Genomic DNA, 137,758 nt, shown 5'->3' on the forward strand with positions numbered 1-137,758 from the left:
CAGGTCATGTGGCCAGCATGACTAAGCCGCTTCTGGAGAACCAGAGCAGCGCACGGAAACGCCGTTTACCTTCTTGCCGGAGTGGTACCTATTTATCTACTTGCACTTTGAGGTGCTTTCGAACTGCTAGGTTGGCAGGAGCAGGGACTGAAAAACGGGAGCTCACACCATTGCGGGGATTCAAACCACCAACCTTCTGATCGGCAAGCCCTAGGCTCTGTGGTTTCACCCACAGCGCCACCTGCGCCCTCCCCTTAAGGAGTCTCGAAGTGGCTAACAATCTCCTTTCCCTTCCTCCAGAGTTCAGACCCAACACTGGACCCTTCGGAAGACTCCTGGACGCCCGTATGAGGAAGGCCACCCATCCTTCTTTGGGGGGCAGGGTGCCATGAGTCTCCCTGTGCAAGGAGGGGCCAGGCACAGAGCTCCCCCCCCCCGGAGACCTTCTCACCCATCTCCTTACCATTGCTGGTGGGTGCCGCTGCTTCTCCCTCTGTGCCCCCCCGGCCGCCATCTGAAAGCCGAGAGAGAGTGTGTCAGGCGGCCGCAGCCAAGACCCCCCAAGGTGGGCCTGAGCCCGGGGGGAGACCTCCAGGACACAGCAGCTCTTCAGCAAAGGCAAAGATCATCTTTTCAATCTCCTGGGGTTGGCAAGGGGGAGACGTCGAGTCTGCTCTCCTCCCAATGTGTGAAAAGCAGGAGAGGCTGAAGGACACCGGGGTCCGGCTCCGAGGGCCGTCTGCCAGCTCCCTCCCTTCAAGAAGTGAGGCTGCAGGGAACCAGGCAGAGGGCCTTCTCGGTGGTGGCGCCCACCCTGTGGAACGTCCTCCCTTCAGATGTCAAGGAGATAGGCAACTATCTGACTTTTAGAAGACATCTGCAGGCAGCCCTGTTTTCAATGTGTGATGTTTTATTGTATTTTTAATATTCTGTTGGGAGCCACCCACCCAGAGTGGCTGGGTAAACCTAGCCAGAAGGGTGGGGTAGAAATAATAAATTATTATTTATTATTATAAAGCCAGAAAGTCCACCTCACCAGAGGCGCTTGGCAGACTTTGGAAGAAAGGTCCTCCGTTTCATTTGGGTCTTGCCTGAATGGGAATCTCTAATGGGACCTCCAGTCCAGCTGGGGGCTTGCAAATCATTGTGGTTGTTGTGGTTGTATTTATTTACTGTACTTTTCCGTGTATAAGACTAGGATTTTTTCTGATAAAATAATGTTGAAAATTGGGGGCCATCTTATACATGGATAGTGTAGAGTGGAAATTTTCTTAATTTTGAGTCCCCCAAAATAGGGGCGTCTTATACATGGGGGCGTCTTATACATGGGAAAATACGGTATATCCCGCCTTTATCCCTATCCTGCCTTTGTCTCCAGCAGGGACTCATCACGGCTTACAGATAAAGTGTGTCTCTCTGCCTGTCTATCTGGCATGGGTCAATTCAATGTCAGCTGTCTCCTAGCTCCACACAGGATGAGACCCTCCCTGCCCGCGGACTGTCTGGCCAGAGTGGTGCATGCTCTGGTTATCTCTCGCTTGGACTACTGCCATGCGGAAATTACAACTAATCCAGAATGTGGCAGCCAGACTGGTGACTGGGAGCAGCCGCTGAGACCATATAACCCCGGTCTTGAAAGACCTACATTGGCTCCCAGGACGTTTCCGAGCTCAATTCAAAGTATTGGTGCTGAGCTGAACAGCGTCCGCCGACTCCCCATTTCAGATTTTATTTGATTTTATATTTGTATTCCACTTTCCCAACAACAAATGTTGAGTTTAAGCAGCTCATATTAGCGTTAAAAAAAATCTGTAATAACAAACAGCAGCTTATAAAGCAAACAACCATTGCACCGATTTTTTAAGCCAGGCTTCCTCAACCTCGGCCCTCCAGATGTTTAGGGACTACAATTCCCATCATCCCTGACCGCTGGTCCTGCTAGCTAGGCATCATGGGAGTTGTAGGCCAGAAACATCTGGAGGGCCGAGGTTGAGAACGCCTGGTTTAAACTGTTCTTATTGGTGGAATTGTTTTTAAATGTTTGTACATTTTTACATATGGATTGTAGCAAATTGATTTTTAATATCCTTGTTTCATGATTTGCTGCTGTTTTCATTTGTATATTGTTGCCACCTGCCCTGGGATCTTTTGGTGGACAGTGGGTAAGAAATCTAATTATATATACACATATAACAATTAATACAATTACCGTATTTTTTGCACCATAACACTCACTTTTTTCCTCCTAAAAAGTAAGGGGAAATGTCTGTGCGTGTTATGGAGGGAATGCCTACGGGTGGCATGCCTACGGATTTTCCTCCTCTAAAAACTACGTGCGTGTTATGGTCAGGTGCGTGTTATAGAGCGAAAAATACGGTAATTTTAGTTGTAAACAACTAAAAACTTTGGCAGGGTTAGAGTAATGCTTGTAATATACAAAAAAATAAAATGGAAAAATGGATAATATTCCTAGATCAAATAAGAGAAGCAGATGGAAAATTGGGTTGATAATGGTAACCATGGAAGGGCAGAGGGAAGCCAAGAGAGAGGAGGTGATGGGTGTGTTTGAATTTAAATGTCATGTAAAACTTAATAAATAATATTATTTTAAAAAACCAATGCAATTCCGTAAAGTCAGCCGATTCCCCTGCACCAGAACCCCCCCAGCCCCCACTCACCTGCAGCGCAGATCTGGCGACACTTGTCGGCCGAGACAAAATTGTTGGCGTTTCCCCGGCAGCCGCCGTAGATGAACTCCTGGCAGGCCTGGCTGGAGGCGTTGAACCACCAGCGGGGGAAGGCAGCCCGGCAGCGGCCCACCACCTTGGGCAGGTAGCAGTCGTCTGGAAGGAAGGAAGCAGAGGGGCCAGCAGGCTCAGTGGACACATCCAGAGGCTCACAGGGAGGGGAGGGGGGAGGCTGAGGGTGATGGAGCAGGACCGGAGAGACCAGGGTTCGGATCCCCGCTTCAGCCAGGAAGCTCACTGGGTTTAGCTTTATTTTCCCCAAAAATGAGGAAGGGCCTGAAAGTTTTGGGAGCGGCTGCTATCCTATTTCTCGTAGTGATTCACTGCAGCGTCTTATTTGTTGGTGCAATTTTTAATTTTTGTGTTCTTCGCTGCAAGTTGCCTGCAACCTGCTTTGTCCGACCTGCCCTTGAAACAGCCAAAGCGAAGGAGAAAAAACTTCCTCCTTCTCCAGCCCAGGAACTTGGCTTGACTCCAACCCCGCGGCAGCAAAACGAGGCACCAGGGAGAGGAGGCAGGACGCGCACCCCACAGGCAGGGGGCGCTCCAAAGCAGCTGCACCCTCTTCGCTAGGGAAGGGGTCAGCTCCAGACCCAGAGGTGCAGACTCTGCTAGCAGCTGCTCCTGAGCAGGGGAGAGGATGTCTCCATCGCACTGAGCGAGATGCCAGAGCCTGACATTCCCAGGCGGTCGGGGATTTCAATTAACTCCGCTCCGCCGCCCAAAGGGCCACCGGAGAATTTGTGGTGTTTGCCACCAAGGGCCGAAAACGCTCTCCCCCCAGACGGCGATGTCACAAAGTCAAAGCTGCAGGATGATGGCACAGCTGGAGGCGCAGCCGTGCGAGAGAAGCTGCTTTTCCTGGGTCTCTTTCGTGGGGAAGGGGGACCCCCACCCACACCAGAAGCTGCCTCCCACAGAGTCAGACCATCGGTGCGCCTTGCTCCCTGCACTGACTGGCAGCAGTGGCTCTCTGGATTTCAGGCAGAGGGGGGCTCCCTGCCCCACCTAGAGGGGCGAAGGGAAAAGGAGCATGGGACCTGGCGCCCCAAAGGGGGGGGGTCACAGCATGATAAATTCATCGGTCTCAAAGGCGACACAAGACTCTGTTCTTTTCCTGACGGAATCTACTTAATGAATATAAGGCTTTTTGCTAATCCAGATAGATAGATAGATAGATAGATAGATAGATAGATAGATAGATAGATAGATAGATATTGCTCTCTCCCTCTTTCCCTGACTGCTCCAACTGCCCATCTCCAACTGACACCCGACAGCCAACACCATTGGCCAACTTGCACCCATTTCTGGAGCCCTCCGTGAACCAAAGTCACGGCCTCCACAGGAAAGGTGCTGTTTTTAAACAAGAGTCAACCACATTTTGGGGCGGACGATTCGCATTTGCTTCTCCCACAGATAAGCCAAGTTTGCACAGCTACCCAGAGAGTATCTGCTTCCTGTTTGTGCTGCTGGAGTTTTCTGCTTTCTCTCTAACTTGGGAGTTAAATGCAGATCTAAATGTGGACCTGGGCGGCCCTTTGGAGTTAATCTCTTCTCAGGCTCACAGTCTGTTTGTTTTTATGACATTCCTAGCTATTAAAAGATCAAAGCTCAATAATAAAAGAAGGGCGAGCCGGAGTTCAAGGCTTTGCCCAGGATGCTGCGGCACAAGGAGAGGGAAAGTGTGCCTCTGAGCATACGCAGGCTGCCTTCCCTTAGCCCGGCCCCCAGGATGACGCTCCAGGCAAAACTCTCCTCCTCCCTTTGTGGCAAAGCAGCAGCAGCAACCTCAAGAGCACTTTCCCCAACCACTGGCAGAACTCTTCACATGGGCAGAGGCACAGCCGTCCTCCTGCTGGGAAAGGAGGACCGGAGGAGGGTCGCCCTCAACTACGGTGGGACCCCAGTCTGCCCCCCGGGGGGGGGCAAGGGGAGTCTATTCCTCCATACGAAGCAGTCGGAGGGGGGTGTCCTTTTGCACAGAGGCCACATCTGGGAGATTCTCCCTTCTACACGCCGGGCAGCTGTCCCAGGGCTTCAGCTCAGTTGGGTTACCCTCTGAGAGAAGACATGTTCAACCCCTCGAGAGGTAGATCCTGACTGATCTCGGGAGTAAATCAAGTGGACAAAGAATGTCCCCACCATATACGTATATAATGACCAGATTAGAATGATGATATGGTTTTATGTATTTCTAGATGTGTGTTTTTGTTTTTTGTTGTTGCTTTTGTTGTTCTTTTTTCTTTTGTGTTCTGTTTTTTTTCTTGTTTGTACTGTTTTCTTTCGGATTCAATATTTGTAATTTTTGTTGTAATTTTGCATTGAAAATAAAAAATTTAAAAGAATTTTAAAAAGAATGTCCGCCCCCATCGCAGAATGGGGGGGGGCGGCGGCGCACTGTTGTGAGCAATTTTTTGCATTCCCCCTACCCCATTAAAAGCTCAACAACACTTTGCAAGGACAATGGGTAGATCACTGCCAGTTTTTTTTATACTGGGAGCAGATTGCAGTCTCTTGGGAGCTGGATGTGCCTGTCATAAAGGAGGGGGATGTAGGAGGAGAGAAAGAATCTGAATAAAAGCAATTACTGGGCAAAATGTCTCTCGACGTCCAAGGAGACAATATTAATTTAACAGCTTAAAACTTTAATCAGTCCTCTTCTTAGGAGATGCTGGAAGAATTTAGGGGGCGTCTCTTAGGATTATTATTGACATATTTATTTGTACTCCGCCATTTCCCCCGACAGGAACTCAAGGCGGCTTATGGATGAAAACAAGAAGAGCTCAAGTTCTCTGGCAAACTGGCCCAACAAAGCCTGGCCATAAAAAAGCACTTGGGGAAAAACCAGATCATAAAATGAAATTGGCCCGAGGGCTGAAGCACAAAGACTCTTCTGTGACTGAATCTCACAGCTTCATGATGCAAGTGGCAAGGCCAAGAAGTGGAAATCAGAGGACACCCTTCACGGCAGAAAACCTTTTCAGCTAACTTAAAATTGTTTATCGCCTTCTGTACAAACAGTAGTTCGGGGAGAGGAATTTGCATCGTTCGGTTGCGAATTCGCATGTATTGCCTTAGAATCACCTTCTGGGTCAGGATGGGATGTTCCAGGATTTATTCGTGGAGTGTGATGGTGTTCTATCTTGAAAGAATTGGATTCTTTAAAAACCAAACTATGCTGAAATGGCAAAACTGACTGGGAGACTCAGGAATCAAGAAGATAAGGACTTAAAAAAACAACAACCTGGGGCAAATTATAGTTTACTTAGGAGACCATTGTAATCAAATAAAAACGCTGGCTAGACGGTAAAAAAACCCCTGATATGGACAATTTAGAGAATGAAAAATGTGGAGAATGTAATGAGACGCAGGGGGGTAAGTCACGAGATTCAGAGAATCTCATATATGGATATGGTAAAAGTTTTTCCTTTTTATTGTGGATTTGTTTTTGTAAAAAATACAATTGCAAGAAAATGTGATTTTTATTTTTTTTAATTAAGAAAAGGGGGTAGTCCTGTGCTGCTCTTTTGCAGGTTTAAGGAAGGTGAGCGGGACATGAGAGGAATAACCAATACCCCACTAGCAGGGCTGCTGCAAGAAAAAACTTGCAACGTTAAGGATTTGTACCTTTTATTATTTAATTTTAAAATTTGTGATTAACGGAAGGAGTGAAGCGTAAATGGGAAAATGTATAAATGATATGAAGTAAGAATGAATTCTGGCAACCATATGGGGGGGGGGAGTCGAACCTCCATTGAGCAAATATGTAATGAGCACAATAAGGATTTCTTGAAATGTAATAAAATGCAAACTTAATCAATATAATAATAATAATAAAAGGGAAGGCTGCCCCCTCCCCACCAGGAAGTCATGGGGCAGAGAGCGAAGCCCCCCCCCCCCGGCCTGGTGATTCAGGGAGAGCGGCTGCGGTGACCTCACCCCCAACAGGCTGAACCAGTTTGAGACTGGCTGCCCAGCCCTGCGGATCAGGTTCCCTTTGCACCCGGCCAGGCCAGTTCAGGAGGCGGAGGCAGCCCGGGAGCCTGACCCAGAAAGGCTGTTTCCTTTGTCCCAGGAAGCAGGGCAGGGAGGTTTCGGGGCTCGCAGGCGCAGCCTTGTGCTGCGGGGGGTGGGACTGGATGACCTCTGGCGTCCCCTGCAACTCTCCAGCTCTGTGATCTGGGGTCCAGGGAGCACAGCCTCAAAATCCCATCCCGGGGTGGCACCAAGGAAAGGGCTTTCCGGAAATAAAACCAAAGCAGCCAGGAGTCCTGTCCCAGGCGATGCCCAAAGTGGCGCAAGAGGGCCAGGGGGCACAACCCTAGGCCCATGGGGCCATCCCGGCCTCTGCCAATCCGGCTCTTGCTCCCACACGCGGGACCCAACTCCTCCCTCCACGAGGGGCAAACCCAGCCAGATATGGAGAGATCGTAAATGATGAGGATTGTAAACAGGCAACTTCCTCGACTTTAAGAGCAGACGCGATCTGGGGGGCAGCCCAGGGCGAGGGGGCAGCTCAGTCCCCTGGCACAGCCCTCTATGGGGCGGCCCCTGCCCAGGGCTAGAAGCCTCAGGCAGAATTCGCACCTGGCACCGAGGGACTGAACCAGGAACAAGGGGCACGCGCGGGGGGGGGGGGCTTGGCAAAGACACCTGGGCAGAGAGAGCGCTGCTTCCTCCTCCTCCTCCTCCTCCTCCTCCCGGGGGGGGAGGGGAACCTGCTCACCTGCGCCGCCGCCTTTCCCCTCCCTCCCCCCGGGGGGGCTTCCCCCCACCCCAATGGGGCCACCCCCTCCCAGGCACGGGCCCCATAGAGGACCAGGGCGGAGGGGGGCCGGCCAGGGATGGGACCCCCCACCCCCAAAAAGACAAGGGATCGGGCAGCCATTGTCCCTCGCGGGGGAGGAGGGGACCGAAGAGAAGCCCCGCCCCCTTCCGGGGGGGAGGGAAGCCGGCAGTTGACGGCCCCCCCCAAAAAAAGAAACACATCGGGAGGGGGGGGAGAGAGAGAGAGAGAGAGAGAGAGAGAGAGAGAGAAAGAAAGAAAGAAAGAAAGAGGACCCCCCCCATTTATTTCTGTGATTCCCGCCCCCTCCCTCCCCCCCCTCACCTGGCAGCGCCTCGGCGGCGGCGCCCAGCACCATCGCGGCCATCAGGATCAGTCCCGCGCTGCGCCCCATCCTGCCCGCCCGCCTGCGAAGCCCCAACTGCGCACGTCGCGCCCGCCGCCCCCGGACCCCGCAGGTGAGCCCCGCCCCCGCGCCCGGGCCGCCAATCGCCGCCCCCCACGTCACAAGGGGAGGGAGCCGGCCACGCCCCTCGGCGCACCTGCACCTGGCCAGGCCGCGCCCCCCCGGCTGCTGCCGGCCCGTGTCCGGCGCCCTCGGGTCCTGCGGGGGGGCTGCCCCACGGGAAGAAGGCGCCCCCCGAAGCAGCACTCCGGGGTCCCGGCGGTGGGGCCGGCGCGGGGCGGAGGGGAAACAACGGCAAGGGGACGCGGGGGGGGGCAGCGGAGAACTACTCCTTCTTCTTCCTCCTCCTCTTCCTCTTCGCGATCCCTCGCAGATTGTCTTCCCTGAACAGGGTCTTAACAGTCAGTCCGCAAGAGACGATGGCAGCCACGTCCAAAGTTCCTTTCCGGGGCCTCATCCGGCCCGCCGGTCGGTTTAATCCGGCCCCTGTGGCACTTTATTTCCTGGGGCAAAATCCTCAACAACTTCAGTCCGACAAAAAGCTCAACAACTTGGCTTGGCCCTTTGGACAGTCCTCACGGCCCTTCGCTTCATCCAACCTGGCCCTCTTTGGGAAAAGACTATGGCGTCTCCGTGGAGCCACTGCCCGGGAAATTCCGGAAATATGGCAGTCCTCATTGATATGCTGGTTGTCGGTTTCTTTTTTCAGCCTGGGTCATGTTCCACTTTGGAGGTGGGCTTCCCGTCTGGCTATGGTGAGTCCGATTTTTCTTCTCCTTCTCTGGCAATCCCTCATAGCTGGGTAAGATTGTCTTCCATAAACACGGTTTTAACAGTGAGTCTGTAAGTGACTCTGGGGGCCAATTCTGGATCCCCACGTCCTTCCACAGTGGGGACATTGGTTTCCAGATGGGAGTTGTTCACGGTGTGGATTTGCCAAGCGAGGCTTCCTCTTAGCACGTTTCTCCCTTGCGTCCTGAGTTCGAGTGTCTTCAAAGCCCAGGACACCTTTGACGAAGGCTGTTCTCCAACTGGAGCACTTGCAGGCCAGTGTTTCCCAGTTGTCGGTGTTTATACCACATTTTTAGAGATTTACCTTGAGAGAGTCTTTAAACCTCTTTTGTTGACCACCAGCATTATGCTTTCCATTCTTAAATTCGGAATAGAGGAGTTACTTTGGAAGACGATCGTCAGGCATCCGCCCAACATGACCAGTCCAACGAAGTTGATGTTGAAGAATCATTGCTTTGACACTGGTGATCTTTGCCTCTTCCAGTACACTGGTACAATGGTACCTCAGGTTAAGAACTTAATTCGTTCTGGAGGTCCGTTCTTAACCTGAAACTGTTCTTAAACTGAAGCACCACTTTAGCTAATGGGGCCTCCCGCTGCCACCGGAGCACAATTTCTGTTCTCATCCTGAAGCAAAGTTCTGAACCCAAGGTACTATTTCTGGGTTAGTAGAGTCTGTAACCTGAAGTGTCTGTAACCCAAGGTACCACTGTATTAGTTCGCCTGTCTTCCCAAGTGATGTGTAGAATTTTTCAGAGACCCCGTCGATGGAATCTTTTGAGGCGTTGGAGATGGGCTTTATAAGTGGTCCATGTTTCACAAGCATACAATGCTGCTGCGTGGCCTGGAGAAAGTGGAGAAGACCGTTGCTGTCCCTCCCTCAGAACCGCAGGAGGCAGCGGAGTCGGACGTTGGAGCTGGATGCCAGCAGGGCTGAGGAAAAGGAAGTTAAACTGCCACAGGATGCAGGGATGGCAGCCCACTGGGGTGGGGTGGGGTGGGACAAATTCAGGGAGGAAGAGAAGGCTATCAATGACTGCTAGCTTTGGCTCCAGGGTCCTTGGAGGCAGCAATTCTCCTGAAGGCCAGCTGCCATGATCCACGGGGCGGGGTGGGGGGACATGACTGACTGGCTGTAATGGGAAAGTCTTGCTTCCAGACTTCCCATTAGGGCACCTGGCTTATATGTTTCGATTGTTTACATTTCACATTTCGGGATCAGGGCCGGATTGAGGTTTGATGTGGCCCTCGACTCCTGAAGGTCATGGGGCCCTTGATATGTCCAGCTGTCCCTTGTCAACAACAAATTGCCACTGTTTTTTGTGCTGAATATACAGTATATGGTCATTGATGGACCTCATAGGTATCTCCAGCTATTTGCACATAACAAATAGGAGCCTATGCAGCACCAAACACTGTTGCTGCATGTTTTATTTTATTTGTTTTTTATCTTATATTTTGGAAATGTACATCAGTTTTTTCCTCCTTTAATTTTTTTAGGGGCCCCCCCAAGAGAGTGGGGCACTAAGCTATACAGTGGTACCTCTGGTTATGAACGCTTCAGATTACGAGCTCCGCTAACCCGGAAGTAGCTGCTCTTGGTTGCGAACTTTGCCCCAGGAAGTGAACGGAAATCACTGTTTTAGCTTAAGAACTGTTTTAGCTTCAGAACGGACCTCCAGAACGAATTAAGTTTGTAACCAGAGGTACCACTGTAGCTTGTTTAGCTTATACGTAAATCCAGCACTTTTCGGGATACAGATCTTTCCCAGGTGGCTTCGATCAGCAAAGAGGTCTCCATGAAATCCTAATAACTGTATCTAGAGCAAGGGGTCAGCATCCTTCCCTGGTGCAGTTGGCGCTAGAAGGTCCTGTTTTGGGGCAGGGGCAAATCCTGGTGTCCTCCTCCTCTTGGTCACCTCCCTCTCCACCTTCCTCTGATGATGTTTTGCTTCTATGGAAAGCACTTTGGACAAAGTTCTTTTGCAAATGAAAGGAATAACTGAACAGAAGAGGGGGGGGGAATTCAGCTGGGAGGGGCCCCTGCCCCCAATAGGATAAGAAGGACCATGGGAGGGAGGGAGGGAGCTGGCTGGGCCTAAAGATTTTGGTCTGTGGTTCAGAGGAATTATGCCAGAATTACGCCACAATGTCAGGGAAATGCCAAAAGCCCCTTCGGAGTTTCTGCCTGTTGTGTTGATTCCCAGGGCTGGACGTTAGAAGAATGAAAGACAATACAAAAAATGTAATTAATTTAATAGAGCATTTGGAAGTAAGAAATGAAAAATAGGCTGCATTGATCTTTTTTAGATGCAGAGAAAGCTTTTGACAATATTTTGTGGTCATTTGTGAACAAGGTTTTAGAGAAAGTGGAAACAGGTAATTCTTTCCTAGCAAGAATTAAAGCAATCTGTACGCCGGCTCCCTTGGCCAATAAAGCGAGATGAGCGCCGCAACCCCAGAGTCGGTCACGACTGGACCTAATGGTCAGGGGTCCCTTTACCTTTTATACAGATCAATCTACAAATATATTAATAAATAATATTTTTTCAGACAAATTCCAAATACAAAAAGGAACGAGACAAGGCTGTCCCCTGTCTCCACTGTTGTTTATTATGACATTAGAAATATAAGGAGAAATAGGAAAATTAAAGGTATTGAGGTGGGACGTAGAGTTTATAAATTAAGGACATTTGCTGACGATGTGGTGCTGACACTAGAACAACCTTTGGAGAGTGTTCCCAAATACATTAGAAGAAATTAAAAGGTTTGGAGAAGTGGCAGGTTTTAAAGTAAATTCAGATAAAACCAAAATGTTTCAAAACATGGATGAGCAGTTGACATTTTTTAAAGAAAGGATGTCTGGTCTAAAAATAGGCAAAAAAGTTAGGTATTTGGGAATTTGACTGACAGTAAGAAATCTCATCCTATTTGAAAATAATTATATTAAATTGTGGAAAGAGATTAAGAAAGAGTTGGAGATATGAGGAAGAATGAAATTCTCCCTGTTAGGTAGAATTTCAGCTATTAAAATGAATTTATTGCCTAGGATGCTGTTTTTAGTCCAATCAATCCCAATCGTGAAAAATTTAAACTGCTTCAAAGAATGGAAAAAAGATATCTCAAAATTTATATGAGGGGGGAAAGCCAAGAATTAAACATAAAATTATGATAGAGACAAAAGAAAGAGGAGGCTTTGCTCTGCCAAATTTGCAAATATATTTTGAGATATATAAATTTTGAGAAATGTAAAAATCTGCTGGAAAGAAAAACACCTTTATGGCTATCTCCCATTGAAGCAATCACAATTAAGAGAGTTAATATGGACAGACAATGTACAAGCAGTCAAGTACAACATTCCTTGTTTTCCTAGAGTGGACATGCGGGGGAATGTTTGGACCAGCCAGTCGAAAACTTCCTGTTTCCTCCTGGCCTGGAGCATCCTTCCTCTTGCATGTGACTAGAGGTGGGCGTGACCTTACCTGTCCAGGTAACAAAAGGACAAGGCACGCAGCACTCTCTCTCTCTTTGACTTCCTCCATCCTTGGAGCAGCTTTTTAGCTAGAGATACTCTGTTGGCTTCCAGCCACCAGAGGACACTGGGATTAACCCCATATGGGATAGATCCACATGTATATCCTTTGCAACTAAGTCTGCCTTCAGGGATCCAACTGTGAATTGAATGTGAGTAAACTTTTTTTATATATTTTACATACGATTGTGGTGTTTTTATTCTTTTAAGAGGGACATAAGGGAACTTACCAGGGGCGTAATAGTGAGAGGCTTACACAAGCCTGCAACCAGCTACCCGCTGTGTGTTTAAAAGGGGAATGTAAACTCTGCTAAGTAAAGGAACTTGCTAGCACAAGTTAAAGGTAAAGGGACCCCTGACCATTAGGTCCAGTCGTGGCCGACTCTGGGGTTACGGCGCTCATCTCGCTTTACTGGCCGAGGGAGCCGGCGTACAGCTTCTGGGTCATGTGGCCAGCAGGACTAAGCCGCTTCTGGTGAACCAGAGCAGCGCATGGAAATGTCATTTACCTTCCTGCTGGAGTGGTACCTATTTATCTACTTGCACTTTGATGTGCTTTCGAACTGCTAGGTTGGCAGGAGCAGGGACCGAGCAACGGGAGCTCAATCCATCACAGGGATTTGAACCGCTGACCTTAAAGTGACAGAATATGCACAACTTGCAGATTTAACATATAGAATAAGAGAGCAAGAAGAACATAGGTTTAAAGAAGATTGGAAAACGTTTATTGAATATATGGAAAATACCTATGCAGCTCAAAACGCTGGCAGTATCAACAGAGTAAATAATTTCTGATGGATGTAAAAGTGAAGAAATGATTTGAATAGTTATAGTAAAATAATCAGGGATGTATGATATGTAAAATGAACCATGGAAAGAGAAGAAAGGACGCCACTCGATATTTCAGTTTGTAAAATGTTTATTTGGAAATGTAAAATTGAAAATTCAATAAAAAATATTATACATAATAATAAGATTAGTCGCAGTAGTCGCAGTGCAAGGTGCCATCCCACCCTCTCAGGGACTCCACTCCAGATTCGTGCAGCTTTTATTCTTTAGCTTTTTCTTCTTCTGTAAAATCCCACAAGGCAGCCGAGGTTTAGGATGCGAGTTTTATTTCCTTCTCCTAAATGGGCTCTAAGGAAATATTTGGAGTCACGAAGAGAGCCAAGATGGCTTGTTTGGGATTGTTCTGTGTGCTAAAAGGGTAGTTTTCTTAGGGAATATTTCCCAAAATCTGAAGGGTTGGTTTTCTGTGGGCCGTGTGTCTGCTATTTGTGCACCCCGAAATTTTGTAACAGCTCTCCCGTCCCCGGCTGAGGAGCCCCATCTGCCCCCCCCCCCCCGCTTCCCTCTGCAGCCCGTGGGCGTCACGTTGGCAAGAAGGACGAGAACAGGCAGAGGAGCTGCGCGTCTCCCTCCCTTCCTTCCTTCCTTCCTTCCTTCCTTCCTTCCTTCCTTCCTTCCTTCCTTCCTTCCTTCCTTCCTTCCTTCCTTCCTTCCTTCCTTCCTTCCTTCCTTCCTTCCTCCCTCCCTTCCTTCCTGCCCAGCTGCCTGGTTCAGAAGTGGGTCGGGGAGACCCACGCCTCTCCCGGACGAGGCCCCCACCTCCCAGGCTGCTCCCCCCCCTCTTTCGCTTCCCACAGCTGCTGTGAGCAATTGTGGGGGTGGGCAAAGCACGGAGACCCCCGCTCACATGCCCTAGAGTGGTCTCACCGCCTTCCCACTCCCCCATCCCCAAATCATCCTCTGCCCTCTACAGTGGTACCTCAGGTTACATACGCTTCAGGTTACAGACTCCGCTAACCCAGAAATAGTACCTCGGGTTAGGAACTTTGCTTCAGGATGAGAACAGAAATCCTGCTCCGGCGGCGCGGCAGCAGCAGGAGGCCCCATTAGCTAAAGTGGTGCTTCAGGTTAAGAACAGTTTCAGGTTAAGAATGGACCTCCGGAACGAATTAAGTACTTAACCCGAGGTACCACTGTACTCTAACCCCGGCTTCTCCCCCCACCCGCTTCCCAAAGGCTGGGCTCCCAGTTCAGAAGGACCCAAGGAATCAAGGGGCCAAAAAGTCTTTTACGCCCCTTCCCTGTTGCGGAATCCCTCGCCCGGAGATGATGGGCAGCAGCCTTAAAAGACAAATGCATGGAGGAAATAAATATATTGGGGGGGGGGTGCATGGAGCCTCCATGTCCGGGGCAGCCTCTCCCAGGCATCTGGCTGGAGACTTCCAGGCGCAACGGGACGCGGAGCCTTCGGGTCTCCCTGGCGGCGCGCAGCCTGTCCTGGACGGGGCCGGCCGGGAGGTGGCGCTGGGGGGCCGCCCTCCGCCCCGTCCGGGCCCGCCGTGGGGCGGGGCGCCACGCCGCCCTCCGCCCCGCCCGCCCGCCCCTGGCCCGCTATAAGGCGCGGTGGGGCGGCGGGCGCCCCGTCGGCGCGAGCGATGGCTGCGCACCGGGTGGGGCGGCGCCTGGGACGGGCTTCGCCGGCGCGCCCGGCCGGGCTGTCTCCGGGGGGCGGCCGCGCGGCCGAGAGGACGCCCAGCCCGGGCATCCAGCGGCGCCAGGCCAGGGTCACCGTCAAGTACGACCGGCGGGAGCTGCAGCGGCGCCTCGACACCGAGAAGTGGATCGACGGCCGCCTGGAGGAGCTCTACCGGGGACAGGTGAGCGGGCCGGAGGGAGGGGAAGCGAGGGCCGGAGGGACGCCCGCCCGCCCCGTCGGAAGCCTCTCGGGGAGACTCCGCGGGTCCTCCGGCGCGGCTGCTGACGCCGCTCCCCTTGCGGGCGCCGCCTCGACAGAGGGGGCAGGAGGGGCAGGATGCGGGCTGCCATCTGGTGAGGGGCTGGAGGCGGGGGTCTCTCCCTGGAGAGCGAGGGGCCCGGCATGGCGCGGCGTGTGGGCTTAGGCAGTGGCGTAGCGTGGGTTGTCAGCACCCGGGGCAAGGCAAGTAATTTGCGCCCCCTAACCCCCAGATGTTGCGCCCCCTAACCCTAACCCCAGATGTTGCGCCCGGTGCGGCCGGCCCCCCTGCACCCCCCACCCTACGCCAATGGGTTTAGCATCCGAGGAGCGTGGAGCTGGAAGGGAACTCCAGGGGGCATCGAGCTGCTTCCCAAGGAGGCTCACGCAGGGAAGAAGGCTTGAGGGTCGGGCCAAAGAGATGCTCCCCGCTCCGAAGCTGCCGAGAGGGAACCTTGGGCGACAGGAGAGTGGCAGCAGAATCCTCTTACGGAAGAAGCAGGGCTCATTTAGCCTGCGGAACTCCCAGCCACTGCGTGGGCTCTTTGTAGGTCACCGGGAAGGAAGTCGCTGTTTCCAGGAAGCCTCAGGATGGAGCTGCTCCCCCTCACCCAGCTGCCCCCACTTTCTGGTCATTGCTGGGACAGCAGCTCGTGGGCTTTAGCCCCCCTTTGGGCAAAATATCCCTGCATTGCCCGGGGTTGGAGCAGATGGGATCCCTTTTCACACTACAGGTCTGTGATCCTTTCTCTTCCTGTGCTAGGGATCTGTGATCCAGCCAGGCCTGCTCCTCTCTTGCCCCAGATGCCATCGCCCAGCTGTGTGGCATCCCTGAAGATGGAACAGGTCGGCTGCTGCAGCCCCTTCTCCCTCCTGGCCCCCCTGGGGGGCTGCAGCAGCCCCTTCTCCCTCCTGGCCCCCCTGGGGGGCTGCAGCAGCCCCTTCTCCCTTCTGGCCCCCCTGGGGGGCTGCTGCAGCCCCTTCTCCCTCCTGGCCCCCCTTCCGTTTTCCTCTCCTGCCACCCCAATATTTCTATGTGGCTTTCCGATGGGCAGAATCCCCATTAATCTCGCCAAATCCCTTTCTTGATCTGTCTTGATTACGTGCCCTCGGGCAGGATTAAGGCACTGCCCAAGACATATGGTGCCAGGATGTGAAATGGGGGGAGGGTCTCAGCTCAGGGGCAGGGAACTGCCAAGGCCCCAGGCAGGACTGCGGGAAGCAGAGAGCCCTGCCCAGTCCCAGCAAGATGGGGCAGCCGGTCAGATTCTGGCAAAGGAAGCTGGCCTGCCTTGTTTATTTATTCCTTGCATTTATTCCCCAACTTTTTCTCCAAGGAGGTCAAAGTGGGGCGCGTGGTTCTCCTCCCCATTTATTATTATTATTATTATTATTATTATTATTATTATTATTATTATACCACCCTATACCCAGGGGTCTCAGGGAGGTTCACAAAATAAAATCAAGATATAAAACCACAAAATACATAATAAAAATAAAAACAACAACCCCATTCCCCCCCCCAACAGAAAAACACATTTTAAAAAGGCATAGGTATATCCCTGTGAGGCCGGCGAGGCTGAGAGGTGCCGTGATTTGCCCCCCAAGTCACCCAGTGAACTTAATGGCTGAGTGGGGCTTTGACCCCTGGTCTCCCAGGTCCGACTCCAACCACTGTGCCACACTGTCTCTCTCTGCACCGTCTCCTAGTGGGAATCCTTTTCTGCTCTGATTTGGCTGGAGAGTCTGGATCCTTCCTTCCTTCTTTCATCCAGGCCTTTCTTCTCCTGTGGATCCCACATTGCACCCCCCACCCCCACATGCACAGGCCTCTGCTCCCCCCCCCCCGCCATGGGGCTGGTCTCGCTTGCCCATCCCCCCTCCCTCCCCTGCTGCCACCCCACCTCAGTCCAGCTCCTCTTGGAGGGGCCCCCTGCCTGCTCCCCCCCCCCGCCACTGTGGCTTCTGCCTCCCAATATTGCAGAGCAATGAAAGGCAGAATCAGAACTCGGGTCCCTTCCCAGACCCCCCTGGAAGTACGCAAGGATGCTGCCCCTGTGATTATTAAGAAGAGCAACAATAATAATTAAAATAAAATTCCTTCCAGTAGCACCTTAAAGACCAACTAAGTTAGTTCTTGGTATGAGCTTTCGTGTGCATGCACACTTTTTCAGATACCTGAATGCACACGAAAGCTCATACCAAGAACTAACTTAGTTGGTCTTTAAGGGTAACATCTGGAAGGATTTTTTTTATTTTAACTATGGCAGACCAACACGGCTACCTATCTGTAATAATAATTAAGACCATTTCTGTGCTGCTCTTGGAGGCGACCTGGACCTATTGACTTTGCCTTTATTAATTGAATTATTATCTTGCCCTTCATCCCAAGCCCACACGGCGGTTTGTTGGTGAGCATCTCCTCCTCCTGTCGTCCCCCCCCCCACGAAGGGGCTGCTTTGGGGTGGCTTGCAGGGGGGCAGACCTCAGCTGGTCCCACGAAAGAGTGGCTTTTCGAGAGGAAGAGAATGCATTCCTGCAGCCTGAGGCCGGGGAGGGAGCGAGGTGGGGGGGGCGGGGGGCGGAGAGGAGCCAGACCCATCTATAAAAGAGGCACCCGCAACCCTGCCATGAAAGGAAAGTTTCCAGCCCGGCTGGCTTGGCGCATCCCAGGGGAGTTGCAGCGAGCGGAGCAGGACTCAGCTGGCCGGCTAATTCTGCAGCCGCACAGCAGTGGGGGGGGGGACACAGCAGCCTTTGCCCCCGCCTTGCCTGCAGACCTCCCCCTGAACCCCTTTGCTCAGGTCAGGACGCCCTGGGAGGCTGCAGCTACGGGGGCAAGCGATGGGGAGAGCTGGTTCTCTGCCGGCTGCCCTGGCTGAGCCCAGTGCCAAGCGCTGCCGGTCTCCCTTTGGGGCCCCGATGGGCTGGGTTGGGTTCCAGGACTGTCTGCAGGCGTGTCAGCAGCTCAGGCCTCCGGTCAGCCTCCGATCAGGAGGCCCTGCAGTGCAGGTCTGTCCGGTTGGACGGCAGAGGAGGAAGGAGGCGTCCTTTCCCGGCAGGGCCTGATCCCTACGGGATGCCCGATCCTTACGGAATAAGCTCCCGCCTTGACAAACAGGTCTGGAAAAGGCCTGGAGGGAGTCGCCTGCCTTTAACTGATCTTGCCCTTTTCTTTTTCAGGGATATTTTAATGTTTGGTATGTGTGTGTGTGTGCATAGCCAGGTTCCACTTTGCAAGCCACCCCAGAAGGCTTTGACCCTTTCAGCCAGCAAAACGAAGAGAATGAAAGCAAATAAAAGCTGGCCCACTCCTCCCTGGGCGACAGGGCTGGGGGCTGCTGGGGGCCAAGGCACAAGCAGAGCGTGGCCCGGCCTCTTCTGCCTTCCGCAGCCCCTCTGCAAGACCCCTCTTAGCAGCCCAGGGCTGGAGGAAGGCAGAGGGGCAGCAGCTCCCTCCTTCTAGAGGGAGTCTGGGAGTGGCGCCGCCAGCCGAGTCTTTGCAGGAAGGATGGTGAATGAATGAATTTTATTATTACGGTCACAGACCAGTTCCAGGTCACTTAACAATATCAGGAAAATCATAAAACAGAAAATCCAATTGCAATTGGGTACAACAGAGACAATTCAGATATTGTTGTTGTTTAGTTGTTTAGTCATGTCCGACTCTTCGTGACCCCCTGGACCAGAGCACGCCAGGCCCTCCTGTCTTCCGCTGCCTCCCCCAGTCTGGCCAGACTCATATTTGTAGCTTCGAGAACACCGTCCCACCATCTCGTCCTCTGTCGTCCCCTTCTCCTTATGCCCTCCATCTTTCCCAGCATCAGGGTCTTTTCCAGGGAGTCTTCTCTTCTCATGAGGTGGCCAAAGTATTGGAGCCTCAGCTTCAGGATCTGTCCTTCCAGGGAGCACTCAGGGCTGATTTCCTTCCGAATGGAGAGGTTGGATCTTCTTGCAGTCCATGGGACTCTCAAGAGTCTCCTCCAGCACCAGAATTCAAAAGCATCAATTCTTCGGCGATCAGCCTTCTTGATGGTCCAGCTCTCACTTCCATACATCTCTACTGGGAAAACCATAGCTTTAACTATATGGACCTTTGTTGGCAAGGTGATGTCTCTGCTTTTTAAGATGCTGTCTAGGCTTGTCATTGCTTTCCTCCCAAGAAGCAGGCGTCTTTTAATTTCGTGGCTGCTGTCCCCATCTGCAGTGATCATGGAGCCCAAGAAAGTAAAATCTCTCACGGCCTCCATTTCTTCCCCTTCTATTTGCCAGGAGGTGATGGGACCAGTGGCCATGATCTTCGTTTTTTTGATGTTGAGCTTCAGACCATATTTTGCGCTCTCCTCTTTCACCCTCATTAAAAGGTTCTTTAATTCCTCCTCACTTTCTGCCATCAAGGTTGTGTCATCTGCATATCTGAGGTTGTTGATATTTCTTCCGGCGATCTTAATTCCGGCTTGGGATTCATCCAGCCCAGCCTTTCGCATGATAAATTCTGCATATAAGTTAAATAAGCAGGGAGACAATATACAGCCTTGCCGTACTCCTTTCCCAATTTTGAACCAATCAGTTGTTCCATATCCAGTTCTAACTGTAGCTTCTTGTCCCACATAGAGATTTCTCAGGAGACAGATGAGGTGACCAGGCACTCCCAATTCAGATATAGCAGCAGTTAAATATATATAAAATCTTGATCACTAAAATATAACCTATAATTATCATTTAAAACCTTAATCATTTTGGTAGTACCACTTGTTCCCTAAGTTTTATGGCAGTTGCACAGAATTTGGCCACCCTTAGCGTGATCTCCAGATCCTTGTCCTCTACCAGGAGTTCTAGACATTGAAGTTCGGACCCATTTTGAGATTTTTGTATAACAGGAGTGATGAATACCGAGTGCAGATCCCCGTAGAAACGGCAGCGTCACAAGGCATGAGAGACAGTTTCTACCTCCATCAAGCGGCAGGGGCAGACTCGGGAAGGAGGGTGGCAAAGGGGGCATTTGGGAGGGGTGAGGGGCCAACTGCGATGGAGACAAAGGCTGTTGCTCCTGGGATGGAGCTGCCGGCCTCTGCTCTTTGCAGAGCACACAGGGAGGGCTCTCTGGCTAATAGCTACGCTCTGCCTGCCTGGTCAGCGATGCTTCTGAATCCGCTGGAAACCACTGGAGGGGGAGAGCTGCTCTTGCACCCGGGTCTCACTTATGAGTTTCCCCGGAGGGCATTGGGTTGGCCACTGTGAGAGCAGGGCTGCTGGACCCCAGGGGTCTTTGGCCCATCTTCTGTTCTTAGGGTCTCCTAGCTAGCCTGCTTGTGGGGCTGGCCCCCTATTCCAGAGTCCTCTCAAGGGGCTGGTCCCTGGTGAGGCCTCCTTGGGCACAAGATCCCTTTCCTTGGTCCCGCAGAGACCCAACTCGACCCCCTGGCTTTCGTTGCAGGAAGCAGAGATGCCGGACGAGGTGAACATCGACGATCTGCTGGAGATGGCCGCAGACGAGGAGCGGGCCAAGAAGCTGCAGGTTGGCGCAGGGGGCTGCTGCCGTCGGGGGGGGGGGCTCTGTCTCAGTGCCAGGGCAGCTGCGTGGCTTGCAAGGGGTTACCCATCCTAGCCTGGCAGCGTCTTCCGGTGGGGCAGGGAAACAGCCCTGTGTCCAAAACCCTGCAGAGCCTTTCCCAAGTCAGCCTGGAGACTGCGCTCTCAGCCAGGCTGAGGCAGGAGCCCATGTTCCTGTGCCCCAAATTTGGAGGGAGGGAGCTTTGTGCAGGGAACCCCTCTGGGTGAGATCCCTGAAAGAGACATCGTGTCGTGTGGAAGGTCACAAGGCTGCAGGTCCAACCCCTGGCATTTCCCGGTGGGGCTGGGCGGGAGGTGCTGCCAGCCAGTGCAGACAGTATTGAGTTAGATGGACCAGTAGTCTGACTCTGTATAAGGCGGCTTCTTTACAGTCCTCTCCCAAGGCCGGTGGGCAGGATCCAGCGCTCCTGGTGATAAGATTTCCAGCCTCTGTGCATTTGTGAGCAAGCGAGTTCTGCTTCGTGCCTGGGTGCAATAGCCAGGGATCCGCGGGGTAAAGGCCGTTGGTGCAATTGATAAGCACGCCTGCCATGTTGCCGCGCCAGCTGGAAAGAAATCCAGATAGTAATAAATCGAAACCAAAAGAGCTTAAAGTGGAAGGGCACCCACACTTTATCCAAGGGGAGATGAGTTTGCAGCAGGCCGAGGGGCCAGGGGGCCTGGGCAGGAGGGAGGCTTCGGGGGGGGGGTTCACAGCTGCACCAGGAGCGAAGAGAAGTGAGATTCTGCTGCTGCTGCCCCCTCCCCAAATTCCAGGGTCAGAGGAGGGGGCTGAGATGCAAGGGCCCCCCCCCCCAGCCGTTCCTCATTCTCCTCTCTTTGCAGAGCATCTTGGAGTCTTGCCACAAGGACACAGAGGTGGGTGCCTTTGCTCTTTGACCCCCAGGGACCCCTCTGGCTTTTACCCTGCAGGGGGGGGAAGGGGAATTAGCCGCTCTGCTCCCCCCCCAGAGCACCTGCCGGATGAAGCTTCTCCCAGCAGGAGGAGGAGGAGGAGGGGATGCAGCTCCCAGCGCTGGCGCAAAGCCCTCCCCCCCACCCAGATACACAACACAGCCTCCCCCCTCCCCCCTCCCTCCCGGTGGCTGCTGGGATGGCTGCTGGATCCTCCCGGGATTCCTGGCGTTCCAATCCCAGCTGGTCACTCCTAAGAGCACCCCCTGCCTCCCCCACTGGATCCCTTCTGCTGAGAAGCACGGAGCCCCTCCCCCCAGGGCTAGCCAGCCTGGCTGCTCTCAAGGCAGGGAGATGGGGAGCAGTTTCGGGGGGGGGGGCACTGTGAGAAGAGGACGCTGGAGAGGGTGGGGCCCCTTTGACCACAGCCAGGCTCTTCTGAAGTCCTTATGGAACCTCCAGCTCCAGAGGCAGTCTACCTGGACCCCTAAAGGTAAAGGGACCCCTGACCATTAGGTCCAGTCGCATGACTCTGGGGTTGCGGCGCCAAGGGAGCTGGCGTACAGCTTCTGGGTCATGTGGCCAGCAGGACTAAGCCGCTTCTGGCGAACCAGAGCAGCGCACGGAAAACCATTTACCTTCCTGCTGGAGTGGTACCTATTTATCTACTTGCACTTTGACGTGCTTTCGAACTGCTAGGTGGGCAGGAGCAGGGACCGAGCAACGGGAGCTCACCCCATCGCGGGGATTTGAACTGCCAACCTTCTGATCAGCAAGCCCTAGGCTCTGTGGTTTAGGTAGGCGGATATTTGGTCCCTTAGAAGAGGATGTTGGAGTGGATGGGCCCCTGGTCTGATCCAGCAGCCTGGCTCTCCTTGGGAATGCTTTCCTCCTCCCTTGCCGGCCGTCTTGACCCAGCTGTGGGCCCCCCCTGGCCTCTGACCCTCTCTCCCCACCGGCCGGAAAGAGGCGGGACTCACCCCTTCCTTCCTTCCTGTCACAGGACTTCATCCAGGAGCTGCTGGGGAAGCTGAGGGGCCTCCGGACAGAGCACGTCCTCCGCCGGACCAGCCCCGACAGCGCAGGCGGCGGCAGCCGGGAGAGAGCGGATCAGAGCCCGGGGAGCCCGGAGGAGCGAGTGTGAGAGCCGCCTGGTCTTGCCGAAGGCTTTGCCGAAAGCCTCAGGGGTGGACGACGGGGGGGGGGGGCAATATAGAGGTCAGGCTGCCAGTGGCAGCAGCAAGCCAGGGTCCCAATGGTGTCTGGATGAGGTGCCTCTCCCCCCAGTTGCATCTGGCTGCAGGGACGTCCCCCAGACCCCCAGCTGCTGCACCCCTGCGCCCCCCAGCAGCATCTCTGAACCCCCTCCCCACTGTACAGTGAACCGTCTTGTCTGCTTTCCGTGTATCCTGTAATAAAGCACTCTGTCTCAAACGGCTCACAGGTTGGCTGCTGCCTCGGCTGCGGGGGGGGGGGCTTTCTTCTGGGGAGGGGGTACCTGTCGCACACCTGCTGCTGAGATCGGCTGCAGGGATAGGCAGCCTGTGGCCCCCCCCCAAAGCCATCAGGGAATCATGGGGTTGGAAGGGACCCCCCTGGGCCATCTAGTCCAGCCCCTGCAATGCAGGAATTGCTGCTTTGGATCCTGCTGGGCCCCCCTCACGTGCCCAGAAGCCTCTTTGGGGGCTCCTGCCTCCAGCTCTGCTTCTCGTGAACCAGAGTCCGTCCCTGCCCCACTCTTTCTCTCTGTCTGCCAGCGGCAAACTCTGGGGCTCCTCTCCAGCTCAAAAATGATGCCAGCGTGGCTGGGCTCTGAGGACGGCTCCTGCTGCCGCCTCCGTGACCCCCTTCTGCCCTCCCCCTTTGGGGGCCGTGAGCCTGGCCTCCAGCGCTTTTGGGGCTGGGGGGTGGCAGCCTTGCGTGGGCCCAGTGGCCGTCTCCGGGACGCAGCCTCTCCCCTCTGCCGATCTTGTTTACAGCTCAGGATAAACAGCTGCACGCAGCACATCCCTTTTGGACGGGAACAACAAGGCCTTCTCCACTGGCCTCTCCTGACCTTCCCAGGCCGCCTCTTCCTGCATTTCCAGCTCTGTCAGGGTTTGGGAAGTGAGGGGGAGCCGGTCCCACCCCCCTCCTTCGTGGGGAGGCTGCCCTTTTCACCAGTGGGGGGATTCCCCTCCTGGAGAGAGAGCTGGCCTCCTCTCTTCGCTTTAAAACAGGCTTCTCCTGCCCCGGTTGTCTTCCCTATAGACTCAGAGAGCTGGACGGGACCCTGATTTCAAGGCAGATGGCCAACCCAACCTCTGAGAGACCACAATCTTCGGAGGGAGTCAAGCAGCTCTTTCTGTCACCAAGGTCTTGGTTCTTAGACTCTCCTTCCTTGTAACTTAAATTCATCAGTTCAGTCCCGTCCCCCCTCCAGAGCAGGGAGAAACAGGCGTGTTCCTCCTTCCGTGTGGCAGCGCTTGAGATATTGGAAGACAGCTCTCCCATCTCCTCTTAGTCTCCTCCAGGCCACCCCCCCACCCCGTCAGCTCTTCCTCATAAGGCTCGGTTTCCAGACCCGGGATTATTTACATCGCCCAGATTAAAATGTGTTGCCCAGAACCAGCAGCAGTATTCCAGGTGTGGCCTGGCCCAGGCAGAAGAGAGGGAAATGGACTTCGCTTGATCTGGACACTCGACTGGCATTCGCTTCCCCGCACTCTGTGATGCACCTTCATAGTTGCACAATTTCCTCTCTGCGCCTTGTTTTCCTCAGTTCCTCTGGCAACCCCAGCGCAGCAGGGACCTGGGGGGCGGAGGGCCTTTTATGGTCTGCTTAGCTTGCAGCCACGGACCCAACTGGCACGGCAGACACCGTTTAACTACCAGGTTTAATGACTGGAAATGAACTCTTTTCAGGCTGTCCTTCCAAAAACAATGACTTCACGCGGCCCTTTGGCCCCCTTCAGCAGGAGGAGGCAGAAAACCCCACGGCGGCCTCCCTGGCGTGGCCCTGTCCTCGCTCGCAGAGGAGATACAGTGGGGCATTCATGCCTTTGCCGCTTCCCTCCTGCCTGCCCCCCTCCCCAAAGAGCACACGTGCCCATTGTCTCCTTCTCCCTCAATGGCGCTCTGTGGTTTGCTGTGCCAACCTGTGCCAGCCTCTGCCCAGAGGCCTCTTGCCGCATCCAAGGCAGCTGGAAACTCGCCTCCCACCTTCAAGGTGGTAGACTCTCCTTCAGGGGGGTGGCTTTTAATAATAATAATTTATTATTTATACTCCGCCCATCTGGCTGGGTTTCCTGTCACTCTGGGCGGCTTCCAGCAAAAAATTAAAATACAAGAATTCATCAAATATTAGCTTCCCTAAACAAGGCTGCCTTCAGATGTCTTCTAAAAGTCTGGTAGTTGTTGTTCTCTTTGACATCTGCTGGGAGGGCGTTCCACAGGGAGGGCGCCACCACCAAGAAGGCCCTCTGTCTGGTTCCCTGTAACCTCACTTCTCGCAGGGAGGGAACCGCCAGAAGGCCCTCAGAGCTGGACCTCAGTGTCCAGGCTGAAGGATGGGGGTGGAGACACTCCTTCAGGTCTACTGGGCCTTTGAGGCCATTTGGGGCTTTCAAGGTCAGCACCAACACTTTGAATTGTGCAAAGCTCTGGTGGCCCCCCAGCGATGAGGCTTCCACCGTGACTCCTGCATTTGCAGGGAGTCCAACGAGAGCCACAAGAAGCCCATGATTCTGTGCCCTTGGCTGGGTGCTGAAAAATGGATGCTTGGCCACCTGGAGGAGGTGGCAGGGAAGGAGGCGAGACTGGCAGTGGGCAACTTAGCCTCTTCTTCTGCCCCCCTTGTGCAGGGAGTGCAGGCTAGCCTGGCCCTCTGGTGCTGTGGGGGGGGGGTGAGCCCCTTCTTTGCCTCAGTGGAGAAAGGCACCAGGCTCCCCCCCCCCAGCCTTGGCTCCGGTTGCACCCAGTGATGTCTCCCTGGGGAGCCTGGCTCTGATCTCCTTATTTGGCAAGAGGCAGAGGATGGCGGTGGGGGGCTCTCTGGACTGCCTCCGGCAGATTCAGTCGTCGGCTTCTTTGGCGATCCCTCGTAGCTGAGTAAGATTGTCTTCCATAAACAAGGTTTTAACAATGAGTCCGTAAGTGACTGTGGGGGCCAATTCTGGATCCACACGTCCTTCCACAGTGGGATTTCCATGCAGGAGTTGTTCACGGTGTGGATTTGCCAAGCGAGGCTTCCTCTCCGCACGTCTCTCCCTTGCGTCCTGAGTTCAAGTGTCTTCAAAGCCCAGGACACCTTTGGTAAAGGCTGTTCTCCAACAGGAGCACTCGCAGGCCAGTGTTTCCCAGTTGTCAGTGTTTATACTACATTTTAAAAGATTTGCCTTGAGAGAATCTTTAAACCTCTTTTGTTGACCACCAGCATTACGCTTTCCATTTTTAAGTTCGGAGTAGAGGAGTTGCTTTGGAAGACGATCATTAGGCATCTGAACCACACGACCAGTCCAACAAAGCTGATGTTGAAGAATCATTGCTATGACACTGTTGATCTGTGCTTCTTCCAGTACACTGGGGCTGGGGAGGGTGCCACATAATTGGCCCCAGGCCCAAGGGGGAGACCTTAGGAAGGGGCAGCCCACGAGAGGTGGTGGCAGGGCTGCTCTGCCCTTTCAGGCTGTTGCAGGAGCCCTGGCAAGGTGGAGGCAGGGATGGTACCTCTGGGTGGGTGGAGGCAAAGGGTTAACCCACCCCCCAGACCAGCCTAGGAAAAGGGGGGGCTGGCAGCCAGCAGCTGGAATCCCCCCCCCCAAGTGATGGCCACTGACTTGAATGGCTTTGAAATAGGAAGAGAGTTTGTTCTTGTGGGTTTCCCGTAATGGGCATTTAATTAGCCACTGGGTGCCCCCCCTCCCCGCTCTTCCTATGCTCAGCTGGTATCACTTGTCCAGGACCACTTCTCTCTTGCACCCCCTCACTTCCATTCTTGGTTTCCCCACTCGCTTTCTGAATTTGCAACCTGACGGCTGATCCCTCAGCAAACCCTCCTGCTCGACTCTGGCTGTCACGGAAAGGGTTAATGTGCTGCCTCCTCGCTGGATAAGGTGGCAGGTGCTGCCCCCTGGTGGCTGCAGGAGGCGCTGCGCCCTGCTAGGTCTCTTCCATTCTGGCTCAGGAAAAAAAGCTCTCAGCACCTTCAACTGTGTCAGGCCCCCCACCCCCAAATCAAGCAAGTGTCGGGGTGCAGGGAAGGGTTGCACAAAAGAAAGGACGGACAGCTCTGAGGCTTCACAAGATGCTGGGGACACTAAGGCCAGCAAAGGCTTTTGAAAATGCAAATCACATCCCCCTGACCGCCTGGTAACAGATGGGATCAGCCCAGGCACAGAAGAGGAGAAAGCGAACCCTTTCTCTTTTCCACGCAGGCCTGAGTCAAACCCCACTTCTGGATCCAGGGTTAATTTATCCTTCCACACCTGCTACAGACCACTTTAATTATCAGCCCAAACGCCTGATGGAATCTGCATTTAAAAAGGAAAACATTTTTAAGCAATGCAAGCAGCCAGTGGGGTCCCCACCAATTGGTACTGGGGTCTTTTATTCATGATCAGTCTGAAGGTGGCTGGCAACACCAAACTATTTGCAACCGGAATAAAAGCAGACTTGGGAGGAACGCTCCATGCTGCACAGATGTCTGGCACAGTAGACAGGACTCGGCCAAAGTGATGCTCACTGGGGCAAAATAAGCCCATTGTACAGGTTCCTGGGAGCTCAGATACCGTCACTGCATGAGATCTTGGGGTCACAGTGGATAGCTCAGGGAAAGCAGCAGCTTTGAACAAGGTTAATTTCGTATTAGGGAGCATAGGGAAGGGATAAAAATAAGACTGCCAGTATGATATGGAACCCCGCCATCCTGGGGCAAAGTGAGAGGGGGGCCATTGTTGTTCAATGTCTGTATAAATGACTTGGATGAAGGAATTGAGGGGATGCTCATCAAATTTGCAGAAGACACCAAACGGGGAGGGGTAGCTAATGCCGTGGAAGACAGGGTCAGAATTCAAAATGACCTTAACAGATTGGAGAACTGGGTGCAAGCTAACAAAATGATTCCCTGTAGGGACAAACATAAAGAACCTTAGACAGGAACACTTAGACAGGAAGAACCAGGCGCACCAATAGAGGATGGGGGACACCTGGCTTACTGGCAGGACATGTGAAAAAGATCTCTGGGTCTTGGTGGGTCACAAGCTGAACATGAGTCCACAGGGTGATGCAGCAGCAAAAAAGCCCAAATGCTAGAAGTCCAGTGTCCAGATCAAGGGAAGTAATAGTCCCACTCTATTCTGCCTTGGTCAGACCACACATGGGACACTGTGTCCAGTTCTGGGCGCCACAATTTAAGGATATTGACAAGCTGGAACATGTGCAGAGGAGGGCGACCCAGATGATCAAGGGTCAGGAAACCAAGCCTGATGAGGAACGGTTGAGGGTGTTGGGTATGTTTGGCCTCGTAAAGAGGAGACTGAGATGGAGATGTGAGAGCCATCTTCAAATATCTAGAGGGCTGTCCCGTGGAAGAGGGAGCAAGCTTGTTTTCTCCAGCTCCAGAGAGTCGGGTCTGAAGCAAAGGCTTCAAGGAAGGAGATTCTGACTAAGCCCTGGGAAGAGCTTTCTGGCAGCAAGAGCTGCTCCACAGTGGAAGAGTCTCCCTTGGGGGTTGTGGCCTCTCCTTCCTCAGAGGCTTTAAAGCAGAGGCTGGAGGGCCACCTGTCAGGGAAGCCTGAGCTGAGATTCCGGCATTGCAAGAGGGGGCTGGACTAGAGGACCCTTGGGGATCCCTCACAACTCTACCATTCTATGATGATGCCCTGAAACAAATCTTCTTACATTGGAATGCTTTGAGCACGTCTGTAGACCTGAGAAAGGGGCCACCCAAGCGACGAGGGGGCTGGAGCACTTTCCCTTTGAGGCAAGAGGACAGTATTTAATGCACAGAATCCACTGTCCCAAAACATCCCTCTGGGTCACAATATAGGAGGCCAACAAAATAAAACCATCATGGAGACGGGGGGAGGTCTGCCCAGTGGCTCATAAGTCACGGCAGCTCTGCAGAGCCTTCATATTCAGAGGAAGTCTATCTCCACAGAGCAGATGCTGGAGGGGGGGGCTGTTGCCTCCGTGTCCTTCGTGCCTCTGTGGCCCCTTGGCCGTGGCCTGAGGGGGCAGCTGCAAGGTGGTGCCTCCTTGCCGTCCCTTGGGTGGGACCTCCTCTGCCATTGCCCCCCACTCTCTTTCAGCAAAGACCCCCCTCAGTTCGGCTCCTGGCCAAGCCCCTGCCTCTCCTTGCTGCCTGCCTGGGCCCTTGAGCAGGCAAATGTCACCCCAGGACCCCGCAGGTCCAGCCCCTCTGGGGACGCTCAGCAGGAAGGCCGCAGCCACACCGGTGGAGCTGAGGAGGGGCGCGTGGGCAGGCGGGTGCCCTACAGAGCTTTGGGCACAGGCCGCTGGTATTCCTCCATGATGCGCAGGACGTCATCCAAGATGGAGGGCCCCAGGTCCAGGTCGAGGCGCAGCAGGGACTCCGAGCGAGGCAGGGGGGCTGCTCCCCCACAGGGGCACTCCTGGCTGCCCACCGCACGGTACCCGCTGCCCCCCACAAAACAGCCGCCTTCTGGTGGGGGGGCCGAGAAGGAGGCGGACGAGGCCAGCGGCTCGTAGTGGGCGGCAGCCGTGGCGGAGGAGAGGCCCTGGGCGGCGCTGGCACAGCCCACCGACATGGAGCGCCCTTGCCCCCCGCCGCTGGGGATCTCCTCCAGGTGGAGGCGGGGGGGCTTGGGGGGTGCCTGGTCCTGGGCGCCGCTGAAGGCGGGCAGGGAGACGGCGCTCTTCAGGAGGGTGCGGTAGCCGCCCCCCGGGGAGCCCCCGCAGCGGCCCAGGCGGGGCAGCAGGTCGTACTTGCCCTGCAGGAAGGAGAGCTCCCCAAACATGTCGCCCTCCCCGTCCAGGCCGATGTGGGCGCTGTGGCGGAAGTCGCCCAGTGGGGGGCTGATCATGTCGCTGGAGAGCACGTCCCGCAGGCGCAGCTTCCGGCCCCGCTTGGGGGTCGAGGTCTTCAGGTAGATGGGGGTCTTGGCTGGCATCTCCGGGGGGGCGCAGGGAGTGACGCTCAGCGGCTGGGCTGGCTGCGCCCTCAGGTCAAAGGCCACTTCTCCCAAGAGGCTCCTTCTGAAGGGCAGCTGACGACGTGGCTGGGAGAGGGGCCTTTTCTCACAGGACTGGCAGCTGCCCCTTCCAGGGCCACCGGAAGACGGCAGCGGCAACTCCTCCGTGGCGCCAGACACCTTTCTTGGGCGCGGAGCTCCTCTGCTCAGCCACCCCTTGCCCTGGGAGGCATTTTGAGCCCTGTGGGAGGAGCAAACAGGCACAGGTGAGCCTGGCAGGGGCTGTAGGGATCTCTCGCCAGTTCCAATCTGCACACACGTCCCCTTCCTTCTGCCTCTCTGGCCGGGGGACATTGCCAGGCCAGGGCTCCAGGCTCCACATCCTGCTCCCATCCCTGCCAGCAAAATCTAGGCAGCCACATCAATCTGCCCAGGCTGGGCAAGGAGGGGGTGGGAAGCAAGCTGCTGGGGGGTCATGGGGGAGCTGGGCAGGGGAGGCACAGGCCTGACTCTTCCCCCAGCAAATCTGGGGCTGAGCCCTGCTATGGGGAGAGTAGGGATGTGGGTGGTGGTGTGGTCTAAACCACTGAGCCTCTTGGGCATGCTGGTTGGAAGGTCAGTGGTTCGAATCCCCATGATGGGGTGAGCTCTGTCCCAGCTCCTGATAACCTAGCAGTTTGAAAGCATGCCAGCGCAAATAGATAAATAGATACCGCTGTGGCGGGAAGGTACATGGCATTTCTGTGCGCTCTGGCACTCATCAGTCCTCCGTGCGCCAGTGGCGGTTTAGTCCTGCTGGCCGGAAAGCTGCCTGTGGACAAACGCCGGCTCCCTTGGCCTGAAAGCGAAATGAGCACTGCGACCCCACAGTTGCCTTTGACTGGCCTTAACCATCCAGGGGGCCTTTACCTTTACCTATGGGGAGAGTAGAGGCCACTGGTTTCTAAGGCTCCCCTCCCAGCCAGTCAGTTGAGGAAGAAAGCATGCCAAAGCGCAGCTCCCCTGACCTCTGGGGCCCAGGCCTGCCCTGCTTTGAGGCTGGAGCCAGCCTCAGGTCCCAGAGGGCTCCTCGGGACAAGGAGACGCTGTGGATTCTTATTGCTGGTTGGGATTGAAAATGGTATCGTAAAATACGGAGGGATGGATGTTAATGAACTGCTGTAATAATAATAATAATAATAATAATAATTTTTTATTTGTACCCCGCCCATCTGGCTGGGTTTCCCCAGCCACTCTAGGCGGCTTCCAACAAAGATGAAGAATACGCTAAAATGTCACGTATTAAAAACTTCCCTGAACAGGGCTGCCTTCAGATGTCTTCAGAATGTCAGGTAGTTGTTTATCGCTTTGACATCTGATGGGAATGCTGTGTGCAAATGCCTCAAATGAGCAGGCAGGCAAACAAGGGCCCCGTCCCCTCTTTCTCCCTCACCCCCCAGAGAGACAGAGAGGTTATCCAAGGGGGGAGTCAAGGGAACAGCTGGAGGGAGACCCCCCAGGGATGGTGCATCAGACCAAGGCCAGCCCCCCCCTCGGCTGACCCCAGATGTGTTTGGAATGATTTATGGACCCGCTTGGCCCAAAGCACTTCAGCCGCAGCAGCAGCCAGAGATCAAGAGTGCAGCAGCCAAGCAGGAAAACTGGGGGTCAAGAAGGAGGAGAAGGAGAAGCCACGAATAACCTGCCGCCAGGTGACTGAGGCACAGGGAGCCTCTTTGCCACCCCCACCAGCTGGCTCAGGGGAGAAGCAATTCTCCTCACTCGACCCCAGTGCCAAGGCTGCTCCCCTAGGGCTCCCCACATAGCCCCCTGCTCCCCCCCCCCCAAGAAGACAGGCAGACCTCGGAAATTCCCAGGTATTGCAGCGCCCAGAAACAAGCAGCCACCTGCTCTGCAAAGGCCACCCTGGCAACTCCAAAGTGCCCCTCCAAGGACCCCTCCTCCTCAGGAGTCAGGAGCCCACCCATCTCCAATGGCGAGGAGGAGGAGGAGGAGGAGAGGAAGTCTCAGGGCTCAGCCCCTCCCTCAGCCTCCTTGCCAGGGCTCAAGGGCAGCGCTCAGAGATGCCTCCTAGGCCAGCTCCAGAGCGGCACTTGCTCCCTTATGTAACAGGCTTATCGTGGAAATCAGTTTCCTCTGCCCTTCTTCTGATCTTGCTCTCTGAACAGCTGCTCCCCGACAAATCCCAAGTCTGGATGAGGCCCTGGCTCCTCTGGCAAGTGGCACAAAACAAGGGGAGGAGGAGGAGGAGGACGAGCCCTCTGGAGTTTCTGCCCCTCCCAAGCAACACCCCTCCCCAAGGGTGCCGGCAAGGCTTGACCTCTTCCCTACCACCCTGCACATCTCTGGGTACACATGTGGGGAAGGGTGCGTTCGCCAAACGAGGCCTGACCTCACCACAAACTCCAGCCCAAAGTTTGCCACCTGATAGCAATGACTTCCAACGAGCCCCTTCCCCATGCAAGGCTCACCTGCGGAGCCAAAGAGAGATGGGGAGAGAGGTGACCGAGTGCCCAAGCCCTGAGCATCTCCGCAGGTGAGAAGGGAACCAGGAAGAGCAGCAGGGGTCTGTGGGGGCCGGGAAATGCGGCACCTCTGCTCTGCTTTTGCCCAGATGTTTTGGATGACAACTCCCGGCTGGCATGGGGCCAACAGGGGCCAGGAGGGGGGGGCTGGGAGTTGGAGGCAAACAACATCCGCAGGGCAGGAAGTCAAGGAGTCAAAGGACCAGACGAGATGGTGTGGTTGCTGTTTCTGCCCCCCCCCCCGCTAGCTAAACCTCCTTGCAAGGGGCTTGTGAAAGGGACCCCCTCCCTCCTGTTTCCTGCCTGCTGGCAGCCTGCCAACCCCTTTCCCCTCCTTGCCCCCAGGGCTGAGTCCCCTGTCCGCCCATCTCTCTCCTGCTGCCCTGCCCTGCCCTGCCCTGCTTCTTCCCAGGCTCCCCACCCTCCCAGCTCCATCCCACGAGGCTTGCACTTGCCTGGAGCTGCCCAGCACCTTCTTGCTCTGCGCTGCACGGAGGGAGCCTGTGAGAGCACCCAGCCCCAGTCCGAGGAGGAGTCTGAGCCGGCCTCTGACGCAAAGCCAAAGCCCAGCTTAGGCCGCCTCGCCCCCCCCCCCCAGGGGCTGCAGACAGGCGCTCCGCCCAGCCCAGCGCAGAGAGGCTCTGTCCACATGGAGGGAGAAGAAGACAACATCACCCCTTTGCTGCACAAATCAACGGCAGCAAGCTGGTCTCCCCATGGCCCTGGGGAGAAGCAGGAAGGGACAGGATGTGGCAGCTGGTCCAAGAGGCCAAAGGGCCACAGAGGAAGAAGCACAGGCCAGAGAGAGAGAGAAGTTTATAAAGTTATGCAGGGCCCAGAGAAAGGAGAGGGAGGGAAAAAATTCCCACTCTCCCCTACAGTGCCGGGTTTACGTAGAAGCTACACAAGCTACAGCTTAGGGCCCCACTCTCTATTGAGGCCCCCCCAAAATTTAAAGATAAAACAACACTGGGTGTACATTTCCAAAATACAAGGTAAAAAGCAAATAAAATAAAACCTACATCCAGTGTTTTGTGTTGTGTAGGCTCCTATGATGTAAGGAATGTTATTAATATCAATTAATTAATATTAATAACAAGATATTATGGGCTGTCCCGTGAATCCGCTGGATGAAATAGCGGAAGAACGTTGCCTCAGGAGAGTGAGGGAAATTCTCAGGGATGATTATTCACACCCTGGCCGGCACCTTCTTGATCTCCTGCCCTCAGGTAGAAGATACAGAAGCATCATTAGTTGCACCAACAGCTTCTATCTGTGGGCTGTTAAATGAAAAGATAACAACAGGGCAACCGACTTTTGGGTTTTGTGGGTGTGCGTCAGTAAACGAGGGTAATTAAGACGAAGAGAGCTGAGTGGGGGTGCTTGTGTAATCTCACTATATACAAGTTGTACAAGTGACAATAAACTATTTCAGTAATATACTTGTTCTTAATTGTTTTTCACTATTAATATGCTTCTTCTTAATTGTATTTCAGTTCAACAATTACTTTGATAAAATACATCTTTTGTGATGTGCAAATGGCTTGAGATGCCTATTAGGTCCATCAATGACCATAGAGCATCTATTCAACACAAAAAACAGCGACCATTTGTTGCTGACAAAGGACAGCTGGACATAGAAAGGGTCCCATTACCTTCAGGAGCTGAGGGCCACATCAAACCTCAACCCGCCCTGCTCTCCCAACACCAGCAGAAATGGAATTTTGGATGATTCAGGACAGATAAAAGGAAAGTCCTTCTTCGCGCAGAGCAAGGCCCCAGATGGCTTTAAGACGGAGGGCGATGGAGGCCGTCTCACCATGGCTCTGCTCTGCCTCCACAGTGAGAGGCAGCAAAGCCACAGGAGGGGAGGGGGGCCTCTCTTTCTTAGCGTTCCCCTCGGGGCACCTGGCTATTATTGCTACTTGTGACTTATTCCATTTGTGTACTGCCCTGTACCTGCAGGTCTCAGGGCTCTTCACAGGAGGAAAATCACAACGTGAAAATACAAAATGCATAATCAAAATGGAAACAGGAACAACCCCATAACCCCCAAAGGCCTGGTTAAAGAGGGGCATTTTTGACTGGCGCTTCTGAGACAGCAGGATGCTGGACTGGGTGGGCTGCTGGCCACTGTCCTTCTGCTCTTGGTGGGCGAGCTGGAGGGCCTGGCTTGAAAGCAGAGCATGGATATGGTGGGATTAGGAGATGAGAACCAGCAGAACCCTCCAGAGGAAGCGCAAGGCAGGACTCTGTCAAATCTCAGGTGGTCAGACTGCTGCTCCACAGAGCCCAAGGGCAGGCCCCCAAATTCATTTAGTACCAGGATGTACGGTCACCTCCCAACCAGGCCTAACACCCAGGGTGATGAAGATCTTGAGGTGGAACATGACTTCGACCGCCCTCTCCCAGAGAGCGACTGGTACATCCATGTTCCAGCCACAACAGAGAGGTTGGGTTTTAGACACCTCGGACAAGTGTGGCCCAGAACAGCTGGTCACGGAAGCAACTGATGGGAGAGAATCGCGGGTTAATCTGAAGCTGCACCCAGGACCTCCTGTGAAAGGTAAGCCTTCTGCAGCTAGCTGGGAGCTGCCGTTCCCAGCGCTGCGCAATTCAACGGAGACTAAGTGGGAAATGGCCAAGATAGCCTGACAGAGTTCCATCTGAGGAAAGTTCCCAAAGGTGAAGAAATTGGTAAAAAGGACATTGCAAGGGAAAGCCAAGAGGGCCTAATATCTCCCAAATGCTTTCAAGAGTATTAAAAGAACTGGCAGATGTGATCTCAGAACCACTGGCAGTCATCTTTGAGAATTCCTGGAGAACAGGCGAAGTCCCGGCAGACTGGAGGAGGGCAAATGTTGTCCCTATTTTCAAAAAGGGGAAAAGAGAGGACCCAAATAATTACCGCCCAGTCAGTCTGACATCAATAGCAGGGAAGATTCTGGAGCAGATCATTAAGCAAACAGTCTGTGAGCACCTAGAAAGGAATGCTGTGATCACCAATAGTCAGCATGGATTTCTGAAAAATAAGTCATGTCAGACTAACCTGATCTCGTTTTTTGACAGAATTACAAGCCTGGTAGATGAAGGGAACGCAGTGGATGTAGCCTACCTTGATTTCAGCAAGGCATTTGACAAGGTGCCCCATGATATTCTTGTAAAGAAGCTGGTAAAATGCGGTCTTGACTATGCTACCACTCAGTGGATTTGTAACTGGCTGACTGACCGAACCCAAAGGGTGCTCATCAATGGTTCCTCTTCATCCTGGAGAAGAGTGACTAGTGGGGTGCCACAGGGTTCTGTCTTGGGCCCGGTCTTATTCAACATCTTTATCAACGACTTGGATGATGGACTCAAGGGCATCCTGATCAAATTTGCAGATGACACCAAACTGGGAGGGGTGGCTAACACCCCAGAGGACAGGATCACACTTCAAAACGACCTTGACAGATTAGAGAACTGGGCAAAAACAAACAAGATGAATTTTAACAGGGAGAAATGTAAAGTATTGCACTTGGGCAAAAAAAATGAGAGGCACAAATACAAGATGGGTGACACCTGGCTTGAGAGCAGTACATGTGAAAAGGATCTAGGAGTCTTGGTTGACCACAAACTTGACATGAGCCAACAGTGTGACGCGGCAGCTAAAAAAGCCAATGCAATTCTGGGCTGCATCAATAGGAGTATAGCATCTAGATCAAGGGAAGTAATAGTGCCACTGTATTCTGCTCTGGTCAGACCTCACCTGGAGTACTGTGTCCAGTTCTGGGCACCACAATTCAAGAAGGACACTGACAAACTGGAACGTGTCCAGAGGAGGGCAACCAAAATGGTCAAGGGCCTGGAAACGATGCCTGATGAGGAACGGCTAAGGGAGCTGGGCATGTTTAGCCTGGAGAAGAGGAGGTTAAGGGGTGATATGATAGCCATGTTCAAATATATAAAAGGATGTCACATAGAGGAGGGAGAAAGGTTGTTTTCTGCTGCTCCGGAGAAGCGGACAAGGAGCAATGGATCCAAACTACAAGAAAGAAGATTCCACCTAAACATTAGGAAGAACTTCCTGACAGTAAGTGCTGTTGGACAGTGGAATTTGCTGCCAAGGAGTGTGGTGGAGTCTCCTACTTTGGAGGTCTTTAAGCAGAGGCTTGACAACCATATGTCAGGAGTGCTCTGATGGTGTTTCCTGCTTGGCAGGGGGTTGGACTCGATGGCCCTTGTGGTCTCTTCCAACTCTATGATTCTATGATTCTATTTTTTAAAAAGCAGAACAATCAGACTTTAGCCCAAAGAATACTTTTGGGAAAGGTGCCTGTGGTTGGACAAGCCCAGTCAAGGAAGTGACTGGAGGGCTGGGGGTCGACCCAGCAGGCAGCACTTCCTTCTAGGGATCTGAGGAAAGGAATTGAAAACACACCTGCCAACATCATAATGCCATTATGCAAATTCAGGGTGTGATTGCATTTGGAATAATATGTACAGCTCTGGTCGCCCACCTCAAAAGGGACATTGCAGGGCTGCAAAAAGGTTCAGAAAAGGGAGATGGAGCAACCATGATGAAAGGTTTCAGTGTTGGGGGTGGGTAGAAAAAGGCAGGTTAAGAGGCTTCTGAAATGATGAATGATGTGGAGAGCATGGAAGTCTGACTGTAAGCTCCCTGGGGCAGAGACTTGTCCCCTTGTACTTTGTAAGTACAAAAACAATGACAAACCTAGACAGCATCTTAAAAAGCAGAGACATCATCTTGCCAACAAAGGTCTGTATAGTTAAAGCTCTGGTTTTCCCAGTCGTGATGTATGGAAGTGAGAGCTGGACCATAAAGAAGGCTGATCGCCAAAGAATTGATGCTTTTGAATTCTGGTGCTGGAGGAGACTCCTGAGAGTCCCATGGACTGCAAGAAGATCCAATCTCTCCATTCTGAAGGAAATCAGCCCTGAGTCCTCACTGGAAGGGCAGATCCTGAAGCTGAGGCTCCAAGACTTTGGCCACCTCATGAGAAGAGAAGGCTCCCTGGAAAAGACCCTGATGTTGGGAAAGATGGAGGGCACAAGGAGACGGGGACGACAGAGGACGAGATGGTGGGACAATGTTCTCGAAGCTACTAGCATGAGTTTGACCAAACTGCGGGAGGCAGTGGAAGACAGGAGGGCCTGGCGTGCTCTGGTCCAGGGGGTCACGAAGAGGCGGACACCACTAAATGACTAAACAACAACCACTTTGTTACATGCCAGGCACAGGGGAAAGAAACAGCCCGGCCGTGTTCCCCGCCTGAACTGGGAGCTGCTGCTCTGCAAGGACTTGGGCTGCAGGGGCCTCTCCCAGGCTGGCCACCAAAATGCCTTCTGCCCGGAGATGCTGGCTCTCGGCCGGCCAGCCAGCGGGGTCCCCCGTCTCCAGGAGGGCCTGAGAGACCTGCACCCAGGACAGAAGGCCAGGAAGCAGGAGGTGGAAAGCGCACCTGCGGCAGGAGCAGACTTAGGGGTGGAGAGAGAGGCCAGTCTTGTGCTGACAACCCCATCCCCAGGCAGGAGCAGGCTGCTCCCAGGCACACATCCTCCATGGAGAAGGGGGAGTCCTCTCAGAGCAGCTCTGCAGGCCAGCGAGGGCCCCTCCCCTCCTCCTGAAGCCAAGTCCCAGGCTGGCCACTGCTAGTGAAAGATGGCGGGGGCACCACTCCCTCCATGCCCTCCCTTGGTCCTGCTCAGGGCTCTCCCTCCTTTGCTTTGGGACTTTAAAAGGCAACTGTTTAAACCATTTATTAAATTCAGGCATTCACTTGTGATGGATTAACCACGGTTAACCACGATTTGCCGGCTGCTCCAGAAGAAAAACATTTTTAAAAGCCAGATGCGAATGATGTTAACGATCTATCAATCTACTGGAAATTAGCAGCAACTATGCTTTGATTTGAAATGTCTTAAAGGCAGCTGGCCCCTTCATGGATCACTGCCTTGCCGTGGCGAAGGGGCTTGAAGAACTCAGAGAAGCTATGAACTACGCCGAGCAGGGCACCCAAGATGCACAGGTCATAGTGGAGAGTTTTGACCAAACGTGATCCACCTGGAGTAGGAATCGGCAAGCCACTCCAGTATCCCTGCCAAGAAAACTCCATGGACAAAGACAACAGGCATATAAAAGTTATGACGCTGGAAGATGAGCCCCTCAGGTCGGAAGGTGTCCAACATGCTACTGGGGAAGAGCGGAGGACAAGTACAAGTAGATCCAGAGCTGATGAAGCGGCGCGGCCAAAGCCGAAAGGACGCTCAGTTGTGGATATGCATGGAAGCGGAAGGAAAGTCCAATGCTGTAAAGAAAAATATTGCATAGGAACCTGGAATGTAAGAACCATGAACCTGGGTAAGTTGGATGTGGTCAAAAATGAGATGGCAAGAATAAATATTGACATCCTGGGCATCAGTGAGCTAAAATGGACGGGAATGGGCGAATTCAGTTCGGATGACTACCATATCTACTACTGTGGGCAAGAAACCCGTAAGAGAAATGGAGTGGCCCTCATAGTCAACAAAAGAGTGGTGAAAGCTGTACTGGGATGCAGTCTCAAAAATGATAGAATGATCTCGATACGAATCCAAGGCAGACCTTTTAACATCACAGTAATCCAAGTTTATGCACCAACTACTGGTGCTGAAGAAACTGAAATTGACCAGTTCTATGAAGACTTACAAAACCTTATCGAAGTGACACCAAAGAAGGATGTTCTGCTCATTATAGGGGATTGGAATGCTAAAGTAGGGAATCAAGAGATAAAAGGAACAACTGGCAAGTTTGGCCTTGGAGATCAAAACGAAGCAGGGCAAAGGCTAATAGAGTTCTGTCAAGAGAACAAGCTGGTCATCACAAACACGCTTTTCCAACAACACAAGAGACGACTCTACACATGGACATCCCCAGATGGGCAACATCGAAATCAGATTGATTATATTCTCTGCAGCCAAAGATGGAGAAGCTCTATACAGTCAGCAAAAACAAGACCTGGAGCTGACTGTGGCTCAGATCATTAGCTCCTTATAGCAAAATTCAAGCTTAAACTGAAGAAAGTAGGAAAAACCACTGGACAGGTAAGATACAATCTAAACCAAATCCCTTATGAATACACAGTGGAAGTGAGGAACAGGTTTAAGGATTTAGATTTGCTGGACAGAGTGCCTGAAGAACTATGGGTGGAGGCTCGCAACATTATACAGGAGGCAGCAACTAAAACCATCCCAATGAAAAAGAAATGCAAGAAAGCAAAGTGGCTGTCCAACGAGGCCTTACAAATAGCGGGGGAGAGAAGGCAAGCAAAATGCGAGGGAGATAGTGAAAGATACAGGAAATTGAATGCAGATTTCCAAAGAACAGCAAGGAGAGACAAGAAGGCCTTCTTAAACGAGCAATGCAAAGAAATAGAGGAAAGCAACAGAATGGGAAGAACCAGAGATCTGTTCAAGAAAATCGGAAATATGAAAGGAACATTTCGTACAAAGATTACCATAATAAAGGACAAAAGTGGTAAAGATCTAACTGAAGCAGAAGACATCAAGAAGAGGTGGCAAGAATACACAGAGGAATTATACCAGAAAGATATGGATGTCTCGTACACCCCAGGTAGTGTGGTTGCTGACCTTGAGCCAGACATCCTGGAGAGTGAAGTCAAATGGGCCTTAGAAAGCACTGCAAATAACAAGGCCAGTGGAAGTGATGGTATTCCAGCTGAACTGTTTAAAATTTTAAAAGATGATTCTGTCAAGGTGCTACACTCAATATGCCAGCAAGTTTGGAAAACTCAGCAGTGGCCAGAGGATTGGAGAAGATCAGTCTACATCCCAATCCCAAAGAAAGGCAGTGCCAAAGAATGCTCCAACTACCGCACAATTTCACTCATTTCACATGCTAGCAAGGTTATGCTTAAAATTCTACAAGGAAGGCTCAAGCAGTATGTGGACCGAGAACTCCCAGAAGTGCAAGCTGGATTTAGAAGGGGCAGAGGAACCAGAGACCAAATTGCAAACATGCGCTGGATTATGGAGAAAGCCAGAGAGTTCCAGAAAGACATCTACTTCTGCTTCATTGACTATGCAAAAGCCTTTGACTGTGTTGACCACAGCAAACTATGGCAAGTTCTTAAAGAAATGGGAGTGCCTGATCACCTCATCTGTCTCCTGCGAAATCTCTATGTGGGACAAGAAGCTACAGTTAGAACTGGATATGGAACAACTGATTGGTTCCAAATTGGGAAAGGAGTACGGCAAGGCTGTATATTGTCTCCCTGCTTATTTAACTTATATGCAGAATTCATCATGCAAAAGGTTGGGCTGGATGAATCCCAAGCCGGAATTAAGATTGCCGGAAGAAATATCAACAACCTCAGATATGCAGATGACACAACCTTGATGGCAGAAAGTGAAGAGGAATTAAAGAACCTTTTAATGAGGGTGAAAGAGGAGAGCGCAAAATATGGTCTGAAGCTCAACATCAAAAAAACGAAGATCATGGCCACTTGGCCCATCACCTCCTGGCAAATAGATGGGGAAGAAATGGAGGCAGTGAGAGATTTTACTTTCTTGGGCTCCATGATCAGTGCAGATGGTGACAGCAGTCACGAAATTAAAAGACGCCTGCTCCTTGGGAGAAAGGCGATGGCAAACCTAGACAACATCTTAAAAAGCAGAGACATCACCTTGCCAACAAAGGTCCGTATAGTAAAAGCCATGGTTTTCTCCGTAGTGATGTATGGAAGTGAGAGCTGGACCATAAAGAAGGCTGATCGCCGAAGAATTGATGCTTTTGAATTATGGTGCTGGAGGAGACTCTTGAGAGTCCCATGGACTGCAAGAAGATCAAACCTCTCCATTCTGAAGGAAATCAGCCCTGAGTGCTCACTGGAAGGACAGATCGTGAAGCTGAGGCTCCAATACTTTGGCCACCTCATGAGAAGAGAAGACTCCCTGGAAAAGACCCTGATGTTGGGAAAGATGGAGGGCACAAGGAGAAGGGGACGACAGAGAATGAGATGGTTGGATGGTGTTCTTGAAGCTACTAGCATGAGTTTGATCAAACTGCGGGAGGCAGTGGAGGACAGAAGTGCCTGGCGTGCTCTGGTCCATGGGGTCACGAAGAGTCGGACACGACTAAACGACTAAACAACAACAACAACAAAGGCAGCTGGACGGACCAGGCTGCAACCTGAACTGTGAGACAGGCTTTGCCAGCAGCCAGAGTGCTAACCACTCTCTTGGCGTGGGGCAGAGGGGTCTGGCGGGCAGCTCCCCCCCACTGACCCCTGCAGCCACACCCTCCCTTTCGAGGAAGGGCAGCGCACACAGATTAGCCAGAACACTTTGCCCTGCGCTAATCAGCCCCAGGCAATAAAGCCTCTAAGTTCCTGACCCATTTTCACCATAAGCCGATTCACAGCTATTTATAGTGCACACACACAGAGGCTCCCAAGGTCGCCCGTCAATGGACTGTGTCCCTGCTGAGAGAGCAGGCACAGGCACTCAAAGGCCCAGCCCAAAATGACCAGGGGAACAGAGCGACCCCCCTGTGAAGAAAGAAAGGGGGCAGCACTTGGGACTTTCCATCCAGGAGAAAAGGGAAGCAAGAGGCTGCAGCACGATAGAAGTTTAAAAAATGGAGAAAGTGGATAAGGAACAGCTTTTCTCCCTCTCTCACAAGGCTAGAACTCACAGGATCATAGAGCTGCAGACTTGGAAGGGACCCCAAGGGGTCATCCAGTCCACCCCCTGAAACGCAGGAATGTCAGCTAAAGCATCCCTGGCAGAGGCCACCTGACCTCTGCTTAAAAAGCTCCATGGAAGGCGAGGCCACCACCTTCTGAGGGAGTCCGTTCCACTGCTCCCCATGGACACCAATGCAGCGGCGGACCAAGCCGGTCAGGCACCTGCGGTGGCGCATGTGCCCTGCACCCAGGGGCAGGATGCTCCGTGGGGCCTGCGAGGAGTATGCCCGCCTCCTCCCATGCAGCTGCCCTACAGCTGGGGGAGAGCGGCCGTGGAGCCTGTGCGGGCTCAAGACACCTGGTCTCTCCCAGGAGAGACACGTCTCGGGCGCACTGCAGGCCCCACGGTGAGTACCGCCTGGCATTTTGTCACCCCCCTCAGTGGTGACACCCAGGGCGGCCCGCCTCCACTGCAGCAATGAAGCTGAATGTGGGAAGATTCAGCTGAGATAAAAGTACTTATTCAGGCAGCGCATAACTCTGGGGAATTTGGCTCCCACAGGAGGCAGTCCAGGCAACTCCCCGTTTTTGTGGGAGTTGCATTCCTGGTCCCCGTGTGCATCGGAGGAGCGTGCCGAAGCCTGCCCCACCCTGTTTTGGGGCCACGGCGAGGAGTGTGTTCCCGTGTCAATTGGGCGCGTGTAAAACGGTCACTGCCTGCAGTAGGCATCAACTTGGACGGTTTCAAAAGAGGATTACCCGGATTCAGCGAGGGCTACCAAGGGCCACTAGCCACGATGGCTAAGCTCTGCCTCCACGGTCAGAAGCAGCAACGCCCCCAAATCACAATTCCTGGAAAGCGCAGGGAGAGCGCGAGCTCTGGGGCTCGGATCCCGCTTGCAGGCATCTGAATGGCCCCTGTGAGACCAGGATGCTGGGGGCTTCGCAGGCCAGGCTGCTCCCCCTATCTCTGCAGGTGCATGCCCATCAACCCAGCGCTGCAGAGCATTCAGGCTTTGTGCTGCCCCCTGACACAAGCGCGCAGGCAGCAAGGAAGGAAAGTCTAGCCCTTACCCGCCTAGGAGGACGAAGAGCAGAGCAGCTGGTTGGGCTGCCACCGTCAGAGGAGAGGGCAGCGACCGAGGTCTGCAGCTGGTGGAGAGATTGCCCACGCGGCCAGGATCTTCAGCCTCCTGTCTTCAATGGCAGATGAGCGGCGCGTTCTTCCGCCTCTCTGAGCTCGGCTCTTTCCAGACCTAAGCTGCAGCAGAGGGTTAGTTTCAACGCTTGACATTCCTGGTGCCTGGAAGAGCGGGAAGCTGCCATCTCCAGGCCATGTATCCAAGCAAAAGGGGCAGGATCACACCCGCCCACCCTCACCTGAGGACTGCCCCCTACACTGCCTGCCGGTGCCAGCCCAGCTACCCTCAGGGAGAGACTGTGAGGAGCCAGCCTGGAAACCCAGGGGCCGCAAGGTGTCCCCAGTGCCTCCGACGGGGATGCTTGAAAAGATCAGATGAATTAACAGAGAATAAGGCTAACCATGACTTCTTCTTCTGGTCATGGCGTCTATGCACTCCCCCCAGTATCAAAGGCAGCATGCCTCTGAATACAAGCCCAAGGAGGAGGCTGGCGCATCAGTGCCCAAAGGATCCTGGACCAGGCAGGCCAGCAGGGGCTGTTCTGATCCTCAGACGAAAGTACGCCAACGTCTGTGATGCTACGCCCTTGACGGAGGCTGCAGACCCAGCCTCCTGGGCTCTACCCAGCAGACTCCTGGGTTTCTACCCTGGCCCCCACAGCAGCAACCTCCAGTTTGCCCGGGGGGGGGGGGTAGTTTTGGCCTAGACAAAAGCCCTCCTTCCTGCTCCACATTCTGCAGCGTCTCTTGGTCTGGCTGGAAGAGGTCCCACTCGCTTCCCTTCTCCAAGTAGCAGCCCCCCCCCCCGCGCAATGACATTGCACAGCGCAGCCCCCCAGCCCTAAACACAAGTGGTTCGGGATGTGTGCTAAGTGGTTGCCACTGTTATCTCAGAGCAGAGGACCGGTGGGCTGGTCACTCAGGAGTAGTTTGGAAAATCCAAGAATGGCAGATGCCAAGCTTGCCAGACAGCCTTGCCACCTTCCTTCCGCAAATGCCATCCTCCCCCTCCCCTGTTACCTTATACCTCACCATCCTGGGACCCCTCCCCTCCCCTCTTCCAAGCATCTCTGGCTGAAAAACTGCAGCCCGGGGGGGGGGGGGCGCCATTTCTGTTACAAAGGGATTCCACACCAGAGCCAAACAACAGCAGCCTTTAAAATCACTGCATCATTTAATGTCAGCAGTACAATGATAGGAGACTTGAGTCTGGATGACATTGTTGGAAGACAAATGTGTGATACAAAAGAAAGTAGAGAGCCATGCAACCAAAGATTCACTGTAAAAATACCGGTACAATATATACAAACCCCATTTCAAATAGTATTTACATTTTATAGCATGTTTATAAAGCTCTGGTAGATGACCAATTTCATCAATTAATTTTTTTGCCATTTGTGTCTATAGAAGTGATTTTACAGTTTTTACAAAAGATCAGTTTTTTTTATACAAATGTCACTGAGCATCTCTATCTAAATAAGCACGCAAGACAGAATACTTCACAAAGAACCTCCCCAGTTAAAGTTACACTCAAAAACTTTACACCGGTTTGAGAGCTATAGCTGCACCAAGGAGCCCTGGAAATGATAGTTTGGGGAGGCTGATGAGAATTTTGTTCTAGTTCACTGTCCCTCCCGCAGGACCTACGGTTGCTAAGTTTGTAGAACGGACAATTGGCTTAACTGTCTTGGCTTTCACCAAGGAAAACTGATTTAAGTTTGGAGTGAGATGGAACACGTCCCTCCTATTCTTAAACCAGTTCCTCCAATACACTGCGGCTTTTATGCTCCCGGGTAAGAGCCAAACCACATCTCCATTAAAGGAATGTGCCTGGAACAGGAGGATTTGCAGCGGCACAGGTCTGGGGGAACGACCAACCTTTCAAGGTGTCCTGATGGCCCTTTTTAAACACTGCCAAGTTCAGCACTCAAAACGTTTCCAGCAACGCAAATGCCTTAAAGCTGTTTCCCCAACCCTAAATACTTTTTTCTCCGAATGAAAGACACCCCACCACTTCTCATACATATATACTACACGGTAGGAAGAGAAGACCTTCTTACAGCTAGTCAGTTTCAGCCAAGACACACTCCGCTCACGGCGTTTACTGGGGATGCTGTGTGCTGAGCACGGTTGCAGGATGCTTCCTATCACCACACTGGGTCGCTAAGACAGACTCCGTCAAAGCAGGGGGGAAGCCTCGGCTGCCTCTTCCTCCTCATTTTCTGGTGCAGAAAGGGCACAAGCACCTCGTCTCTGTCGAGCTGACAGAGCTCATGCTTCTTTCAGAACACTGCAAATAGCCGCGAAATACCCTTGCTGTTGAGAAATACTTTTTCCAGGCCAGCATCCAGTCTCTCTCCTGCCTTCAAGTGCAGATGGACAAGTGAGAAGGAAGACGACAAAGAGCAGCAGCCCCACCGGAAGGAGGCTGCCAAGAGGCGGCAGGCGCTTACAGGATCAGGCCCAACAGCTTTGTGTGCTTTAACACAAAGACGATGAGAGGCAGTAGTACTATGCAGGGCAGGGGGGCTACGAAGCAAGCGCAGGCCGCAAACTCCTCTTCCCTCCGAGAAGAGATTGTGGCTGGGCTTTTTGACTGCGATGAGCTCTCAAGAACAGACGTTGCCATCTCTGGGTCTTGCTCCTGGTCCTCATCAGCTGATTCTGAAGCACCAACGCCAGACATCTGCTCTTCTGATGCTTCCAAAAGGACCGTCCACCTGCAGCAACGTTTCCACTTCTAGAGCCACGTGGAATCTCCAGTTATTCAGTCTGCAGCAGAGCCTCTGCGCCCTGGCCTGCCTGCTCTACGGTTGCCCCCTTCCACCTCCCCAAGACGGCCTGCGAAACTGCCTGCTCTCATAGGAGCTACATAATCTACAGGCCATTTGGGAGCCCTGGCAGTGCCTGCTTATTAAGACAAGTGCAGAAGACAGACAAGTGGAATCAAAGGGATATTAATAATTTAATTTCAATAATACAAATTCTGTTTTGGTAGAAAGCATCACTTTTTTTGAGAGGCCGCCCCAACACCCCAGATGTAGCACCCTGTTCTAGTTCAGCTGGATCTGGATCCAGCAACCTCCAGGAAATGGCAAACAAGTACTTAAAATCCAACACAATTACAAAAATAATCCAACATGGTTATTTCTCCAGGGTAATTTTCACCGCACTAGATTTTTTCTTCTTCTTCTTCTTCTTAAAAAAAGGCTATGATACACTTATTTTGTTACAGCTAAGAAATGAAGATACATATATTCTACAGATCAGCATGGCTGACAGCAGCATCCCTTTACGCAAGAGGAAAGAACCACCTTTCTCTCCCCAGCCTCTCCTCCGCCCCACAGAGAACACCAGAGGAGGAGGAGGAGGAGGAGAAGCAGGAGGGGTTCGGACGTAGCCCACTGTGCAAAGGAAGGCTAAGGGCTGGAGGGATTGCTGGCCCAGGTTTCCAAAGAAGATTTGAAGACAATGAATGATTTCAGGTGAGCCTCAGACAAAGGCCCAGGGCATCAGACAATACTGGCTAGTACTACTTAAGATACTCTGATTACTTGTTTACAATGCAGCTTGGATATTACACACTACAGCACTGAGCAAAACCCAAAGGATGTATATACAAGTTATATGGCTGGGGTGGAGGGGGGTGGATTAATGGAATAAAAGGAAAAGAAGAGAACAAGTTTCGAACACTGCTGCTTCTCTCGGGCACAAGGCTGCAGGGGCAAGTCTTTAATACTACTGGCAGAAGGGGGAGGCTGTGGGGTCAAAGCCTTTAAAAACATCCTTTAAGGAGCCGGCATCCTGCGGGTCCCCCTCCTGCGCAGGGCTGTTTCCAGCAAAGGGGCTGCCTGCCCCGGACTTGGCTGCCTGCTTCACCATGCCATAGACGGGGGGCACCGGAAGGTTGTGGATGCCGGGCTGTGCGGCAGTCTCTGTGGCAGCAGGCGTGGTGGTGGTGGCGGCAGTGGTGGCCGTGGTGCTGGCGGCAGCGGCGGCCTTGGGCCGTGGCCGGTTGTAGCTGTTGTACCTGTCGGTTGACGGTTCTGCGCTGGGCTTCTCCGCTTCCAGCTGGTCCAGGGCCGACCGGCGAACAAACAAGGGCTCCTTCCCTCTGGCGCTGCCTTTGCTATTGCTGCTGCTGCTGCTGCCGTCGGAGCCCTTGCCCGCCGGGCTGCCCTCCCCAGCTGGCTCCGCAGCCTTGCCGCCTGAGCCCGGAGTCCTTGGGTCGTAGAGGCTGATCCCGCTCAGGACGCTGCTCTGGCCGGTGCCTCTGCTCAGCCCTCCCGCCGTCAGCAGCCGGGGGTCGTAGGGAGCGATGCTGGGGGTTGCCTCCGAGGAGGCAGCAGGGCCAGCTGCCGACGTGCTGGTGGCCTCCGTTGGCTTTGAGGGCACCGAGGGCGCTGGCTCAGAAGCCTTTTGCAGCCTGGGGTCCGCAGGGGCTTTGCGCATCCGGGGGTCGCTGGGCTTGTCGCTCGGGGTTGGGCTGCCTGCTGCGTTGACGGTCTTCAATATCCTCGAGAGCAGCTCAAAGTCCGGGAGGCTGGAGCCAGAGCCGGCCGAGGCTTCTGCTGGGGCTGCTGCCCGCTGCCTGGGGTCGGAGAGACCTGTGGAGTTCTGAGGCCGGTTCAGGCGCGGATCCAGACCAGGCAGAGCCTGCAGAGCCGCCGGGACGGGAACAAACTCTTGCTTGGGGACAGGCAGCGGGATGAGGTCCTCGGGGCTCCACAGGACCGTGCGGGCAAAACCGGGCATGACCAGGACAATGTCTTTCTTGATGTGGCTGAACTGCTGCAGCTGACCCCGAGGGTCCCTCAGGGTGTGGTTTGGCAGAGCATCCAGGGGGATCGTGACCGGCTTGTCCCTCAGGGCCCTCTCCCCTTCCTCCTCTTCCGGAACCGGAACGCCCTTCTGCCCAACCGAGGGGCTGGGATGCAGAGAGTCTGCCTTAGGGGCAGAGGGGGGGATGTGCCGCGCCAGCCGGGGATCCGTGGGCCCTGCGTCCCCCGCGCCGGGCGGAGCGGAAGGCTCCACGCCTCGAGAAAGCCTGGGGTCGCGCAGGAGGCGAGGGTCGGCCGGCCGGCCACTTCCCGGGGGCTGGCTTTTCTGGAGGCGAGGGTCGCTCCTGCCCAAGGCGGGGCCAGCGCCACTGGGAGCGTCTTCATGGGGCCGGCTGGAACTCTGCTGCCGCAGAGTCTTCAGGATGGAGCTGACGCTGCTGCTGCCATCGTCCTCGTCGCTGGAGTACCAATTGCCAGTATCACCTGGGGGGGGGGGAGCAGAGAGAGGAGGCAATAGAATGAGTCATGAGGCAAAGCTGGAGTATCACTCCTGGCTATAGGAGTAACCCCCAAATCAGGGATAAGTGACAGATACCTGAAACTGCAAAATGCAAACCTCGCCTGGCCAAAGCGCTTAAGGCAACATTAAATGCAAACTGCCACCCCAAGCAAAAGGTCTGCCTCTCTGTCTGTCTCTGAGACAAGCACCACCCAAGCTTGAGAGGTCAGTTAGGGCTCTGGACTACGCCAGACTCCGTCATGAATGGCAGATGATTGTGTCCTCAGCCTAAATGAAGAGACCTTCTCACCAGCTGCAGCTCAAGAACCCCAGGAGGAGGGGCTCTAAGAGAGGGACGGGCAACCTCTGGCCCCACCCACGGCCCCCTGCTCATCACCTGAAGTCATGTGACAGGGTGGGACGGGGCAAATAAACCTGCAGAAAAAAGCATCAAATTCAAAAAGTCTCAAATTCTGCCACTGGCAAAGAAGGAAGACTCAGAAGGCGGGGGGGGGGGCGACTTAGGTGAGTGCCTGGTTTTTCCTTTGCCAGCTGCAGGTTTGAAGTGGAGTCACCTGACGTCCTATGACAGGAGGTGACTGACAGGTAGGCAGCCTTGCCCAGCTGTGAAAGTGGTCCATGGAGGGAGGGGGTTCTGGGGGTCCACTTCCCAACCTCTTATTTAGGAGGACACCAAGACAGCCAGGCTGCACGACCAGAGCAGCTTGCCCCCCCCCCTCCAAGAACCAGAGTTGCCACTCTGAGCAAGCAAGCCTGGAGTCAGGGGCTGTGGGAGCCACTTGCCTTCCTCGTGCTCCCGATCCGGCTTGTAGCCTTCCGCGTGCCGCCGAGCCCTCTCCTCCTCCTCCTGCTGCTTGTGCTGGATGCGCAGGTACAGAGCCCGCTGCGTGGAGGGCAGGAAGTCGGGGACGCTGGTGGGGGGAGGCTTCTGCAGTCTGGGCATCCCTCCCTCGCAGAAGGGGTCTGGCTCCAGGGAAGGGTCGGGGAAGATGTTTTCCCCAGGCAGCTCGTCCATCTCATCGTAGTTCCCGTAGCCCTCTGTCAGGGGAAGCGCAGGCAAGGAGGCCGTGAGAAACAAGGGCGGGGAGAGCAAGCACAGCCATGCTGGGGACGGAGGAGCCTCCGGGAGCGGCTGCCTCCCAGCAAACTGTGGCCCTGGGGGCACTGGGCCTCTCCAGGCTGCAGGGGCCAAGGGCCCATCGGACTCAATGCTCTAGCGCAGTGTTTCGCAACCTGTGGGTCCCCAGATGTTGTTGGGACTACGACTCCCATCATGCCTAGCTAGCATGACCAGTGGTCGGGGATGATGGGAGCTGTAGTCCAACGGTCTTGTTTTCATACGGAAGCTGCCTTGAGTCCCATAAGGGGAAAAGGTGGGGTGTCTGATGATGATGATAGGCCTACTGCCCACAGCTTCTCTTTAGCCACACTGCTGACGCTCACCTATTTTTAACTGCTTTTTTTAAATGAGTAAACACAGATCATAGAATCCTAGAATCCTAGAGTTGGAAGAGACCACAAGGGCCATCGAGTCCAACCCCCTGCCAAGCAGGAAACACCATCAGAGCACTCCTGACATATGGTTGTCAAGCCTCTGCTTAAAGACCTCCAAAGTAAGAGACTCCACCACACTCCTGGGCAGCAAATTCCACTGTCGAACAGCTCTTACTGTCAGGAAGTTCTTCCTAATGTTTAGGTGGAATCTTCTTTCTTGTAGTTTGGATCCATTGCTCCGTGTCCGCTTCTCTGGAGCAGCAGAAAACAACCTTTCTCCCTCCTCTATGTGACATCCTTTTATATATTGGAACATGGCTATCATATCACCCCTTAACCTCCTCTTCTGCAGGCTAAACATGCCCAGCTCCCTTAGCCGTTCCTCATAAGGCATTGTTTCCAGGCCTTTGACCATTTTGGTTGCCCTCCATGTGACTTATTTTCACATGCTTCCTTTTAAATGCCTGCAATGGTGCTGTTTTGCCCCTGGGCTCCTTTGGAGGAGAGGGAGGGAGGGAGGGAGGGATCAAGTACCTGGGCCTCCCATCAGGTTGGGGTCCATCTCCAAGCCTTCTGGATGCGGGTAGAAGCCGTCATAGAAGTCGGGGGCTGGTGGGCCGGGGGGCATCTCCTCAGGCCCAAAGGGCATCATTGGGGGCCCGGGGCCCATGGGAGGACCAGGGTTCATGCCGGGGCCCATGGGCATGTCGGGACACATGTCTGGGCACATGTCGGGAAGCATGTCGGGGGGCATGTCGGGGGGCATGTCGGGATGCCCAGGGAACATAGGCGGAGACATGCCTGGGTGCCTAGAGGAAAGAACGCAGCCAGGGTCAGAAAACGGCCAGGAGGAAGAGGAGCCTTTTCAGAGGTGGCTCCCTTCAGCATAGGGTGAGGCAGGTCAAGCCAAACCTGCCGCATGTGGCTCCCTCCCAGGCCTGGACCTGAAGCGCTCTGGCTGCCCCCAGGAGGGAGGGGGAGGCCCCAGGCGCACCCCCCTTCCTTGCCCCCACCAGATCCCCATGCGCGCTGGAGGGAAGGTGGCACACGTACCTCACACCCAGCTTCTCCGCCAGCTGGCCGGTGGGCCTCACCACAATCTCAAAGAGGGAGGGGATCTTCTTGTACATGTCCTGCTGCTGCTGGGGCGAGAGCGGCTCGTGCATCGGAGGCGGCATCTGCGGGGGCCCCGGGGGCGGGAGGGGAGGCGGCGGGGGCGGCGGAGCAGGTGGCCCGCCAGGCATGGGCCGGCCGTTGGGCGACGTTGGAGCCGGCGGCCCCGGCGGCCGAGGGGGGGTGGGCAGCAGTCCTACCCCGGGGGGCGGCTTGGGCAAGGGGTTGATGCCTTGCTTCTTCAGCTCCTCCACTTCCTTCTCGTCCTCTGCTCCGGCCTCAGCATCGTCCGCCAGCATCTAAGGGGCAAGCGAAACAAGGCCGTGGGCGAAGAAGGCAGGGGCCGCCTCGGGTGGTCAGGCAGGAGGAGTCTCCCGTTATCCCCACACGCCGATTGCATGGCTCCCGAACCATCCCCGCCCCCCACAACTGCTAACTGGAAGGCACCGCCCTCAGCAAAGGGCTTCCACGACCGGAAGCAAATCTCAGCGGCCCCGCGGCCCACTCACCTTATCCAGAAGCTCCCGCGTCTCGTCTGTGAGAGGTTCGTGGGAGAACATGCAGTCGTCTCCATTGATGCAGTTCCCAGTCGTGTGGAAGAGCTTGCAAGGGAAGTCCCGTGCGAGGCATTAAAGAAAGTAATCAGGCCAAGGGCAAAGGCACAGGAGAACCAACGCACCCCAGGCCAGGCTTCGGCTTGCAGCAGGCCCACCCCCAGACTCAGGGCGCTCACACCAAGGAAGTGGGGCTGATCTCCCTAGAGCAACCCTGGCCCAGCTCAAAAACTTTGATTGAAGCTTAGCCGTTGTCCACAGTATGGAGAGTCAGATTAAACCTCCCCACCTACCCTTTGATATTAGCTTTCCTCTAAAAATGCAGGACTCAGAGGAGGCAAATCTAAGAAACCCCGGCGTGGAAGCAACCAGAAAGGATATCGTGCATGTAGGGACAGTTTTCAGCTCTGGCGCAGTAGCCAGTGATGTAGAACTTGCACAGTTCCCGCTTCTTTGGCAGCTCAATGTCATGGCTGAAGTTGCAGTGTTCGCCCTGCCAGGAAAAAGCAGAAGGTGCAAAGAGCTGACTTTTGCACAGTGTGACACCTGAGCACAAAGGATGTTTAGCAGTTCATCCCTGGAAACACTCTCTCCCCCCCCCATCAACCCCAGAGGTGAGATGAGCCACCTTGCCACACCATCAGACAATGAGGGGAAAAGAAGAACTTCTCCTTTGGAAAGAACAGCAACAGCCATGTACAACCACAAACTCCTTCCCAAGTTACAGGGACAGGCTCAGTCAGCACTCAAGGTCTTTGGGATGGACCCTGTAAGGGCAGGTGATGTTGCGACATCAGCAGTGAACTGCTGGCACAGGAGACCAAAATGGGCAGAGCTGGTGGTACAGCAAGACAGAAGCGGGACTTAGCGGGCACCTAGCGGCGTAACATTATGCCTGCAAAAGAGGTGAAATCTAATATGCTCCAAGTCAATGGAGAGCCCAAGGTGATCTCTTCAGGAACCCATGGCCCTCCAGGCACTGCTGGACTCAAACTCCCACCATCCCTGGCCACCGGCTGTGGTGGACGGGGCTGATGGGAACCAGAGTCCAGCAAATTCTAGAGAGCAACAGATGCCCACTGCTGCCCTCCCTCTGCAACCAGCCACAGATCACCATATGCCTTGTAGACTTCCAGGCACATGCAATGGGGCCACACTGCTCTGCCCTCCTCCCAAGAGAACGTGACTCTGGCGATGGGGAATGGGGCATAATTTAACGCTTTGGCTGCCGATTTTTCTTTTCTTTTATTGCATTTCTACATTTATAGCCACACCGAGATCTTGTGAAGGGCACACAAAATAAACAAACGAAACAGAATAGTGATGAAACAATTATCCCTCCTTCAAGAGGTAGCCACTTGTTTGAGAAAATGTTATTTGAGTAGGTTTGAACAATTTGAGGCAATTAAAATGTTAAAAGTTAAATAAACCTTGTGGAAGGAGGAGTGTTAAGGTATATAGAAGTATACGTATGGTTAATTTGAATATGTTATTATTGAATATGTAATTATTGAATATGTATATTATTGAATATTGTATACCCAATGTATCAGCCACCTGGGGGGGTTTCCACTGTTTGTGTTTTGGTGGTTGGTAAAAAATAAAAAATGTATATATTAAAAAAAAAAACCAAGAGGTAGCCACTGCGTCCTCCACACAGGGCAAGTATGCCCTGGGGCCCCCATCAGCCATGAACCCCAAATGCAGTGAAGGGGAGCACAACAGGCACTTCACCTCATCTGCTGCTCATTCTAGTCAAATGCTCATGTCCCCCTTTCCTGGCAGGATCAGAGCAAAAATGAGGCCACAGGAACCAGAGACAGAGATCCCTAAATGAGATGGAAGCTTCTGTGTCTCCACGATTCAACCACCGGCAGGTGAACCACCAAATGTGGCCATTATGGGCACCACCAACAGGGGAACGGAGCTGAGGCATGAGGGCCACGAGAACAGCTAGCCAGCAACGCACAGAACCGCTTGCTCACTGACCCCTGCTGAGGCACAAGAACTGCTGACTGCTCACCACTCCTGACTTGGCCTCCTATCAGCAATGGGACGGACGGCTCTCCAGCGGATGCAAAAGCAGGCAAGCTTTCTTCCAGCACTGCAATGCAGGCCACAAGCAAGGTGCACAGCGGAGCCAGAAGTCCTCTGGGCTTGTCCCCCCTTATCTTCCCAAGCAGTGGCTCTTCCTACACTGGACACATGCTCTCCAGCCTACTATGGAAGCCTCCGGAAACTGTTAGCCACACACCTGTCTCCAAACCCACCAGCCTCATAAGTACAGAGGCATCTTGGTTCTCAAACACTTCAGTACTCAAACAACTTGGAACCCTAACACTGCAAACCCGGAAGAAAGTGTTCCGGTCTGTGAACTTTTTTCGGAAGCTGAATGTGCTGTTTTGAGTGCCACACTTCCATTTTGAGTGCCACACTTCTGTTTTGAGCGCCACACTTCCATTTTGAGTGCTATGCTGAGGTCTGTCTGTTTTTGCTATTTATATTGCGTTTTTGTGGTTCTTTTTGTTTTGTTTTGTGACTGTGTAGAACCCCATTCAGCTACTGATTGACTGATTGTGTGACTGTAGTACATTATTACTTTGATTTTATGGATCAGTGGTCTCGTTAAGATAGTAAAATTCATGTTAAACTGCTGTTTTAGGGGTTGTTTTTAAAAGTCTGGAACAGGTTGATCCATTTAGCATTACTTTCTATGGGAAAGCACGCCCTGGTTTTGGAACGCGTTGGTTTTGGAACAGACTTCCGGAACGGATTAAGCTTTAGAACCAAGGTACCACTGTACTGTACAAGCCTCTGGTGCAAGTGGACTCTGGTACAAGAAGGCTTCTGCCACAGCAAGTCCATGAGCCTTTAAGGTGCCGCCAGACAGACGCCTTGCAGTTTTTGCTGCCACAGACTCTGATGGCACATGCGCCTGCAGACCTGGTCACCCCATCACCAGGCAGCCAGGAACGAAAGCTGGTCCTCAACACTTACCCAGGTGCATCTTCCCTCCACAAAATATTTGCAGATGACTTTTCCTTTCTTATCTGATTGCTGGTGAGATTTATCGTGGTCGTTCCGCCGATAATTCCCGCCTCCGCCTCCATCCTATGGCAATCACAAGACACTTTATTTACCAATGTTATTCATGCAAAGCCTCCGAAAGTAGCTTACATAATTTTAGAACAAAACACTCTGTAAATATTGCCTGCTGCCACCCAGTCTTGCTGCAACAATTTTGCAGTCACTCAAGGGTTTTTCCCAGCCTGCCTTCTCAGAAGTCTGGCCGCTGCTGCAAATAGCTCCCTTTTTCTGCCCCATCCAGGTTGTGTTACCATTGTTCCTTTAACTCTGAACTTGCAAACTATGCTGCCAACAGTGTCTCTAGGAACATGCAGTGCCTTTGCTATCTTTTTGTATCCTGCTCCTTGTTTGTGAAGGGCAATGTTCTCTTCTCTTACCTTCTTGGACCATTCTCCTGACTTAGCCATATTTCTACCATGCAGCCAAATCTGACACTCTGCAACCCCCTAGCCAGCTCAGGTATTTCATGTGTTCAAGCACACGTTGATCAGTTGTACCAGGTGCGCTTGAGACAACACCTGGTGTATTTGTGTTGCTGTGAGGGGTTCTATACAGGGGGCTGAATAAGAGCAAGACTGGAGAAGCCAGTATAAGTTGCAATTTCAGCTGAATTTGGGGAACCATGGAGCATCTGCTGCACTGAGCTATTGCAATTGCTTTTGTTTGATTTGCTCATTGCAAACAGCTGAAAGTCTGCAAATTCTGATAATACAGTGGAACCTCGATTTTTAAACGTCTCGGAAGTGGAGCAATTTGGAACCAGAACGCAGAAAACCTGGAAGTAATTGCTTCCGTTTTCGAACACGCCTTGGAAGTCATACGGCTTCCAAGGCACATTTCTCTATTTTTTCAATGGATTCTGCCAACCGCTCATTGATCCTCTGTTTTCGAATGTTTCAGAAGTCAAATTGTCTTCCAGAACGGATTATGTTCGAAAACCGAGGTTCCACTGTAAACTTGATTTGCAATGGGGGCTGAGTAATTTTGATTGCAACTGCATCTTGACCAATCAGGCTTTGGCCCCCTGGAAGCAGAAGGGGGTCGGGGAAGTCGCTCACCCCCATGTCGTCATCGTAGTAGTCGTCCTCTTCATTCATGCCCCCTCCTTTGCCCATGCCTCCTCTCCCCCGGCCTCTTCCTCGGCCCATCCCCTTGCCTCCTCGCCCTCGGGAGCCACGGCCTCGGCCACGACCTAAGCCTGGAACAAGTCAAGCAACAACATTTTCTTAAATGGCACCAGATGACACCCCATCACTTCAAGTCCACACAGGCAACTGGATCACATAGTGCCAGTGCAAACAAAAGGGAACTTGAGGCCTGTGAGGGCTCCAGCCTGCCGGCCAGAGGGGTGACTGCAGCCTTGGCCAACCGCAAGAGCCCTGCCCCACCTACCTCTTCCCCTTCCTTCCTTGCTCCTGCGATACTGGTTCAGCTCTTTGGAATAGTCGTCATACTCATCTCCCCCTGCAGGCTCTTCTCCTTCGCAGTACTGGCATTCAGAAAGAGGAGAAATCAGCAAAGTGGGGTTTGGCTCATGAGATGCCACACAAGGAGTATCCAACAATGAAGGAATACAGAGAACAGAATCTAACCAAAACAAACACAGCTGTGTATATAATCCAAGTATAACACGAACTGAATGTCCCGATGGAATTGATATTATGCAATTGGACAAAATAATGTCCATGCAATGTACAGTCGCAATGTACACTGTAATAACACAGGGGTCTGCAACCTTTAAGACAAAAAGAGCCAATTGGACCCGTTTCCGAAGAAAAAAACCTGGGAGCCGCAAAACTCGTCATTATAAAAATAACTTTTTTGTCACTTTTTTATTATTTCTTTGTTTGACCCCTCAGAATTACTCCTCCTCATAGAAATAAACGTTAAATTAACAAGTTACCTTTTTGTGTGTGTGTGTGTGTGTTCTTCACTCCCCTTCAAAACAGTGACCAGCGTACATGCCCCCTTTCAATGCAGTGACCAGCGTACATGCCCCTTACAATGTAGCGGGCGGGCAGGCGGGAAGGTGACGTCGGGACGGTGCGTGACTAACGCACACACCGCCCTCATGCGACGTCACAGCCAGTACAGCGCCCGCCACAGTGGGGAGTGTTGGGGTACACAATGTGCCTCCTCCCCTCGCTAGTATCCTCCCCGGAGCCGCGGCAAAGGTGTAAAAGAGCCACATGGGGCTCCGGAGCCGCAGGTTGCAGACCCCTGTAATAACAGCATGACATGTGTCATGTAGCAATGTGTCTGAACCAACTAGAAGATGACATGCGAAATGAAGACAATACCCAGGCATCTTGTCGGCCAGAGTCCTTCATCTTATCTAGAAGATTCACTACATAGTTGAACTATTGAACTCTCAGTTATATTGAACAGCAATTTGCAAGATTGCATATCTGTTTTTTTCAAGTTCTCTGCCACTGTACACATAGGCCTCAAGGGGATATTATTTTGGGTCATGATACCAATTGCATTGGGACATGCAGTATGTATTATACTTCCACTGTATACAGTTGTGTATGTTTTGATTAGATGCCACACAAGGACGCAGGAAACTGGGCTGGCTGCAAGCGCCAACCGTGCCAGCTCACCTCCATTTCCTCTTCATACATTTCCTCCTCCTCCTCCTCCGGGTGCTCTCCTCTTCCCCTGCCACGGTTGCCTCTGCCCATGCCTCGCCCTCGCATCCCGCCTCTTCCACGACCACGGTACCCTCGGCCTCGGCCACGACCCCCTGTGGACACAAGACAAACAAAGCGGAACCGGATCAGACTCTGGGGCATAAAGAGACGCTGCTTCCCGCTTCCTGCCAAGGCTCCCTGTAAGCAGGAACAGCAGAGCGTTTTGCATCTGTCTATCAGGAACAGCAAAATTCCCATGCAACGGCGCACAGTCCTGCCTCCATGATTCTGTGGGCCAGAGGACACAACACACCCGGGGGGGGGGGGAATATGTTGCCTTGCCTTTCTATGACTAAGATCTCAAGGGAAAGGAAAGCAGCCATGTTGTGGCAAGGGACCTCAGTCCCAGGGGAGGATGCTGCGTAACCAAGGAGCTGATGCACCTTCGGTACCAAAGTCAATCTGACTCAAAACATGCAGCTGGCCTCAAGGGAGCCCAACAGGCAGAGACAGTTCAACTCCTCCCTGATGACAAAAAGCAGGCAGGAACGCAACCCTGATGCCAATTGTTTTCTGAATTTGAACCCAGAACAAAAATCTGCACTGAGCCTAAGGTGCCTTTTAAAAAGGCAAGTTTAATCCCTTTGAATGCTGACTAACTTTCACACTGGGCGTCACTTTTGTACTGGGGAGCCAACACTTCCCCAGCATCTGGAATGAGGGCTGAGCACAGGCCGGTGTGTACCTCTCCCCCTGTGTGACCCCTCCTTGGCCCTCCGGTATTGGTTCAGCTCCTTCGCGAAGTCATCATAGTCCTCTTTGCCCATGTCCTCGTCATCCTCTCCCTCGTAGTCACAATAGCCCTCGTTCTCATACTCCTCGTACGTGGGGTAGCTCTTGCTTTCCATTTTGGAATATCCCTTTTTGGGGGCGCTGTGAGATGACGAATACTGCTGGTGAGACTGGAAGTGAACGCACACAGAGTTATTACCAGGCATAACAAGATGATCACCATCACCCATCATCTCAAGGAGATGTACAATGAAAACAGCAAATGCACTGAAAACAGAGTGCCATAGGCACTCCTGGCAAAGACCCATTCAGCCATCTGGGAAAGCTGCCCGTCTCTCGGCAGAAATGCTGCTCCACACCGCAGGGGCAGCCACACCAAAAACCCTGCCCTGAGTTCCTGTGGAGGAGGGCTGCTGAGATCCTGGGGACTTGCAGGAGAAACTCTCCCGTAGGCCGTGGGAATAAGGCGGTCTCTCACATAACCTGGTCCTCAGGTGTGTAGGGTCTGGAGGTACAAATGGGCTCCTTATGCATCTTCTAAACCAGCCTCTCCAGAGGGCCATCCCTGATCACTGGCCATGCTGGCTGAGGCTGAACTGTAGTCCAAAAAGGACGGAGGGCACCACATTGGGGGAGGCTCTCCTCCAAACCCCCTTTCCGGGAGCAGGCATTCCCCAGCTGCCCCCTTTCCCCTCTGGCACACAGGCCTCCACTGCCACCTGCCAGTGTTCTGCCACAAATCCCGCTGGCCCCTGCTGCGTGGGAGCCTTTGCCTAACCGCAGGGTGGGACTGAGACCCCAGCCCGATTCCCGGTTAACTTCCAAATGCACTTACGGAGGAGGAGTAGAGAGGGCTGTACTCCCTGTACTTCCGGTGCCCCTTCTCGCCAGGGCTGAAGTCGGAGTCCTCACTGTAGTCTGAGAAATCGTCACTTGAAGAGGCATGGCGCTGCAAAGGAGGGCAAGGCTGTTACCGGCTGCTCCCCAGGTCGTGCTCTTTTTTCCCACCCAGCTCTGCCTACTGCTTAAAAGGAGCTTTAATGTTTTCAGCACAGACTTCTCTACACAGGCGGGAATTCCAACTATTTATGAAGCAGCAGTCACTACGTCAGGCTGTAACAGCCAACAGAAGACAAGGGCAGCAGGGACACCCCATCGGCACAACAGAGAGACAAGCAACTTTTTGTGCCTCCTCTCCGTTAACTTTTTCATGCCAGCTGGCCATTAGATTGCTTATTTCCTCCTCCCTCCCAACCCCTTTATCTTTTGTGTTGTGTCTTTTTAGATTATAAACCTGATAGGCCAATGGCCCTCCTTGGTTTTTAGGGATTTGAAAGCTCTGGCTAATGGGTAGCAGTTGAAAATGGATAGATGATAGATAGATAGATAGATAGATAGATAGATAGATAGATGGATGGAAAATAGCTGGAAAATACTGCTTGCCTGGAGCAAGCAGGCAGTTTTCAAAGGCATCAAATGCAACTTGAAATTGGGCTTCCAGCACATGCACTCTAGTTTACATGATTTTTCAGATACTTTAGTATTTCTACATGCAAGTCTAACTGTTTTTGGTTCCTCGTATCATCTGTTCACCTTAGAAGCAGTTGCTTTTAATCAAGAGCGATCTCTTCTAGCCTCCAAACATTTCTGCCACCTTTGATTCTAGTTCATCACTGATCACTTCTCATCTCCTTCATGCAGTTGTGTGGCCCCCACCCCTTTGAAGACCAGCATGCCATTGGCACAGCAGGCTCTGGGCCCACCAAGACCCTTGTTAAGAAATGCAGGAGACAGTCTGTGCTTGGCACCCCCTTTACGTCCCCAGCTCTCCGACCCCAGACCAGGGCAAACATCCAAGGAAAGGTTGAGGAGGGGTCTGAAACTGACGTCCTTGACGCTTGCCTGGCCTCACCCACCTTGTGCTTAGATTTCCTTTTCTTTTTGGACCTCCGCTTCTCCTTCTCGCGCTCTTTCCGACGCTTCCTTTTCCTCCGGTGAGTCTTCTCTTCATCCGAGTCACTGTGATGCTTCTCGCTCTTGTCCTTCCGACTCTTCTCTCGGGACTCTGAAGCTTCATGCGGCTCCTCGCCCCCGTCATCTTCCAGCTCCCCTTCTTCCAGCTCCCCATCCTCCCTGTAAAGACACACAGCCAGAATCATTTGGCTGGAAGGAGCAAGGCAGCTGACAGAGGGGAGTTTCAAAGCAGGAAACTGTGCTAAACAGCATGTCGCTTGCCTGTCAAAGGTCCCAGGCCTGATCATTGGGAAAGAACGAACCAGTCCTGCTTCCTCCCAGAACAGGTCCTTATTCTGCAGAGCATGTGCAAAAATGAATGCAGCTCCAGCCCTAAGACGATATTCCGGGAGAGGACAGAAACACACACATGCACACACACACACCAGCAAAAGCAACCCTCAAGTGGCTGGCTACGTATCTGACTACGCAAACACATTTGTGACTGGAAACCTCAAAGTTAAACAAAAGCAAGAGACATGGCTATTACAACTGTTTGGTATCTACACAGAAATGAAGTGTTGCCTTTTTACACTGCCACCGCAAGGTCACCCATTTACTCCTCCCCAGCCCAAGAATACAGCAAAGTGGCAACGCAAGAAGAGCTGAGAAAGCCCAAAGCTGAGCCTGAAGCTGAAGTGCCACCTTCTTCCCGTCCTAAGACAAAAGTCACTACAACTTCCATCCCCAATCCAAAGCCACAGAACCATTTGCTGAGGAACCCTGCACTCTTCTGCAAGGCTGAAAGGATAAATAACGCAAGTCCCCAAAACTGCTCAAAGGAGTTCATGCAGGACATGGTTTCATTTCATAAATTAAGTGTTTACTAAAAAAGGTTTGCCATTTTTATCACCTCCATAATACAGCTAGGAGGGTGACGATAATGGGCTGACCCAGGGCGGCCTGGCGGCGAGACCCAGTGTGAGCTGAGAACCAAGGATTCAGCTGATACGTCATGCTCACCATCCCTCTGCCACAACAGCTTATAAGCTTTCCTTACATGCGACCAAATTCCTGAGTGGGAATCTTATTTCTAAAGCGAAACCAACATCTCCTGAATATCTGCTTGAGCCCTTCAACAGCCATTGAAAGGGGCTCTTCTCCTACTTGGAATGACACACAGGCTTTTATTTTATTTTGTCTTGGCTGCCTACTGCGGTTTGTGCAGAGGCACCAGCAGTGGGGAAAGGTCAGCGGGTGCTCTGAAGACCACCACTCCAAGCACCACCACCACTAGGGCAGAAGCCCTGCAGGCACCAGGCCAGCCAGTCACTACGAAAGCAAAACTTCTAGGCTGGCACTCTCCAGGCCACAAACGGTTTAGCTGCTTCCGTCAGTATCCGTGAGCCAAGTACAACAGTGAGGCCCAAGGACATACAGCAAATTTTAGACCAAGATACAAAGCTGGCAATGGGGCCAGCTTCCCATATGACATTTTTAATGGACGTAATCTTCATTTAAGAAAAGAAGCCCATATCAGTGTAGACCGTCAGATGTGGAAATTGCAACCATGCCCACTTTTCTGCTGGAAGGCTGGACTCACAAACTTCACACGCACTTAAAACTAGAATACTCACTACATTTTGACTCAAAATGTATTTCAAATAAAGAACCACATCAATTTGCCTGTCTTATGCTAGTCCATGTTCTGTGCTTGTAAACTGAAGGCAATAGGTAAAGGATGTGGTTTATCTGACTTCCAGGGCTAAGAAACAGCAGGCACTCAAGGAAGCGATGTGTTTCACGAAAGGAAGAGCTGCCGGGGGAGACAAGCTCACATCCTTTCTGGCGTGAGCCCGCATTACTTGCAAGGAGCTACTGGTGCTACCTGAGTACAGCAAACAGGATTGTTCTCCTGATCTCAGGGGGTGGAAGAGAGGGAATAAAAAAATAGGCTTGGGTGAGGGTTGCCTGCTCCTCGGGTATATCCATGCCTCACCTCAGTGAAGCCCTCTCTTCCTCCACCTCACACTAAAAGTCTGCTGCTAGTCAAATTGCCTCTGCAGCACATATGGTGGAAGCCAGGCTGCTGCCGCTGCTACAAGAACTATTGACTTTCTCCCCAGAGCCTGCCAGCCAGCTGACACGGCCCTGCCCACAACTCAGCCCCCCGGCTGTCCTCACTCGGGTGCCGCCTCCTCCTCTCTGTAAGCAGGACACAGTGACGCGGTGCTGACCGTAGTGCGTGGCCAGCCAGGGCAGTGCCAGGACAGTGCCACCACCTCCAGGGTGAGTGTTTGCATCTCAGACAGGGAACAGTTTAAAGCTGGCAGCAACCTTCAGAATTATTTGCGGCTCTTCCACAACTGGAAGCATGTGCAATAGGGGCTTCCAAGACCTAAACAGAGCCAAATCTGGCACTGCAATTTACTAGTTATAACTGTTCCAACTCTCAAAATAACTTAGAAGAAAAACGGCACCCAACACCTCACATCCCTCCAAATGAATGCTTGGGAGAGAGGGGGTTTGGGGGGGGCACAGAAGGGAAGCCGCAGCCTTTTTAGGGCAGCTGGACTTCATCTCTGCCACCCACTTTCCAATGGCAGCACTGATCCCTTCACCTAAACCTCTTCCACCTGGGCATAAATACACAGCTTTCGCCTTGACCATGCTTAGTCTGGCAATAGAGAACGCCTTGAGGGCTTCAGCATGCAAGATACATGTGCAATCCCATGCATATTTACCCAGAAGTAAGTCCTACTGTGTTTAATGGGGCTTACTCCCTAGTAAGTGTGGTTAGGATTGTAGCCTTATTCTGGCAGTCAAAATGATCTAAAACTTGGTGGCTTTATGCTGTGTGAAAAGCTGTTAATCAGCAACTCTGAGTACAGTAATTATTACTAAAAGCTACAGGGCTCTGTCAACTTCATAGGAGAGCTTGCCATACGTGTTCACTGTGGCTATAGGGCAAAGCAGCGTGGTGGCCATGTGGCTATAGGGCTTTCAGAGAATCAAGTTGGCACTGGGGGAAACGCTAGCCTTGTGACAGGCCCACCACAGCTCTTGGGGACTTTCCTCGGGAGCCAGTCCCTTTGCTACCTCTGCAGCAGAATGCTGAGCTGCATGAAAAGCATTACATCACAGTCGCCCTGTGTGACCTCACAGATCACGTGACCGGAGCCTGCTGCAGGAGAAAACAGACCCTCCCAAGGCCTGGATCAGAACAGCACAGAAGCTTCTCCGGGCGCTCGTGCTTCTGCAGGTGTTTGGTGCCAACAGTACAAAACCCAGGCACAGCAAAGGCACTGCGCTTGAAAGATCACATCTGCCAGAGAAAGGATACCAGGCTGAGGAAAGAAGCCCTGGCAGGAGAAGGCTGTGCAATGGCAGAGATCAGCACGACCTCTCAGAGGTCAAGAGAAGGAGCTGGCTTCAACAGGCCCACGGGGGGGGGGGCGCATGGGGGGCTCCTCCAGGCATATATATACAGGGAGATGCCTGGCACGGAACGGAAAAGTGGGAGTGGGAGCAGGTGCCGAAGGAGGGCAGCAGGCGATGAGCGTGAAGAAAAGACCGGGGGGAAACCAAAGGAAAGCCACTGAGCCTGACATGTAACTTTGAATGAAACATGACAGGGATCCAGCGCACAGACGTAAAGAGAGAAGCCACACTGTCAAGGCAATGAGGCAGAAAGGTAATTTTAGGAGAATATTCTAAGTTGATTAAGGGACAGAAACACTGCAGGACAGAAGGGCCTCAGAGCAAGTGGTATGTGGTTTTGCTTTACCGGACAGTTTACGGAAATATCAAGCTCTTATTTAATTACTGCAACCGAAATATGTCAGTTCTCTCTATGAGAATAGTTTCTGCCTTCTTACTTTGTGTCTGAAACTTAATAGATATAATAGTAAGACCTTCTCTGGCCAAAAATCAAGGCCAGTGTCTCTGCTGCCCCCTGGTGGTGGGAAATGGGAAAGCCACGGAAAAACCACCTTGGTCTCTAAACTTTGGATTGAAGAAACACAATATTAAAATGAAATAGGGTTGATATCGTTCCCCTGACCTGCATACCAGTGTTAAGACACTCAGCTATATGAGCCGATTGCCAAATGGCACCTTGAACCTAGGTTATGGTTGCCACAATGGTAGGTCTAGGCACGCCCCTCCAATTGAGCTTGTTGTTATTATTTCATTTCATTTCTATACCACTTTATAATCTAAAGAAAAAATAGCAAAGCAGTTTACAACACATTAAAATCAAATAAAACAATTGAGAATGAAACATATTCAAGCTTCAAGAAAAATATTTCAGATCCTTTTCTAAGTGACGTTTTGCCTGCCCTATATTTATTTATATAGCTGTCCCATAACATAAGGACTGTAGGAAGCCAGTGTGGTACAGGACCTGGGAGATCAGGGTTCAAATCCCCACTCAGTCATGAAGCTCACTGGGTGACCTATGGGCAGCCACAGCCTCCACCTCCTTCACAGGGCCGCTGAAGGATTAACCGTGTCCTCTTTGGAGAAAAAGGTGGGATATAAATGCAATAAATAAGCTCTTCTGCTGACCTGCTTAAGAAAGCTGGAGGGGCCAGCCAGACGGAGATGTCAGTCGCCCATCTGGCAGCCAGAGATCTCCACGTGGTCACAGTTGGACCCGTGCCTGTCGCAAAAAGCGCCTGGATAATTTCTAGCACTACTGCTTACCTAGGAGGCTGCTGAAACCTAGGGCTGTGCTCAACTTTGCTCATGCTCACTATAGGCCCACTGAAACCAGCAAGGTAACAGGTCTGTTAATGAGGACCCAACATCAGCCATAACCACAATGGGTGTAACTTGGGTTCGTTAATTTGGAAGGATCTACTGTTGAGTAGAACTTAGCTGCAATTATGGAAGCCTTCTACAACATCAGCTAAAATCTGTGCCGGCTGCAGGTCCACACCAAAGGCCTGAGATTTCACACACTGGAGCAGAAGGTGGTGTTGGAGGGAACACCAAACTGTAATTACCCAGTGAATGATTCCTGTGAGAGCAAAACTGGGGAGGAGCTGGGGTGCTGTGAACTATGAATTCAGAAAAGCCAGGATGTTTCCTGGAGTGAGGAACTCCACAACAACAAAAAACTCTTGGCCAATGACATTTTAAGGAAATCTAACCAGCCACGGGGAACTCTAGTCAGCAGGTGGAACGCGAGTCCCTGCCCACTAGAGTATAAATGCACTTTCTACAGCAGGCAAAATGCCATTCTCTGGCATTATTGTACAAAACCTTAATGCATCTTATGAACATCTCCCTTCTACCAAGCGAAACCAGTGGTCTCTCTCTCTCTGTATGGCCCACACTGACTAGCAACAGCTCTCTGGGGTTTCAGACCGGGGCTGCTCCCAGCCCTGCTCAGAGAGGCAGGTGGGGATGGAAACCATGACCTTTCTTCACCCAAAGTATGAACTCGGAATGCCGGGGAAATGCTATGAAGGAGCTCACTAAGAAATCTGGAATAAGGCAAACGCTTGGAGCTCAGCTCTCCCGAAATGAAAAGGGACCTGTCATCGGTGTGACAACGCACACGCCTTGGGGTGGGAGTCGGCCCTATGGGACTTGGCAGGAGTGGGACCAGCCCCTAAGTACACGCTCGTCATCTAGGGCATGACCCTGCAGGAGTGGGAGTTCCTTTTCTGGTTTAGCAGCATACACTGCAGGGTGGAGACACCGGAAACCTTCGTGGAGGATTTCCTAACCCCAGTTCCTTAAAGCTAGAGATAACTGTATTTTCAAAGGCGATCAAGACAAACTACGTCTTTAATTCAGGCAGGCAGCTAACTTGGACCTCTCTGAAAAACCCGCCCTCCAGCTAGGGGCTGGGGAGAGATGAGACTTAGACATTTTGGAATTATTTCGATGGCCTCAACCTGCCCAAAAGCACGGCTTTCTGCACCTTTCAAAACAAGAGCCTGCAGCAGAACCAGGTGCTATGGACTGATGAGCCAAACGAAGCTCAAGGGCAGAGCACAGAGGAGAATGGAACCCGCAGAGCTGGCTATTAAAAGGTCCCTTCGTCAAGAGAGGCCGCCATGGAAGAATGTAGGACACCTTCTTCCGAAGGAATAGGCCACCTTTTGCTCCTACTACCAAAACTGCTTTCAAGGTTCCCTGGGCAAAAAAAAATCAGAAGACAGTAAAAAAATCACCACCACTAACTACTCTGCAAGTCACTCTTGGTTGCATTAAGCGCTATATGCACCTGCCAAATATTTACCGTATTTTTTGCTCTATAAGACTCACTTTTTCCCTCCTAAAAAGTAAGGGGAAATGTGTGTGCGTCTTATGGAGCGAATGCAGGCTGCGCAGCTATCCCAGAAGCCAGAACAGCAAGAGGGATTGCTGCTTTCACTGCGCAGCGATCCCTCTTGCTGTTCTGGCTTCTGGGATTCAGAATATTTTTTTTCTTGTTTTCCTCCTCCAAAAACTAGGTGCGTCTTGTGGTCTGGTGCGTCTTATAGAGCGAAAAATACGGTAATTTAAAAGGTCATTTCACAAAGAAGTTAATATGCAATCTAGCTCTGTAATGGAAATTAGCCACGTTTCCTCCCCCATCTTCCTTGCTGGTCACACTGTTGACTCACGGCTTTCTAAGCTGACGTCATTCACCCAAGAATGCCCACGAGTTTCCACAGGGGGCAGCCTCCTACGTTGCCAACAATGGGAGAGAAGCAGAAATTCAGCAGGTGTCCTCAGGTGAGACTCAGTGGCAGGAGAAGAAACTCTTATCTGCAAAAGTTCTCCCTTTCCATCCAACTACTAAAGGCACAAGAACACTTCCCTTAAAAATATGTTGACTGTAACCAGCATAAAATGCTGATACAGAGTTTGCATTTTAATCCCTTCCCACAAAACGGCAAGAGGATCAGCGCCTAGGACTTCGTACTTTCCAAGTGTGCACATCCTTATTCTGTCTTTCTCCCTCTGACTCCCAGCCTAATTTTGTCAATAGGAAGAATGTAAAAATCCAGCAGATCTTACAAAGCACTGCCAGACCTGCCTCAACAATGGCTTATTGTTGGCAGTGCTGAAATAATGCACTTAACTCAGAAGTGCCACGTAAATTCTTACGAATTGAGGAATATAAAGTCACAGCAGTGAGATAATAGAATCTGTGTTCAAAGTTGAAGCAGGTCTCTTGACCTGGTAGCACAACTCTTGGTAGCACATCAGGCCAAGCCTGGGCTGCCTCATTCAGCCACCTCAAACTCCCTGAACACACACTCAGGCTGCCCAGGACATGGTCAGCAGGCGCAGGTTCAGCCCATCTCAGAGCTTGCAGCTAGATCAGTCACAAGTAGAAATAAAATGGCTCAAGCTTTTAATTGGCGGAAAGGTGGGCTTTTGTAACAGTTAATGGCCGAATTTGTGCTTTAAGGTCCCTGCCAGAGCTACCAACATACAGATAAACCACCTAACGTATTTTGACCACCAGAGCTGGGCCAGTGATGGAGAAAGGAACCCTTTTCTCCTGTTAGTTTGACTAGGAAATTTCAACCGGACTAACAGCAGTGGTACCTCTGCCACCAATGTCGCTGAGTGAATAGAGCCAAACCACGCAGCAAGAGCCGGGGCACAAAGAGAAAAGGGGTGTGTGACTGCAGCACTAGCAGCCGATGAATCTGACCAGAGAGGGGTGGGTCTAGGGACATATCCCAGGCCTTGCCTGCTTGAGGTGGTCAGGGCAGAAAGGGGCGGGAGAGACCATTTTGCAGTGCCAGGTACAGGTAGTTGAGGCCTAATGGTTCAGGGTCCTCAGCGCTTTGCACCCAAAGCTGCCAACACCCCTTTCCCCAAACAACCTCCTTTTCAGGCCTTTGCTGGCAGTAGCTTTCTGCCTAATAACAACTACTTATTATTATTATTATTATTATTATTATTATTATTAATAATATTCCGCCCATCTGGTTTCCCCAGGCACTCTGGGCAGCTCCCAACAAAATATTAAAAACACAATAAAAGATGAACCATTAAAAACTGTTCTGAACAGGGCTGCTTTCAGAAAGTCCTATAATTGTTTATCTGCTTGACGTGATGGGAGGGCGCCACTACCAAGAAGACCCTCTGCCTGGCTCACTGTAGCTTCACACCTTGAAGGGAACTTGGAGCTGGACCCCCGTGTCCCGGCTGGACGATGGAGATGGAGGCACTCCTTCAGGGAGATCTTCTACCCCCTCTCCTCCAATGAAGGTTGGGGAAGAGGCAGCCTATCTACCAGCCCACCCGCCAATCAGAATAAGGGAGCTTAGCACTGCACGCTAAGGTGATTTTTTAAAAAAATCTCTAAACTTAACACTTCACTATGAAATTTGCCTTTAAACTATCATTTGCTGCCCAGAGTGTCTGGGCAACTCAGTCAGATGGTCAGGGTACAAGTAATAAATTGCTACTGTTATAATTATTGTCACCCCAAGCAGAAATTGCATACGGTTCTTTAGTGGACAACTTAGTAGTTTCCTTGTTTTGTAGATGTTTTCTGGCACATGCGCACAAAAGTAAATTTTTTTTGGTAGTTCAGGAAAGCACAGGCCAATGCTATTTTGCATAAGCGAGTGTGTGGCCCTCGTAGACCGTTTCCCGTTTCATCAGAATAAGCAGGACAAAACACTGCACTCGCCATGGGACCAAGTGTACGGCCTTGTTTCACATGAAGAACAGGAGCGGTGGGATTTGGAAAGCGCTGGGTTATGGGATAAGGAGTCTAATGTACACAACACAGAGTTACTGTCATTTGGATTCACTTGTCTTGTGTGAGGTACAAACATGAACTTTGCACAGAACATGTAGTTAACAAAAGGACGATGGAAACAGGAAGAAAGGGGTTGCTAATAAGGTGCTTACACTGTACATGGGTCTTGCTTACCAAATGAGGGAGAGGGTGGAAGTGTTTGATGACTTTGGGGACACTGTGATTTGTTACACTTTGGAACTGCTTATCCTTTTTGGAAACAACTTTGCAAAGCTGCACTAAGTGCAGCGTGTGTCCACTTTCCAGACAGCCGGGTGAAGAGGGAGTCTGCAGACACAGCGCCTGGGTGGAGCTCCATAGCCCTTGGCTGGGGGGGAGGCGGGCGAGGGGGCAGCCCCTCACCCTGCAAAGCTTACAGCAGGGCTTGAGCTATTTTTTAAAAAATACAGTAATCCGAAACATCTCCTTTTTCTTTTCAGGATGGTGTGTGCTTTTGTGAGTACTTTCCTAAGTTAGCGTCACATACGGAAGGGGCACCAGCCAGCCCAACAGAAGGGGACACCGTTCTGCTGGTTTCCTTAAACGAAATGCTTACTGACTTCTGGCCTTTTGTTTGTGGCGGGGAAAGAAAGGAACAAGGTACAAATTGAATTATTCAATAAAAGAGATTACTTACCAACCCAACCCCCGCATCACATGAAAGAGAGAACTCCACAGGGAGGGAGGAAGAGGAGGAGGGAGAGGGGGGGAGGCGCGCGCCCCGTGGGCGAGCATACACACGTGCGCGCGCGCGCGCCAAGGTAGACCCACGGCGACCCTGCGCTGCCCACCTGCCCTCCAGGGAGGGGGGGGGAGGGAAGGATGGAGGAGGAGGATCCCCCCCCCCGCCTGTCACCCTGTCGCCTCGTGGCGGGGCGTCCCAAGGCCCACCAAGGCCGCCGGGCCCGCTGCTCCTGCTCTTCCTCCTGGCCCCCCCCGCCATGCCGGGATGTGGGGGGGGGCCCTGCGCTGCCCCCCCCCGCCTGGCTGCCCGCCCCCTCCCCCGCTCGTGCCCCTCCGCCCCCCCCCCGCTAGAAGAGAGAGAGAGAGGCGGGTACTGGACCTTTCGTCCGGGCCGGGCCCGTGGTGGTGTTGTTGGAGCGGCCGGGCGCTGGCGCCGCCGAGGCCCAGGCTGCTGGCGTGGTGGTGGCTGTGGAGGAGGGAGGCGGCGGCGGCGGCGGCCGGCGAGGGGGAAGGGGGCCTGGCGTGGGGGCTGCTGGGCGGGGGCACCGCGGGGCTCTCCACGGCCATGGGGGGCGGCCGGGGCTCGGGCGGGCGGGGCGGCGCCAGCGGGCGAGGGAGCCAGCCGGGCGGGCGGCCGCCGAGGAGGGACGGGACGCGGAGGAGGAGGAGCGGGAGCGGGAGCGGGAGGAGGCGGCGCACCGGGACGGGGCACAGTCACTGTACTCGGCGGGCCTGAGGCGCCGCGCTCCGCTGGGCTGGCGGGGCGCCGGGCTGGCGAGCTGCTGCTGCTGCCGCCGAGGCTGCACCACACAAAATGGCGCCCGACGCCTCGCCCGCCCGACACTCGCGCACACGCACGCAGCCGCCGCCCGACCACTGGCGGAAACGCCCGAGCGCGGCCGGAAGGCGGGGGGCGGGGCGGGGGGCGGGGCCTGAGTCTCAGCCATGGTGGAGAAGGAGCAGGAGAAGGACGAGGCCGGCCCCGCCAGCGCCATCAGCGAGGAGGAGGCGGCCCAGTACGACCGCCAGATCCGCCTCTGGGGCCTCGAGGCGCAGAAACGGTAAGGCCGCCTGCCGGCGCCGCTTTGGCCGGGAGCCCCGAGGATGCCGGGGCCCTTCCACGCCCCCCCCCCGCCGGAGCTGCCTCCTGCCCGGGGCCCCGAGCGGGGAGAGGCCCGAGACCCTCCCGGAGAAGGATTTACTCAGGAGCTCCACAGGCTCCAGCTTAGGGCCCCACTCTCTGGGGGGCCCCAAAAAAAACTGGGTGTGCGTTTCCAAAATATAAGTTGATGGTGATTATGATTTATTTCTTTTTTATATATATAAATATTTATTAAAGATTTCACAATATTACATAATGAAAAATAGGAAATAAAAAACAGTTAAAAATAATTCCATCTTTACATAACTTATCTTTCATTTACTTTGTTTCCCGGACCTCCTCATACCTCCCTTTTTTGTATTCCAGTTCAATTTATTAGTTCAGCAATTCCTTTCCCTCCTTATTATCCTGATCTTTAATCTTAATATATTATAACATTAATTTTTTACCTATTAAAAATCCAATTTTTCCATATTCTTTTAAACCATTGCAGGATGATGATGATTTATTTCCCAGCCGAACATTAAAAACACAATACAGCATGAACATTAGATGTAAAATAAAAAAACAACAACAAAATGAAATGAAACCTACATCCAGCAACAGTGTTTTGTGCTGTGTAGGCTCCTAGGATGTAAGTCACGGACCCCCAATCATTTTAAGTTTGAGCTTTATAATTATTTCACTATCACTATACTTCTTCTTCATTGTATTTCACCATTAATGTACTTCTGCTTCATTGTATTTCACCATTAATATACTTCTTAATTGTATTTCAGTTCAACAATTACCGTATTTTTCGCCCTATAGGACGCACTTTTCCCCCTCCAAAAATGAAGGGGAAATGTTTGTGCGTCCTATGGGGCGAATGCAGGCTTTCGCTGAAGCCTGGAGAGTGAGAGGCGTCGGTGTGCACCAACCCCTCTCGCTCTCCAGGCTTCAGGAAGCTATCCGCAAGCCTTGGGAGCTCCGTGGGAATTCCCACCGGGCTCCGAAGGCTGGCAGATTGCAGCCTGAAGCCCGGGGAGCACAGCGCCAACTCCCACTGCGCTCCCCGGGCTTCAGGCAGCTATCCGCAAACCTTCAGAGCACTCCCCCAGCCCGCAAGCTCCAGAAGCGGCGGCAAGGCTGCTCAACCTTGCCTCCGCTCCCGGACCTGTTCTGGGGGCTGGGGAAGCTTGGGCTTCCCCTGCCCCAGCCCTGCGGCTAAAAACAAAGCCGTGCACAGCCTCTTCCAGCTGGAGAGGTTGTGTGTGGCTAAAGAGGAAGCCAAGACAGCCAGTGGGATGGATCCCGCTGGCTGTCTTGGCTTCTTTGCTCTTTGGGGCTGGGGGGGGGGGAGAATAAAAAAAATATATCTTTATTTCCCCCCTAAAAACTAGGTGCGCCCTATGGAGCGAAAAATACGGTACTTTGATAAAATACACCTTTTGTGATGTGCAAATAGCTTGAGATACCTATGAGGTCCATCATTGACCATCTAGCATCTATTCAACACAAAAAACAGTGGCAATTTGTTGTGGACAAGGGACAGCTGGACATATCAAGGGCCCCATTACCCTCAGGAGGTGAGGGCCTCATCAAACCTCAATCCGGCCCTGGTGAAATCTCCCTCCCCTTGGGAGCATTTTTTCCTTCTCCCCAATGGCGGCTTAAAACAAAGCTCCAGGCGCATCCCTAGGATTCGGGGCAGAGAAGCAAGTGCAGCTGCGCCATCGGGGCAAAGCGGGTGGAAAGACGGAGGGGCTGCTGCCGCCCTGGCATAGCATCATCATCATCATCATCATCATCTTGTTTGTATGCCGCCTTTCCATAGGTGAAACTATGCTCAAGGCGGCTTACAATAGGACAAGATTTACATCATTACAGACATAACAGAAGTCATAAACAAGGAATAAGACACATCAGAAAGCACACAACCAAATGGAAACAATTTCCACGTAAATCGTAAGATCCAACAATAATATCAATAACAGCAACAGCTCTCTCCAACCCCCATACTCCAGCCAGCCCATTTATTAGTATTATTATTATTTATTGAGTCCTTCCTCCACAGAGGCCAGGGCAGCTCACAGCAGAAAAGAGAACCACACAAAACACGGGATAAAGGCACAACAAAAGCACCTCGCCTTCCAAGTGCATAATAATAAATAATAATAAAAATTATTTATGCCACGGCCAAAACCGGGCTCAGATCAGCTGCATACATTTTTAATGTATGATATTTTAGTGTGTTTTTTTGTTTCTATGGAAGCCGCCCAGAGTGGCTGGGGAAACCCAGCCAGATGGGCGGGGTACAAATAATAAATTATTATTATTATTATTATATTACATCGGGTGGCTCCTCCGAAAACACGGTCTCAAAATGAATTGAAATCTAAGGCAGACAGGGACTGTGGAACTCCCTGCCACCAGGCTCAGTTGCAGCCTCCCTGGCAGAGAGAGACGGCCAGTGCTGCCTGTGGTCTGCTTCCCGGGGGGCTCCTGCTTGGGGGCATCTGGCTGGCCGCCGTGAGGGCATGGGGTGGCTGGAGGGGCCGGATTCAGCCCCGGGGCCCCTCCTACGCCCTTAAAAGAGAGTGGGGCAGCCCTCTTTGGAAGGGGCGTCTTGCCAGGCAAGGCTAAGGCCCTCTGCTGGCTGGGAGGGGCCCCTGCCTGAGCCTCCTGGGTCTTCCTCAGCACGGGGGCCACAGCAGAGAAGGCCCCGTCTCTCGCTGACAAGGGGGCGTCTCATGGGGCTGCATGCTATGAAAAACGGGGAGCGTAAATACCCCACAAAGAACCCCCAGGTCCCAGCCGATCGGGGGGGGGCTTACCTGTTGGGGGGCTCCCAGCACGCCACTCCAGCCGGTGGAGGCCTCCTCCTGGGGGTTTGGGGTGCTGCCCCACCTCAAGATGGCGGGGCCCTTGCTGCCGGGCCCCCTGGATCCCGCCAGCCCCCTTGCTGCCGGCCTGTTGGGGGGCAGGTGCTTGGCAGGCCCCTTTTTTCTGGCCCCCATTTGGAGCTCCCCTTTCCTGGGAGGGAGGGGGTCATGGCCGCCTCCCCCCAGGAGCGCTGGACTGGCCATGGGGGGGGTCTTCCCACACCAGCTGCCCCCCTGGGCTTCTCCTGCCGCTTCTGGGGCGGAGGCCGCCTGGTTTTGGGGGGTCCCTCTCCTCCCCTACCCAACGGCCACGGAAGCTTCCGGGCCCCAGCCTTCCGCCTCCTCAGCGGGGGCCACAGAAAATGGCCGCCGGGGGGGGCTGGTTGGGCCTGTGAGGGGCCCCAGGCGAGCGGCTGGCGTTGAAACCAGGGGGGATAAAAATGAATGGTTTTTATATATAAAAATCAAAAAAATCAGGTTTTAAAAAAAATTAAATTGGATTTTTAAAAATGAAATTCTTTTGGAGGGAAAGCCTTTCTAAAGATCGTTTTCTATTTAACTTACATTATAGTCCAAAGGCTATTTGTCAGGAAAGAAGGATTTAAGTTTTTCATGTGTGCTAAAAACTCAGCCTAAGGTGTGTTGTTTTTTTTTAAAAAAAAGTCGTTTAACCACATTGGTTAACAAACATGGATACATCTGCTACAGTCTTATTGTTTTAGTTAACTAAATGGTTTACATTTTTATTAAAGAAATTGTTCTTTCTCTTTCCAATCACGTACAGCAGAAAGGTTGTCCAAATATCAACAGTTAACTTATGACACCTCACCAGAATTTCATAATTATCTGTCAAGGCATTTCTAATAGTATCACCAAATCAGGAATTTTTGATGTAACTGCAAAAAACTACTCTGGAAATTTATGATTCCAAAAAGGAAACCCTCCTCTGGGTGTAAATATTAAGGTGATACCAGCGAGAACAAGTCTTTCTGCAAAAAAAGATGATTTCAATCAAGTCTTACTGACTAGTGATTTACCGTATTTTTCGCTCTATAACACGCAGATTTTTTCTCCTAAAAAGGAAGGGGAAATGTCTGTGCGTGTTATGCAGCGAATGTGTGGTCCCTGGAGCCGAAAAATAAGGCAAAAATCAAACCGCGCTTCAGGGAGAAGGGAGCTCCGTGAGACAGGAAGCTGTTGCTTTCCTGCATTCTGCCTCAGGGTCTTACTGCCCGCCCTCTCTGTTTCGTTACTGTGTTTGCTCAAACGAACAAAGAGCAGGGGAAGCCCCTCCCCTCCAGGCAAGTAGAGGGGGAAGCAGAGCGTCCTTCCTTCTATCCTCTCCCTGCTCCGGAGGAACAATGTTTGTGAAGGGAAGAGAGATTACAGGTTCGGCTTAAAATTCTGATTTGACTTCCTGCTTTTTGTTTTTGGAGACACACAGCATTCAAATATGCTTTCTTCCATTTAAAGAGGGAGAGAGAGAGAGAGAGAGCACACGCTGGCTGGCTTGTGTGGGTGGGTGGGGGGAAACTTTTGCCTTCCTTTCCTCACGTTATAGCCCTCTCCTGCATTCTTAGCCTTCTGTGTTTTTCCTTCCCTCCCCACTTAAAATGTGGTTACAAAGCATGGATCCACATGGATCCTCAGGATCTTTGCATTGGGTCACCCCAAATTCACCATCAGAGCACACAGCATGTCCATGGCTACAGCCTGCCCCCCCAAAAAAAATCACGCACCCACTGTTGCCTGGGGCTGCAATGGTGCAAAAACGTGGTTACAAAGCATGGATCCACATGGATCCTCAGGATCTTTGCATTGGGTCAGCCAAAATTCACCATCAGAGCACATAGCATGTCCATGGCTACAGCCTGTCCCCCCCCCCAAAAAAAAATCACGCACCCACTGTTGCCTGGGGCTGCAATGGTGCAAAAACATGGTTACAAAGCATGGATCCACATGGATCCTCAGGATCTTTGCATTGGGTCAGCCAAAATTCACCATCAGAGCACATAGCATGTCCATGGCTACAGCCTGTCCCCCCCAAAAAAAATCACGCACCCACTGTTGCCTGGGGCTGCAATGGTGCAAAAACGTGGTTACAAAGCATGGATCCACAGGGATTCTCAGGATTTTTGCATTGGGTCACCCCAAATTCACCATCAGATCACATGTCTATGGCCACAGCATGAAGCACAAAAATGATACGTCCACTGTTTCATTCAGAATATTTTTTCCCTTGTTTTCCTCCTCTAAAAACGATGTGCGTGTTATGGTCAGGTGCGTGTTATAGAGCGAAAAATACGGTAAATTGTGATTTCAGTCCAATGCCAGCCTGCATTTGGGGGGCAGCCCTGAGGCCCCGCTGGGCCCCCAAGCCGGCCTCTGAGGGGCCAAGAGGAAGGAGGCCCCACACAATGGCCAGGGCACCTTCGGAGGGAATTTCATATCAAAAAACCAGGAATTGTTGATGTAACTGTAAAAAACTACTCTGAAAATGTGTGAGTCCAAAAAGGGAACCTTCCTCTGGTTGTAAATATTAAGGTGATACCAGCGAGAACGAGTCTTTCTGCAAAAAAAGATGATTGCAATCCAGCCCCGCTCCCTTCTGGCGCTGTCCCCGAACGGCCAGGGCAGCTCCTGAGGCCTTTTGGGCCCTGGGGGCCCTTCCTTCCAAGGGGGCCCTTTTGAGGAGGGGGCTGCTGAGCCCCCCCTTCAACCTTTTCCGTGAGGGGTTCTTGCTTGCTTTCAACCAGGGTGGATTTGATTTCAATCACTAGTCAGTCAGACCCGATCTTAATCATCTTTTTTTGCAGAAAGACGCGTTCTCGCTGGTATCACCTTAATATTTACAACCAGAGAAATGTATGATTTGGAATCATACATTTTCAGAGTAGTTTTTTACAGTTACATCAACAATTCCTGTTTTTTTGATATGAAATTCCCTCAGAAGGTGGCCTGGCCATGGTGTGGGGCCTGAAGGGAGCAGGGCCTCCTTCGTGTGGCCCCTCAGAGACCGGCTTGGGGGCCCAGCGAGGCCTCAGGGCTGCCCCCTCTTGCAGGCTGGCATTTGATTGAAATCACAATTTAAATCACTAGTCAGTAAGACTTGATTGAAATCATTATTTTTTTTTACAGAAATACTCGTTCTTGCTGGTATCACCTTAATATTTACAACCAGAGGAAGGTTTCCTTTTCGGAATCATAAATTTCCAGAGCAGTTTTTACATTTATATCAACAATTCCTGATTTGGTGATACTATTAGAAATATGTAGACAGATAATTATGAAATTATGGTGAGGTGTCATAAGTTAACTGTTGATATTTGGACAACCTTTCTGCTGTACTTGATTGGAAAGAGAAAAACAATCATTTCCTTAATAGCAATGTAAACTATTTAACTGAAACAACAACATTGTAACATATGTATCCATGTTTGTTAACTAATGTGGTTAAACGATTTAATAAAACAAACAAAATAACTCTTAGACTGAGTTTTAGCACACATGAAAAACTTGAATCCTTCTTTCCTGACGAATAGCCTTTGGACTATAACGTAACCTAAATAGAAAACTATCTTTAGAATTTTTTTTTTCTCCAGAAGCATTTTATTTTAAAAATCCAGTTTTAATTTTTTAAAAATCCAATTTAAATTTTAAAAAAATTGAATTAAATTTTTAAAATCTGAATTTTTTTTATTTATTTTTTAAAAATCCTTGATTTTTCTCCGCCCTGCCCTGCCCCCTTTCCTCGCTCTGCCCCACAAGCGCATCCTTGCCCCTCTCTCCACCCTCTTCAGAGCTGCCCCTTCAAAATGTCCGCCTGCCTTCGCATCGGGGGTGGGATTCTTATCTGAATTTTTTATGGAAAGTTTTCAACATAGAATACAATAGAAATAAAACTTGGAAAATAAAAAAGGAAAGAAGGGGGGGGGACAAAGACAGGAGCCTTCGCTGCCTCTTGGTCTCTCCTCCATCCCCTTCCTGTCAACCCAAACTAGAAGGCAACAAAAAAACAAAATGCAAAAATAAAATGAGTCCCCCATAAAGGACAAAAGCTACATAGCATTCAAAGTGACATTTCAAAAATCAAAAAGAGAGATAAAGGAAAGAAATAGCAGGGACCTTAGATTCTCCATCTGCCCACGATATACCGTATTTTTCCGCCTATAAGACGTCCCATGTATAAGATGCCCCCTATTTTGGGGGACTCTGATTTAAGAAAATGGGGGAGGAGATGTATCTGTGTCTAGGATGCCTCCCCAATTTTTGACATTATTTTTAGGGGGGTAAACCTAGTCTTATATACAGAATAATATGGTATAGCCAGGTTATTTAAAGTATTCCACCCATTCATTGCAGGCCTCAGTCTGTTAGATGACATTTTCTCCGTCTTCGTTCAGCTTCCTTTGCGTGCAAAAAGGCCCAAAGAGGATCTTCCATTGTTGTTATCCCTAGATATCCAGAAAAGTCTTCCTCCAGTACAGTGGTACCTCGTGTTACGGATGGGATCCGTTCCGGAGGCCCGTCTGTAGCGTGAAATGCCTGCAACTCGCAGTGCTGTGTCTGCGCAAGCGCACGGCGCGATTTAGCACCTGCGCAGGCGCGAGTGGCAAAACCCGGAAGTAACCCTTTCCAGTACTTCAGGGTTGCGGCAGGACATAACGCAAGGTATGAATGTATAATAGTTTTATCTCCAAGAGGTTCCCTTATTAGGATAATGATCCGTAACTCTTTACTTATTGTATGTCCATTAGTTCATACCCAATTCCGTATCTTCCGGTCCCATTTCCTGTTGGCTAGGAGTTTCTGTCTTGATTTAGGAAGAAGCGCCTTCCATGCCCCCTTCTTTTTCCAGAGTCTGGGTGGTCTATCCCTCTGAGTCTTCCTCCACTTGCACGCAAGAGCCTTGCTCTCCCAGCTCTCTCTTGGCCATCTCAGAAGGTTCCTTCATGGTTTTTTCCTGTCCTCTGTTCCATTTCTCTCCTCCTTGATCTGTTCCAGTCCTCCACACCTCTCCCTTCCATCCTCTGCCATCTCCCTCTTTTCCATTCCACTCTCATTTTCAGGCACATCTCGATCGGTGCCCCCCCCCCCCCCGGTCCTATGGATTCTTCAGCCTGGCATTTCTCTGATCTCTTTTCCTCCCTCATTCTGCGCACCTTCTTCATTCTGATCTCTTGCAATCGCTTAGCCAATAATCGCTGCGCAATACCAACAATCAATGGGGTTGATGGATAATTAAGATAAGCTTTTTGCTTTTGTTCTTCAGCCTGTTAATTAATGTCTCTTATTATGCCAGCAGCCAATTTGCGTCCTGGGCAAGAGGCAGATGGGTCGCCTCAGTCGTAATTAGTTCCCGCCTCAAAAATAGAAGGGAGGTTTTGCTGAGCTGATGCCTTGAGACAGGGGCCAGCAAACGTTTTCAGCAGGGGGCTGGTCCACTGTCCCTCAGACCTTGTGGGGGCCAGACTATATGGGGGTGTGAATGAACTAATTCCTATGCCCCACAAATAACCCAGAGGTGCATTTTCAATAAAAGGACACATGCTACTCATGTAAAAACACTCTGATTCCCAGACTGTCCGTGGGCCAGATTGAGAAGGCAATTGGGCTGGATCCGGCCCCCAGGCCTTAGTTTGCCTACCCCTGCCTTAAGAGCTACCCTAAAGGGCCCAATGGCAGTTCTTCTCACCCAGACGCTCCTCATCCGCAAAGAGCAACTTGTCTCCATGTGAGGAGTGGCTCCTTCAGAGCAACTGCCAGTGAGGTTTATTCCATTTTTCAAAGGGGGAGTGTGATACCAGGATTCTCCCTGGCTATCATAAATCACTGCATAATCGTCTCTAGAGGGTGGCATTTGGGAAAATTCAAGAGGGGAGGAGATGGGGGTGAGGGGCAACCCCCTTTATTCCAATAGGCAAGGTGACCACTTGGAGGATTTTAGGCATAGATTTGAATGACCATCTGTCAGGGATTCTTCAGCTGAGATTCCTGCATTGCAGGGGGTTGGACTAGACGACCCCCCGGGACCCCTTCCGTTCTATGATTCTAATTATAAATATCACCCTCAGCAACACGTACTGCCAATTTCTCGTTGCAACCTCTTTGGATTAGAACAGCAAAGACAGGAGAGAAAAGCTGCAATAAAAACAAGTAATAGCAGGGATAAAATTTGCCATTAGAACCTCCGGGGTAATATAGCTCTTTTCAGAGCTTTGAAGATCAAAACCCGTCAGGTTAATTTGATCATTTGGCAAAAGGATCCCGTCCGCTGGCCTTGGATTAACCCTTTCGTCTCCATCCTGGGCCACTTCCTTTTGACCAGCATCTTGTGCCTTGGGGGGGGGGGCTGAACTGCCTCCTTTCTGCCTCCTGGGGGCCCTGCTCTGGGGCATCGGGACACTGATGGCTTCCTCTTGTCTTCTGCAGCCTGCGGGCGTCTCGGGTGCTGCTGGTGGGCATGAAAGGCTTGGGGGCAGAAGTGGCCAAGAACCTGATCCTGGCAGGAGTCAAAGCCCTGACGATGCTTGACCATCAGCAGGTGAGTCTTGGCCAAGGGGCCGGGTCCTGGGGGGGCCTCCTCCCTTGGGCTTCCTGTTGCCGCCCTGCGTGTCCCCTGGTCCTGGAATGGGAAATGGGATATATGTGATCTTGCCCCTTTGTACTCAAAAGCGCGGGTCCATAAAATTATTTATTTCATGAAATTTAAACACTGCTTGATTACCGGGGGGGGGGGGGGGAGCCTGAAAGCGGTTTACAGAAAAGATGATAAAATTTACCCTACAAAAAATTACAGCGGTCATTTAAAACACACAAAAAGTTTAAAACAACGATAGATTGAAACAAATTAAAACTCACTTCAACTTTCCAAAGATCTGGGTAGGTTTGTCTAAACAATTACGTTTTTGGCAGATGCCGAAAAGAATACAGTGAGGGTTTTATGTCATTAGGCTGGGAGTTCCGAAGTGTAGGGGCCGCCTCACTAAATGACTGAGTTCTTCCAAACGCAGAACAAGTATTATGTGGCACCTGTAGGAGTGCCAGTTCTTTCAATCAAAGCAGCTGAGTGGGCCCACGGGGGCAAGGTGATCTCACAAATAAGTGGTCCCAAGTCCTTAAGGGCTTCATATACTGGTCGTCACACCTTTAACTCAGTCTGGGAGCAAATGGGCAGCCAGTGCAGATCTCTGAGCACTGGGGTGTTTTTCCCCTCAAGGCCTCGCTCTTGTCAGCAATCGTGCTGCAGCATTCTGCGCCAACTGCGGCCTCCAGATCAAGCGCAAGGGAAGCCCCACAGAGAGCGCATATGTGGCGAGGAGAGGGTTGTATGTCGCAAGCCGGGAGATGGAGACTTTCTCAAGAAAGGAATGTCCTTGCTTGGGACCCCTGAGGCCAGTGGCCCTCAGACCCCGTGGGGGCCAGACTATATTTGGAAAAAGGAATAAAGAATGAATTCCTGTGCCCCACAAATAACCCAGAGATGCATTTTAAATAAAAGGACAGAGTCTATTCATATAAAAACTGCAATTAGTCCTACAGGAAAAAGCAAGGGATAGTATGCAGATGACCAAAAATAGCTTTAGCACGTGTAATGAGACAAGAATCCAGGGCTCTCCATAGCTTTCAGTTTAGTAATAAGTTGCAATTCAGCGACTTCTCTTTCAGGTCTGTTTCTGGAATTCTTTTGTAATAAGACAGCTGCTTTGAGATCTTGTATTGAATGTGCTGGGAGACTGAAGTGTTCTCCTACTGGCTTCTCTGCCTGTGAGGTGGGTCAGGCCTTGTGAGTGAGTGGCCCAAGGCTACCCAGCAAGCTTCATGGCCAGATGAGGGTTTGAACCCTGCTCTCCCAGGTCCTAGTCTGACACTAACCACTCTGCCCCCTGGCTCTCAGTCTTCAGGGCTCCTGTGGCGTTTCTCCTGTGTCATTTCCCACCCAGTCTCTTCCTGGTGGCACCAGCCACAACCTTTCCTTGTGCGTATTTTCTGCCAATGAAGGGCTGCAGCCGACATTCCTTCTACTGAGGGTGTTAGTCCTTCTTGGAGTAGAGCCATTGAAATCATTGGCTGTAGCTTGAGAACTTTAATTTAAGTGGGTCTTCTCTTGAGGACGACTAACACAGAATACAACACAAATCAGTCTAGAAATACACTTTCCCCAGATGAGAGATGCTTGTAATCAGGTGTAAATCAAGTATTGAAAAAATCTGGAGGTTCAAAGACTTTAGAAATCAGTAACAACAACAAAATAGGCATGAGGGAGAAAGCATTTGGAGGGGGAGATATTTTGATTAGATAAGTACAGTAGACCCCCAATTTAACTTGTGATTTACTTATGTGATTGCACCTTGCATGGGTGGCAGGAAAACAAATAAGAAATGGGGAGTGAAGGTGGGTGGGTGGGTGCGAGACAGTTAGAAGGGGCTCTCAACCTCTCAACAAAGATCTCTCAACCTTCCTGGAGCCCTATAAGTAACGCCAGAGGGTTTTAGAAGCTCTTTCTGTTCTGGGTTCTCCTGCTGCACAAAGAGTTTCTTAGACCTCCACCTTGTTTGTCAGGCTCTGGGAAGGTTGCATGAGGCCTCTGGAAGGCTGTGAGGGGCTGCTGCAATATCTTGAGGTGCTTTTGCAAGATGTCGGGGGGCTCTGTGAGATCTTGCAGGAGCCTCCCACAGTTTCCAGAGTCCAGTAAGGGAAGGATGGACCTATGGCAGGGCCGTTCTGGGGGTCTTCCTGACTCTGCATGATTTTGCCTTTGCACACAAACCCCTGGCATGTAACCCCTTTGTAGTGCTTTTTCTGGGGGTACGCATACCCCAAAACATTTTGTGAATCTTTGTACTTTTGTCCATTTGCCGTATTTATTTTTTGTGATTTGAACTATAAAATGGTGATTTTCTTGAGTCAAAATGAGAGTACCCCTAAACATTGGGGGGAGGAGCACTGCCCCTGTGTAAGTTTCGGGTGTGCAAAGCAGGCATAACTTTCCCACTACACGGCAGCGCTTGCGACTTTGGGCCACAAGGTGGAGCTCCTTCACACTGAAATGAGGATGCAAACTGGCCTCTTAGCCAGAGGATGAGCAAGAATTTGTAGAGAAGGAAGTGTGCAAGGATCAGGGTGGGGAGAGCCAAAGTACATAGCCAGCACATATAGTCCCCTCAGAGAAAACAACAAAGAGAGAGCCTGCTTTGCCCTTTCTTGAGCAGTCCTCAAACTGTTCTAACTCCTCAGTCGCTCCTGTGGTTCTGATGGCTGCATGAGTTTTCAGCAGCTGGAAGTTTCCCCATTCTGTGTTTGCACAAAAAAAACCTGAGCCTGTTGACTTCCTGCACAGCATTGAACTGTGAGAGAGAAGCCCTGCCAGAGAACAATGTGCCAGCTCTCCATTTGCCATGGCTTCAACTGATTCCCCCCCCCCCATGCTCTTAAGTCAGTCGCTAAGGACAGATTGAGTGGCAGCAGCTGGGAGACCAGGCACATGCTTTGCCAGAGTGCGCAGCTGGATGGGACGGGGCTTTATCTGGGTCTCAGCTCCACCTGGATGTGGCGGAACTGAATTCAACTCCCTCCCCCATTCCTCTTTTGTGCTACATAAGCTCTTGATATAAAAGGTACCTACTAGGAGCTCTTTGCTACAGAGGCAATAAGTATTCATGGAGGAGAAGGCAGTTGATGGCTGCTAGCCAGGATGTGTGCGCTCTGCCTCCACGGTCAGGGGCAGAAATTCTTTGGGATACCATAGTAACTACTGACCAGTGACTCATTTTTCCTTCCTGGGTAAAGTCCTCGAGCAGGTGGTCCCAGTAGGGTCACCCCAGGCAGTCCTCGTAAAGGTGGTCCCAGTAGGGTCACCCCAAGCAGTCCTCGAGCAGGTGGTCCCAGTAGGGTCACCCCAGGCAGTCACTTTACTGTGGCTTGGGAAACACAGACCGCTTGTAAATGCCATCTCCAACTCCTTGAAAGATTCCATCAACAGTGTCTCAGAAAATTTTTACATATCACTTGCGAAGGCAGGCAAACTAATGCCAGTGTACTGGAAGAAGCAAAGATCACCAGTGTCAAAGCAATGATTCTTCAACATCAACTTCGTTGGACTGGTCATGTTGTTCGGATGCCTGATGATCGTCTTCCAAAGCAACTCCTCTATTCCAAACTTAAAAATGGAAAACGTAATGCTGGTGGTCAACAAAAGAGGTTTAAAGACTCTCTGAAGGCAAATCTTTAAAAATGTAGCATAAACACTGACAACTGGGAAACACTGGCCTGCGAGTGCTCCTGTTGGAGAACAGCCTTGACCAAAGGTGTCCTGGGCTTTGAAGACACTTGAACTCAGGACGCAAGGGAGAAACGTGCGAAGAGGAAGCCTCGCTTGGCAAATCCACACTGGGACCAACTCCCGCCTGGAAACCAATGTCCCCACTATGGAAGGACATGTGGATCCAGAATTGGCCCCCACAGTCACTTACGGACTCACTGTTAAGGCTGTGTTCATGGAAGACAATCTTACTCGGCTATGAAGGATCACCAAAGAAGAAAGAATCCTTCTGGAGCGGCTGTCCAAGTTCAGGGTGGCTGGCACCTATGTGCGGTGGTTCCAGTCCTGCTTCAATGGTTGTTCCCAGAGGGTGCTGCTGGTCCAATGGAGCCTTCAGTGTGGGATTCCTCAGGGTTTGATTTTATCCCCTGTGCTGTTTCACATGAAACCTCTTGAGTGGGATTATCCAGAGCAGGCTTCCTCAGCCTTGGCCCTCCAGGTCTTTTTGGCCTACAACTCCCATGATCCTTAGCTAGCAGGACCAATGGTCAGGGATGATGGGAACTGTAGTCTCAAAACAACTGGAGGGCCGAGGTTGAGGAAGCCTGATCCAGAGGTTTGGCGTTGTCAGCAATATGCTGATGACACGTAGCTCTACTTCTCTTTACATCAGTGGACGTGCTGGACTGGTGTCTTCCCTCGGTAATGGACTGGCTCGCTTGGCACCTTCATAATACACCTTTTGGTGCCAGGTAAAAACCTTCTTCCACCAGGCCTTGGGCGAATTAACATCTGATATCCTTTTACATGTGTTGGGGGAGGGGGGTTGTTAGCTTGCTTTGGTTCTTGTTTTTGTTACGTATTTTGCATTTTTTAGCTTGCATTTTCATATAAACAAACCACCCAGAGATCTACAGAAGAGGAGCAATAGACAAATTTGATAATAAATGGCAGAACCCAGGACTGCAGCAAGGGAGCCCCACTTTTAAACCCTCACTCAGCCACGAAGCTCACGGGGCCGCCTGGGCTCAATCACTGTGCTTCAGCTTTGTCTGCTTTACTGTGGTGTTGTTGTTGTTGGGATAAAATGGGGACGGGAACCTTTTAGGCATCCTTGAACCTAAAGAAGTGAATGAAATGAGCTTGGAGCAGGAGGCCCTGTGGTTACTACTACTACTATTAATATTTATTAACTTTATAGACCACCCTTCATCAAGAGACCACAGAGCAGTTTAAACCATAAAACTCCAGTTACAGATAGGTAGCCGTGTTGGTCTGCCATAGTCATAGAATCATAGAATCATAGAGTTGGAAGAGACCACAAGGGCCATCGAGTCCAACCCCCTGCCAAGCAGGAAACACCATCAGAGCACTCCTGACGTATGGTTGTCAAGCCTCTGCTTAAAGACCTCCAAAGTAGGAGACTCCACCACACTCCTTGGCAGCAAATTCCACTGTCGAACAGCTCTTACTGTCAGGAAGTTCTTCCTAATGTTTAGGTGGAATCTTCTTTCTTGTAGTTTGGCTCCATTGCTCCGTGTCCGCAAACAAGTCAAAACAAAAAAATTCCTTCCAGTAGCACCTTAAAGACCAACTAAGTTAGTTCTTGGTATGAGCTTTCGTGTGCAAGCACACTTCTTCAGATACACTGAAACAGAAGTTGCCAGATCCTTCTATATAGTGAGAAGGTGGGGAGGGGTATTACTCAGAAGGGTGGTGGGAATGGGAGACTGGAAAGAGAAGCTGCTGAATTGCAACTCATTACCAAACTTAAAACCATGGAGAGACCTGGTCTGAACAGAGACATTGGATTCTTATCTCACTATACATGACTAAGCCATTTCTCACCTTCTCACCCCTTGCCTTTTCCTGTAAGACCTATTACAGTCGTTAAGAGTCATCAACAGGCTCATCTCAGCTATCTGCCAATCTCCCATTCCCACCACCCTTCTGAGTAATACCCCTCCCCACCTTCTCACTATATAGAAGGATCTGGCAACTTCTGTTTCAGTGTATCTGAAGAAGTGTGCATGCACACGAAAGCTCATACCAAGAACTAACTTAGTTGGTCTTTAAGGTGCTACTGGAAGGATTTTTTTTGCATAAAACTCCAGTTACTTAATATAATAATAGTAAAGGGCAGCAATACCCCCTCATCTTCTTCCCCTTCTTTCCTCCCGTGGCTTTTTAGCTTGCATTTTCATGCAAATGAGCCACGCTGAGATCTTTCTTCCCTTCCGTGGTTCTGCTTTCCAGAGATAAATTGCTAGAAGTCCCTGGTAGAAGTTCCTGCCTCACAGGGTGGCTGTAGGAGGGGAAGAACCACGTACGCCACTTTGAGCTCCTTGGAGAAAGAGGCGGGATGTAGGTGCAATAAATAAACAAAACCTTTTGCTGTGTGGCTTCAGGTGAGGTCCAGGTGTCCTGGTGCTGCTGTTTATCCCAGGAGGCCTGGGATTTTGCCCTGCTCTGATTACTTCCTTCTCCCCTCCCAGGTGTCGCCAGAAGACACGCAAGCTCAGTTTCTGATCCCTGCGGGGTCCCTGGGCAAGAACAGGGCGGAGGCTTCGCTGGAACGGGCTCAGGACCTCAACCCCATGGTGGACGTGAAAGCGGACCCTGGGAACGTCGAGCAGAAGCCCGAGGAGTTCTTCACCCACTTTGACGTGGTAAGGTCTGGCGGGAGAAGCCAGCGAGGGGAGGCAGTCCGAGTGAGTGGCCTCGGTGGGCCACCATTTTCACAACGCCTCTGCTCCCAGATTGCCCTCTCTGGTGCTGTCAGAGGGGGTCTTAAAGCAGAGGCCAGCCGGCATGTAGGAGAGAGGAGATGACAAAGAAGGCCTTTTCTGGCCTTTCTTAGAAAGTCTCTGTCCCATAGGCCACTTGGCCGCCTGAGCTAGAGGAGAAGTCTGGAGGGGGGCGACATGAGAAGGAGGCCTTTTCTGCAGTGGCTCCCTGTTTGTGGAATGCCGTCCCCAGTAAGGTTCGCCTGACACCTCCAGGCGGCGGGTGAAAAGGTTCCTCTTTTGGGCTGATGAAGTCTGTGGCCTTTGAAACTGTGTCTGTACAGAGCGGCTATTGATTTTTTTATATATTATGTTCTGCATTTTGTGTTTTTATGTCGTAAGCTGCCCTGTAATCATTGAACGAAGAGCAGCATACAAATGAAATAAAAAATTTGAATAATATGCTCAGGCAGCTGACCTCTGGCCCCGGGGCTTTCGCCTTCCAGGTCTGCGTGACGTGCTGCTCCCAGGAAGTCCTGGTGAAGATCGACCAAATATGCCACAAGAACGGTGTCAAGTTCTTTGCGGGAGACGTCTTTGGCTACCACGGCTACATGTTTGCCAACTTGGGCGAGCACGAATTTGTGGAGTGAGTCTGCCTGGGAGCTGGTAATGGGGCTGGGAAGTGCCCTTCGTGGGACGGGGGGGGGGGACTGTAGGCCTGTCAGGTGCTGCTTGGGGAAACCTCTCTGGAGTTTGGCCACTGGAGGCCGAGAGCCAGCCTGTGCCCACTGCACCGACTCCTAACCAGCTGAAACTCAGGCCGCTGTGGAGCAGGGGTCCTCCACTGGCCGGAGGGGAGGGGGCCCCAGTGCTAATTTGCTTCCGTGCCTTGCAGAGAGAAGACAAAAGTTGCCAAAGCCAGCCAGGGAGTGGAGGATGGACCGGACGCAAAGAAAGCCAAGCTGGACTTCACAGAGACCACGCTGGTGAAGAAGGTGCGTGCTGGGAGAGCTCTCTGGCCAGTTGGAACAGAGGCAGGAGCGGGTCTGTGCCTTGCTCCCCCCCCCCCCACGCCACATAACGCAGTGGCCACATGGCTGCATTCCTGGTCTTCATCCCCCAAACTCCTCTGAGCTGAGTCTGCCTTCTCTCCTCCTCTTCCCTCTCCCTCAGGCAGGTCTGCCGTTGCCCCAGTGCAGCCCTCTCAGTCTGTCAGGGGCTTCTCGTTCTTTGCTTGGGCTCCAGGCAAGCTCACCGTCCCAGCCTTCCCCTTCCCCTTCCCCAAGAGCCGGGTGGGGACAATGTGGCCTTTCAGGTGGTCCCCATGCTCCTGACCATCGGAGTCTCAGCATCACTGCTGTCCTATCCCTGAATTAAAAGATGCTGAGATGAGAAGGAATAGTTCAGGGGGTAAATGAGCCTCATGTGGAAACCCCATCTAGCCCTGTCATTGGGCAGATCATGGCCTCTGTGCAAAACGATAAAGGAAAGGATGTTGTGTCCTGCTGCTCACTATGTGGACAAAAGCACGGCCCCTCTGGGTCCTGAGTGCATTGAAAGGACTGATCCTTCCGGGAAGCTCTGCGCTTCAGCTGGGCTGGGCAGACTCTGACTGGAGCAGAGAAGGCCTGTTGAGTCAACTTGCCTCTGCCCTATATAGCTAGGTTTCTAGGGTTGATATCTTGGAAGCATTTTGGGATTCTTCCTCAGGGAGGGGCAGGGAGGCCCCCGGAAGTGGTGGGCTGTGTGAGAGGGGTGGGTGGGGCTGTGGTGGTGAGGGTGGGTGCACGTGGTTGTCTGGGGTCCTCCAAGAGAAAGGATGGGTTATTAATTGTAACAAATAAAGAACTGGTGGTTCATTGATAGTTGTCTGTTAGCAAACACCGCGGTCAGTGCCCATCTCCAGTCCGCGCCCATGGATTTCTGAAGCCTCTTTCTACAACTGAAGAGGCAGAAACCAGGTTTCTGGCCAGTTCTATGTCTTTTAGATACATAAACCTGCCAGTTCTGAGCTAGCATGGGAAGCTGCTAGCTATGGGCTACTAGTTTAAGCTTAGTGAAGCTCCCAACAGAGGAGATCACAGCTGCTTTGCTTTCCCCCATGGGCTGTGTCCCAGGTTTGTAAAGGACAGCCAAGCCCTGAGCCTGGCTTCTGATAGCATAGATAAGCCAAACCCCGGCTGGAGAGGGGCAAAGCAGCTGCCATCTCCTCTCCTCAAAGCAAGCCTCCGTGTGGGCTGCCAGATGTGCAGCCTCCTAGTGGTTCTCACCTGGTTATACCACCGCAGGTATTGGAGGATGGAGGCCAGAGTGTCAGGCACGGCTCAGAGCTCCAGCGGCTGCTTCTTGCCTCTTTCATCCACTTCCCAGGTCATGGCCTCCAGAGATCAGATTGGGCTGCTCTCTTACAGAGCTCTGCTCCCCATTCCTGGTGCCTTTGTGCAACTGAGCTTCCCCTGGTGGTTTCTGTGTGCATCCTGGCAGTCCCACAGCCCCTTCCTGAATAGGCAGGAAGCACTTTGTAAGTCATGAGTGGGCCCAGCGTGGCGTCAGGAGGTGGCTCTCCTTGCTGCTTGTCAGATCAGGCCCCATCTTTCCTCAGCCCCCTGCCCCGGGGGGGGGGGGTCAGGATCAAGCCAGCGATAACTCACACAGCGCCAGTGAAGTTCACTCTCTTTATTCAAAGAGACAAAACAGCTCAGGAGGCCAGGCCTCCTCCTCCCGGTAGATCTTGCCCCAGTGAGGCAATTTCAAGGACTGGAGACCCCTGCCTTCCCACAGGGGAGTCCCTTCTTCTTGCCTGCCTTTGCTCTGCCTTCTTCATGCCTCTTTGGCTTCTAGGAGCCTAGCGGGGAGGGGAGCTGGTCACAGCAGGAGGGAGAGACCCCCCTGGCTTCTCCAGCAACCTGCCTCATCTCTGTCTCCTGCCTCTGATCCTGGTCTGCTCTCTGCCACAGCCTCTTCCTGCTCACTAAACCCTGTTGCCTCTTCAGCTTGCGGCCCTCCTCCTCCCCGCCTGCCCCCTCTTCTCCCTCTGACCAGGCATCCTTGTCCCGCCACCACGCCCCAGGCTCTGAGCCTTCTTCCCAGCCGATGCCTCCCACCACTACTCCGCATCCATGGCAGGGACCTTCCTGGGGTTGCAAGGGCTCCAGCCTGCTTTTCCTGCCCAAGTGCCATTCCTCAACCTCCCACCCGGGCCGTTCAGAAGGAGCAACTGTGACAAAGGAGAACAGAAAGGTAGCACCTGCTCTCTTAACGCTGAAAACAACGGCTGTGCCACCGAAAGCAGCCATAATGGGGGGAAGAGGGAATGTGGCTGCCGTGAGCTGCTGGAAGGGGCACCCCTTGGTGGCTAAGCCAGGCAGCTGCACGCGTGACCCTGGTGGGGCTCTCTGTCCTCTCCCCCCAGTGTGTGAATTTCTGCCTCCTGAAAGAGGCCTTGACTGTCGACTGGAGCGGCGAGAAGGCCAAGGCTGCCCTGAAGCGCACGGCCCCCGATTACTTCCTTCTTCAAGGTGAGATGCTCCCTTTGGAGGCCAGCGGGAGCGTTTATGGGGGGGGGTGTGCGTGAGCAGGAGGGCAGTTGGTGTGGCAGCTGGTCACCTGACTGCTCTTAGGCCCACATGACTCCTGGTCGCCAGCAGACAATGAAGCTGTGTCCCGCTTGCTGGCACGTGAGTCCCTTGCGCTCCCAAGGAGAGTCCTACCCCCCGTGTGCAGCTGAGTGGGGGGCAGAGGGGCTTGGGGGGCTGCCTCTGGAACAGGCCCGGCATTCATCCCTGGGACAAATCTGCTTAGTGGCTCCCTTCAGGGGGGGGGCAGCCATGGGCTCCACCTGGTCCCCTGCCAGGGCAAGGCTGCCGGGCTCCAAGCAGCAGGCGCTCTGCCCCTTGCCAGCGTCCAGGGAGGAGGAAGTGGGAGCCCTCTGGCCGGCCAGCGGGGCTTCATGTGTGTCCTTATTGGTCAGCCTTGCTCTGGGTAAGAGGCCTAGTTCTTGGGGCAGCGTCTCTGGATTGCACAAATCAAAGAGCTGCTTTGTGTCTTGGTCTCGCTCCAGTCCGTGTCGCTTCTGAAGCTCATTTTTCTCCTTTGCCCTCACGGTTTCCCCTCCCCGTCCCCAATGGGGGGAGCTTCAAGGCCTTTGTGTGGGCCTGGTGTGCGCAGGCAGCCCCTCTTGGGCCTTCGCAAAGGGGAGAGTGCTGAGACAGTCCCAGGGCAGCGGGAGGGAGGGAGGGAGGGGTTGTCAAGAACCCCACCAGGAGAGGAAGTTCCTCAGGGGAGATTTCCCCCTAGCGTCTCCTCTGCTTCCTTGGCTTCTCTAAAACACAGTGCCTTCCCTTCCCTCCTATCAGCTTGGATTCCTGCGTGGCAGGGGGTTGGACTAGATGACCCTTAGGGTCCCTTTCAATTCCCCTATTCTGCGATTCCTGCTGCTATTCTACTAATGCTTGGCATCAGTGCAATGAGATTCTTGCATCTTGGGGTTTAGCTACACAAGGTGGAGGAATTCTGAATTAATCAGTGTTTGAGGGGGGTTGGGGGGGAGGCAGCAGCAATGGCGTGTTTGGACAGGGAACTACGTGGGCTGTTGCTGCCAGCTTCATTGGGCTGGCAAGGGCCTCCTGGGCTCAGAGTATGAGGGAGGGGCATCAGGAGGTGGGCCATTTCCTCGGAGGGCCAGTTGGTGTTGATGCCAGCTTCTGGCCTGTGTATATATATATAGTAATTGAGGATTGTGAGAACAGCAGCGGGGTTAGCCAGTCCCCTCTTCCTGCCACCCTGGAGTTCTGTTTCTGGGGTGCCAGTGAGGCTTTGCTATCACAGAATTAGAGGATTTTACAGCTGGCAGGGGACCTTGAGGGTCATCTAGTCCAACCCCCTGCAATGAAGTAATCTCATCTTGAGCATGCATGGCAGGTGGTCATCCAAACTCTGCTTTAAAACCTCCAAGGAAGGAGAGTCCACCACCTCCCAAGGGAGTTCATTCCACTGACAAACAGCTCTTACTGGCAGAGAGTTCTTCCTGATGTTCAGTTGGAGTCTCCTTTCTTATCATTTGACTCCATCGGTTCAGGTCCCACCTTCCAGAGCAGCAGCAGAAAACAAGCTTCCTCCCTCTTCCATGTGACAGCCCTCGAGATACTTCACGATGGATCTCATATGTCCATCTCAGTCTCTTACCAGGCTAAACATACCCAGCTGCTTCAACCGTTCCTCATCAGGCTTGGTTTCCTGACCCCTGATCATCTGGGTCGCCCTCCTCTGCACATGTTCCAGCTTGTCAATATCCTTAAATTGTGGTGCCCAGAACTGGACACAGTGTCCCATGTGTGGTCTGACCAAGGCAGAAGAGAGTGGGACTATGACTTCCCTTGATCTGGACACTGGACTTCTAGCATTTGGGCTTTTTTGCTGCTGCCTCACCCTGTGGACTCATGTTCAGCTTGTGACCCACCAAGACCCCAGAGCCTTTCCACTAGTAAGCCAGGTGCCCCCCCCCATCCTATATTGGTGCAGCTGGTTCTTCCTGCCTAAGTGCAAAACCTGACATTGGTCCTCTTTGAGATTCCTTCTGCTGCTTTGGGCCCAGCTCTCCAATCTGTGAGGGTCGTATTTAATCCCGATTCATTCTTCTGCAACATCCGCAGCTGCCCCTTGGCCCCTGTGGCTCTGGCTTGGCTGACCTGTCCTTGCTGGGCGATCTCACTTCTCTTCCAGCCGGGCCAGGAAGGACTTGGGCGGGCCCAGTGGGCTGTGTTGGCTGTTGGGCGGGGCTTTGCCTGAGGCCAGGCCTGACCTTTGTGCATCCGCCAGCCAAATTTGGCGGCTGGGTGGGGCTGTGGCTTTGCAAAGTGCCCTTTGAAACAGCTTCCCCTCCTTTGGAAGGTGTCTCCTTTAAGAGGGAGGCCGGCAGCATTGCAGCAGGAATGCTTCCCGCCCCCCAGCACACACTCACATCAGCTGATACGGAGGGAAAGTAATCCTGCCGAGATCCTGTGCACCAGAGAGATCCCTAAAGGAACGGAACAGGATTGCTGTCCCTTCCCATCATCGGGTGGGAGAAGCGGAGCTGCTTAGCTGTGGGCTCTGGCGCACGTGCAACCGAGCGCTAAGCAGACTGCTCTCGCTTTGCCTTGGCTGAACCCATGCACAGCCTCTGCAGACTGGGGGCCTTTCCTTCCGGGGGTGTCAAGGGGGCCTCCAGAGAGCAGCCCTGCGGAGGAGGGAGAGGCTGCCTGCTGGCCCTTGGAGGACAAGGCCTTGGCCTTCGGGAGCAAGTGGGATGGGCACTGGGCACACACGGGACCGTCTGCGTGTACTTTGCCCCCCACATACCCATCTGGATGGCGGGGGCTCTGGAGGTGGCCGCCCCTGGGATTCATGAGAAGGGGTCTCATTGCCCACCCAAGCCAAGGGAGACTTTGGTCGTTTGGATGTGACCCTGCCCCCCACGGGGCCCAGCAGACATGGTGTGGGGTCTGGGTTGGGGGTGTTTGGGAAGCCGGCTGCGACAGGTTGTGATGCTGTTTCTGCCGCCGCCTCTTGCAGTGCTCCTGAGATTCCGGACCCTCAAGGGCCGGGACCCTTCCCTGCAGAGCTGCTCAGAGGACGCCCAGGTGCTCCTGCAGGTGCGCGCAGATGTGCTGGCCTCGCTCGGGGTCGCGGCTGACCTGCTTCCGGATGACTTTGCCAGGTGGGTGGCGGCCCCTTGATCAACCCCTGAGGGTGGACCCCCACCACTAGGCTTTGCTGCTGCCTTGTCGCCAGCGCTCCCCTGAGTTGGCCCTATGTCCCCCAGGTCCAGTGTTTTGGGAAGGGCCGTGGCTCAACCCTGGCAGGACCACACTGGTCTCCTCCTTCTCTGGTAGGGCTGGCCGGACCCTCTGAAGGCTCATGTGGGTCTGCAGGGCTCTTCTGGCCATTCCGCTCCACGTGGCTGAGGGAGCGGCTGCTGTTAATCCTGAAGTTGCTGGGCAATCCCGGGTGCCGCAGTGCTGCACTGCTGCTTGTGGGGATGGAGGGGGCAGCTCTGTGACCTTGGGGGGGGAGCGGCGGCTTCTTTCCTCCTGGAGGGAGGGGCAGTGGAAGGCCCTCTTGTGCCCCTCAGGCCAGGCTTCTGAGCCCCCCCCCCCACATTGGCTTGTCTCTGCCTGCGACCCACCAGGGGTAACGGAGAATGTTTGGAGAGGAAGAATGTGGGGGGGGCGGCGGCGGCTGGGGACTATGTTTAGCAAGGCTGTCTGGATCATGGGAGGGGGGCAGCCTGCCCAGCCCCCTCAGGACTGTCTGGAATGCCCACGGACAACACCAGTCCGGGATTGTGTTGCCCCGACTACACGGGGCTGTGGCTGCCCTCTGCCCTTGGCATGTTGCTTCTGTGGGGGCTCCGCAAAGAGATGTTTCCACGGGCCCCCCCCCTCCGACACACCCCTTTTTCTCTCTCAGCTCCTGCTGCTCCGAAGTGGCCCCCGTCTGCGCTGTGGTCGGAGGAGTGCTGGGCCAGGAGGTGGTCAAGGTGAGGCCCCTGGCCCTGGATTCCCCACGGGGCGGGGGGAGCGGCTCTTGCTTGCGGCCCCACCCACAGGCAGCACAGCTGCAGGCCCTATCTGGTGTCTCTTCCCCCTGCCCCCCAGCTGTGAACATTCCTGGAGAGAAGAGGGGGAGGAGACTGGCTGCCCCCTGGGCCCTGCCAGCATGGGTCTCCCGGGCCCCCTCTTTCCCCACCCAGCTCTGCCCCTCTGCTCACGCTGCCTTCCCCCCCTCTTTTCCAGGCCCTCTCTCAGCGGGATGCTCCCCTCAACAACTTCTTCTTCTTTGACGGCATGAGGGGCAACGGGATGGTGGAGTGCCTGACCCCCAACTGAGCCTGGCCACAACCCCAGAGCCCTTGGTAGTCCTGGACCAGCTGCCCACAGCCCCATGGGGATCTTCCCTCTGTGACACCTCTGGCCTTGGGAGGGGGGGGGCTGTTGCTGATGCCCCCCTTCCTGCCTTGCCACGAAGGGTGTGTGTGTGTGTGTGTTACTTTAGCAGTCAATAAACTTTTTTTAGTACCATTTCTCTCCTTCAGCGCGTTTGACTGGAGCCTGTGGGTCCTTCAATGGAGAGGGGTGGGGGACCCCCTCTGTTCCTGTTCGCCCTGGCCTATTCTTGCCCAGCTGGGCACGGGAGGTGGTTTGGGGGCAGGGCGATGGCCTGTGCCCAGCAGCTGTTGGGGCTGAAGGTGGTCCCCCTGCTAACCTGGCCAGGTGCTCTTCTGTGGCTTGGCAGAGCCGGGCACGGGACTCCCAGCACGGGCCTCTGTTCCTGGCGCGGCATCATGGGAGGGTGGGGCTGCTTTGTGGTCAAGCAGCCAGAGGGTCAGCAGAATGCCCGCCCTGCTGTTGGCGGAAGCGAGGGTGAGGCTGGCCAAGGAAGGCCGCAGGTCCTGCTGGGTGGGGCGACCTTTGGGGTCAGCTCTGCATTCCTCCTTCCCCACAGCTGCGCTCCCTGGGGAGAAAGGTCACCTTGGCGCTTGCCTGGGGGAGGGGGACTTTGAAAGACCTGGGCTGATCTCCCTCTGGGCCTGGCCCTCTCTGGCTCCGTGGGGCAGCACTCAGGATCGCAACAGCTCAGTCAGCCCCACTGACCAATATCCCACACGGCCTGCTCCAGTGGGGGGCCTTCCCCTCTCCAGTTGTATGTACCAAGTTGTGGCTCAAAGCCCCCCAGCTCCACCAAGAAGGCCTCCCCCCTGTTGGAGAGTCGCAGCTGCCAGGCCTGACCTGGGGGGCAAAGCCACTTCCTGCGTCCTCCGCTTAGAAGCAAAAATCACATATAGGCCTTGACAATGCAACTTCTTAGTCCAGTTTTTATTGAAAAGGAAACATACAAAATTCTGCCTCCCCCCAAAGTACAGACCCCGGACCCCCCCTCCTCCCCCCTCAAGTATCTACAGGCAGCACCAAGTTCTCCTGTACAAGTTCTAGATTGTCCACAGGATGTATATACACACAGCAGCTTCCGCTGTACAGCCCCCCTGCCCCCTATGTACAAGATGGCCACGCCCCCTATTTACAGCTTGGCCCGCCCCCCAGAAGGAAACCGGGCCCTGTGCAATTGTCTCTCCCCCCCCCCGCCCCGCCCTCCCCCTGTACAGGCTCCATTGAACAGTATTGACATAGTGCTAACTTGCTTGGCGTCCCAGCTGAGCAGCTCTCCTTAAGGCACTGCTGGGCTGGGGGCAGAAGGAAGCAGCCCTGCCTGCGCGCCCCCCTCGCTCACGGCCCGCGGGGGGGCGGCTCCAGTCCCGGCTGGGTTCCCCCCTGGCCAGCAGGAGGACCACGAGGAGGAGGCGGCTAGTTGGGGCGCAGTCCGGCCAGGCCCTCCGCCGGCAGGTTGCACAAGATGCCCAGCAGCTGGAAGACGAAGTGGGAGACGTGGGCCCAGAGGGCGCCCCGCGGCCGGCGCTGCTCCTGCGGGGAGAGGAGGAGAGGGCGCAGGTGAGCGGGGCAGGGGGGCAGCGGCGGGGCGGGCACTGCCCTGCCCAGGCTCCCGTGCCCGCCCGCCTGCCTGCCTGCCATGCCGCGCTATTTATAGGAGGTGAGTCAGCGGCGGCGGCGGGGGCGCCTGCCCAGCTCCCTGGGCAAAGCAGCGGCGGAGGACGGGGCTGGGCGGTCGGGCACCCCCAGGGCCACCGGCATCCCGGGCACACGCCCCCCCCCGGGGTCCCCTCCCCTGGCACCCACTTACCCTTAGCGCGTACTCGCGCTGGAACTGGTCTCCCAGGACTCGCAGGCGCGCCCCGATGGCTCTCTCCAGGCCGGGCGCGGGGGTCCTGAGCTGGACGGGGGGCTCCTCCGGGCGGGGGGCGGCGGCGGGCGCGTCGCCTGCGGAAGGAAGGCAGCGGCGATGAGGCGGGGAGGGCGGCAGCAGCAAGCCGAGGAGCCCGTGCCTTCCCCCGGCGGGCGGGAGGGGGCCGTTTCCTGTCTCCTTGGCAACTGCGGAGGGAAAAGGGATCATTCCAGGACACGGGCCCCCCCGGCTGGCTGGCTGGCTGGGGCGAGCGGCGCCGCGGGGAGCGCGCCTGCAGCTGCCTCTTGCCCTGCAGCCCCCCACCCCGGGAGATGGGGGGGCGAAGGGGCTGCCACTGGCTGCTCTCCGCCAGGGATGCTCCTCCTCGCCGCGCTTAGCTGGGGGCGGCCCCTCCCATAGTCTGCCCCCCCCCAACACACGCATCTTTTTGATGAGTCAGCGTTTCCACGCCAGGCTCAAGAAGGGCAGGGCGCTTGGGGGGCACCCCCTGGGTGCAGTGCGGCCGAGTGGGGCGGGACCAAAGCAGACAGGGGCAAACGGGGTACCCGCGAGACCCCCGCCCAATGCCTGCCACCTGCGCGCACGCTTCCCGGGGGTCTAGGGGTGCGGAAAGTGGTCTGGTCTCGGTGGGGGGGGGCAATAAAAGGAGCCCATAAGAGAACAGTCTGGCGCCCGATCTGGGTGCCTCGCCTGAGCCCCTTCCCACGTGCTCGCAGCCGCCGCGTGTTGCCCGCAAGGAGACGCAGCGCTCCGGAAGGCGGAGCGCCCGTCGCGGAAAAACAAAGGTCTGTCCTTGACGGGCGGGGGCGCAGAAAGGGGCTGGGCTGTGCCCGACCCCCAGGACTGCTCAGGTGGGGAGAGGAGCGGAGGGTCCCCCCCTCTTCCGCGGGCACCTGCGGCTGGGAGACAGAGGGGTTTCCTTGCGGGACCGCTCCTGCGCTGGGACCCCGGGAATGGGAGAGGCGCTCTGCCCATGCTCAGAGGCGCTTCGGGGGTCCCGCCGCCCTCCCCCCGCCCGAGCAGCAGGCGCCCCGCCCCCCTCGAGCCCCCTCCCCAGGCACTCACCTCGCGTGGCCCCGGAGCGCATCCGCCAGGTCTCGTGTCCGATCCCGCAGCGGCAGAGGCCGTTCAGCCGGGGGGGCGAGGCGAGGGGCGCGCGGCAGAGGGGGGGCGGCAGGGCCAGCGCCCCCCCCACAGGGCAGGCTGGGCTCCCGGACACAGCTGCTGTCGGCTCGGCGCGGCTCCCCTCCTGCAGTGGTCTGGCCATGGCGCTCGGCGGGGTCTGCGGGGCGAGCCGAGACGGGGCGGTCGGTGGGGGCGGGCGGGCTGGTGTTTGTAAACAAACCGCGCCGTGCCAGCTTCGCGGGGGGGGGGTTCGTCTCCCTTCCTCCCGCCCCGCCCCGATCCGGGCTGCCGCCCCCCTGCAGCCACGTGCGCCCCGCGCCCCTCCCGCCTCCCCCGACGGGACGGTCCCTCCCCGGGCATCCCCCGCCCCACTTACTGCAGCTGCATGAACCCTCCGGGGGCGGGGCGGGGGTCTCTGGGCAGCGCAGGGGCTCCGTCGGCGGCGGCGGCGGCGGCGGGCGAGGCAGGAGAGCGACCCCGGCGAGCTGGAGCGGCGGCGGCGGCGGCGGCCAGAGTCTCTCTGCCAGGCGAGCGGGCAGCGGCAGCGCAGCCCCGGAGCCCGGCCCCGCCCCCGCCCTGACGTCACCGAGCCCCGCCCCCTCCGCCGCCTCCCGGGGGCAAGTTCGGGCTTGTGCGGGAGCCGGGGATCCCCGCGAGGGGCGCGGCCGGGCGGCGGGACCGCGCGCAGCAGGCGCCCCCCCCCTCCGTCGCGCTCCCCGCTCGACCCATTCCCCGCGCCAGCAACTGAGGCCGGCCCGCGTCCGCCCCGCCTCCCTCGGAGGAAACAACAGGCGGCACCCGCCTCCCCGCGGACTAGCGCCATGCGGAGGGGCTCTAGCCCAGTGGCGTAGCGTAGGGTTGTCAGCACCCGGGGCCAGGCAAGTAATTTGTGCCCCCTAACCCGTGGATATGCGCCCCCTAACCCGTGGATTTGCGCCCCCTAACCCTAGCCCCCAGATGTTGCGCCCGGTGCGGCCGGCCCCCCCGCCCCCCCCCACGCTACGCCACTGCTCCAGCCAGAAAAGGACACGGAAGACCGACGCGCTTAAGAGAGAGAAGAGCTTCCCTCCGCTCCGGGGCCACAACTGAAAGCAGGCAGCCATATGTTGTGCAACCAGGAAGTTCCAGGGTCAAAAATGAGGGTGGGAGGGCACCTCTCTCCTGGCAAGCAGCTCCCCCAGCCAGATCAGAGCCCCCGGCCCGGTAGAATCCTTCCCGGCTGCAGCCTGCTGGGCTGTCTTCCAGGGCCTTGCAGTGCAGTAATCTAGCCTGCCAGGGACTTCAGGCACTGAGGGCCAGACAGAGGCACAGGTCCCAGGACCGGGCACAGCTGGCAAAGCCCCTGGGGGGGGGAAGGAGCTCCTGAAGGGCTGGAGGCAGGTGCTGCCCACCCACTGCTTGAAGCAAGCTGACCCCAAAGAGGCTTCTCCCAAGACATCAGCCTTGCTCAGGGTCCCCTCCCCCGCCAGGCATCAGAGCATAAGCAGAGAGGCTGCTGGAACAGGCCTGTGGCTCCTCTGGTCCAGCGGCCTGCCAAAGGGTGCAGGATCCAAGCACGAGAGCCCTTTCCCCTTGGGGTCAGCCAACCAGTTACAAATCCCCCGTCCCAGCCCACATCTCACCAGCTTCTCCACCAGAAGGGATCCCCGACTGAGTCACAGAATCAGGGAATCTTGGGGAGCTTTGTCCAAAGCCCTCCTGAAATCAAGATCCACTAGGTCCACAGCATTCCCCTGATCCACCCAGCTTGTAACTCTATCCAAAAATAAAATGAGATTCGTTCGTCTGGTGTGACTTGTTTTTGGGAAACCCACGCAGGGTCTTAGGAGAAATTGCTGCATCCGACCCCTGGCCCGTCTAGTCCAGCCTCCTGCTCTCCCAGTGAATAACCAGATATCCCCAAGGGAAATCTGCAGCCAGGATCTGGGCCCTCTCCCCTCCCGTGGATTCCAGCCACTGGGATTCAGAAGCACGGCTGCGTCTGGCTGCGGAAAAAGAAGATGAGCAGAGGGCCTTCTCGGTGGTGGCGCCCTCCCTGTGGAACACCCTCCCATCAGATGTCAAGGAAATAAACAACTATTTGACTTTGAGGAGACATCTGAAGGCAGCCCTGTTTAGGGAAGCTTTTAATGTTTGATTCTATGTTTAATATTCTGTTGGGAGCCTCCCAGAGCGCTCTCCCCCATGGTGATCAATCCAGGACGAGGCCTGCGACTCTTGGGAAAGGGGAAGGCAAACTCCCAAGGCATGGAAGGGGGCAGGGGGGGGGCGTTTAGGAGGAGAGGAGGCCTCCTTGGCAAGCCGAGTCAGGCAGCCTTTGTTGGAGGAGGCTGGCCGGGGGATTTCCAGCAGCTGACCCTTTGTGGAGTTGTGCTGTGGGCCTCTTCCCCATCAGGGGCCCCGTGCTGGGCTCTGGGTCAGGGGGTCATCCCCACAGCTGAGCGGGAGGGAGGGAGGGAGGAGGGGAGGCCTTTTCTAGCTGAACCTTTTGGCCTGGCCTATGGCGGGGAGTGTCATCCGTGGCCTGCCAATGCGCACATTGGCGGAGGTGCCTGGCTTTGGTGTACAAAGCTGTGCAGTTGTGTGCCTGCTTGCGCATTAGAGCAGAGTATCATGTATGAAGATGTTGGTGGGACACGTGTGTCACTCACAGGCAGCGGCGTAGCGTGAGTTGTCAGCACCCGGGGCAACGCAAGTAATTTGCGCCCCCTAACCCGGGGCAAGGCAAGTAATTTGCGCCCCCCCAACCCCTAACCTGCGAGTTGCCGCTGGCGCTGCCGCGCAAACAACGCTGCTTGCCCGGAGGAGGATGGAGGCAGAAGCAGCCGCTGCCTGTGGCTGGGCCGAGGGGATGGCGGCGGCGGCAGGGTGCAGAGGCTGCCCGTGCCCGGCCAGGCGTCGGTGGCGGCGTCGGCGCTGCTGCAGCGGCTGCTCCTCCTGCGAGCAGTGAGCAGAGTGCAGCCACAGCGACGGCGGGGGGCGCGCGCGCTAGGGCGCAAGGCTGGCGGTGGCGGCGGGGAGCCCGGCGGAGGAAGGAACTTGTCCCTTCCCTCTGGACTCGCGCCCCCCCAGATGTTGCGCCCGGTGCGGCCGGCACCCCTGGCACCCCCCACGCTACGCCACTGCTCACAGGTCCTCGCTGTGATTCTCACTCACATTGAAATAGGGACCTGAATGGAGGTCCCATGGCAGAACAGGCTGACAAGAGTAACATCATCGTTATTATTACAGTATTATTATTATTAGCAGTCCTTCCTGACTCCAAGATGTGGTGGGTGGGGACATTGTGGCATTATGAGGCCCCTGGGACATGGGTGGTGCTGTGGTCTAAACCACTGAGCCTCTTGGGCTTGCCGATCAGAAAGTTGGCAGTTCAATGGGGTGAGCTCCTGTTGCTCTGTCCCTGCTCCTGCCAACCCAGCAGTTCGAAAGCATAGCAGTGCAAGTAGATAAATAGGTACCACTGTGGTAGGAAGGTAAACAGCACTCTGGTTTCCATCACAGTGTCCTGTTGCACCAGAAGCGGCTTAGTCCTGCTGGCCACATGACCCGGAAAGCTGTCCCCCTCGACCTGAAGTGAGATAAGCGCCACAACCCCATAGTTGCCTTTGACTGGACTTAACCGTCCAGGGGTCATTTACCTTCACCTTCTGAGGCCCCATCCTGTACACCCAACACCTAGGTATGCTCAGGACCCAGGTTCAAAGGGATGCGTATTTCTGTAAGGGACCAAAGCAGGGAAGAATATTCCTGGAGGCAGAGGGAGCCGCCAAGTCACTCTTTGCAGATCAGAGCTGCTTCTCTGCCCATGGTCAGCTAAGGACCCCAGTGCCGCCTAGTCCAGCGTCCTGCTCTCACAGTGACCAGCCAGGTGCCCCCAATGGACCAAGAGCTCCTCTCCCTTCTGGCAGTGACCAGCCCCTGGGATTCAGAAGCTCCAGCTGTGAAGACAAGAGCACAGCTGTCTGGAGCCACAGAGAGTCTTTTCCTCCTGGATGGTTTGCCCAGTCCTCTTTGAAAGCCCCCCACTGGTGGCCGTCCTGTGGGAGTGAGTTCCACAGGCTGAAATCCCACTGGCTGTGCAAACTCCCACCAAACTGAGGGAGCTACAGCCTCAAACTAGAGGATTTGGGGTGGGGGACACAAGCCCGACTCCAAGCAGCAAAAGGGACGGGGGGAAGGCAGGGGGTCCCTAGCAGAGGAAGGGGCCCAGTGGAGAGGACAGTGGGGCAGGGAGACTGACAGCTCAGAGAAGGGGCTGGGGGCCTTCTGTGCTAAGGAAGGACAGGTCGTGTTTGGGGTCTTTCAGATGGAATCCGAAGACCAAATGGGCACAATGGAAGTTCCTAAAATGATGGGTGGCTTGGAGACAGTCCATGGAAATAAAGGGGTCGTTTATCCTAATCCTCCTAGAATTCAGGACCAGCCGTGAAGCTGCTCCCCCTTCACCTGGGAAGGTCACTGACGCCGCCAAGAAGAGGACCTCGCCCGGAGACACCTGTTTACATGAGGATGAACAGGAGCGCCTTTGAGCATGCGAAGAGTGCCAGCCCCCCATGCTTGGTAGCTTGGGTGTGCTGGATCTCCGCGGGCGGGCAGCGTGGGCATGGGCAAGGCGGCCCGAGTGCCAGGCGGGCGAGGGGGGGGGTCTGGAGTGGCGCCGCCCCCTCCCGCTTCCCTGCTGCTGCTCCTCCCCTGCCCCCCCCCCGTGCCCTCCGGTGGAGGGATCCCGCCGCGTGGCTGGCTGAGCCGAAGCGCCGCGGAGCCAACGAGCGCCCCGTCGCCGGGACGAGCAGGCGGGCCGCGGCCAATGGCAGCGCGAGGCGTCGGGCCGTCGGAGCGCCTTCGCCGCTGTCTCTATTGCCCCCCCCGTCCTCCCGCGCTGACATCACTGGCTGTTTATTCCTCCTTCGCCGAGAGGGGGGGGGGAGGCGCTGGGCTGGCACATGCGCTCGGCCGGGCATGAGTAACGCTTCGCTGTGGCGGCTGCGGCGCAGGGCGAATTTGCCCAGTGACAGCCACTCAGCAGATGCCCGCCTCGCGATGATGTCACCCCTGGGGGCGGCAGGGGGGAGGCGGGCAGCAGGCAGCGCTCCTTCGACGGGGCGGACGCGCGCCAGCGCCAAAAGCGCACGGCTGGCCCCCGCGCGCGGCGCAGGACGCTCCTGTTGCAGAGGCCCGCGCGCGATGGCGGGGAGGGGAGGGACCCACCTGCTGCCAGGATCCCGCCCCGCGCCCCCCCTTTGTCCTCCCCCTCCCCCCCCCCATGGCCCATCGGCTGGTCGCCCCCTCTGCCAAGTTCCCTTCGCTCTGGTGGAACCTCCAGGCCAAGAGACAGTCTATCTCGATCCCGAGGCAGGGAGGGGCATTGGGCCACTGCGAGCAGAGGGGGCTGGACGAGGCGGGCCAAGGGCCTGATCCAGCGCCACGCGGGGGGGGGGGCTCGCAAGAGCAGGGCAGGGCTGCGCGCATCCCGCTTCCCAGCTGGGAGCGAGTCAAGCCCGCGGTTCTCTTCCTCTCTCCTTATCCCCGAATGAAATAAGGACATGCTGGGATTCCCGGGCGCCCAAGGGCGAGGGGCGGCGGGGCGTGTTTCTCGGCCCCGGAACATCGACGGGGAGTTCTCTCCTTAGCAACGCGCTTTCCTTCGCTCGCTCTCTGCCTGTCTCACGCCAGGCAACAGCCCCCTGCGACGTCGGCCGCCCTGCTTCTCCTTGAGCCTGGACGAGGCCCAGGCGGCCCGAGGGGGCGTCCGAGGACCAGCCCGCCTCTGTCCTTGGTCCTCCGGCGGGGCAGGCCTGGCAGGGGGCCCGACTCCCTCGCTCTTCCCAGCGGGGCCCCGTCTCCCGGCCTCAGTCCTCCCTCGGGATAAGGGGCGCAAGAGGCCGGGCAGCGAGGCCAGAGGCAGGGGCACCCCTTTGCGCCACAGCCTGCGCCCTGGGACCCTTTCGCAGTCCCGCGCATTGCAGGGGGCTGGGCTGGATGACCCTGGGGACCCTGCCAGCTCTCCAGACCCAGGTGTCCAGCCCAGCTGCGTTAGGGGGTCCTCTCGTGCCCCCCAAGCAAGGCTGGCGACCTCCTTGCCCGGCTCTCGGGCTCCTCACCCGGGGAGGGTCGGGACGCCCCCCGTGCCCACCCCAAATGCTCCCGGAACCCGCGCAATGCACGGGGCTCCCCGTCTACTCGCGAGGAAGGAGCCCCCCCCCTGCGCGGGTTTGTTTTGCAGCAGGGGCAGCGGAGCGTGTCTAACCCCCCGCCGGTTCCGCTCGGCTGCCTGGACACCCCCGCCCCCCCTGCCTTCCCATTGGCTGGCGGCGGCGGCGGCGCGCAGCCACTCAGCGCCGAGTAGGCGCCTGTTTCCAAAGGAAGAGCGCCACGCGCGCCGCGCGGAGCCACGGCAACACGGCCCGGCCGGGCAGGCGAGCGGGCAGGCGCGGCAGAGACGGGGGAGGCCCGGCCTGGCTTGCGCGCCCCCGATGGGTGGGGCTCCCCGGGCACGCCGGCTGCGCCTCGGCCGGCCTCCGTTGCCCCGCGTGGGGAGCTCCTTCTCCCCCTCTGTCCCCCCAACAGGCCCCGACGGTGTAGCCCCCGCCCTCGCCCCATTTCACAGGCGGTGGGGCGAGGCACAGGGGGGCTGGACTAGATGACTCTGGAGGTCCCGTCCGGCTTCTAAGAGCCTATGGTCCATGGGCGCCAAGGCATAGCTGTCAACTTCCAGATTTGAAAATAAGGGATCAGTCTATGGGAGATCTAACATTCCGGGATAGCAGCGGGAAACGGCGTGAGAATCAGGGAATTTCCCGCAAAAAAGGGGAAGGTTGGCAGCTATGCGCCAAGGCAGCACCCCAGCTCTGCCCGCCGGGGGCAGCTTTCGGGGGGGGGGAGCAGGCTGGTGGCGCAGCCGATGCCCAGATGTTCTCCGTGGGCCACGTGCGGACGCAGCTGCGCGCCTGAGCTGCCTCCTAATCCTGGGCTGCGCCGGAGTTGGGCGAGGTGACCTCCAAGCTGCCCTCTGAGGGCACGTCAGGGCTGAGCCACAGGCGCCACGTCGAGGCAGGGGCGGCGGGCTGGATTCGGCCTTCCCCGGAGACCGGCCTGCCTGGCGGGGCTTTGGGGAAGGAGGGGAGAACTTTCTGGCGGCAAGATCCTTTCCCCGGGAGGTCCTTCTCAACTATCGGCCAGGGATTCTGGAACCGTGATTCCCGCATTGCGGTGGGTTCGACTAGATGGCCGCAGGGGTCCCTCCCAACCCTTCAGCTCTGCCGTTCTTTCCCAGGGCAGCGGCCACACTGGGCCCAGGAGTGCCCGAGGGCCGCCCCTTCGCCTGCCCCCAAGGCGTGGGTTGCTTTTCGGGGGTCGGGGGTCCCCACTGCTTGGCAGCGGGGAGGGGGCTGCTGGCCGTGAGCCCCGGAGCCCCTTTCGCTCCCCCGAGGGCGGCTGCCTCGGCTCCCGGGTTGCTGGTGCGAGGTTGACCCTGGGAGATTAGGATCCCCGCGAGGGGCTCTTAGGGAAATCCCCTGACCTCATCCCGGGGATTCCCCCTCCTCCCTGCCCTCCCCGCCCCCCCTGGCCGGCTGCACCTCTCCTCCCCACCCAGATGGAGGGATGGCAGCTGGCAGGACTCAAAAGTTAAGTTTCGCGCCCCCCTCCCCAAATAAATAAATAAAAGCGCCAGGAAAACACATCGCACGAGAGCGAGGGGAGGCCTTTTCCCTCCCTCCCTCCCTATTCCTCCGCCCTCTCGCCTCGGCCCCGTCGCAACAACAGCCGATGCCGCCGCCGCCGCCGCGTTTGGGTCCGTCCCTTCCAACCATCTCCTGCACTCGGGCCGGCGCAGCCAATCAGCGCCCGCCATCCCAGCAGGAAAAGCAACTGCCATGGAAACAGCATCCGCGGCTGGCGGAGGCAGCAGAGCATCCCAGCATCCGCGGCGGAGGAGGAGGAGGCGGCGCCCTCGCGCCCAGCCCCGTGCCCAGGAGGCTGGCGGGGGCACGTCTGGGGCACTGGGGCACTGGGGCCCGGGCAGCACAGCCAGGAGGAGGAGGAGGAGGAGGAGGAGGGCCGGGGCCGGAGCGCGGGCGCGCGCGCGAGCCTGGGAAATCCATCACAGGGCTCAGCAACAGCCACGGGGGCAGCCCAGCCCAGCGCGCGCGCCAATGAGCGGAGGGCGCTGCTGCTGCTGCCCGGCTGGGGGGAGTCTGCACATGCTCAGAGGCGCCTATAAGAGAGCAAGGAGAGCATGCTGGATCAGGGCCCAAGAGTTGCCTGTGGTTTCCCAGCACAAGGGCAACCGGACCAGGGAGGCCTAGCGTGGCTCCTCTGGCCAGCAGCCACCAGAAGCCTCCACTGGGGTGGTTGAGCCCTGTCTCAGGGGCCTGATTCAGACGGGGAGGGCCAGTTGAGGGAGCAAGCGCCCCTCCGACTCAGCCTCAGGCTCTTCCTGGGACCCGGCAGGTGGGAGACCTCCTTTTCCTGGACCCCCAAAGGCAGGGCCGGCCCATGACAGTTTGGCACCTGAAGCACCAATAGAGGATGGGGGGCACCTGGCTTACTAGCAGGACAGGTGAAACAAGATCTCTGGGTCTTGGTGGGTCACAAGCTGAACATGAAGAGAAGAAGAGTTTGGATTTGATATCCCGCCTTTCACTCCCCTTCAGGAGTCTCAAAGCGGCTCACATTCTCCTTTCCCTTCCTGCCCCACAACAAACACTCTGTGGGGTGAGAGACTTCAGAGAAGTGTGACTGGCCCAAGGTCACCCAGCAGCTGCAGGTGGAGGAGTGGAGACGCGAACCCGGTTCCCCAGATTACGAGACTACCGCTCTTAGCCACTACACCACACTGGCTCCACACCTCCACAGGGTGAGGCAGCAGCCTAAAAAGCTAATGCTATTCTAGGTTGCATCCACAGAAGTCCAGTGTCCAGATCAAAGGAAGTAATAGTCCCACTCTCTTCTGCCTTGGTCAGACCACACCTGGAATACTGTGTCCAGTTCTGGGCACCACAATTTAAGGATACTGACAAGCTGGAACATGTGCAGAGGAGGGCGACTGAGATGATCAAGGGTCAGGGAACCAAGCCTGATGAGGAATGGTTGAAGCAGCTGGGTATGTTTGGCCTTGTAAAGAGGAGACTGAGAAGGAGATATGAGAGCCATCTTCATATATCTCAAGGGCCGTCACATAGAAGAGGGAACAAGCTTGTTTTCTCTTGCTCTGGAGGGCAGGACTCGAACCCATGGCTTCAAGTTACAAGGACGGCGATTCCGGCTCAACACCAGGAAGAACCTTCTGGAAGCAAGACCTGTTTGATGGCAGAATGGACTCCCTCAAGAGGCTGTGGCCTCTCCTTCCTTGGAGGTTTTTAAGCAGAGCTTGGACGGCCACCTGAGATTCATGCGTTGGGGGGGGGTTGGACTAGATGACCCTTGGGGACCCCTTCCAACTCTACAATGCTATGATTCTGTGAAGCAAACGCAGAATCATGCCTCCCTTCCTCACCCGGGGAGAGTGTAGGCCAACATCAGGAACAAGGGGGTAAGAAAGGTCTACATGGGATCCGCTGTCTCTGTGGATTCTGCCGCCTGAGGCGCTTGCCTCGCCTTGCCACGTGGGTGGGCCGCCCCCTCGCTGCCCCCCAGGGTGTCAAAGGTGCTGCCGGACTTCTCCTCCTAAATGGCCTCATCCGTGCACAGTGGGACCTCGGTTTCCCAATGTCTCAGAAGTCGAACGTTTTGGTTTTGAACGCTGAAAACCCAGAAGTAACTGCTTTGGTTTCCGAATGCTTTTCAGAAGCTGAATGTGCCACGCGGCTTCCGGATTGAGTTTCTGGACAGAAATGCTTCCAGAAATGTACACTTTGGTTTTGGAACGTTTTGGAAGTCGAACGGTCTTCTGGAACAGATGTTTGAAAACCGAGGTAGCCCTGTATCCCTCCAGGGATACCATGTTTCATTGCCTTTTTATACTTTGCTGCAAGCCAGTCAGGTGGGCGGCATATTCGCAACAGCAACCATTCCGGCAACAGTTTCACAGACTCGTGGACTCAGCGGAGGGGCTGCTGAAGGTCTTCCAGTCGACCTCGCTGCAATGCAGGAATCTCAGTTTCAGCCTCTAAGGCCAGCCAAGCTCGGCTGAAAACCCTCCAAGGAGGGGGAGGGCGCCACCTGCCGACCCACTGAGGAACAGCTCTTACTGTCAGAAAGTTTTCACATCTTTATGTACTTCCTTGTGCTGAGTTGGAATTTCCTTCTTTGTAACCAGGCGAAGTGGAACGCCCTCCGCGCAGAGGCCAAGGAAGTAAAGCTGACCTTTAGAAGACGTCTGAAGGCAGCCCTGTTTTGGGAAGTGTGATGTTTTTATCGTGCTTTTAATTCTGTTGGGAGCCATGGGGTATAAGTAATAAATGGCGGGGTATAAGTAATAAATTATTATTATTATTATTATTATTATTATTATTATTATTATTATTATTATTATTAACAGGTAAATAAAGGGCCCCCTCCCCTGCTCAGGAAATTATTATTATTCTTATTAACTTGAAGCCACGGGTTCAAGTCCTACTCTCCACAGCAGGAGAAAACAAGCTTGCTCCCCCTTCCATGTGGCAACCCTTGAGATATTTGAAGATAGCTATCATGTTTCCTCTCAGTCTTCTCTTTTCCAGGATAAACGTACCCAGATCCTTCAACCGTTCCTCATCAGTTTGATTGAGTTTAATAAATAATACTAATACTAATATTAGATGCCGCTTTCCCACCCTAAGCTCCACACAAAACTGCTTACAGAAAACATTGAAAACAACTAAATACAGAGCATTGGAAATGCAAATATATAAGACACAGAGCATGTCAACAAATTCAAAAATAACAATTTGGCAAACACAGAATGAATTCTACATGACAAAACAAAGCCAAAAAATAAAATAAAATAAAGCCCCAATCTTAGGCCCAAGTACATACTAATTATAAAGGAAAAGAAGAGCTTGACAAGAACCATCTTTCTGGCAGAGGCCTTCTTGCCCTTCGAGGAGCCTGCCAGACGCAGTTCAGAGGAGAGGGGAGGCTGGCATCCAGCCCTGCTTGGGGGGAGGCACCTGCCTGGCCCCCAGGAAAGACGGGATGCCAGGGAAGAGGGGTCCCTGTGGCCCCCCTGGCTGCTGTGAGTCTCCTTGGGTGCCCTTGGCATGGGGGGGGCACTCACAGCCTGGGGCATCAAACCCCACTGTCTGGCCTCTCCCGTTTCATGTGCCCACAACCCTGCAATTCCTTCCCTGCGATTCCTCACATGGGAAACTGAGGCAGCGACTGGCCTGCTGCAAAGACCACTGTGGGGAGAGCATGGCGAGGAACCCAAGCCCTGGCCCCTGGGGGGAGAGACCCACACCAGCTGCAGGGGGTGCGGGACTTGTGATCTGGAGGACTGAGGAGCAGCAGAGCTGCCTTAAAGTCACAGGGGGAGGGAAACTTGCAGAGAGCCAGCTTGGAACAATTTGTTGTTGTTGTTGAGTCGTTTAGTCGTGTCCGACTCTTCGTGACCCCCTGGACCAGAGCACATCAGGCACTCCTGTCTTCCGCTGCCTCCCGCAGTCTGGCCAGACTCATGTTTGTAGCTTCGAGAACACTGTCCCACCATCTTGTCCTCTGTCGTCCCCTTCTCCTTGTGCCCTCCATCTGTCCCAACATCAGGGTCTTTTCCAGGGAGTCTTCTCTTCTCATGAGGTGGCCAAAGTATTGGAGCCTCAGCTTCAGGATCTGTCCTTCCAGTGAGCACTCAGGGCTGATTTCCTTCAGAATGGAGAGGTTTGCTCTTCTTGCAGTCCATGGGACTCTCAAGAGTCTCCTCCAGCACCAGAATTCAAAAGCATCCATTCTTCGGCGATCAGCCTTCTTTACGGTCCAGCTCTCACTTCCATACATCACTACTGGGAAAACCAGAGCTTTAACTATACGGACCTTTGTTGGCAAGGTGATGTCTCTGCTTTTGAAGATGCTGTCTAGGTTTGTCATTGCTTTTCTCCCAAGGAGCAGGCGTCTCTTAATTTCGTGACTTCTGTCACCATCTGCAGTGATCATGGAGCCCAAGAAAGTAAAATCTCTCACTGCCTCCGTTTCTTCCCCATCTATTTGCCAGGAGGTGATGGGACCAGTGGCCAGGATCTTCGTTTTTTTGATGTTGAGCTTCAGACCAAATTTTGCGCTCTCCTCTTTCACCCTCATTAAGAGGTTCTTTAATTCCTCCTCACTTTCTGCCATCAAGGTTGGAACAATAGTCCACCAAAAATCAAATCCTGCCTGTACATTTATCTACTCAGTCCACACCCCATTTTTTCCCTCCAAGGAAAAAGCAACCGTGTGAGGGGGTCAGGCTGAGAGCCCCAAATTCTTGGAGCCCGTGAGCGCCAAGCGGGGATTCAAACCCTAGTCTCTGTGGCCCTCATCCAACCCTCTAACCCAGTGATGGCCAAACTTAGCCCTCCAGCTGTTTTGGGACTACAACTCCCATCATCCCTAGCTAACAGGACCAGTGCTCAGGGAAGATGGGAATAGTAGACCCAAGACAGCTGGAGGGCCACCACTGCTCTAACCACTGTGTCACATTGCCTCTCGTATAATGATGTTGCTTACTGATGTGCCACAGCTGCCCCCTCCCACTTCCCAGAACTCCATGGAATATGGGGGGGGGGGGAATATCAGGCGCACTTTCTTGGTGGGGAAGCAGATCAGAGGGGCAGCCAAGGAAGGCATCCTGCACCAGCTTCTCTGCCAGCCGCCTTGCCCTGGCACAAGGGGAATCCTGGCTGGCGGATGCTGCCATCTCGTGGTCTGGAAAGGCAGCGCCAGGCCAGACTCACCAGGAAGTGTTGTCAATATTATTTGATATGAATAATAATAATAAATTTCCCCCAACCACTCTGGGCAGCTCCCAACAGAATATTAAAAGCACGATAAAACATCAAACATTAAAAACTTCCCTAAATGCCAGCCCTTTTCACATGCTCAGGGCGGTTGGCAGGGTAAAATACAAGGTACAAACTCAAGTAAACAGTTAAAATGAAAAAAAATATAACAACAACACGCCCCTCCCACAAATACATTTAAAAGGCAGCCCAAGGCCTGGTTGAAGAGGAATTTAAAAAATAATAATTGGGGGGGGGGGATTAGGACATTGTGGTTCTTCTCTAGGCCACGCTTTCAGAATAAAAATTTGCTTGTGCCACAACAACTTTTTTATTGATAAGAAAATGAAAAGGAGCAACTGCTTTATGATACTATTCCTGGGACATCCAGAAATTATAGAACATTGCAGCTACCCAAGAACATGATGCGTTCCCCAAATATAAGGATAAAGGCATCTTCCCCAGTGCTGTGTTTGAATCTGGATCACAACTCGGGGTGTCCTCAGTCCCACTTGGTGCTTCTGCTCCCCTTTTGAAAAGACACCCGGCCATATTTTGCAAAGAAAGGAAAATATTTTGAGGCTAGACTGTACAACACTGAAATCTTTAAATGCTTCTTTGTCCTGGGATTCTCCTTTGAGAGCCCCTGGCTCCTTTACTTGTCCCCTGCTCCCTCCCCACACTTCGGACGGATTAAGTTATGCTTATGCTTATTATTTGAGAGCATTGGTCCCCTCTTCCCTTTCAGCTGAAAAGCTTCCAGGGCAGTTAAAAATGGAGCCAAAACAAGGAGGTCCCTGCATTGTGGGCTTACAATCTAAAATGCAACCACACAAGGAAACAACGGCATACAAGGAAAAAGGGACTGGAAGGGAAGAGGAAAATCTGATTAGCCAGTGGTGGCCAAACTCGGCCCTCCAGCTGTTTGGGGACTGCAATTCCCATCATCCCTGACCTCTGGTCCTGTTAGCCAGGGATGATGGGAGTTGTAGTCCCAAAGCAGCTGGAGGGCCACCACTGGATTAAACAATCTATGGCCTCTTAAATGTGACTGGGGAGGTGGCAGGTCATTGTTTTTTGTTATTATGTTATTGCTATGTTTTTTGTTATTATGTTATTGTTATGTTTTTTATTATTATGTTATTATGTTGTTACTATATTATTATGTTGTTATTATGTTATTGTTATGTTTTTTGTTATTATGTTGACAGCCACCCTGTGACCTTCGGATAACAGGCGGTATTTAAATGTAATAAATACATGAACAATTACAATGAATCAAAGCAAAAACTCTGGCAGAAATTTCGAAAGGGCTGTCCCCACAATGGCCAGTTTGCCCAGTTCTGGTTTGAAACTGGTGCAGTGGAGGAGCCCTGCTGCCCCCCCCCCCCGCTGACTCCCTCGGACTCTCCATCCGCGGAGGTTCCGGATGCGCCCCAGTCTGAGATTCCTGCCTTGCAGGGGGTTGGGATGGATGACCCTCGGGGTCCCCCTCCAACTCTCCTATTCTAAGGTTGCGAGGCCACTGAGGCTGCCCCGGGCCATTGCTCTGCGCCCGATCCGCCCACGATGGATGGACGGGCGCCGGTCCCAGGATCGCGGCTCCGAGGGAGAAGCTCCTCGCCCGGACCCAGCGCCTGCCGCCCCCCCAACCTCGCTATGGGGCTCCCCCCTCCGCACCCCACCAGCAGCTCCGAGCCTGGGCGCAAGGGAGGCGGAGGATCGCGCGCAGGAAGATGCGCGGCGCAGCCTCGGCGCCCTTCTGCGCAGCCGCCTGCGTGACCAGCCCCTCCCCCCGCCCGTGGGAAGGAAGCGGAAGAGGGACCCACGTGGGGGCGGGGAGGGCGGAGCGGCCGAGTTTCCGCGTCTCCCGGTGGGGGAGGGCGGCGAGGGAGGCAGCGCCCGGACGCCTGGGTTCCCCGGACGCCTGGGTTCCCCGGACGCCCCTTCGGGCGCGATGGTAAGGGGAGGAAGGGCGGCGGCGGGGGGGGGGAGGGAGCGGCGCCTTGGCCGCCGAGGCTCCTGCGGGCCGGACCGGCGCCTGTCCCGGGCCGGGGGCGCCTCCGCGTTGCCTGGTCCTGCCCGACGGGGCGCCCGCTCCGGGTCCGGGGGGCGCAGCAGCAGCAGGAGGAGGCGCCCCCTGATCTCTCTTTCTCTCCCCCCCCGCCCAGTCCGCTTCCTTGGACCTGAAGTCGAAGGAGGAGAAAGACGCCGAGCTGGACAAGCGGATCGAGGCCCTGCGGCGCAAGAACCAGGCGCTCATCAAGCGCTACCAGGTGGGTCGTGGAGACGCAGCCGCTGGATCCGGATTAAGGGGCCGCGCCGGGGCGGACAGGGGAGCCTGGCGCTCTGCACGTGCGCAGAGTCCCTCGGGCGGCTAATCCCGGGGGAGGAAGAGGCGTCGCCCGGCTAAGCGGCTTTGCGAGGCCCGGGCGCCTTTGCTTCGCGTGACCTTGCCAGGGGCGGCCAGCCAGACAGAGCTGGAAGGGGCATCCAGGGGTCCTGCAGCCGAACGCCCTGCCAGGGCACAGCTGCTGTGGTTGTGTCCGCCTCTTGGTGACCCCCTGGACCAGAGCACGCCAGGCCCTCCTGTCTTCCACTGCCTCCCGCAGATTGGTCAAACTCATGCTGGTAGCTTCCAGAACACTGTCCCACCATCTCGTCCTCTGCCGTCCCCTTCTCCTTGTGCCCTCCATCTTTCCCAACATCAGGGTCTTTTCCAGGGAGTCTTCTCTTCTCATGAGGTGGCCAAAGTCTTGGAGCCTCAGCTTCAGGATCTGTCCTTCCAGTGAGCACTCAGGGCTGATTTCCTTCAGAATGGATCATTTTGATCTTCTTTCAGTCCATGGGACTCTCCAGAGTCTCCTCCAGCACCAGAATTCAAAAGCATCCATTCTTCGGCGATCAGCCTTCTTTACGGTCCAGCTCTCACTTCCATATATCACTACAGTGGTACCTCAGGTTACATACGCTTCAGGTTACATACTGTCAGGGGTTCAGGAGCAGAGGCGAGGGCAAGGGAGGAAACAGAGAGCGAGGGGGAGGAGGCAGAAGAAAGGATGAGTGATGACGACGACCCGAGATCCCCGAGTCTTTCCAGTGAATCAGAAGATTCACAGAAAGGAGCACCAGTGGCCAGGGCAAGGGGGGAGACTAGGGGGACACCCCAGGAAGAAAGAGCCAGAGGGGACTCAGAGGGGAGCAGTTGGAGATAGGGACCAACGTCACCGCCAGAGAGTAGGAAAGAGGAAGAGCGCCAGGGAGCAAGCGCTGGCAGCTCGCAACAGGAGGGAGGGCACGAGTCAGGAGTGGCCACACCTTCATCGGGGAGCGAAGTGACGGTTAGACGGAAAGTGGAAGGTTGGGCGCGCGCGCCAAGTTCAAATGCACAGGAAGGTGGCGCAGTAGGCAGCCCGGAAAGGGAGCCAGGTCCTAAAGCCCGGCGCAAGGAGACAGGAGAGTCAGGGGGGTCAGCGTCAGAAGAATCCCGGAAGGAAGAGACCCAGGGGGGCAGAGGGACCCAGAGGAGAACTGTCAGGCGGAAAAGGTGGAGCAGGGCTAGGATATTAAGTTGGTGCGCAAGGGGCGGAGACTCAGACGGAGCTTCGCCGATCTAAGCATAAGACGTAGGGTTGCACGCAGCAGCTTGAGAATGGAGACTGTAACTCAATAAAGACTTTTATTTAACGATCGCTGGCTAGCGTGATCCTCTGTGAGCTAGGATCTGGAAGTAACCCTGACACATATGCTTCAGGTTACAGACTCTGTTAACCTAGAAATAGTACCTCCAGTTAAGAACTTTGCTTCAGGATGAGAACAGAAATCGTGTTCCAGCTGTGTGGCAGCAGCAAGAGGCCCCATTTGCTAAAGTGGTGCTTCAGGTTAAGAACAGATTCAGGTTAAAAACGGACCTCCGGAACGAATTAAGTCCTTAACCCGAGGTACCACTGTACCGCTCGGGCCTCTTTTTTTGCTCTTCAAGATATGGAAATCCTAATGGACTGTCCCGAAAGACCACTAATCAACGTCTCACCACCCTGAAAAGAAGTGACATGGTGGAGTGACACATGGTTCTGTCCCAGGCGTGGTAACACTTAACATATTTTTCACTCTATAAGACGCACCAGCCCACAAGGCGCACCTAGTTTCTGGAGGAGGAAAACAAGAAAAAAAATATTCTGAATCTCAGAAGCCAGAACAGCAAGAGGGATCGCTGTGCAGTGAAAGCAGCGATCCCTCTTGCTGTTCTGGCTTCAGGGATAGCTGCGCAGCCTGCATTCGCTCCATAAGATGCACACACATTTCCCCTTACTTTTTAGGAGGGAAAAGTGAGTCTTATAGAGCAAAAAATATGGTATGTTCTTAACCCAAGGTACCATTGTAGTGGGAAAACCACAGCTTTTACTATACGGACCTTTGTTGGCCAGGTGATGTCTCTGCTTTTTAGGATGCTGTCTAGGTTTGCCATCGCCTTTCTCCCAAGAAGCAGGCATCTTTTAATTTCGTGACTGCTGTCACCGTCTGCAGGGATCATGGAGCCCAAGAGAGTAAAATCTCTCACATTGCACAGCAGTCGCGCCTCAAGAATCCCTGGGGACGGGGACCGGGGCCCCTCTGCCCCAAGGCTTCCTGAGAAGGGGCGTCCACCACCTTCCAATATCATGGTGGGATCCAGCGGTCATATAGCCCAACCCCCTGCAGCGCAGGGAACACAGTTCAAGAACCGCTGGCCGGAAGGAGAGGCCACTGCCTTCCGGGGCAGCCCCTTCCCCATAGACTCTCCTTCTCTGCCACTGGAATTCATTGCCCCGAAGATGCAGCTGGGGGTCCCCCGAGAGGCCCCTGATTTCTTGGGGGGTGGGCTGCCTGCCTCCCCACCTGACGCACTTTTCTCTCCTCCTCCCCCAGGAGATAGAAGAAGACCGCAAGAAGGCTGAGCAGGAGGGCATTGCCGTGACGGGGGTCCATCATCGCCACCCCCGCTCTGCAGAGGGGGAGGGCCCAGAACGCCGGCGGGGGGAGCTGGACGCCCCCACCCTGACGGTGCAGGTCTTGCTGTCCCCAGAGGTGGGTGCTGTGCAGGGGGGGGGAGGCAGAAGGGTGGGGGGCGTGGCTGGGGAGGGGGGTCAATGGGGGCTCCCCCCTCACCCTTTTCCCAATTCTGTCTCCCTGCAGGAGAAGCGCCTGGTCAGCAGCGACAGGAAGCCCAGCCGCCCCGGCCCAGCCGCCCCCCGGGGCTCCGTCCGAGGCGCCCCCTACCCAGGCCCCCGCTCCCCACGGGCTGAGGGACCCCCGGAGCAGCCCCGATGGGAAGGGGCCGGCCCAGACGGCCCAGGGGCCAGCAGGCGAGGGGGAGGGCGAGGGGCCCGCGGACAGAGAGCAAGGGGCCGGGGGGGCCCCGCTGGCGACGCCGGGCCTGACCGGAGGTCCAAGGTGAGGGGTCTGGGGCCTAGGGAGGGGGGTGGGAAGCGGGGAGACCGGACCCCCCCTCTGAGCCCCTCTTTTTGGGCAGGAGTGGGAAGAGCGTCGCCGGCAAAACATTGAGAAGATGAACGAGGAGATGGAGAAGATTGCGGAGTACGAGCGCAGCCAGCGGGTGAGTCGGGGGTGGGGGTGGGGCTTGTGCTGCCGGGAGGTGGGGTCTGTATGGGGGCAAGAGTCTCTGGCCTGGCCTGGACCGGGGGGTCTCCCCCTCTCTCTTCCCAGCAGGACGGGGCCCAGGAGAAGAATCCCATCCGGAACTTCCTGGACGACCCACGGCGCAGCGGCGCCTTTGCCGAGACCGACCGGCGGGAGGGCAGCCGGCGCCACGTCCGCAACTGGGGGGGCGCCGACTTTGAGAAGGTCAAGACGGGCATGGAGCAGGGCAAGCAGTGGTCGCCCCCGGTATGTGGCCCAATTCTGCCGCAGAGTAACTTAAACACGTTGCAGGATTCCCCCAAAATAGACCAGAGGCCATTGCATTTCATCCAGCAGAGCTTTGCAGAATGGGCACAAATCCCGTACATTGAGGATTGGCCCTCTCCATCAGAAATCCACTTGCAGCAGACTTAATTTAACTTACCATAACTTATACGTAGTAAGTCTTAACACTAAGCATACTATGTGCAGTTGTAACTTGGTTCTCAAATGCTTTGGTACTTGTATGCTTTGGCTCCCAAATGCCGAACACCTGGACGTACCGTACTTTTCTGTGTATAAGACTTTTATTGAAAAAATACGTTCAAAATTGTGGGTCGCCTTATACACAGATACAATCTCCCACCATTTCCTCAATTTGGAGTCCCCCAAAATAGGGGGTCGTCTTATACATGGAGGTGTGTTATATACAGAAAAATACGGAAAGTGTTCCAGTTTTTGAACGTTTTTCAGAGGTCGAACGTCTGTTGCGGCTTTTGCAGGAGTGCAGGAAGCTCTTGCAGCCAATTGGAAGCTGTGCCTTGGTTTTCAAATGGCTTTGGGAGTCGAATGGACTCCTGGAACGGATTAATTTTGAGAACCAAGGTTCCACTATACGGAACACCATCCCAGAAGGAAAGGAGCTGCTGGCTGGTGGAGAAGATGTGTTTCTGCCCCAGGGATGAGGGTGTGCCGTGTGGCCCCCTGGCCCTCTGGGGCCCCCCTCCCTTCATTGGCCTCGGTGCCCCTGACCCCCCTTTGCAGCTCTCCTGGTTTTGGGGGCCGCATCCTTGCAGCAAGGGGTCCCTCCCCTGTCTGCTCCTCTTTGCCCTGGGTAGCTGAACCCCCTCATAGATCTTTAGAGTGGGGCCCCCAAGGGTCATCCAGCCCACCCCCGGGCAGCGCAGGGGTCCAACCTCGGCTTGAGAACTGGTTCTCCCTGGCAGGGTCGCGGTGGCGCCCGGCGCCGGGGGGTTCCGGTTGCATCCCCCTTGGACATGACGCTCTCCATGACGGGCCGGGAGCGCGCAGAGTACGTCCGGTGGAAGCAGGAGCGGGAGCAGATTGACCAGGAGCGGCTGGCCAGGCACCGCCAGCCCACGGGGGAGTGGCGCCGCGAGTGGGACGCCCAGAAGATGGAGGCCGCGTGAGTCGGGGGGCAGGGGGTGCGGGAGGAGGAGGCAGGGGGGCCTTGGGGCTTTCCGGGGGGGGGAGATTGGACTCATGCTTTCAGTGGGGGGACGGGACTGGGCGACCCTGGGCCCCACTCACTTGCAGAGCAGGGAATGCAGGGGGAGGGGCCCCCTTTATTTACTTGTTTCAGAAATTTATATTTAAAAAACAAAACTTCAAAGCAGTTTACAAAGCAATAAAATCATCCATAAAAAAAAAAAAAATCAGCAATGGTAATTTTAAACTGTTCGGCCAGAGTGGTGCATGCTCTGGTTATCTCCTGCTTGGACTACTGCCATGCGCTCTACATGGGGCTACCTTTGAAGGTGACCCAGAAACTGCAATTAATCCAGAATGTGGCAGCTAGACTGGTGACTGGGAGCGGCTGCCGAGACCACATAACACCAGTCCTGGAAGAGCTACATTGGCTCCCAGTATGTTTCTGAGCACAATTCAAAGTGTTGGTGCTGACATTTAAAGCCCTAAATGGCCTCAAAGGCCCAGTAGACCTGAAGGAGTGTCTCCACCCCCATCGTTCTGCCTGGACACTGAGGTCCAGCTCCGAGGGCCTTCTGGCGGTTCCCTCATTGCGAGAAGCCAAGTTACAGGGAACCAGGCAGAGGGCCTTCTCGGTGGTGGCACCTGCCCTGTGGAACGCCCTCCCACCAGATGTCGAGGAAATAAGCAACCACCTGACATTTAGAAGACATCTGAAGGCAGCCCTGTTTAGGGAAGTTTTTAATGTTTGATGTATTTATCATGATTTTAATATTCTCTTGGAAGCCACCCAGAGTGGCTGGGGAAACCCAGCTGGATGTTTGGGGTATTAATAATAAATTACTATTAATATTATTACTATAAACTCCTGAAACATTGGAGAAGGCAAAGAGGTTTCCTGGGGGTTTGCTTCCCCCTCATAGAACTGGAAGGGACCCCCCAAGGTCATCCAGCCCAACCCCTGGCATTGCAGCAACCAGGGCTGATCCTCAAGAAGGACACTGACCAACTGGAACGTGTCCAGAGGAGGGCAACCAAAATGGTCAAAGGCCTGGAAACGATGCCTTATGAGGAACGGCTAAGGGAGCTGGGCATGTTTAGCCTGGAGAAGAGGAGGTTAAGGGGTGATATGATAGCCATGTTCAAATATATAAAAGGATGTCACATAGAGGAGGGAGAAAGGTTGTTTTCTACTGCTCCAGAGAAGCGGACACGGAGCAATGGATCCAAACTACAAGAAATAAGATTCCACCTAAACATTAGGAAGAACTTCCTGACAGTAAGAGCTGTTTGACAGTGGAATTTGCTGCCCAGGAGTGTGGTGGAGTCTCCTACTTTGGAGGTCTTTAAGCAGAGGCTTGACAGCCATATGTCAGGAGTGCTCTGATGGTGTTTCCTGCTTGGCAGGGGGTTGGACTCGATGGCCCTTGTGGTCTCTTCCAACTCTATGATTCCTCACTGTCCTTTCCCTTTTCCCCTTTCCCAGGTTTAAAGAGGCTGCCAAGCCCAGCGGTCCAAGCGGCGGAAGGCATGGTAAGGAGGAGTTTTGAAGGGGCTTTGGGGAGACCCTCTGGGTGGGCTCCTGGGCGCAGACCCAAACGCAGCCCTCCTGCTTCCTTCCTTCCTCTCCTCCCACAGATTAGCCCAGGCAGCCGCCCCCCAAGCCCCCCATTTCCGGGCAGTTCCTGACTTGCCCGCTCTCTTACATATATTGCCCCCACCTTCCTGAACAACCCTTAAAACAAATTCTAACTATCCCAGAGTATCCTGGGGGGGGGGATCTTTGTGGGGGGGATAAGCAATAAGTTGGAGTTTCAAGTGGGTGTTCTTCAAATAAACAATAATGGTTTATTTTTAAAACAATGTAGTAAAATAAAAGTGGAGAAAACACCAGTTACATCAGAATTGCTATACTAGTTTATTTTACAGTGGTATATCTGGATGTGAACGGGATCCGTTCCGGAGCCCCGTTCGCATCCTGAAGCAAACGCTTTGTGCAGGTTGTGATTCGCCGCTTCCGTGCAAGTGTGTGATGTCATTTTGAGTGTCTGTGCATACGGGAGGGGTGAAACCTGGAAGTAACACTCTCTGTTACTTCCGGGTCGCCGCGGTGCGCAACCTGAAGCGGCTTAACCTGAAGTGACTTCAACCTGAGGTATGACTGTAATTCGTTTCACAGAGGTTTTGGCTTTTCAGTTTGGTTCTTTTCTGAGGCGGCACTTTCCTTCGGTTACCCAGCCCTTTAACAAATCCAACTCTGGAGGTATTTTCAGGAATAGTCTTCAGCAGGGGTCGGCAAGGTTTACCGGCCACGGAGATTGTCCTTGGGCTGGGCTGGTGCAGCGCAATGCTGGATATCACATCTGCGCATGTCCGCAGCGCCGGAAATCGCTTCTGTGCATGCCCAGATGCCAAAAGTCACACCTGCACAGAAGCGATTTTTGGCGTCTGGACACGCCCAGATGTGATTTCCGGTGCCGCTCAGCAAGTCCCTGCACCGCGCTGCGCCCGTTTAGCACAGCGCGTGGGGGAATTGCTGAGTGGGCGGCTCAGTTCGGGGGTGGCTCGTGGGCCGGTAAAATGGTCTTGACGGGCCACATCCGGCCCACAGTCCGCCCATTGCCGACCCCTTGTCTTAAGGGCTCACCCCCCCCTTCCTTCACTGGGTTTTGGAAGTCTCTTCCGGATCTTTTCCAGCTCCTCCTCCTCCCGTCTCTCAGTCTCCCAGCAGGATCTGGTCCTATTACTCCTGCAGGGACACTGCACTCAGTCCTCACTGTACCCTCTGAGTGGATGTTTTCTCCAGATCCAGCTCTCTCTTCCTCAGCGCTCTGTATGTTTCCTCCTGTCTCCTAACCTAACTCCCAACCTCAATTCCAACTCCCTCCACAATCACAACTCTCCCTCCAAACTCGGGCCTATATATGCCTTTCAACTGGTAGGATTCGTCAGGTAAAATGTGCTCTTTTTGTACCAGCTTGGAGTGTATGAAGGAAGCTTCCACTCCCCTGTCCCTTAATCCTTTTAAGACCTCTTTATTTATGGCAGAGGTCGGCAACCTTGGGCCCATGGGCCGGCCCCGAACTGAGCCATCTGTTCGGCGAGTCCCTGCGCGCTGCACTAAACCAGCGCGGTGTGGGGACTCCCTTCCGCTTCACCAGAAATCGCTTCTGCGCATGCCCAGACACCAGAAATCACATCTGTGCATGTCCACAGCGCTGGAAATCTCATCTGCGCATGCCCAGATGCCGAAAATTGCTTCTGCACGTGGCCAGCTGCTGGAAATCACGTCTCTGCATGTTTGCGGTGCCGCAAATCGCTTCTGTGCATGCCCAGGTGCTGAAAAGGCGCGATTTTTGGCATCTGGGCATGCGCAGATGCAATTTCCGGTGTTCCGCTGGTGTGGCCCATGGTGAATCTCGGCCGGAGTGATCCAGCCCATGCTCAGTAAGCCTTGCCAAGCCCTGATTTATGGTAACGGGTCTCCTCTAAACACACTTTATATTTCAGCCTGACTCCTCACCCTCCGCCACTCAACTGACTCTCTCCTTCCAAAGCCTCTCCTTTTAAGCCCTCCCTCCTGGAACCACGGCCAATCAGAGGCTGCCGTTCCTTAACCATTTGCTGGCAGGAAAAAAAAATAACCAGCTTTTCAGAGGCAGCCCTCCTGGCTGCTCTCTGCCCTCCTGCCCACCTGATTCCTTCCTTCCTCTTCCCCACAGATGAGCCCAGGCGGCCCCCCAAGCCCCCCACTTTCGGGCAGTTCCTGGCCGAGCCGCAGCCGGAGCGACGCAGGAAGGGCCGCGGCCGTGGAGGAGGAGGCAGGCGAGGAGGAGGGGGAGCGGGACCCCCCAAGCCCTACAGGTGAGGCTGGCCTCTGCGGAGATCAGTGGGGCAGACCCCTGACCCCCTGATTCTCCCCCTGGGGGTGGGGGGTGGCACCTCTGTCGGGGCAAGTCTTAACTGCGGGTCTCTCTCCTGCCAGCATGCATGATGATCGCTGGGAGGAGCAGGAGGAGCAGCCGGCGGCGGGGGCGGATCGAGCCCCAGAGCAGGAGAAGCCAGGCAGGGCTGCTGCCCAGCAGGTCAGATGGGAGCGGAGGGTTTTTTTTGGGGGGGTGGGGTCTTGGTCTTCCACCGGCTTCCCCTAAAGGGTGGGTCTCAAACTCTTTTCTCTGGGCCCCCCTTTCAGAATAAGAATCCGATGGCATCTTAAGAGTTGGGAGGGGCAGCCAGGGTGTCATTCAGTCCAGCCCCCCCCCGGCAAGAATCACAGCTGAAGAACCATAGATTTGGGGTTCCAAGTGCCATCTAGTCTGTGTCAGGAGCTCAGCCTACACGCGAGTAGGACCCTGGCATGCCCAACTGGCATCTTCTCTCCCTCCTGTTTGATCGTTCGGGAGCTTCACAAGCTTTCTTCAGCCCGAACATCACAGCGACCGATGCCAACCGACACCGGCACACTTAAGTATCCGCAGAGTTTGCGCAGCATTCATGACAGACTCTCCGCAACTCAGCATTTTGGCTAATCTACTTTATTTACATGTAAACACACACGGAGCGCCGCAGCACGGCTCCCCGTCTCTAGCATCAAAGAGAGAGAACAAAGGACAATAGTCCCACTTTGCGGGACACAGGAACACAAACATCCTGTCTCCGTCACTTCCCACTCTGTGGAGTCAAAACATATACCGTCATGTGAAAGACAACAATCCCATGACTGCAATCACGGAGCAGGAATACTAACAGTCTGACCCCCCACAATACACTTGCAGTGCTCATATCCACAAGGTTGGCGCTGAACGCAGTGTTCCACGATTGTGCCACACCAACCTTTTAATAAGAAATACATCAGGAAAGACAACTAGAATTGTCCTCAGATTAATAATAATAATAATAATAATATCACTTGATGCATTTTGAAAAAATGGCTATCCACGTCTTGCAAATACAAAAAATTGTTTTTATAGTATATAGTCATACCTTGGTTTCTGAACAGCTTAGTTCCCGAACGTTTTGGCTCCCGAGCGCCGCAAAAACCCAGAAGCGACTCTTCCGGTTTGCAAACTCTTTTTGGAAGCCAAACGTCTGACTGGCCTTCTGACTGGCTGCAGGAGCTTCCTGCAGCCAATCAGAAGCCACGCTTTGGTTTCTGAACGTTTTGGAAGTTGAGTGGACTTCCGGAATGGATTCTGTTTGACTTCTGAGGTAGGACTGTAGACTACACTGCACTGAAACGCTTCAATGTTTCTCTGCTTGACCTTGACTCTTCCTGCTGCGCACTTGGAGAACCACTGTCCTAAAGCGAGAAGGACATCTCCTGATTGTCGTCGCTGCCCCTAAGCAGCACTGGACCAGGGAATGACAGGGCTGTAGGGGCTGGGAGGGACCCCAAGGTATCATCTAGTCCCCCCCCCTGCAAGGCAGGAATCTCAGCTGAAGCATCCGTGGCTGATGGCCGTCCAATCGCCACTTAAATGCCTCTGAGGAGGGAAAGAGTCCAATAATAATAATAATAATTTACTATTTGTACCTGTGCATCTGGCTGGCTTTCCCCTTCCACCACCATCAGCTGTTACCCTCAGAAAGTTCTTTCTAATCTTGAATCAGAATCTTGCCATTTCTGCCCTGAATGCTTTAGTGAAGCTTCCTGCATTGGAAGGGGTTGGAATGGATGACCTCTGGGGGTCCCTTTGCAGCTCTACAGTTCTGTGCTTTACACATTTGAAGCCATGGGTTTGGGTCCTGCCTTGGCTTCCGTGCCTCTCTTGTGTGGTTCTTTGAAGGGTTTGGCCTTCGCCCGCTGACCCCTGGCCTTGTCTGTCTTCTTCTGCAGGCGGGGGCCCCCGCCTCCCCCAGCGCCGGGGAGAAGGAGGAAGAGGAGGAGGAGGAAGACCAGTGGGAGGACGTCAGCGAGGGAGAGGAGGAGGAGGAGGCCGAAGGCAGCGGCAGCCAGCCAGAGGAGGAGGAAGGGCCCGGCTTGCCCCCCCGGCCCCCGGGGCGAAACGGACAGCTCTCTCTGACCATGCCTGCCCCCCAGGCAGAGACCCCCAGCGCAGAGGGGAAGCCGCTCACCCCCTTCTCGCCGGCCGAGGGTTACTGCCCCGTCTCCGACTGGGGAGAGGAGATGGAGCTCAGCTCGCCCCGGGCGAACCCCCCCAAGAACCCCCTGGCCGCCCCTGGGGAGGGGCCGCCCCCCACGGCAGGTGAGGAGCGAAGCGGGGTGGCGTGGGGGTCTGGCTCAGGGGTCCTGGCTCCCAAGCGCTGCTGTTACCATGGGTCAGAACCAGGGTGGATTTGATTTCAACCATTTACCGTATTTTTCGCTCTATATGACGCACCAGACCACAAGACGCACCTAGTTTTTGGAGGAGGAAAATAAGGGGGGGGGAATCTGAATCTCAGAAGCCAGAACAGCAAGAGGGATCGCTGTGCAGCGAAAGCAGCGATCCCTCTTATTGTTCTGGCTTCTGGGATAGCTGCGCAGCCTGCATTCGCTCCATAAGACGCACACACATTTCCCCTTACTTTTTAGGAGGGAAAAGTGAGTCTTATAGAGCAAAAAATACGGTAAATCACAATTTGAATCACTAGTCAGTAAGACTTGATTTAAATCATTTTTTTTATAGAAAGACTCGTTCTTGCTGGTATAATTTTAACATTTACAACCAGAGGAAGGTTTCATTTTTGGAATAATAAATTCTCAGAGTCGTTTTTACAGTTATATTAAAAATGACTGATTTGGTTCTACTATTAGAAATACCTTGATAGATAATTATGAAATTGTTGTGAGGTTTCATAAGTTAACTGGTTATATCTGGACAACTTTTCTGCTGTACTTGATTGGAAAGAGAAAGATAATCATTTCCTTAATGACAATTTAAACAATTTATTTAACTAAAGCAATAACATTATAGCATATGTATCCATGTTTGTTAACTGATGTGGTTTAACAAAACAAAAAAAAAAACAGGCTGAGTTTTAGCACACATGAAAAACTTAAATTCTTATTTCCTATTGAATAGCCTTTGGACTATAATGGAACTTAAATAGAAAACTATCTTTAGAAAGATTTTTCCTCCAGAAGCATTTTATTTTAAAAATCCAATTTAAATTAAATAAATCAAAGTTAAATTTTAAAAGTCAGATTTTTTTGTTTTGTTTATAAATCACTGATTTTTATCCACCCAGGTCAGAACTCGGTTTGGGTCCTGCCAGCGCATAAAGTAACTGAGGGGGGGTGGGAAATCCTCTCTCTCCCCCCCCCATCTTCTGCTGCTACATCATCTTCCTTCTCTTTCTGCAGGAACAAAGCCCCCAGACCCTCCAACTGAGCAGGGCTCCCCTCCAGCGGAAGGGGCGGCCCCTCCTGGCCCCATAGCGGCCCCCCCGGCTGTGGCGAGAGAGGAGAAGGAAGAGGAGGGCCCGGAAGTCGTGGCTGCCCAGGAGCCTGGAGAGCCAGGTGCTGGGAGGGGCAAGGGAGGACCCCCCCAGGCCCCCCTCTCTGCCAGACCTGCCCCTCCCTCGGGGACTGAAGCCCTCTTTCTTCTCCCCCCCCCAGGCGCTGCCACGGAGCAGGACCCAGCGGCTGCGTCCGGCGCGGTGGAGATCACCGGTTTCCAGCGGGTGCGTTTCTGTAAGCTGCCCCCCCGCGGGCTCTAGCGGGCGCCCTCCCTGCGGGGCGGCCCTGGCATGGGGCGCGAGGACCTCTCTGTCTCCCTGCACTGGCTCTGCGGCGCCACCTCCTGGCTGCTCCCTCTTCTCGCCCCTTGCATGCGCCTGTCCTCCTCTCTGCATGGCCGGCCGGACCCCTCCGCCCCACTTCCTGGCAGCAGGGGCTCTCTGGGGTTTCAGGCCGGGGGGTGGTCTCTCCCAGCCCCACCCGGAAATGCCGTGGTTGAGGGTCAAACTACAGACTTTCTGCCTGCGGGGAAGCAGCTCTGCCCCAAATGATGATGATGATGATGATGAGAATAAATTTTTATTTATACCCCACCCTTCCTGGTTCAGGAAACCGGGCTCAGGGTGGCTAACAACAAATTTAAAACACTTAATTGATGCTGCAAAAAAAAAAAAACCAGCATAAAATACAGTATAAAGCATAAATAACAATAAAATAAAAAATCAGTTTAGGGGGAAAATCCATCCAGTAAACATTCGATGATCCCCAGGGCTATCTGGCTAAATTAGTCCCCCTTGGGCCAGCGAGGAGACCAGGGGAGAATTAGCTGTGGGATCCCAGAGCGGGGAATCTTCACAAAAAGGGGTAGCCCCGTGGGTTGTTGTTATAGGGGTCTGCATCAGCCTCCTCTCTGGGCCCCCCAGGGCAGGGCCCCCCATTGGCACAGCTGAGCAGCTAGGGGGGGGCGTTCCCGAAGGGGCTTTTGTTGTGCAGTATTTATTTCATTTCTATACCGCTTTATGTTTTTAAGAAAAATCTCAAAGTGGTTTGCAGCATATTGAAACGTCAATAAAAACAATCCAGAATCAAACATTTCCAAAAAAAGGTCAAATATACAGTGGTACCTTGGGTTACATGGACTTCAGGTTACAGACTCCGCTAACCCAGAAATAGTGCTTCAGGTTAAGAACTTTGCTTCAGGATGAGAACAGAAATTGTGCTCCGGCGGCGTGGCAGCAGCAGGAGGTCCCATTAGCTAAAATGGTGCTTCAGTTTAAGAACAGTTTCAGGTTAAGAACGGACCTCCGGAACAAATTAAGTACTTAACCCGAGGTACCACTGTAGAATATACAGTCAAAGCAACATAACTAACAGAAAACCAAAATATTATCTAAAATTAAAATAAAACATTGTAAAGGAGGTCAGCTGCAGAATACATATTTGACGCAAACAAAGTTAACAAAAAAACAAACTGAAACTTTTTTTAAAAAAAAAACATTGCTAAGTGAAGTCAGATATAAAATGCACATTTAAAACGGCATAATGAACAAGAGAATAAAATATTATTGTAAGCATTTCCCCTCCAAACGAGGAGGATTTTGATCCTTCTCCTCCCTGGCAACATTCAACTGACCTGGGAAATGGGCGCAGCTGCCTTTCTGCTGGGCCAGGAATGCAGGGATCGGGGCAAGACCCCCATGTCCCAAGAGAGAGGAGAGTTTTCCCCTTCAGAAGACATCTGAAGGCAGCCCAGTTTAGGGAAGTTTTTAATGTTTGATGAATTATTGTATTTTAACATTTTGTTGGAAGCCGCCCAGAGTGGCTGGGGAAGCTCAGCCAGATGAGCAGGGTATAAATATTATTATATTTATTCTCCCCCCCCCCCGAGCCCACAGGTGCGAAGAGGGTGGCCAGAGCTGGTGGGAGTGAGTCGGGGTCCAAAGTGAGGAGGGGCTGCGGTTCTGGGAAAGAAGGGAAGGAGGCTGGAGAGTCTCTGTAGGAATTCCCCCAGCCCTTCCCTGGTGGAATCCTGGCCACTTCCCTCCATGGAAATATTGTGCAATTATTCAAAGTAGGGGGGGGAGAGTAGATTCTTCAGACACACAAATAGGAAACCACATTCAGGAATCACATTTATTTCTATTAACTTATTCCTTGCCTTTTTCTCCAAGGAGCTGGAGGTGGATTCTCCCCCCCCATTTAACCCCCCCCCACGACCCTGCGAAGTGGGTTGGGCCAGAGGCAGTAACTGGACCAAAGTCACACCCCATGAGCTTCCTGGCTGGGGGGGGATTTGAATTTTGGTTTTCCAGATCCTACCCTGACACTTGGAAAAGGGGGGGGGGGCTGGCCAGAAGCCTGTTTTTTTGGGGGGGGCCTTGGTGTGTCCCAAGGGCTCTGAGCATCTTCATGGAATCACAGAATTGTAGAGTTGGCAGGGATACCCAGGGGTCATCTAGCCCAACCCGCTGCCAAATCCAGGTCTCCGCCAACCTTTTAGCATGGCGGCCTTGGCATCGCGGGAACTGGGGGGAGACGGGTATGGTTGGCTGCCGGCCCCCGTGGCTCTTACGCTCTGCGCCCCACAGTCAGAAGGAGCAAGGCCAGGGTGGGTGGAAATCAATGATTTCTTTTACAAAATATTTTTTTTTAAAAAAATAGGATTTTTTAAAATTTAAATTGGATTTTTAAAATAAACTGCTTTGGGAGGGAAAATCTTTCTAAAGGTAGTTTTCTATTTAAGTTACATTCGAGTCCAAAGATTCATCAGGAAATAAGGATTTGTTTTAAATTTTTCATGGGTGCTAAAACTCAGTCTAAGTTGTTGTTTTTTAAAATTAAAATAAAAATTAGCCACATCGGTTAACAAACATGGATCAACATGCTATAATGTTATTGTTTTAGTTAAATAAATTGTTATTAAGGAAATGATTATTTTTTTCTCCTTCCAATCAAGTACAGCAGAAAAGTTGTCCAAATATCAACAGTTAACTTATGACACCTCACCATAATCCCATAATTATCTGTCAAGGTATTTCTAGTAGTAGAACCAAATCAGTAATTTTGGATATAACTGTAAAAACCACTGTGAAAATTTATTATTCCAAAAGTCAAACCTGGTTTTAAATATTAAGATTATACCAGCAGGAATGAGTCTTTCTGTTAAAAAAAAAAAGATTTAAATTGCGTCTTACTGACTAGAGATTTAAATCATGTCTTACTGACTAGTGATTCAAATCGTGATTTAAATCGATTTGATTTAAATCAAATCCACCCTGAGCGATGCTTCCGAAGACCCGTTACTGGAAGCTGCAGGAAGGGCAAGTGTTGCTCTCGTGGTCGGATCCTGCCCGCAGGTTTCCCATTGGGGCATCTGATTGGCCAGGATGGGAACAGAAGGCTGGCCGGACTCTTCTGATGTGCTAATGGAGCCTCCAGCTCCAGGGGCAGTCTATCTCCATGGGGAATTAGCCCCTGCCAGGGCTGCCAGCTGGGCCAAGGGCAGGGCCTGATCCTGCAAGCTGTTCTTCAGGGCAGGAGCTATGTACAGCTGCCGGTTGGGGCAAGTCCGTGTCTGTTTCTCTGCTTCCGTTTGCCGCATTAAACCTTTTCTCTTTCTCTCTGGCGCTTCTCTTTGGGCTTTTCTCCTCTTCTGTGCATGCAGCCCCCACCGCCTTGGGGTGACCCCCCCCCCCAGGTTCTCTGTCTCAGGAATTGCCAGCTGGCTTGATTCATGGGCTGTGGCAGAGAGGAGACCCCCTCCAGTAGGAGTTTCTTTGCGGGTGGGGGGGAGAGAGCAAAGGGATGTTTGGGAAGGGGCAGGCAGTGGCCTTGGGCCTGATGGGCCGTCCCTCTCCTCAGCTGCAGTTCCGGCATTGTGGGGGTTGGGCTGGATGACCCCCCGGTGTCCCACCCAGCCCTGCAATTCCATGTTTCTTCAGCTGTGCAGTTGAAAGGGGGATGCTGCCCTCTGCTGGGAAAGCAGGGCACTGCAAGACAAGCCCATTCAGATCATCTTTATTAGCTTGCAGGAGGATAATGCTAATAAGAATAATAAATTTATTATTTATACCCCACCCATCTGACTGGCTTTCCCCAGCCACTCTGGGTGGCTCCCAACAGAATTAATGATAATACTTTTTTACCTGGGAGGAGGAAGTGGCCACTGTCTCTCCCTCCCACACCTTCCTTGTACCTGAATTTCAAGAGTACCGTATTTTTCGCTCTATAGGACGCACCGGACCATAGGATGGGGAGAACAGGGGGAAATAATTTTTTTCCTTGTTCTCCCCCTCTAAAACAAGGTGCGTTCAAGGTGTATTCACTTCTTCGCTCCATAGGACGCACACACATTTCCCCTTATTTTTGAAATACGGTATTTCATTAGTCACTTTTGGAGTGGGCTTGCTTATTTTGGGCCCGCCCCAGATCAAAACAAAGCCCAAACTCCCAGCGAGACTAAAATGTGTGTTGAATTTCAAGACAAGAGTCAAGAAACACCAAACGGGGGGCTGGTGTGTTTTTTTTTATGGGTCGCTTCCTCTCCACTTCTCTGCCTGGCTCACCTGCGCCCAGGTGTGTGTGTGTGCATGTCGGGGGGGTCTCAGGTGGGACCTGTCCTCCCCCCCTGCTTGTGACTGACTCTCTTTCCCTCCCGCCCCCCCCCCCCAGGAGCAGACGGAGGAGGCCTGAAGTCCAGGAGGACATTCCCTGTCGCTCTGTTCACCCCGGGTTGTGGGGCAAGTCCTGAGAGTTCGGAGCCAGAGCAGCTTCCTCCATGGAGGGGGTGGGATCTGCACACCCCCCCCCCCCGTAATCTGCCTGCTTGGACCACTCCTTTGCACAGCCTCCAATACAATGAGTGGGGGAACGCCAGCCCCCGCCCCGCCCTGCTCCAATGCCTTTTGCTGCTGTTCACGCAAGTCACCTGGCAGGTGGGGAAAGTGCCCCCCCCAGCTGCATGTGAGGCTCTTGCTGACCCCTGCCAGATGAGGCACATTTTTCAAGGGGGGGGGAGACTTTGCTTTGTGCCCCTTGCAGTCCCTGTCGTCATCGTCCCCCTTCTGTGCATCGCTCTTTTATGCCGTTTCCAGGATTGGGGGGCTCTGAGGGTGGGGAGAGCAAGGCCCCCAATCTGGTAGGGGGGAGCGGCGGCAGCAGCAGCAGCTCCTTGTGTTGGGAGGGGCTGCCCCCTCTGCTGGGGTGAGGGCTGTCTGTGGGGCTGCCCCATATCATGTGCAAGCGAAAGGGTTTCCTGTCAATAAAGCCTTTCCCGCGACTTTCTGCCTTGTCCTCCCTTGCTAGAGTGAATGGGGGGGGGGTGTTTTCTCAGGAGGAGGGGTCTTCCTCTCCAGGGGGTGGGGTGGGGGGGTCGCCGGATGCCTTGGGCTGGATTCAGCGTGCCCTCCTTTTAAATAGTTGGGACTGTATCTCTTGGGCAGGAAAATTTAGGGTGAGAATCTCCCCAAGTTTGGCTATGGGCTTGCTGGCCACTCTGCAAGGTCCAGCCCCCTATTTCCCCCTTGAGAGGGGCTGGAAGGTGCCCACCCAGCTGCTGGGTCTGGAGGCAACTTGCCCTTGCCCCCCCCCAGTGGTAGAGTGGATCTGAGCATGGAGGTTCTTGCTGCAGGTGGGCAACCCCCCCAAGCCCCCCCTCTCCTGACCCACCAAGGGAGATAACAGCACAGTAGAAGGCTAATGGCAACAATTAATTCACAGAACCGTAGAGTCGGAAGGGACCCCAAGGGCCATCTAGACCCACCCTCTCTTGCAGGAATCTCAGCTAAAGCATCCCAGAGAGATTGGCCCCCCAGCCTCTGCTTAGACGCCTCCCAGGAAGGAGAGGCCACCGCTGTCCCATCAGAAAGTTCTTCCTGATGTTGAGTCGGAATCCCCTTCCTTGTGACTTGAAGCCGCGGGTTCGAGTCCTGCCCTCCCGAGCAGGAGAAAACGAGCTTCCTCCCTCTTCCAGCCCTTGGGATATTTGAGGAAGGCTAGCATTTCTCCTCTTTTCTAAACATCCCCAACTGCCTCAGCCTTTCCTCATAAGGCTCGCCTTGCAGACCCTTCGCCATCAATTGAAACGCTGATGGAAATCGCGTAAGGGAAGAGATAAGCTTGTGAGAGCAGCTTTTCGAAGACGCTCTTTTCGGAGAATCGCTGCCTCTTCCTGCGCTCCTCTTAGCCCCCCCCCCCAGGTAATTCCACCGTGCCCCCCCCAGGGAACCGCTATCTGCCCCCCCCCCCGCCCCGCCCTGGAAGTCCCTATAAAGATCCGGAGCGAGGACTGGCGCCGTCACAGCAGATGGAGGCGCAGCGCCCGGGCGTCGTCTGAAGGCTCGTCGGGGAGAGAAACTGAGGCAGCGAGCGAAATTTAGCAAATTTCCTAAACCAGACCCCGACTTCCTCTTTCGGGCGGTATAAACGGGGAGGGAGCCGGTCAGCAGCAGCCGCCCCAGAAGCAGGAGAGAGGGAGCGGCTGCCTGGTTCTTGCTCCGCAGGGTGAGTGTGTGGGAGATCGCCCCCCCAAACCCGGTCACCCCAGAGGGAAGCGGGCAGAGCTGCCTGGGATCGGAGCGGTGCTGGCGAAGGGCTCCTGCGCGCAAGCAGAGAGCAGAGATGGCAGTCTGCCGTGGGGGGGGGGGGAGCTGGGAGAGGCGTGTTTAGCGGAGGGGCTCCCGCTGCTGCACCCCATCTAGCTTTGCACCTGGTGCTATCCCCCCCCCAAAAAAAGGACCTATTGGGAGTGATTTGGCTCCGGATAGTTCGCGACGCTCTCCCTTGTCGGGCCAGGAGCTGCTGCCCCCTGACCCTAGTGAACCCCCCCAAAACAGGTTGTATCGCAATGCGGGGGGGGGGGAGCCGCTGCTCCTCCCTCCCCCCCTCCCCAGCTGGGTTTGGGTGCTTCTCACCCCCTTTATGTCTGATGCCTTTGGGCGTTTCTTGGGAGGAATGGGGTCCTGCAGGGGATGATGAAGATGATGATGATGATGATGAAGATGAAAGGAGCTGCCGGCGTGCCACAATTGCAGGGTCCCGGGTTGCCCCCCCCCCCCCCAAATCTAGTAGGCTGCCAAAGTCCCCAGAAGACCCTGCTCTCTTCTTCTCCTCTGCCCGCCTGCTTCCGGGTCACACGATTCTGCTGCAAGACCAGATTGGGCAATGCACCCCCGGCAAAGGCGACTTCGCCTCGCGCCCGTTTCTCTGCCCCCTCCCCACCTGCTCTCCGGTAATGGGAGCGTCTCGCAGGATCTAGGGTGCAGGGGAACAGGGGGAGCCCAGGAGAGCCCGGCTGGGTTGGGGGCTGGCATAGGAGAGAGGGAGGGAGGGAGGGAGGGAGGGAGGGAGGGGGCAAAAGGGGAAGAGAGAGAAAGGGCGGAGGAAGGGTGGAAGTTGTGACACTGGGGCTCAATGCCTCGTAGCGCAGCTTACTGGCACCTGCCAAAGGTTCCCATCTGGCTTCTGCGGAAGGAGGCATAGAATGCAGCCACCCAAAATCAAGCCTGGTACCTTCTAGCCAAAGGTGCAATACGACTAATATTGGAATATTTTTTTAATCAAAAAAATCTACACTCTGGGTCTCTGATTCTCTGGCCGGCCTCGCGGGGTTGTCGTGGCGATTAACGCGCTGCCCCCCGGAGCTCCTTGAGGAGAAAATGCCAGAGGGATTCGAGGGCAGACTTGCACCTCCCCGGCCTGCGCTTGGCATCATTGGCACACGCGGGACCCCCGCCCTCTCCTGGTCTCCAGCAGCTCCGCTCACAGCTTTCCAAACAAGCCGCGCCTCGTTCCCGGAACTTGGGCTGCCCGTTTTTCTGTGCAGCCGCGAGGATACTCTCAGGTGCCTGCGCTTCTCTAGCCGGGGACGGTGTCTGTGAAATCCCAGGAGCCCTCAATGCCAGCTCCCCTCCCTCCTTCCCGCTGCACTTGACGCTTCTGAGGAGGCGCCTCCAGGCAGGAGCAAAATCGCTCTTCCGTCCTTCTTTCCTGCGCGCGAGGGTTTTCCTGGCTCTGGGACCTTCGGGGCGAAGCGGGGCTGGAGGGCGAGGATGGGGGGGCTTGGACTGGGAGGAAGGAGGCAGCTCCGGGCGTTGCCTTGGCGGGGAAGAGAACAAGGCTTAATTTGCGGGCGGCATGTCTGGTTTGCGGGCCAAAAGGCAACGCGGTTGGGGTCTCTCTCGCTGTTCACACCCGGACAGACAGACGGGAAGCAATCCTTGAGTTATAGGAGTCCCGGAAGAAACCAGCCTTAGACGCGGTGCCCCCTGAAGCAGCTTCAATCGATTTCATATCAGAATTTGCCAGAGAATAAGACCGCGGAGTCCAAACGGGTTCGGGCTTCTCCAGGGTCTCGTTTTTGTCCATCCGTTCCCCGCTCCCAAAGGGTCATGTGGTCCGACCCTCTGCCCAGAGATGGACTCGCAGAAGCCCCAAGAGATGGTCATCTGACCTCGGCTGCCTTATAGTCTCTTCAGCTTATGTTGTATTTTATCATTGCGTCCCGAAGCTTCACGAGTAAAATTTGCAAGATTCCCCCCCCCCTTCTGTTTAGGGGTAGAATGGCTCTCTTTGCTTTTATTGCAAAAAACAAATAAATGTAAGTTTCTTACCCAGCACCTAAAATAGTCCAGCGCTGTACAGAACACGACCTTAACAATGACGCCACGATCTTCATCATAAAGAACAAATGTGTTGTGCAATTAACTGCAATGACAACTAATACAAACTGAAATAAAAAAATTCCTTCCAGTAGCACCTTAAAGACCAACTAAGTTAGTTCTTGGTATGAGCTTTCGTGTGCATGCACACTTCTTCAGATTTTTGTTTAAACTCCTTGGCGGCTGCAACCGGGAGCTGTTCCCAAACGCTGGTCTATTAATCTGTGTTTGATTTTACTTGTGTGAACCGCCTTGAGTCCCGGCCTGGGGAAAACACACACACACACACACACACACACACACAAAATTTAGGGCCACTTGCATAATCAGAGCTTTGGGCAAATGTTCTCTCGCTCTGTAGATGTTCGTGTGTGCAAAGGTAAGCTTTTGGGGACCAGGCTGGTGCACTGCGGGGGGGGGGCGGGCGGACCAGATGACACTGGGATCCCCCAATCTAGGATTCTGTGGTTCTTCAGCTGCGATTCCTGCGTTGTAGGGGGTTGGACTGGATGGCCGCTGGGGGTCCCTTTCAGTTCTACAGTTCCATGATTTCTAAGAGCCGACTCCCTTGCCTAGGCTAGAGACGACTCCCGCCTCCGGCCCTGACTCCTCTCTCCCGCCTGTCTGCCCCCCGCAGGACGCCATGGGCTCAGTGATGGACGACTTCAGGGACTTCTACTCGGAGTACAATGATTCCGACCCGGACCCCTCCGACGCGGGCCCCCTGGTGCTGGAGGAGCCCGGCCTGAGCCCGCTCCTGTGGGTGGCGCTGAGCGTCTACGTGCTGGTCTTCGTGGTGGGCGTGCTGGGCAACGGCGCGGTGGTCTGGGTGGTGGGCTTCCAGATGCGGCGCACCGTCAACACCACCTGGTTCCTCAACCTGGCCGTGGCCGACCTGCTCTGCTGCCTGGCGCTGCCCTTCCTGGCCGCGCCGCTCGCCGCCGACCACCGCTGGGCGCTGGGCGACTTCGCCTGCAAGCTCTTCCCCTCGCTCATCATCCTCAACATGTTCGCCAGCGTCAACCTGCTGGTCCTCATCAGCCTCGACCGCTGCTGCCTGGTGCTGAGGCCCGTCTGGTGCCAGAACCACCGCTCGGTGCGCCTGGCCTGGGGCTCTTGCGCCCTGGCCTGGCTGCTGGCGCTGGCGCTCACGGCGCCCACCTTCTTCTCCCGCCGCCTCGTCACGCAGTTCCAGAGGAGCCTGTGCAGCACCAACTACGCCGCTTTCCCCGGAGGTCCCCGCGTGGCCGAGGTCTCCGTGGCTTCCACGCGCTTCGCGCTGGCCTTCGCGCTCCCGCTGGTGGTCATCTGCGCGTGCTACGGGCTGCTCCTGCGCCGGGTGCGCAGCTCCCGTTTCGGGCAGCGCTCGCAGAAGACCCTCAAGGTGGTCCTGGTGGTGGTGGTGGGCTTCTTCGTCTGCTGGGGGCCCTACCACGTGGCCGGCCTCATCCAGGCCTCCCAGCCCCACTACACTGAGCTCAGCCGCTCCTTGAACACGGCGGACCCCCTGATCGTGGGCTTGGCCTACGTCAACAGCTGCATCAACCCGGTCATCTACGTCCTCGCCGGCCACGACTTCCAGAGCAAGATGCGCCGCTCCGTCAAGGCGCTCCTGCGCAACGTCTTCAGCGAGGAGTCCGCGCTCGGACACTCCCTCGCCGACGGCCACGCGGGGACGCGAGACACGTGCGCCGCCGCCACGGAGGACCGCAGCGACCCCAGCGACCGCAGCGCCAGCACCGTCGTGTGAGGAGGGGCCACCACAAAGGAGACCCTGCTGGGGCGCTCTGTCTGCGCAACGCCCCTCCTCTTCCTTGCTTAGCTCTGGGAGGGGGCCAGCCCCACCCCAGCAGTCTCTGCAGGCTCCTCGACCCCTGAGACCATTTGCACCGCCCCCCTCACTGGGGAACTCCCTGCCCATAGACATCAAGCAGGCGGCCTTTCCTGTGCTCCTTTCAGCGCCTGCGAAAAACATTCTGCTCAGACAAGCCGACCCAGAAGCGTAGAGAGTCGAGGTGGATTTTAACCTGTTGGAGTATTTAAACTTTTGTATGGTTTAAAGTACTGTTGTACATTTTTCTCAGTTTTCTTATCTTTTTGTAAGCTGCTTTGAGGCGTTTTTAAAAAAAAACAATCAAGCCATGCATGCACATTATGAAATAAAATAACTGCAATAGATTTACCAAGCCATCCTCCTCCTTTTTTTCATAGAATCATAGAATCCTAGAGTTGGAAGAGACCACCAGGGCCATCGAGTCCAACCCCCTGCCAAGCAGGAAACACCATCAGAGCACTCCTGACATATGGTTGTCAAGCCTCTGCTTAAAGACCTCCAAAGTAGGAGACTCCACCACACTCCTTGGCAGCAAATTCCACTGTCAAACAGCTCTTACTGTCAGGAAGTTCTTCCTAATGTTTAGGGGGAATCTTCTTTCTTGTAGTTTGGATCCATTGCTCCGTGTCCGCTTCTCTGGAGCAGCAGAAAACAACATTTCTCCCTCCTCTATGTGACATCCTTTTATATATTTGAACATGGCTATCATATCACCCCTTAACCTCCTCTTCTCCAGGCTAAACATGCCCAGCTCCCTTAGCCGTTCCTCATAAGGCATCGTTTCCAGGCCTTTGACCATTTTGGTTGCCCTCCTCTGGACACGTTCCAGTTTTTGTGCGCTCTCTTTCCACAGTTCAAACCTTGCTCAACTATGTGTGAAGAGACAAACAAAATTACAAAAAGAGGGAACCAAAGGAGCCATAATAAGTGATACAGGAAAACCTTTCAAGAGAAGTGTGTGTGTGTGTGTGTGTGTGTGTTCAGACCAGGTGACTCCAAGGGATGGGAGGGGCAACCCCTTTGATGCCTCCCCAGTTTGCCTAGTGATGCCCAGAGGAAACTTTATTTTTGTGGGAATGTTGTGGATAGGAGGAGAGGATATATTGATTTAGTAGTATGTTTCCTCTCTCACGCTAGTGAGTCAGTAGTAGAGTATATTCCCCTGTATATTGCAGGGAGCTGGTTGGTAGAATCGCTTGAATCTCTTTACTTAAGCAATCTAATCTGGCTTGTGCAGATTGGGTTTGTTCCTGGTAAGTCCCCAGGGACGCGGACTTATAAAAAATATTGGGGGGCCCCGGGAAAGCTCATGAATAATAAATAAGCTCATGAATATGCAAATAAAGTGGTGCCGCCTCCTCGTGAGCGAATAGGGGAGAGCGTGCTGCGCCTATTAATCAGCTCCGGAACAGCTGATATGCGGGAAACGTGGGGCTAGCCGGAGAAGAGAGGGCGAGCCCCCTCCGCTCCGGCCCTAAACCGCTGAAACCGCCAGGCTGGGACAAGTTCCACAGGGCGGGAAGCACTGGGACATCCGATCTCGGTGATCATGGGCAGGAGGCGGAGTTACGCTAAGACCAGACCATGTCATTACCGAGGAGGCAGGTTTAGTCGTTGTTTGAAGACTATCCCTGCCTCCGGGTCTGGCCTTGACCAGATGGATACTGGAATCAACAGGGGAAACCCACATAACCTGAAGGTGTTGCTGTGTAATGCCAGGTCAATGGTGAATAAAACCACTGCCATCCACGACCTGATTGTGGATGGAGGATTTGACCTGGCTTGTGTGACAGAGACCTGGTTGAATGAGACAGATGGGCCTGTCCTTGCTGCCGCCTGCCCACCAGGTTTCTCTTACGCACAGCAACCCAGGTCATGTGGGCGGGGAGGGGGGGTTGCAGTGATTTTTAGGAAGTCATTAGTCTGCACCAGGCGTCCTACTGGGAAGACCCAGTTTTCTGAGTGCATGTTCTGGAAGTTGGGCAATAGGGGCAGTACAGGATTCCTTTTGGTGTACCGACCTCCCCGCTGCACCAAGGATTCCCTGCCCGAGCTGCTTCAGGTCGTGGCGGATGTTCTCCTGGAGACACCTAGCTTGGTCGTCCTGGGGGATTTTAACATCCATGCTGACACGACCTTACAAGGGGCCGCTCGGGACTTCGTGGAAAGCATGGCCTCCATGGGGCTGTCCCTGAATAAGTTGGGCCCAACTCATAGTCATGGACATGCCTTAGACCTGGTATTCACCTCTAGCGACGTGGGTGATCTGACACTAAGTAAAAATGAAACCAAAGAAGTGCCATGGTCAGATCACTTCCTGGTGCAACTGGACTTCTCCGCGACCCTTCCCCTCTGCAGGGAGGTGGGACCAATTCAGATGGTCCGCCCCCGCCACTTAATGGATCCAAATGGTTTCCAGAGAGTGGTAGGGGATGCTTTATCCCATGTTGATGGCCTTTCAGCTGACTCCCTGGTGGCCCGCTGGAATGCGGAGTTAACCAGGGCTATCGACTGTCTGGCTCCGAAGCGCCCTCTCCGATTGCATGGAGCCCGGACAGCCCCGTGGTTTTCTTCGGAGCTGAGGGCGATGAAACAATCGCTGAGACGGCTAGAGCGTCGGTGGCAGAAAACTCACTCCGAATCTGACCGGACACAGGTTAGAGCT

At 54.0% G+C, this 137,758-nt stretch overlaps 8 protein-coding genes across 14 annotated transcripts in view; 4 read left to right on the forward strand and 4 right to left on the reverse strand.

Annotated features, from left to right (window-relative positions):
• SPINT2 (serine peptidase inhibitor, Kunitz type 2) overlaps nt 1-7,983 on the reverse strand; it is a 13,286-nt gene extending 5,303 nt beyond the window's left edge. Inside the window, exons 1-3 of the mRNA XM_082231345.1 lie at nt 7,858-7,983; nt 2,679-2,843; nt 464-514 (exon numbers count right to left, since the gene is read on the reverse strand). Of these exons, the coding sequence (XP_082087471.1) occupies nt 464-514; nt 2,679-2,843; nt 7,858-7,927 (286 nt within the window). The 5' untranslated portion in view covers nt 7,928-7,983. The remainder of the gene's footprint in view (nt 1-463; nt 515-2,678; nt 2,844-7,857) is intronic.
• Nucleotides 7,984-14,681: 6,698 nt separating this feature from the next.
• On the forward strand, nt 14,682-22,908 carry PPP1R14A (protein phosphatase 1 regulatory inhibitor subunit 14A). The gene is made up of 4 exons (XM_082231404.1): nt 14,682-14,929; nt 20,444-20,524; nt 21,406-21,438; nt 22,478-22,908. Exons 1-4 carry the CDS (start codon nt 14,708-14,710, stop codon nt 22,616-22,618), a joined length of 477 nt encoding a protein of 158 aa, XP_082087530.1. The 5' UTR covers nt 14,682-14,707; the 3' UTR covers nt 22,619-22,908.
• Nucleotides 22,909-26,855: 3,947 nt separating this feature from the next.
• On the reverse strand, nt 26,856-43,004 carry LOC309536891 (cdc42 effector protein 2-like). 2 transcript variants are annotated; one of them, XR_014221730.1, is made up of 2 exons: nt 28,285-30,591; nt 26,856-28,251 (listed from the first exon to the last, which is right to left on the reverse strand). XR_014221730.1 is itself a non-coding variant. In XM_082231279.1 (2 exons), the coding sequence occupies exon 2, from the start codon at nt 29,604-29,606 to the stop codon at nt 28,947-28,949; it is 660 nt and encodes a 219-aa protein (XP_082087405.1). In that variant the 5' UTR covers nt 29,607-29,868; nt 42,913-43,004; the 3' UTR covers nt 26,856-28,946. The 2 variants fall into 2 exon arrangements, 1 of the variants encoding a protein (XP_082087405.1); XM_082231279.1 differs by adding an exon at nt 42,913-43,004 and having other exon boundaries at nt 26,856-29,868.
• A 2,921-nt stretch (nt 43,005-45,925) lies between these two features.
• On the reverse strand, nt 45,926-69,924 carry ZC3H4 (zinc finger CCCH-type containing 4; the record flags this gene model as incomplete). 3 transcript variants are annotated; one of them, XM_082230956.1, is made up of 14 exons in its annotated part: nt 45,926-48,243; nt 49,064-49,318; nt 50,309-50,583; nt 50,828-51,186; nt 51,397-51,506; nt 51,823-51,934; nt 54,439-54,552; nt 55,587-55,726; nt 55,921-56,017; nt 57,132-57,274; nt 57,907-58,123; nt 58,789-58,902; nt 59,870-60,086; nt 69,737-69,924. In XM_082230956.1, 14 exons carry the CDS (start codon nt 69,922-69,924, stop codon nt 46,718-46,720), a joined length of 3,867 nt encoding a protein of 1,288 aa, XP_082087082.1. In that variant the 3' UTR covers nt 45,926-46,717. The 3 variants fall into 3 exon arrangements, with proteins under 3 accessions (XP_082087082.1, XP_082087083.1, XP_082087084.1); XM_082230957.1 differs by lacking the exon at nt 69,737-69,924 and adding an exon at nt 69,311-69,342; XM_082230958.1 differs by lacking the exon at nt 69,737-69,924 and adding an exon at nt 62,854-63,020.
• SAE1 (SUMO1 activating enzyme subunit 1) lies at nt 63,420-94,373 on the forward strand. 3 transcript variants are annotated; one of them, XM_082231236.1, is made up of 10 exons: nt 63,420-63,600; nt 69,114-69,273; nt 79,756-79,867; nt 86,080-86,253; nt 86,817-86,959; nt 87,209-87,308; nt 89,726-89,831; nt 92,866-93,010; nt 93,763-93,832; nt 94,089-94,373. In XM_082231236.1, exons 3-10 carry the CDS (start codon nt 79,787-79,789, stop codon nt 94,179-94,181), a joined length of 912 nt encoding a protein of 303 aa, XP_082087362.1. In that variant the 5' UTR covers nt 63,420-63,600; nt 69,114-69,273; nt 79,756-79,786; the 3' UTR covers nt 94,182-94,373. The 3 variants fall into 3 exon arrangements, with proteins under 3 accessions (XP_082087362.1, XP_082087361.1, XP_082087360.1); XM_082231235.1 differs by lacking the exons at nt 63,420-63,600; nt 69,114-69,273 and adding an exon at nt 70,298-70,418; XM_082231234.1 differs by lacking the exons at nt 63,420-63,600; nt 69,114-69,273 and adding an exon at nt 73,340-73,728.
• A 1,079-nt stretch (nt 94,374-95,452) lies between these two features.
• Nucleotides 95,453-98,059, reverse strand: EZHIP (EZH inhibitory protein; the record flags this gene model as incomplete). Its single annotated transcript, XM_082232516.1, has 4 exons — nt 95,453-95,771; nt 96,049-96,185; nt 97,177-97,393; nt 97,613-98,059. The coding sequence occupies 4 exons, from the start codon at nt 98,057-98,059 to the stop codon at nt 95,655-95,657; spliced, it is 918 nt and encodes a 305-aa protein (XP_082088642.1). The 3' UTR covers nt 95,453-95,654.
• A 13,888-nt stretch (nt 98,060-111,947) lies between these two features.
• Nucleotides 111,948-129,880, forward strand: CCDC9 (coiled-coil domain containing 9). Of its 2 annotated transcripts, none has more exons than XM_082231124.1 (14): nt 111,948-112,092; nt 112,304-112,408; nt 115,041-115,199; nt 115,308-115,565; nt 115,645-115,728; nt 115,839-116,018; nt 116,978-117,177; nt 118,687-118,733; nt 120,923-121,064; nt 121,186-121,285; nt 123,037-123,406; nt 124,507-124,662; nt 124,762-124,826; nt 129,274-129,880. In XM_082231124.1, exons 1-14 carry the CDS (start codon nt 112,090-112,092, stop codon nt 129,292-129,294), a joined length of 1,890 nt encoding a protein of 629 aa, XP_082087250.1. In that variant the 5' UTR covers nt 111,948-112,089; the 3' UTR covers nt 129,295-129,880. The 2 variants fall into 2 exon arrangements, with proteins under 2 accessions (XP_082087250.1, XP_082087251.1); XM_082231125.1 differs by having other exon boundaries at nt 115,842-116,018.
• Nucleotides 129,881-130,877: 997 nt separating this feature from the next.
• On the forward strand, nt 130,878-135,437 carry C5AR1 (complement C5a receptor 1). Its single transcript, XM_082229594.1, has 2 exons — nt 130,878-131,103; nt 133,897-135,437. Exon 2 carries the CDS (start codon nt 133,903-133,905, stop codon nt 135,007-135,009), a length of 1,107 nt encoding a protein of 368 aa, XP_082085720.1. The 5' UTR covers nt 130,878-131,103; nt 133,897-133,902; the 3' UTR covers nt 135,010-135,437.
• Nucleotides 135,438-137,758: the final 2,321 nt, after the last annotated feature.

The sequence above is a fragment of the Podarcis vaucheri genome, assembly GCF_965113315.1.
Source record: "Podarcis vaucheri genome assembly, chromosome: 7".
Classification (NCBI taxonomy): domain Eukaryota; kingdom Metazoa; phylum Chordata; class Lepidosauria; order Squamata; family Lacertidae; genus Podarcis; species Podarcis vaucheri.

Bases quoted from the DNA above. Each gene is read 5' to 3' on its own strand.
- PPP1R14A (XM_082231404.1), top strand. From the start codon at position 14,708: ATGGCTGCGCACCGGGTGGGGCGGCGCCTGGGACGGGCTTCGCCGGCG. The intron at 14,930-20,443 runs GTGAGCGGGCCG...CTTTCGTTGCAG, and splicing joins AGGAGCTCTACCGGGGACAG to GAAGCAGAGATGCCGGACGA. The intron at 21,439-22,477 runs GTGGGTGCCTTT...TTCCTGTCACAG, and splicing joins CTTGCCACAAGGACACAGAG to GACTTCATCCAGGAGCTGCT.
- LOC309536891 (XM_082231279.1), bottom strand. From the start codon at position 29,606: ATGCCAGCCAAGACCCCCATCTACCTGAAGACCTCGACCCCCAAGCGG.
- SAE1 (XM_082231234.1), top strand. From the start codon at position 73,355: ATGGCGGGGCCCTTGCTGCCGGGCCCCCTGGATCCCGCCAGCCCCCTT. The intron at 86,254-86,816 runs GTAAGGTCTGGC...TTCGCCTTCCAG, and splicing joins TCTTCACCCACTTTGACGTG to GTCTGCGTGACGTGCTGCTC. The intron at 86,960-87,208 runs GTGAGTCTGCCT...CGTGCCTTGCAG, and splicing joins GGCGAGCACGAATTTGTGGA to AGAGAAGACAAAAGTTGCCA.
- CCDC9 (XM_082231124.1), top strand. The intron at 117,178-118,686 runs GTGAGTCGGGGG...CCCCTTTCCCAG, and splicing joins GCCCAGAAGATGGAGGCCGC to GTTTAAAGAGGCTGCCAAGC. The intron at 121,065-121,185 runs GTGAGGCTGGCC...CTCTCCTGCCAG, and splicing joins GGACCCCCCAAGCCCTACAG to CATGCATGATGATCGCTGGG.
- C5AR1 (XM_082229594.1), top strand. From the start codon at position 133,903: ATGGGCTCAGTGATGGACGACTTCAGGGACTTCTACTCGGAGTACAAT.